At 41.2% G+C, this 144,179-nt stretch overlaps 1 pseudogene; it reads right to left on the bottom strand.

The window, feature by feature from the left end:
- Positions 1–2,807: 2,807 nt before the first annotated feature.
- On the bottom strand, positions 2,808–102,850 carry LOC128779164 (cytosolic beta-glucosidase-like; annotated as a pseudogene).
- Positions 102,851–144,179: the final 41,329 nt, after the last annotated feature.

A 144,179-nucleotide genomic window follows, 5' to 3' on the forward strand; every position in this document is an offset into this window, starting at 1 on the left:
TTCCCTCGTTCATAAAAATAATTAAAAGCTACAGGCCAAACACTAACTCCCTGAGCACAAAAGCCTGACTGAAACTCCACTGCCAAATACCAAGGTTGCCAGCTTCTTAGTTTATGGGTTTCTTAATGAGAACTCATGCCTTCTCATTCACTAAAGGGCTTAGGTGGACATTTTCTGGTGGTGTTTGCGGGAATTATAAAATGAAAGCCCTACATATCAAAATGAAAATGGGCTATGGTTATCCTCTGCAAGTTTTTAGCAATTCAGAAATGACTGGCCCTAAAATAAAAACAATTATTTAAAAATTATTTAAAAGTGATCCACAGATATTAATAATATGTGTTCATGTTCCCTTAAAGAAAAAAAAAAGCAAGGAAGGAAGGTAGAGAGGAAGAAATACAAGGAGATTCAATCCATCACCGTGATATCCAAGTTTCTCCTTAGATAAAACAGACATAAAACATGTGTTTTACAAGCCTCAGATGACCTTCAAGACATCTAAGTACACTATCTATGGACTTTTAAGTATAATTAACAACTCCTGTTTTTCCACTTACTGAATCCAAGTTCTGTTTCCCTGACAGGCAAAAGCCAATCAATCTCATTTTCAAATGCTAATATAAGCAATTAAAAATAATATTAATTAAAACACTACAAGGGATGTTAGGTTTGGGGCTGGTGGATTTTGTTTTTTCCCTTCAGCTTAACCTCACGGCAATCCTAATTTGAAGGACGAACTAGGGAAGCGCTATTGGTCTGGCCCATCTCTGGGATGAAAAGCTGGCTTTCGGAAGCCAGCCCTGAGCTGCAGAAGGCCACCACACCGGGAGGGAGCTTGGGAGTTGCAGCCATAACGTTTATTTTGCTGGATAGACCCTTTGTGACAGATCCTTTTATTTATAGTGCAGATATTAATTTTCCGGTTTTGGTATCCAGAATACAGTGATCATTTGTATTGTTGTAAAACTTGTAAATATGCCCTGTAGGATAAGTAATATTCAAAGCAACAATCCTAATTAAAAGGAAAACTCAGTTGTCTTACAAGATAATATAAGAGGGCACATAAATTGTAAATAAGATACATGGTAAAAATGAAAAAGACAGGCTGGATAGGAGAGGAATGAAATAAGATTTGGAAATGTGCTTTTTAAATGAACACAAATTGTGAGATAATGTCTCATTGAACAATAAAAATAACAAACCAGCATAAAAGATGTAATAGAATTTCCTATGTAGACCATTTTAATCTTCACATAACTTTCCCCAGTGCATCCACGTTTATTGAGCTACAATGACACTTCTTTCTCACTCTGTCCAAAGTTACTGAGATAGTGTTCTTTGCTGTAAATAATCCCCCGATTATGAACATGAAAACGATCTGGAAATTGACCACAGTTTTTTTTTAAAAAGTGACATAGCGTCTGCTCATGGCCAAAAGTCTCACGAGCAGTTTCTTCAAGTAAGCAGACTGAGAATACAGAAAACCACCTTACCCACCCATCTCCCCCCTGCATAAGACAACTCCACACCTTTGCCCCTTTTTTTCCCTCTATTCAAAAGATGCAAAGAACACTTCCACGGTACCCAACCCACAGTGTACAGGACAGTGAGCAGAGCTGATGCAAAGAAGTGTTGGGTCCAGTAAGCATGCCCTAATGTGACTTCAGGAAGATGCACATGAGTCCTCAGTTTCTCAATCTGCAAAATGGGGTGATAATAATTGCCTCTTACTTTTAAACCTGATATCCAAAAGAATGTTTAGTAAACACTACTTAAATAAGGATGTGACCATCTAAATTCCACTTTGTGACTTTGCTGGAGGGGAGACATGAAGTCCAGAGGGAGCCTTGCATCTGTTACTGAAGAAGCTCAGAAAAACGTGTACCGCACTCCACCCCATAGTCATCCCAGATGTCTCCACTACCACTGTGATGAACGGCTCTGCCCTCTGGTCAGGCAATTCTCCTGGTCAAGCAGTTCGTGCATGTGTTCCTGGGTGTCATCAATGTCCGTTTGGGTCTTAAATTTTTTTTAAATACCCAAAAGTAAAGACCATGCCCTGCTATTTATGTTGCTTTTCTTTTGGTGTCGCTATGGAGTAGGAATCCAGTTTCTGCTAAGTGTCAACATTCAAATATTATTTCTGGCATTCATAGTCTAATTTGTTTTATTAATATATTATTTGCCAAAGTTCATCAGGCAACAGAAAGATGTACTTGATTATGCATAGATGAAATATATGTCAAATTCATCAACACGTCCATTTTATTCAATATGTTATCAATTAATCCCTTCGGTGAATAGAATTAATAACTATATAATGTGACTAACTTTCAATTTTGATCTTGTACATTAGATTAAAGATTAGAAAAATTATGAATCTAATAAAAAAATGATAGCTTGTGTAACCAGAGAAAAAATAGGCTTGTAAAAACAAGAATTCTTATAATAAGTGGTCTTCTGTTAGAGTTGCAAATCATAATAAATTTTGCATTACTTTTTCTAGAACTATTTAAAGAATTTAAATAGAAGTTTCTAAGTCTATTTGATTTCTTAATATAAAAATCAATTTCAGTGGTTTTCTATTCTATTTTTTTAAAAGCCTCATTGATCTAAATGCACGTGGAGGAGAGGCCATCGTTAAATACCTCCCCAGGCACTGCGTATTGGGACTTCACAATCACAGACCAGCTGGGAGGACCTGTTGATTACAAAGGCAACTTGAGGTGGGCTGAGGGATCACCAAAGCGGATTTCCTTTCCAAACGCAGAGGCCTCTTCTCCAGCTGATATGCCCAGCGATTTTGTCTATGGATGTCCTTCCAAGCCATTGTTTCAAATGACCTTGGCATACTCCTTGGCTGATGTATAAGGGACTCTGCCTCTCCCTGGATCTTCAAAATCAACATGGAAGAGACCAAACTGCATGCTGTGGGGGGGTGCTCCACCCACAGGGCCCCCCCCCACCCCCGGCCACCATGGATGAGAATAAGTCTACCAAGACCTGATCTGCTTGGGGAGGAAAGGTGGCCAATCTCTAAAAGGAGAAGGGCCAAGAACCTTTTCCTTAATGGGCTTTCATTGGGTTCATTTTGCACAGGAATACAGGTGAAGCACATCAGTCATTGTCAGGCAGTAAGGATCAAACAATAGATAACATACAAAGAACACTGAGGGCTTATTCTGAGTCTGGGTCAGTTAGTTAAAGGGTTATAAGATTTTGGGAAACAAACTCATTTTAGGCTTGGACCCTTATCATTTAAGCTGAGGGTATAAACAAAGCAGGTTTCACAGGATTTTATGCATTCTTTCTTAGGCCTGATCACCCAGGGGAATCCACCCTTTCCAGCACAGGACTGCAGGGCCCTCTGTCATTGTTTTAGGCTTAAGTCAGGCAGGGGAAGTAAGGCAGCCAAGAGATTAGGAGACTTCTTGCAGACAGAATGAGGACTCAGGCTATGTCAAAGCTGAGGGGCGAGGGTCCATCACCCCTTTTTTCTATACACCCCCCCCGAGTCCTTCTGTCTGGACCTTTTTTGTGACCATGCCTGTCTTAGGTCGTCCCTCCCTTGAGGAATCTTACCCATCATTCGCTAACTGGTCAGGCTCAGGGCCAAGCAGGGTGAAGTGTGCAGAGTGGCACCCCTGCCAGGGAGATAAGCTTTGTCTCCTTAGTGGCTTATGGTCCCAAGGTCTCTGATGCAGCCTTAGCCATGGGGGTTACAGCTTCTGAAACCAGGCAGGGCAGTTCCCAACAATGCTGTACCCCTGGTTCCACTCAAAATTATCCAGAAGGGATCATGCACAGTAAACTTTAAGATCTACTTTATTGAGTTGGACAGCTGAAATTAAAAAAAAGACAGGAACAGTGGCCATGGCTGGGAAGGTTTTATGAAACACAGACAATATCCCTGATGACCAGTGTGGGAATCTTTCTTGGGCAGGAGGTCGCCATGGGAACAGAGAAAAGCCTCTCAATCCCCTTTTCCAATTTCCTGTTTTAACCAAGCAGGAACTTCACTGAAGAAGTCAAATGACATACTATTGTAATTATTTGATTATTTATTCATTAAGACACTTACATTCACTCATTCATTTACTCATTACACATCTTCTCAATATACTACTTTTCAGATACACAGAAACACTGTTTCCTCCTAGTGCCCAGCATTATGTTCAGTAAAGGCGCTGCCCAGCATCTAAATGTAACTTCCAAATAATCAAGAAAGCCCACTGGTAAATTCAAAGAGATGATAACAACATGACTGAGGAAGCCCCAGCACTTACCTTGTGTCCCCCTGAGCAGACAGAGACATGTCTTATAATTCTGGAAATAGAACCTCTGCAATGAAAAGAGTCAGCACACAGTGCTGCCTGTGCCTGTAGCTCAGACTGAGTGGGCACGAAAATGCTCTGGCATCTCCGGCGTCCCACATGCAAACTCAGAGTGGTGCTTAAGTCCCTTGAAAAGAGCCAGAGCAATGACCCACCGCCCCCCGCAAATATGCACATGCACAAACGCAATGTTCTATGGAATTTCATTCGTAGGTGCCCCAAAGCCAACCTACAGATTCCATGTTAAGACATGAAAATGTAGAGAATTCTCTAAGTAAGCTTTACATTGGGTCCATCACTTTGGTCACAGAACTGAGCTCATTTTTATTAGTATTTTAAGTTTGGCAAAACTCGGAGGTTGTGTAGACCTTTGCATTGAGCATTTTCTTTTTTAAAAATACAAATAATAAACCATATCTATTGAGCGCATGCATATCCATTTCTCATTTCAAAAACTAAATTTAAAAGGAGTGTTTGCTTTATTATATATACATATTCTAAAATAAGTTGGGTGAAAATGCACAATCATATAAGAAGCCAAATTTTAATTGTGCCAGGAATTGCTTTTTCACCAAAGTGACTCTTCTAGCTTCAACAAAGGAAGATCCACCCTCTATTTTTTTCTTTACTGTAAATCTATAGTTTTCAGGTCTCTTGGAAGCACTACATCCATATACGACTATGTCTCCAAGTCTTCATAGACAAAAGGTTCCTGACAGGTTAATTGATGCATAACCCCTCTACCTTTGTGCAGGGAGGCGTGAAAAGTGCCTGCCTTAGAAAGGGTCGTATGAATGGCTTCTAGGCAGAAAGAAATTAAGCCAAGCTGTACTGACTCTTTTAAAATAAAGTATTGTTGCAAAATGAACTATGTAACATGCAAACACATCAAGCTTTGCAGGAATTAACACATTTACTAGATATTCCATCTCCTCCTACTTGTCCCCATTGCCATGTGTGTCTTCTCCCCTCTCTGTCAACCACAATCTGCAAAAAACCAGTTTTTTAAAAAATGTTTTTAAAAAATCGAATAAATTCTGGATGGTGTATCTTTACGAATTCAAACAATCAAAGGCAAATATCAGGCCAGAAAACAGCTACCTCCTTTCACTGCCCTGCATTTCAGTCTGGGGACGTGGGAGGAGCTGTATATTTTCTTTCTCATTTGCGGAGCCACTGCCCAGCAAGCACGCCTGCCAGGTATAAAGCCAGACAGTTTCTGAAAACATGCGCAGTCCCACTGATCATGCACAAAAGGACTGATTCATGTGCTCAACCAGGGGATAGAAACGATGCCCTGCCTGCTTGGATGGGGACAAAAAGGAAATCTCGACAATTTCATTGTTAACTGCCAGGAGTTCCGCAGCAGGTACCAAACTGCCCGAGTGACACTGGTGGATGTCTCTGCGTTTTCAGTGCAGGAACAATTGAAGTGGGGAATTACTTAGTCAGGGCTGAGGAGACGGCCTGCTGGATGCCTTCACACCGTGCCCCCACTGGGAAAAATTACAAAACCGTGCTGGAACCGGCACGCCTCTCCTCTTCCAATCTCAAGAACAGAAAGAGACCATCATCACACTTCTTGTCACTGTGATTTATGAGGTCCTAACTCATAGTAGGGAGAAGCCACTTCTGTGGGTTCGCTTTCTTCCTTTAACCAGAGTCGGAGACGAAGTAAACACCGACTTACAGAAACTGCAGATGGATACAAAGTGCACTGGGGTGAAAACGCCACTCACCACAGTCAGAGGTGGGTGTGGACGAACAGGCCAGGGGAAGGGTCTCACAGCAGGTTGAATATAAAGATGCAAAGATAAAGGTATCTACGCCTTGCTCATGTGTTATAGCAATGGCCAGGCAGTTTTAATAAGAAGAACCCTATGCCAGTGTTGTATCATACACACAAATTCACACACACATACACACGCATGTGCACATATAAATGCTGCCCAGTGTTAGCCAAATTGAAAAGGTTGTGGGCACAGCCCTCCATGAGACTGCCTCAATTTCTAAAACCACTTGCAGTTAAAAGGGTTCCCCAAACTACCCTGAGTTTCAATAACTTGCTAGAAGAACCCACAGAACTCACAGAAACTGTTATTCTCACAGCTATGGTTTATTACAGAGAAGAGGCAGATGAACATCAGCCAAGGAAAAGAGGTACCCAGGCAGAGTCCAAGGGGCTCCGAGCACACAGCGCCCACTGCCTGCTCTCCTAGGCACAACTGTGAAGCTATCAGAGAAACCACTAATCCACAGGGCCAAACACCGTGACAAGAACCAGTGGGGAGGTTCAGGGCCATGGAAAAGGCAGAAGACCTCACAGAAGAGAAACAGGAGAGAGAAAGGCCCAGGAATAAATGAGAAGAAGAAATTAATAGCCTCCATATTTGGGGGTTCAGGTAATGTCAGGCTGTGTTGTCTGAGACAACCCGTCTAATGAAAACAAGTAAACATGGTGTATAAAATTTTAAGAGCAAATCTTCGAAACAATGGAAAGCTGACAATTTCGTAGGGGATTAGCATGCCAAAGAGGAAAGTGACACTGAGACTGGCAGACCTGGCAGCTGCTTTTGCCTGATGGGATTTTCTAATCTTAGGAAATCAGAACCTTTTTTTTTGTTTCTGGGGTGAGGACAGGTGTCAAAGCACAGAGCCAGACCATGTCAAAAACCTAGTATGAGACCTCACACACAGAAAACTAAGATTCCCAAAGACTAAACCTATCAGGATAAGGGCAAACCAGTCATTGGAAAGTCACAGGTCACCTTGGTGATACAGAAACCAATAAATCTAGATTTTAGGTTGAGGTGATCCCAGACTGGTAGTACCCCAAGTGCCCAAAAGATGTATGTTTAAATTACTTATGTAGAGATATACTTATATTCTAAATTTCCAATTATTATTACAAATATTTTCAGTGTAATTATCAGCATATAGAGAAATATAACCAGACAGACATGGAAAATGATGATATCTAAAAAATCATCAGAATCAACAGACAACAGAAACAAACCCACAAAGATTTCAGTTAGAATCGTTACACTATAAAATGATCATGTTCCCTATGTTCGAGTCATAGAGACTAACTTGGAGCATCTTGGAGGTCTGGATACCATAAAAAGTGATGCAGCAGATTTGGAAGAGGACCATCTACATGCTGGGGTCTGAGTTCCAGGGGCTGCAGCTCTACAGATGGAAGGGATCTCTTGTTTCTGTCATATTGTAAGGATTAAATGAGAGACTATGGACCTGGGTGCAGTACCCAGCCCATGATGGGCTACTGTGGCTTCCCTCTCTCGCCACCCCATAGGAGAATGCAGGATCCGTAGGAAAAATATACTTTGATGTGTCCTCCCCCACAACCCAACATTTTGATAGAGTAGAAGTGGGATTTACATGAAAACCCTGGCCTGTATAAAAGGGACAACATTCAGACTGAGAAAGGTGAATTTAAGGGTGAAGGGACAGGTATAAACAGACTATATAAATCTGAAAACAGCACTATTTACATCAGCCGACAGACTCATTTCTTTTCTCCAGAGTGGCATATCCAAGTCATGGCTTGGCTTTTTACCTGAGTTCTGAGGTACAGTCCTGAGACCCCCCGAAGCATTGAGTTTCAGGTGTTCAAGCCCCCAAACCTGTGGCATTAGCTGAGCAGGTGCATTTTGGGAATCAGTTCTTGAGCAGCAAATCCTATCCCAGATGGAAGAAACTAGTAGAATGGGTGGGAGCCAAATCTGTAAGGAGTATGTGTCTAAGTCACGGTCCTAACAAGCCCAAAAGACAGGATTCAAAACCACCTCAGATTCAAAGTCATCGAAATGCAAAGCAAATATCTGAGACAAAGACACAGGAATTTATGAGAAGTCTTAGGAAGTGACTACAAAGGGTCATGGAGAACCTTCTATATGCATTAATTTATTGCTAATATGTGGTATATATTATTATTAATATATGGAAGAATCAGGATGATGTAAAGACATAGAGTCAAAGCAAATGTCAAAAACATCTCCAAATGTAGACTCTGACCACCCAAACTGGTTGCAATCTCCTGGGACATAGCTTAAAATGTTCCTTGGTGCCACTGTACTAAAATCAGAATCTCTTGGGGTTATACTATGGGCTAAATTCATATGTTCAAGCACCAGCCTCCTGTACCTCAGTGTATGAACCTTGTTGGAGCAGAAAGTCTGTAAAGAGGGGATTAAATTAAAATGAGGTCATTAGAGTGGGCCCTGACCCAAAATGACTGGCATCCTAACAAAAGAGAGAGACACCAGGGGTGTATTTTCCCAGAGGAAAGACCAGTGAGGACACAGACAGCAGGTGGTTATCCGAAAGCCAAAAAGAGAGACCTTAGAAGAAATCAAACCTGCTGATACCTTGATCGTGGACTTCCAGTTTCCAGAACTGTAAGAAAATTAGTTTCTGCTGTTTAAGCCACCTAGTCTGTGCCATTTTGGTATGGCAGCCCTAGCAAACTAATATAGGTGGAGACCTAGGAATTCCTATGTATAATAAACTCCCTTAGTGATGTTTATACTTAATCAATTTTGAGACTCAAAGCTCTAGAATAAGCTCTGATAGGCCACTAGATTTTCTGAACACAGGTTCCAACCCCAGAGGCTTACCTACCCAGTCTTATAAATATTGGCAAAACTCCCTCAGCTCCTCTCCCTAAGATGGGTAGGCAGAGGAGCTGTGGGCAAAGAAACACAGCTACGTGCAAGCCAGGTCACACCACCTTTCAGAAATGGATGGACACTAAGAGGCGAAGATGGAGACACAAAATGCTCAGGAAGAGGGGAGGGGCACAAAATACCTTTTCATCCTCCTGCTTAGCCAAAGCCTAGCCTTCTTCCAGGCATCAAGAGAAATCCTCTCAACTCATCCTGTGCAATGCGTTGGTTGATCAGCTACCTGAAAGATCTGTCCATTCCAAGCCTGGGCGTGTACCCTTACCTGAAAAAATGGCCTTTGCAAATGTAATTAAGTATTTCAAGGTGAGCTCATTCCTGTTAATGGTGAGTCCTAAACCCATTGACAAGTGTCCTTATAAAAGAAGAGAAGGGAAGAAGGCAATGTGAAGTCAGAGGCAGAGATGGGAGTGATGTGTTCATAAGCCAAGGCAGCCACCAGAAGCCAGCAGAGAGGCAAAGAACAGATTTCCCCTCAGTTTCCAGAAGGACCAATCCCACAGATGCTTGAATTTCAGACTTCTGGCTTCCAGAACTGGGAGAGAATACATTTCTGTGGTTTTAACCCCCAAGTCTGTAGTAAGCTGTTAAGGCAGCCATAGAAAACAAATGCACTAGCAGTTGCCGACTAGACTATGAGCCCCAAACCATCCACCTGATTTCACTGAGGGCTTAGGAGAATCTCCCTCAAGGCCTGTCAAAGCCAGAGAGAGAAGGCCTTCCCAGGACACGCTTGAAGCAGGGCTCCTGATAATCACCCCACAGTGAGTTTTCAAATATGTGCCTCTAAGTTTGGGAACACAAGGGCACTACCACTGGAGGACAGCTTCCGCTGAATACCACTTCCGCAAGAGAGCTGGTACATGGGCCATTCCCCCATTCTTTGGAGAAAAATAAAATAAAGCAACATCAGGAAAATCTAAACATAGAAAATGCACAATAAGTGCCCCCCTCCCAACTCCAGGTGAGTATCAGTGGCTGGACAGCATCTGTGAAAATGCCCAAATAATCCCAACGCAGGAGGCCTCACCTGCGCTGGGAGCTCTTAGTAGCGAGAGCTGTGACTGTCTGAAAAGAGTGTCTCTGAGAACCAAAGGCTCATTTTTAAATATGTTATAGGAAAATGCCAATTAACCAGAAACAAGCAGTACAGATTTCTTAACTATCTGTATTGTCCCTGTTACTTACATTAGACTTTGGCAGAAAGAACCTGCAAATAGCAAGCAGTTGAAAGGGATCATGTAAAAACATCTGAAAAATAAAGTTAATCTGAGGCCAGATAACATATTCAGAATCATGTTATATTTCCCCACCAATATTACTTTTACAACTATTTCTGCTGCAGGGGAGAAGTTCTTGTGGAAACCAAAGTTCTCAGCAAAGGAAGCTCTCTTCCACCAGGAAAGCTTCCTCCTTTCTGCTTTTCCTTCCTTCCTTCCTTCCTTCCTTCCTTCCTTCCTTCCTTCCTTCCTTCCTTCCTTCTTCCCTTTTTCCACTGGTACTTACTTTTCCCTTCTATAAAATTAAGGTCTTAGTATCTTCTCCCTAAGATTGTGGTGGGTATTAAATACATTAATATGTATAAAACTCAATGAGTAATGTGCAGTTTATAGTGAGCACCACTCGATATGCACCACTTGCTGTTACTGTTGTTGTAATTTTTCTTGAAGTCTGGGAGGTCAATGAATGAACCCTGTTTTATCTCCTCCTCCCATCTGGCTTCCAACAGCTTTCAGAGGGTGTAGAGTCAGCATAAAATGCTCGGTGCTGAGAACCAGAGAAATCAGGGCATCGGGGGAAAGTGTAGCATCTGGGGCAGGGTTTGTGCTCTGTGGGAATAGGTCAGTTGTGGGTCATGAGAAATAAATCATTCAGGAAAAGGAACTTAAGGTGGGGCTGCCAGGAACTTGGGTGCTGCTGAAGCTCCTCTGCTTAGAGTGGTCAGCAATGGGGAAGGCATCTCTCAAGGTTTCTGGGATCCTACATAACAACCATTCTATGTTTATCAAACAAATATATATTGTGCTAGGAATTGGGAATATAATGGTAGGCAAATTAAAGAGCCCCTGCTTTTATAGAGCTTAACAGCCAATGTGAAAGATATATCCTCATCAAATTACCATCCCGTGAGCCTTTAATGACAATCTGTGCATAGTTTAATGAAAGAAAAGAAGGGGGAACTGGGAGAAAGAACATATTCACTAACATTTATTGAGCATTTAGGTACCACTTGAAGGGTTTCATGTATGCACTCATCCATTTGATCTTGGCAGCAAACCTATGAGTTAGATAAATCGTATTGTTGTCCCCATTTTACAGAAAAGGGAATTGATGCGCAGAGAGGTGAGGTAACCTTGACAAAACACATCTATCAAGTATGTAGAAGAGATGAAACGCTGGGGCGCAGGCAGACTAACAACAGAGGCTGCAGCACAAGCCATGGCACTACTGAGTCCTGGCAGCATGCTGTAGGGGAAGGTGCATCTTAATCGGCACAGGTGGGAGAATGGGGTGAATGGGCCAGTTTCCTGGATGAACTAGAGCTGAGTGCTCAAGAATTAGTTGGAATTCTCTACACCTATTAGCCAGAGTTCTTTCTTAGCTGGAAGTAACAGAATCTGACCTTGGCTGATGAAGCATAGAAGGGGTCAAGGCAAAGAACAGGCTCAAACTAAGCGTTCAGGAACCATGCCAAAAGCACACCATAGAACTGGCGGGTGGAAGAAACTGCCTTACCTGCTAATAACCCAATGAGCACTAGGTCCTATGGCTCACAGTGCTGCCAACACCCATCTTTCCTGCAACCACAGCAGCCACCAGCATCTCAGCTACTTCTGCACCAGAAACGAGACATGGCAGCCACTGCCATTCTCAAGAGCTAGGTGCTCTGCTGCCATACTCAACAGCACAACAGGTTCTGCCTTCCTCAAGCTGTTCACTTTCAAATGAAATCCTCCCATGAAAAGTCCCATTGGCAGAGACTGGCTCACATGTCTGTATGCTTGCTCCAAAGAAACTTGGAGAATGTCATCCTTGTCTAGACAGAACTCCTAAGTCTGGACATTTCTCAAAGGTGGCAAGTATAGCCAATGAGTGCTAGACATCCAGAAAATATGAAAGATTTTTTTTTTCACTAGCTGAAGAAGGGCAAGAGGATTCCAAGAAAAAGAACAGCATGCATGGAAGATCAGACATGGGAAAGCTCATGGCACATGTAAGGAGCTTCAAGAAGATAGTTCAATGGACCGTAAAGAATTATCAGGAATTTGTGGAAACAGAGAGGAGAATGGTGGTTACTGAGGCCTGGGGATGGGGGGAAGGGGGGCGTTGCTCAAAGGCTGCAACCTTTCAGCTTTAGGATGGGGAAGTTTGGGGAATTTATGTATAGCATGGGGATTAAAGTTAAGAATTCTGTATTAGGAACTCGAGAATTGCTGAGACTAGATCTTTAATGTTCTCACCACAAGGAATAACGGTAATTATGTCAGAGGATGCAGGGTGTTAGCTCATGCTATGGTGGGAATCATTTCTCAATATGTAAGTAGAGCAAATCCACACAATGTACATCTTAAACTTACATAATTTTTTATTTTTATTTTTATGTTTTATAGTTGTTCTAATTATTTCCCCTTTGCTCCTCCCACCTGCCTGCTCCCACATGTTTGAAACAATGTGAATGGATTAGTCAAAGAACATATATGAAGGGACCATGGACATGGACAATGGAGCAGGGATTGACTGTGGAACTTACACAATGTTATATGTCAATTATATCACACACACAAAAAAAATCTGGAGAAAAAACAAATTACCAGGAGAAAGCCACAGGCAGGAGCTGAGACTGTAGATCCTTCTAAAAATTTTAAGGATTTTGATCTTTATCTTATCAGCAATGAAATGTCATTGAAGGAACTTAAGCAAGAGAGTGGACTTTAGCTAATTTGTATTTTTCGAAGATTACTGTGACCTCTGTGGAGAATAGATCTGAGTGTAGCAAGAATGGAATTCCAGAGAGCACTGAGGAGTGACTACAGTTAACACAAGGGAGAGGATGGAGGTTCACTGGGGTGGCACTGGGGTAAGTGAAGACAGAGCGGACCACATAGATTCAACAGATAGATACTCAGATAAAATCAACAGATTGAATATTTCACTGGTGATCAGTGTGAAGGAGATAAGGTAGCAAATTTAGTACAATTTAATGGATGATATGTAAGTCTCCGAGGTAGAAAATGACATAGACAAGTTTGGGGGGAAAGGCATGGAAGATAATAAATCAAGCTGTGGCTATGATGACTTTTAGTTGCCATTTTTGACCTCCAAACGAAGAGGCGAACAGAGAGTTGAATGACTAAGTAAAGAGCGCAAACTAGAGTCTGAGATGGAGATGTAACTTTTGGAGTTATCATGTAGAGGTGGTAATTGAAGTCATAGTTGTGAATAGAATTTACAGAATAAGAAAACAAGATTTTTGTGTAAGTGTTATGGCATTGCATCATTTGAAGGTAAGTAGATAAGCTGAAAAGAGATCTTCAGCAGGGCCAGAAATGTCCTTTGTCCTTGACCTGATACAATCACAGGTGATGCTTTCTGTAGATGTAGTCTGACCAAAGTCACACACTACAAGGGGAGAATTTGAAAATGAATCCCATGGCTGCCTGACTCCAAAGTTCACAATGCTTATATCAGAATAACACGTCAAGATTGCAAACCTAGAAAGATTGCAAATCTAGGACTGAGGGTAACATCAAAGGGTCAAAGCCACTGTGGAAAGCACATAGCAAGACCACATGGAGGGCACAAAGTGGGTGGCGGTGAGGCATGCATCAGTGACATCAGTCCCCTAAGGGCAAAACCTGGGCGTTGAAGTGTAGGGAAAACTCCCAAGGCTCCCCCTCACCTTCTCTAATCCCCTTACATCTCCCTAGGAAAAATTCAAGATCAAACCCAGAAACTTGCCCCCTGAGAGAAAGGGTAGTATTCCATTTAGAGGACAGTAATTGCACCGAGTTTTTCTGGGGTGATAGTTTTGAGGGGGATCAGATTGTTCAGCCATAGCAGAAAGGGGTTGGGGTCTCTTTTTCATGCAGTCCTGAAGTCAGTGGTAAGATGGCACAGTCTCTCCCCCTTGGAACACACTTGGCCAATGCTCACACTTTGTTTAAAGTTTCTCTTTTCCTTATTTGTCAACAGGCCCAGAGCCTCTTGACTTGGTTATGTATAGGACAGAGGCGGGCTTAGTGGGCGGCTATCTGTTGTTCTGGTTCCATTTGCTGGGACTCGGTCTAATGGTGTGACTCTTCATTGTATCGGAAAGATAAGTTCAGAGCTCCTAAGATGAATTTAAGGGAAACTGTGGACTTTTCAGCCTGTTTTAACTCTGGGCTTTAGACTAATTCTAGCTTGTTTCTAATCTAGGCAAATAAATAAATATTAAAATGCCATGTGGTTTAGACTAGCTCACTAGACTTCTGGAGACAATTTGAGGACCAAAGATCCAACTAATAGTCAACTTTTATTTTACTTCTTTTGTCTTTTTAATGTATATATCTCCACTGGTGGTCGGGGGAGGGCTGTAGATGTGAGTCAGCTATGGCAAATTTGGGTCATGAGTTTTCTAGGCAAATACTCTATGATACTCCAAAATTTTTATCTTCAGTTCTGGCATTTCTCTAACCTACAAAAATCTACAAACAACTGATTGTTTGACTTCTTTGGGGGTGTAAATGGCATTTCAAATTTAACATGCATATTTATACACTAATGTTTAATGCAGCATTATTCACAATAGCCAAAAGATGGCAAACACCCACATGTCCCTCATTGGATGAATGGAAAAACAAAATGTGGTGTATAGCTACACGGGATGCTTATTATGCAGTATTAAAGAAGAATAACATTTTGACAATTTTAAAACATGAGTGAACCTTAAAGACACTATGCGAAGCAAAATAAGCCAAACACATGTAACACATATGTATGGTCCCACTTATTTGCATTACCTAGAATGTCAAGTTCACAGAAACAGAACGTAGAGTAATAGTTCTCAGGGTTAGAGGGGAATTTAAATGGGTACCAGGTTTTAGTCTAGGGCAGATGAAAAAGTTCTGGATGTGGATAGAGGTTATGGCTGCACCACGAAGGGAAAGTACTTTCTGCTAATACACTTGAAAATGGTTAAAATGGTAGATTTCACTTAAATATCTTAAAAGGTATTTTAATTTTGAAATTTAAAAAGTTAAATTTAACACTTAAAATTTTAATTATAAATTTTTAAGTAAGTAAATAAAATTCATGCATAAAACAGAACTCTTGGTTTTCAATCCATTCCTCAAGCCTGCCCCTACTCTAGCTTTTGTAGTCCCAATAAACGGCACCATCCCACCAGCTCTTCAGAACAAACACCTACAAGTAAGTTGTGCTTGATTCTCCCTTTTCCTTGTCCTATTCCCTGCTCCTCTGTAGCTGGCTCCGCCTCTATCCACTCTTCTAGCTCTCTAAACTAGCACAGCAGCTTCCTCATTGGTCTCTCTGCCACAATCCTTGCACACAATGTAGCTAGAAAGTGTGAATCTTTGAAAAAATATTTCAGCTATGTCCTTCCTCTGTGTAACTCCCCCACTCAATGGTTTCCTGTTTCACTTAGTGCAAAATTTCAAATCCTTATATGACCTTTAACAACCTATGTGATCAGGCGTCTGCCTATCTTTCCTACATCTTTTCCTTCCTGCCATCCACTTGCCTTTCTCCAGACACACTGGGCTTCTTACTCTTCTCAAATTTTCCCCTTTGATTCCCATGTGAGTATTCGAATCCTGGTATCTCCAAGCTCAACAACCAAGACTTCAAAAGCCATTAACTCCAAGTCCCCACCCAGGACCTGATTCCCTGTTACTACATTTCTGGGCTGTCCCTATTCCAAGGGAAACCAGCCTCTGCTTCCAATTCCAACCTGGGTACTCCAACTTTCCATCTACCGAGATCTGAGACTGCCCATCCCTTTCTGCTGGCCTCCCACTTTAACATTTCCCAAAAGCTTCTCCACAGTCTCAGCTGCTGCTACCAGTCTTTACCTCTGATTCCTGATATATCTCAAAGAACCTGTATTTGACTCTTGGCTGGTTTTCTATGGTATTCCTCTTGGGTGTTACCCCTTTCCTGAGAACTCTGGATGCTCTCAATACCATTGGGCCGTGTCACTCTACTGTCCTGGAAATGGGGCTGAGCTCGATCCCTTGGTTGCAGAAGTCCCTTAGCTACCACAGTAGAGCTCCAGAAGAAAACATTCCACCATATAACCTTATCCCTAGGTCTGAGGTACACATTTTGGAATAGCTATCATTTTTTAGGCCATAAGAATATTGATCCACTTGTATCTAGAAAGAGCCAATCTCTAGTAACTACAGCTACCCAAGATTAACCCTCAAAGAAAGGTGTTGGAGCCCCAGGTGGAAATAGCGGGGTCCTAGATTTCTACAGATGAAAGGCTAAGTTCCAGGGTCTCTGGCTCTGTCAGTGGAAAACTATGAACCATGGGTGAATAAAAATTGGCATAAGTACATGTGAGAGCAAAGAAAAACATGTCGTTTTGCTCTGAGGCTTTAGAACTGTAATGTGTCCAATGGTATCCTTAAATAAATGGACTAATATTAACACTTAGCTTCTCTTAGCTTCTTTCTTTCATTCCTCCTTATAACTACAAAATACTTTATTAAGTATCTACTACACACAAGTTCATTGTCTTAGGCAGACTGATTCTCAGACAGGGGGAAACAATCTAATGTAGACCTTGCCCTCAAGGTCAAGTAATCAAGCAGAACAGCAAGGTTCCCTGCTATGTGCCTTTACTCAACACCCTTAACTTCCCTTTTGTAAGATGAATAAGATGTGAAATTAACTATTTGTTCAGTGCCTGCCTTGTACTCCAGACTCTAAGCTCCATGGGGGCAAGAAGCACATGATCTTATATTCCCAAAACTTAGCATAGTGGCTGGTAAAGAACAGGTGTTTAATGAATACTGCTTAAATAAATTAATAACTACAAATAAATACAGAATACTGAACATAATGTTAGCAATGTAAGAATAGGCTAAAAGAATGTTTATTCTTTTTCTTTATTCACCTATGGGTGAAAAGACTAGAGAAAGTTAGTTCTAAAGATGGCAAGACTATTTTCTTGATCGAGTTGACAAAATTCAACTCCAAATTTCCCCTTGTCCAAATAAAGAGAAAGAAATATCTTCTGTCAATCTGACCAGCTTGTAGGAGACCGTTGCTCTGTGTGGCGTGGGCCCAGCTCCCACTCTGAAAAGCCAGTGGGGAGCGAGGTCCTGCACACAGGACCCATGCCCATGGACAGGTTTTCCCGTGGGGAATCAGGCCTGCACTGTATCTAGGCTGCAATGAGACTTGCTTTTGCTGAAACTCCCTCACCCTGAATTGAGGCAGCAAAGGTTGACTGCATATGTTTAAAGTAACTTCCTAAAATCTATGCTAAACCTTCCAAGGAGGAGTGTAACCAGTTCAACCACTTTTCCCTTTGCATTTGCAAATATCCTTCCTTTTTGATGTAATTAGCAACATCCTCTCCTTTGTTTTCTGTAAAAAGTAACCACCTGAAGCAAACTTGTGCATAATAAATAAGGACTATCTTCAGTGTAATGTGCCCAGAAAGTAACAAAAGCCTGTCATGTCAAGGGTGGGGGCGCTCTCCTCTAGAGAGAGTGGCTATGCCGTCCCTTGTCCTCCACAGGACTTGGTAGTCCATTGCAGCCACAACACACGGATCCCGAGGGCTGGGATCTGCATCACCAGCTCACTGCTCATTTTGTACGCCAGAATATTTTTCCGGGATCACTTGACTTCAAGATCATGTCCCTTGTCAGTTACTGATATTCCTATACATATACAATAAATGGTGAATAATTTATATTAGACGCTCTTTAAAAAGCCATTCTCAGAGGAGTCAATGACACCTTTTGTTAATGACAAAGGGAGAAGAAGCAAGCGTTAGCATTATCCTCACCACAGTAACACCACAAAAAACACTTCAAGTGCTTGTTTACTGCAGCCACTGTATCTGCATAGAGTCAAAACATAGAAGAAATTGAGTAGTAGAGAGTTGAGAAGAAAGAACAATGACACCTCTTTAAGATGCTACGGTGTAAGTTTTCACATTGCTGGCACCAAGTTCAAGCCCAGGTGGGTACACTTCACCCAGACTGCCTGTCCTGGCCTACTGTACAAGTCTTGCTAGTCTGCTTTTTAAGGACAAGGAAGGACACTGCTTGGTGATATGGCCACAAGCTGTTCAGGGAAGAGACTTTGCTCAGCACATTTCAGCTACTGAGCGAGGCTGGGTTCGTTGCAGAGAGCCACATAAAATAAATAATCATGCAAAAGCAGATTTGTTCTGATAGGGCTCTGACAGCTGCTCCGAGAGGTGGGTCCTTGCAAGCCCATCTTTCAACAGTGAACTGACCCAAAGATCCAGGAAAGCTCCAGACAGGACCATATGGCCTGGAATAAAAACATATTTCAAACTCTGTTTATTATGCATATCTTTCAAAGGTTCGCTACTCTGTGATGAAACATTGCACCTGCAAGGCTTTAATAAGCTTCCCAAGCTAGTGCAATTATAAAATTGCAGGCACCTGAAGAATTTGTCTTCTCTAACACTTGGCCATGTACTGCCCACCAATGGCTGGTCTCATTCTTTTTAATTACACAGGTTTGCAGTATTTTGTAAGCTGCGATCAATACTTATTCAGATAATAAAATTCCTTATAGACCTCAGAGTGAGGGCCATGAAATATCTCTCCTCCTAAACTTTGGGGACTCCAACATTATGGCATAAAAGAAAGCAGGCATTCAATCATGCAGCCCTGCAAAGACAGGAGAGCATTTGACACGCATTTCAGATGAGCTTTCTCCATCGCAATGGCAGAGGAGGAGGGGCGTGAAGTTTCCCTCTACAAGTGAGCTCTGTGGCTCCACATCCAGTTCCAGTAATTGAGAGGCCATGTGTATTCATTATTCACTCAACAAATACTCACTGAGCAACTATTATGGGCCAGACTCCAGGCTAGGTGTGGTGGTTCAGAGGTAAACAGCATGCAGTTCCTGCCCTCAGGAGCTGAGTCCCACTGAGAAGACAGACCCAAAAAGCACTTGTTTGGGAAGACAAAAGGACACTGTGGAGTGATTTAGCCCTCCTGGGAAGTTCAAGGACAGCTTTCCAGAGGAATAGACATTCGAGTCAAAACTTGAAAGATAACGAAGAGTTCACTAGCTAACCAAATAAAAGAAGATACAAGCCAAGCCAGAGTTAGAACTTTGTCCATGTGTCCGTGTTAATGGCCTCTCCCAAGGCCATGAGCAGAGTGATTCAGTTTGAGGCTCTGAGACCTACTTCTATCTCTACCTCTAATTAGCTTATGCATGAACCAGACACACGTGTCCAAAGTTGCTCATATGATCCAGTGATTGGTATAAATTGGATGATCTTATAGGTCTATTGGCACTAAAATCTCTCTAGGGTTCTTCCCAAACTAAGAATCTGTATGAAATTTGGAACTCTTTTAGTTCTCCACCCCAAAACAGTGCAGAGTGGTACATCTTGGGATTTTAGAAACGTATTTATGTAAGATGGCTTAACCTAACCATTACACAGAATGATGAAGTAGCTAAGTTTCGACTGCTAAGATCCTGTCTTATTACTCTTGAGCCCATGGACCCACATCAAATGAGCCTTTGAATTGTATCATGGAAGGATTATATTATACTCAATCTTCAAAATGAATAATGTAGGATGGCCAATAATGGCAGATGAAATAAAGATTTTTACTATTTTTACTATGAAACTACATGACAGACCAGGAGACACGTGACAGAAGTAACCGTGGCTTCCTACAGGTACGGAAGATGCCATCGGTAATATGCTAGAAGATGAGTTTCTTTGACCAGGGCTTTTTATTTGACAAGTGCATGAAGGCACAAAAGAAAGGAAGAGTGTAAGGGAGGGAGGAAGGAAGAAGGAAGGAAGTAAAGGAAGTAAAGAGAGATAGGGAAGGAAAGAGGAAGGAAGACAGCTAGAAACATCTGCCTACCACAATCAACAGTATCTCTACACTGTGTTCGTCTCCAGGTTCCCAACAATGGCTCACAAGTGTGTAACCAGAGCATCTTTCAAGTCTGTTCAGACTTGAAAGGCAGAGATGTTAGCAAAAGACGGCACGTGACATTGCCCAGGTACATAAAAAAAAGGAACAGCTCTAAATTATTTATAAAAATCATGTTGTTCACATCAACTCTTAAAGATTGATGGTATTATGTCCATTATATGGACACAAAAAATGAAGTTCAGAGGAAGAAATGTGTTCAAAGCAATTTTAAAAAAAACAGGTAATGGAGAAAGAATTGAAACCCAGACGTCTGTCCCCAAAGTCCATACTCTTTCCAAGACCCTATCATGCCCTTTTCCTGATTCATCTTCATGGGAGTTCATACCTCTGCTTAGGAGGTAAAGAACAGCGATGTTTTCCCCATCACATTTATCCTTTGAAAGACTGTTAATCACAGCTGTGTAGGTGGCCACAGCAGAGGAGTGCGGAGAAATTCTGGACAAGTGCCTGACACACAGCACGTGACTGACGGGGCATATCCCACCAGTGTCTCTTTTTATTTGACTGCGCTGCCTCTCATATATCAGTTCATCTTTTCTGATTCAGTATTAAAAAGACAAAAATATTTCTAAAAGGCGTCAAACAAAGGGAAATAGAGCAGGGAATATGTGTGGGAGTTGAAAACCTTATATTTTACTGGGAACTACAGGGCTGAGAAACAACAAAGACTTTTGTTTTCTTTGGCTTATGCCAGGTCTCTACAAGTTTTAGAATTCTATTGTTTTTCTTGATAAATTTTGGCTTTGTTTAGATTTTTGTAAATCCACTCTTTTATGAGCTACTTCGCTGAAATTAAAGAAACTTACAGATCACCTCTCTCAATCTTTCCCTGACCACCTTCAAAAGCAACATTCCTGAATAAAGGACAGGGTGCATTCACTCCCGTTTTGGAGCTAATAAGAGAATAGTAACTCACATTCACTGAGTGCTTACTGGATACCGAGCACTGTTTTATATGCATGTTTCATTAGCTCTTTCTAACAATCCTGTAAGGTGAAAACTCATATTGCCATTTTACAAGATGAGAAAAATGAGACATAGGGAGGCTATGTCACATGCCTAAGGTCATGCGTTGGATAGTACATCGCAAGCATGGTCTCTTGTAAGCCTCTTGTAGAGTGGAATGGATTGGCAACTTGGAGGTGATACTTGACGGATGCCAACATTACCGTTTCATTGAGTACAATATTTATTCTTTCATTCAATCAACAGTCATTGTTTTTGTTTGAAAACACTGGGAATACAGACACAAGGCGAATATGATTCTAATCCTTGCAGCTTCCTCTGTCTGACAAGGAAGAGAGTCGTTATGATACCGTGTGATCAGGACAAACACTGGGTGTCGTGGGTCACAGAGGGAGACTCCAACTCAGTGAATTCGTAGAAAAAAAGGATGTCAGACAAGGCTCCTTTACAGTAGGTGATGCTAAAATAATCTTGAAGGGCAGGTGGAAGATAATGAGGAGTAAAAGGCCAGAAAGCACAAGAAAAGACAAGGACGTGTTCCGGGAACTACATCTAATTTGGTGTGACACAGGTATCGATAAAGGCAAAAGGGCAAGGAAGACCTTGGGGAGGTGCGTAAAAAGTGTGTAAAAAGCCGTGTCATGGGAGGACCTTGCTTGTCATGCTAAGAAATTGGAATTTTATGCTGAAGGCAATGAGAACCCACTGGGGAGGTTTAAGTAAGGGAATGAGAAGACTGAATTTGCACTTCAGCACCATCCTCCTGCCAGCAGACTCAGAGACTAGAGATGCAGAGGCCAGTTAGGAGGCTGCTGAGGCCTGGTATTTAAGGAAATTGCAATGGGAGGGGCCAGATACTAAAAATCTGAAGGAAAAGAATCAGATCTTTCAGGTCACAAATTGGAAGAGTTTATGATTACTTCAGTTTTATAGCTGTATTAACTGGTTTAATAAGAAGGAGAATTTAATAGAAGGATCTGGTTAGGGCAATTCATGATGATAATAAACATGAGGTTTTAAAATTTACCCATGAAATTGAAAGATAGTGTTGTATTATTTCTTTAAACAACCCTGTGAAGTGGGTGTCATCCTCATCTCTCCTGGGACCATTGAGTAGAGAGATGAAGTGACTTGTTTAAGCCCCACAAGTAGGAGAGGGAAGAGCTAGAAGTGGAACCTTTTCTAAATCTCATTTCATTTTCACTACATAATCTGATACACAGAATAACAGTAGCAAAATAATAATGATGATGGTTAATGTGTGTTGAATGTCCACGCCCTCTTTTAAGAACTTTATGTTTATCAACTCAATCCTCACAACAACCCTACAAGTAGATATTATTATCTCCATCTTACAACTGAAACAAATGCATGGAGAGGTGCCAGCAATGAGCTGTACCAGTTGGGGCAAAAAGTGGACCTGTCTCCATCTCCCCTGTGGGGAGGGAGGGTCTGGTGTCACAGCAAATGGAAGCACATCCTTGTGTTTCATACCAGAGCCACAATTCTGTCCGAGCCTGGAGCTAAGGAAAGATGCAGACCCTGGCCCTCATCGCTTTAACCAATGTATAAAAGACGGGAGCCATCCCCCCAACATTACCCCAATCCCTTCAGTGTGCAGATGAGGATGCTGGGGTTGCCTCTGAAAGCCAGTGCCAGGCTCAGTTCTCCACTTAGAGCACAGGTGGCAAACACAAGGCCCGTGGGCTGAATCCGGCCCTCCACCTTGTTTCTACCTGGCAGCAGTGCTGAGCTCCTGGTCCCTAGTTAGGGAGTAGTTACATTTATACAGTCCTAAAATTACATACGGCCCTTTAAAGGCAACTGTGAGGCTGAAGTAGCCCCCAGTGAAAATGAATTGGATACCCCTGGCTTCTAGTTTTTAGTAAGGAAATGTTTCCTAGCAGCTTTTGTGTGCTGGGCTGTGTCATCCTGGAGCAGGATAAACAACAGTGGGCTTGACTGCCCAATGCGTCAGGCTGTGGAAATGGCCCTCCTGAGGATACTACTCACCAACAGCCCATTAGCCAATTACTCAGAGCCCGTTTAGTAAATGAGCTCTCTGTGTACTAATTGGAGCCCTGGAAAAGGAAACCCATAGTGAGAAGCCCGCACTCCCAGGCCAGATGCCCTTCTCTGCAGCATCTCAGAACTGGATGTGCTAGAAAAGGCAGGATGGGGCAGTGGTCCAGCCTCAGCTCTAAGCCTGGGCTGCCTGGATGCAGACCCCAGCCCCGGTATTTAGCGGCCATGTGGCCTTCAGCAAGTTACTCTGTTTTCAGTGTCCTCACCAATGAAAGGAGGATCATAGGACTTGGGGGTCTCAATCAAGTAATACACCAATGTCCAGCACGTAGGCACTATTCGATAATGTCAGCTAGTATAGCTTACTTCCATAGCCTCTTTATGTGGAACAAAGCACCTTAGTCCAAGGGATTTTTTATTAAAAAGTCTGAGGAGGAAAATTAAATTTACTCATTTGAAAAAATAAGTGTGCCCAGGGCATCTGTGATGTCCACTATACCCCTCATGTGGCAACTGACATGCCCTTTATTGTTAGTTCGTATTACTGTGTTACTATGTGACACTGAGTATACCTGAACGTCAGTGATCTCACCGATTTAATTTTATGCTTCTTGAAGACATGTTTCACATACTTCCATGCCCTCCAGTGGCATCCAAACACTCAGTAGACATTTGTGTGTGAGCTGATATCCTTGAGGACGTTTCTGCCATTCCTGATGAAAACTGCAGTGAATATTGGTGAGTTAGCTTTATACCCAAGAACACTTAGTTCTTTGAGATTCAAAGATCTTCAACAATTTATATTCCGTTCATATTTTGTTGTCAAATTAGACAAACATACAGTGAGATCCACAGAACATAATAGTGGTAAAGTAAACCAAGGCAGGACCTTATGCGCGTGAACCATGGGTAGTTTATTTCATGAAGGCTTCATAGCAAAGTTCAAGTAGGTGAATACTAAAGCCTTCATGTCATAACTCCACTGGACTTGGACCAAATCAGTCCAAACAGGTAGAACGCACTGAAAAGCAATTGAAGTTCTGCCCGAATTACTGTAATTATCACTAAAATTACTCCAACTTGTTCAAATAGTTTTATAGTGTGTGAAATTTTAAGTATAGCTTAGTATACATGAAAAAATATGGTATTTTTGCAATATTATTAACCATTTTATGTGTATGAGTACTTGATGAATATTTGTAGTTAAGGTAAATATTGAAAATAATAATGTCATAATGTGGTCAAAAGACAATTATTAATATTTAATCTATTTTGAAAACATAAAAATAGTATGTTGATTTGCTGAAAGGGAAAATAAGAAAAAGTCACATCTTTTGTTAAGCGTATGTACCAGTCGAACGGTCAAGTCCGAACTGTGTACCTTCAGATGTGTCATTCACGCAGAGACCTAGGAAAAGATTTAAATTACTCTTTATTATTAAGTTTCCATGGAAATTACATTTTACTTCTTAAAAGAGAATAAAATCATGAAACAACTTCCTTTCTCAAGTGTGATAATTTTCCTGATTCCACAAGCAGAAGCAAATACAATGTAACTAATTGCCAGCTACATAAAGATTTAAATCCATGTCTGAACATGGGACAATCAAATTATGTAATAGCACAGTAGCCAGAAATAAAAACAACACATCAATGCTCTTTATTCAACATTATTAACGCAAATAAAATTTACACCTACAGTTCTGTGCATTAAAATAACTTCTCCCAAATCAAATAATAGTATTTTGCTATGTCAATCAAATTAAACCACCAGAAACACACAAAAAGAAATCAATTCTATAACAAACCTTTGAAAATTATGACATTTATCATGCTCAAAACAGGTTAATTATATTTCTCTACAAACTTCATTCTTTTAAGTGGGATTGTTTGTTTTCTCGTCTGTGCTGGGAATGTACTCAATGCAAACCTTCTGTTAATCTAGCCATAAAATCCTTTCTACCGACTTCCATAAACTAATAACAGAAAAACAAAAACAAACCAAATATAGATATAAAAAGATAGATGTAAGAATAGATAGATATTTAGGAAGTCCTCAACACTTGAAGCAAAATGACACATAATGAAACCAATTTCACCATAGGCTAATTGATATAAACAAAAAATAAGTCCCTATGGCACCTATCAACATTATAACAAAATGACATATACAAGGGCTTGCTGTATGTGTGTGTATTTGTGTGTGCATATATACATATATATACATACACACACACACACATATATATATGTGTTTATATATATATATACATATATATGTATCCATCCACAAATAATTCTACTGGAAACAGACAAGTTTAACTATCGATTTTTGGCAAAAGTAGACTAAATCCTATGCCAATAGTAAGAGTTTAAAAATTCTGGTGAGAAATGTTTATTAAAAAAGGCTTTGCATACAATCTTCTAAGCATCCATAATAAAGAAATAGAAAATCTGAATAGACCAAATACAAGTAAGGAGATGGAATCAATAAACAAAAACCTCCAAAAAAGTCTCCCAAAATTCCAGAACCAGGCAGCTTCACAGGTAACTTCTAACAAACATTCAAAGAAGATTTAATACCTATCCTTCTTAAATGTTTCCAAAATATTGAAGAGAAGGAAATGCTTCCAAACCCATTTTACAAGGCCAGCATTACCCTGCTAACAAAATCAGACAAGGATAACACAGTAAGTTACAGGCCAATATCTTGATAAATGTAGATACAAAAATTTTCAACAAAATCTTAGCAACCAAATTCAACAATATATTAAAAGGTTCACGGAACAACTATAAAGGACACATGGACAAAACCAAGGCAGGGGTGGAATCAGGGGTGGGAGGTGGGGGTGGCTGGGGTTGGAGGGATAGAAGTGGGCACAAGGCAGGCACTATATTTGAATAACAGTAAAATAGAAAAATAATTTAAAAAATCAATTTCATAAATCAATTAATTTATGACAAAGAAGTTAAGAATATATAATGGGTAAAGAATAGTCTCTTCAATAAAGAATGTTGGTATAACTGGACAGCCACATCCAAAGAATGAAACTAGATTATTATCTTACACCATATCCAAAAAATAACTCAAAATGCATTAAACACTTGAATATAAAACCTGAAGCCATAAAGCTCCTAGAAGAAAACACAGGTGGCGATCTCCTTGACATCAGTCTTGGTGATGATTTCTTCATCAGACTCCAAAATCAAAAGCAACGATAGCCAAAACTAAACTAATGGGACTACATCAAACTATAAAGCTTCTGCACAGCAAAGAAAACCATCAGCAAAATGTACAGGCAACCTAGTGAAGATGAGAAAATATTTGCAATTGTATATCTGATAAGGAGTTTCAAAAGAAGACATACAGATGGCCCATAGGCTCATGAAACGATGTCCAACATCACTAAGTCTCAAATGCTAACCAAAACCTCACAGCTAATGATACCAGGTAATATCCCCTGATATCACCTCACATCTATCAGAATGGCTATTATCAAAAAGGAATAAGTGTTGTCGAGGATATAGAGAAAAGGGAACCCTAATGCACTGTTGGTGGGAATGTAAATTGGTGCAGCTATTATAGAAAACAGCATGAAGGTTCCTCAAAAAATTAAAAAATAGGACACCCATATGACCTAGCAATTCAACTTCTTGGTATTTACTCAAAAAATGTTAATTTGAAAAGATATATGTGTCCTGACATTTATTGCAGCATTATTTACGCTAACTAAGATGTGGAACAACCTAAGTGTTCGTTGACACATGAATGGACAAGGAAGACATGGGGGGGGGTGTTCACGTATATAACGGAATAGTAATTAGCCAGAAAGAAGAAAACCCTTGCCATTTATGGGAACGTGGATGGACCTTGAGAGTATTATGGTAAGTGAAATAAATCAGACAGGGAAAGACAAATCCTGTTTGATCTCACTTATATGTGGAATCTAAAAGACAAATCAAAGAAACCTAACAAAACTAAGCTCAAAGGTACAGAAAAAGGAATGGTGGTTGTCATAGGGGAAGGGGGTTAAGGAGTGAGCAGTTGAGGAAAGGGGGTTAAGAGGTACAAACTACCAGTTATAAAATAAATAGGTCTTGGGATATAATACAAAAAAAAAGAAAAAGAAAAAGAAGGACTCTCACCCCCTTGTTCCCAGCCAGTAGCTTCAGAGACTTACTGTAAAATCACTTCGGCAAATCTACTTAACTAAAGAGAGAGAAGCCATTTTTGCTGGCCTTCAGAGCCCTGAACTTCACGTTGCTCTGAGGATGAAAACAGCCTCAAGGAGACCCCTAGACTGAAGAACAACTACACCACCCACTCTATCTGAGTCATATTCCTAACTTAGCAGCCTCTGCATCCACCATGAGCTCACATTTGAAAGCTATGGTTAAGGCCAGTCTTCCAAAATATGTACTGCAGTAGCTTCATCTGCACATTATGAGCATATGAACAATACAGATGCAGAGACAAGGAACAATGTCTGCTCTCAAGTGCATACAGAGTGAAATGGAAGGGGAAAAAATGTGTAGTGTGTTCAGTTTAGGGCAAAAAGAGACTTTACCAGTTCCCTAGTCTGGTCTTATAGCTGCCATCACATGAGAGTGTGGGAGTAACCGTGGAATGTAAAACTTTCCCCACTGGCAAAGAAGAGATGAATGCGCAGTGCCAAATGCCCATGGGGCCTCTCAGCATTTGTGCAGGTACCTGGTTATTCTTCACAAAAATAGAAACAGTCAAAACTATTGTGTCAAAATTAGGAGAGGAGCTGGCTTTTCTGCTGGGAATTTGAAATTTGCATTCTGTTAAAACCACTCAACTAAAACTTCAAAGTAAGTTTCTTTGTTTTGTTTCAAATTTACCATATATACCCTAATTAATGCATCAGTCATTCACTTATTAAGTCAACAAATGTTTCCTGAGAGCTACCATCCAGGCACTGCGCTGGGTGCAGGGTTGCAGCAATGAACCAAGCTGAGAAAGTCCCTGGGTGGGAGTGATAATAAACAAGTACAGACATGCATATATCAGGTGGTGAAAGATGATATAATGAAAAAGAAATCAGGCTAAGAGTTGAGATTGTCAGAAGATGCTATTTTATATAGAATTGTCAAGGAAGGCCTCACTGATAAAGTGACATTTGGACAAGATTTACAAAGGAAAGGGGGAGGACCCTGAGAATGCATGATAAGGCTGTTCGAGGCAGAGGAAATGGTGAGTGCAAAGGCTCTCTGGTGAAAGCATTCTGACATATCCAGGAGCAAGGAGAAGCCCAGGCTAGATTTAGAACAGAAGAACAGAGTCAGGGCATGAGCGAGGGGGGGAGTGGGGCCAGATCAGGTAGGGGCCTTATAGGCCAAAGCAAGAACTTGGATCTTATTCTGAGTGAGATGGAAAGCCATTAGAGTGTTTTGAGCAGAGAAGTGACATGATTTTCTGACTTGGCTGATGTGAGAAGAAGGTGGTACTAGGAAGCCAATGCAGTTCTGAGAACAGCCAGCAATCTGAGGCAGCCACAGAGCTTGCTTCAGTCCAGGCCTCAGTTCATCACCCACCACCACAATCACTATCAACACCTCCACCCAACCCAGTCGGGATGAGTGGAAGCGGGAGGAGAGACAGGGCACCTTATGACAGCTGGCAGAGCAGCAAGCATCCTTCCCTTTGGACCTCTCTGCCACCCCTTTCTGTAATACTGAGGAGACACCGTGTCCTTCCCCCATCTGCTAAGTCAGGGGCTGAGGATCATTTCTTTTCTGAAGGGATGAGCGATAGGAACCTCAGAGTGCTCAGTGTTGCAAAGATGCTGGGACACAGGACAGCAGCCAGATGGCAGAGATAAGACGGGCAGTGGTTTGGGGGCTGCCTGCCCTCACGCAGATTCCCATGGAAGGATATATGCATATCCTATGGGTCGACCAGATGTCAGAAGATAGATGCAGTAAAGCAGCTCCACAAGAGTCACTCAGTAACGAGGGGACCCTGCAGCAAGAGGCCCTGGGGTGAGCGGCCTGCCCATGGTCTGGACTGAAGGTGGCAGGAAGAGGTCAAGACTGAGCCAGGCCTCCTGGGCCAGCAGACTGTGTAGTGAAAATGTGAAGAGGGCTCTCTGAAGAGCACTCATCCTGGTAAACCTTTGGGGACCTGCCACATGGAAGAGACACAACCAGTCAGTAAAAGAAAGCAGACTGAAGCATTCGGAGAGAACCTGAAAAGCCCCTTACCCTAACCCTAACGTGTTCATGCAATAATAATGCAATTCTAGTAATATCACATTGAGGAATTTGCAAAGATGGCTTTCCATGAATACAATTTAAATTGTGAAAATATCCCAGTGAAATTTTTCGACAGAAAAGTCATCATAAGAGACTAATTAAATGGAGCTTATATATTCTCCTTTTACAGAATTAAATTCAAAACAATTCTACAGAGAAAGCGTTAATAGTTCTCTCATAAAGTTATATTCACTTGCTCTTGGGGGCTTTCCAAATTTTTGAAACTGTGTAAAAATATCACTATAAAAATTGACTAATCTTAAAATCCTTTATACCGTAAACCTAAGAAATGTCCTAGTCTGAAGGAAGGGCCTTAGAACGGGGTTAGGCTGGCTCCAGTTTTTTAACTGTGATTCTAGGCTGCGGCACTTCGTTTTTCAGAGACTACATCCTCATGAAGGAGCTCCAACAAAGTGTTCCTAATCTGTATATATTTACAGTCCCCTGCAAAGCATCTGAGAATCCACTTGTGAATTTCTTATGGGCATGTTAGCTTTGCCCATCTTGCATCTCTCTTCCACCAAACACCTCTAAGAACACCTCAGTTTTTCTGGAGAAACTACTGCCCACGCTCAGTGCACATGATTTAGACAGGACTGGCCCCATCTTCTGAATCCAAGTATGGGCACAAGACCTATTTCTTATCAATCAATACTTCCCAAAACTGAACTCACAGTAATTGGTCCAAGGATGAACTCCTGACTCGATCTAATCAGAACTAAACCAAGCATGGAGAACATTGTTCTCTTCCCTCTGATCTTGAACTTCAAGGATATAAGCCTGGATCTGCTACAAACCATTACAAGAATTAAGTCTTGGGGTTGAGGAAAATCCACAGAAAACAGAGCCAACAGATGGAGAAAATGTAGATCTTTGAGCCTCTGAGTCCTTTTGTTTAGAGAATTTGGACTTTTCAGTCCCTTGAGCAAATAATTTCCCTTATTTTTATTAAGATTTGTGTAACTGAAACTAGTTTCTGTTAAGTTTTTGGTAATTAAGAGAGATGTGTTTGGTATACATAATCTATAAAGTGAATAATTTATTCAGTCTAACACAGAGATATGCAAATATTTTATGATACCTTGATAGTATGCCAAATAAAATATAAATCAGTGTAAAAGTTTTCTAATCATTTTATTAGGAATTTTGTCAATCAATATATAGTGAAGGTACAATTAGAAAATCGTGGCCTTGGCCAGGTAGCTCAGTTGGTTAGAGTGGCGTTCCCATATGCCAATGTTGCGTGTTCTATCCTCGGTCAGGACACGTACAAGAAGCAATGAAGGCATAAATAAATGGATCAACAATTCAATCTGTCTGTCTGTCTGTCTGTTTGTCTGTCCATCTCTCTCTCTCTCCCCCCCCCTTTCTTTTTCTCTCTCTAAAAATCAATCAATCAATAAAAAACTTTTTAGAAAATTTTGGCAGTCCCTTCAGGTTCTAAAACCCTAGGATGTTTAAGAGCTCTTGCATTAAATAAATCAAGATATAAACCTCTGGCTAAAATGGCACAGGGGACATTTGTCCTCAGAGATTAATCAGTAAGCAGCTGTGTACCTTCACTTGATATTGTAAAACACAATAACTTTGAGACAATGATGTTAGTTACAGATTACAGACATAGAAAGAAGGCTGTGAATTCTGAATAAAAGGAAAAACATTTAAAATACAAAAGATGTCTTTTGTTTTAAGCCTTTTTTTCTGGTGCCAGTGGAAATTTCACACTGGGTAATATAAATCACCAACGTGCTAATTAAGCAGTGTCTCCTACTTTAAGTTCTTTCTGTGCTTCGCTCAAAGTGATAAAAAATGGAGCATCATCATTTTCCTTCGATCCGAGATCACAAAACGTCCACAGCAATATACAGTTGTAGGGATACAATAGCCAACAAGAAATAAGGCTTTCAATACCATCCACCATGAAACTTAGAATATAAAATGTGAAATCTGCAGAGGTATGACTAATGGGGTGATTTCTATTTTTCCAGCAAATGAATATCCAATCCATGAACTGAGCACATACAGTACTTAGAAAACAGTCTTAGAGAAAACTGACAGATATATAGGGCATTTTATCTTGCATTATGTGATTTGTAGAAGTAATCTCAACTGGAAGTACTTCTAAGGAAGGCATTATACAAGTGTAAAATAACTAATCTACAAAGTATTTATTAAGCATTGCTATGTCACCAGCCAAGTCCAAGGTGATTGAGTAGGAACTAAGAAAGTGAAATCTGAGAATCCCTTTATATAAATGTGGTAATGAACTTTTAGGAGAGATTAGACAACACAGCAAATGACAGAATTCAAACCTTCTCTCCAAAACCTCTGTCTCCACTACTCCATGCTGATGTTAACCATCTGACTGTGGGTAATATGGGCATTACACAACTGTGCCTAGGATGGCTTCAGAGGTCAGAATGCAATATGACTTAGGGTCTTCTCAAAGAGACGTTTAGTAGAGTGTGAATGCACACTTGTGTATAGGGTCTGACTGACATATGCTTTTCAGGACTCACTCCTGGTGTATGGTTAGCGCTAACCTTTTCCATGGCATATATTTTATGAGCGGAGGGATGCTACAAAGTTTGCCACAATGCCATCACTGAATATGAACTTCTGAGTTATTACTTTGCTATACTCCAGTAAAGGTTTAAAAGTTACAACAGAGTATCTTCCATAATGCTTCCTTTTGAGACTGACAAAGACCCAGACCTAAATAATAAAGATTTATAAATCTAGGTAATTAAGTCTAGAGTCATAATGGCTAAAGGTAAAGGTGGAGCCAGCAGTGCAGATGATCTCACCGAGGATCCAGGTGGTCTCCATCTGTCTGTTCTGACTCCCAGGAGACCTGCTTCAGTTTCCACAGTCCCTCAGAGCCCCCAAAGCTCCTGGCTCTCCCTTTGTGAATATAACACAGTGGCTACAGTTCCAGACCTCCCTTTCCCACACCACATGAGGAAGACCAACGGGTTCGCTTCATAGCTCCAATGGAAGAGGGGGAAATCATCTCTGTAGAAACACAGACAAACATCTTCTTGCATCCCTTGATCTCTTACTGGGCTACGTCCCTGTCCATGCTCCAATCAGAGTGCCCCGAGAATGAGTCTCTGACTTGAACTAATTAGGCTTTCTCTGAAGCTAAGGGCGAAGTCACTCTTGCAAAAATTAGATGGCTGAAATGGGGATCAAATGAATCACTCAGAGGAAATGTAGGACAATGTTCGAAGATGTAGTGTATGTCCATTAGAAAAGGGTAAGGTATAAACCATTTTAGGTTGTTAAATCTCTATCAGGACACTGGTATGTACACTGATGGCCAATTATAGCACCTAGGCAATGAGAAGAAGGCTGTGTGGAGGATGTAAATCTGTGTGGGTGAGAAATTGGTGGAGCAGGCAAATGCAAGAACTGGGACAACCTGAGAGGACTGAGTGCCTCAGGTCACCCGTGAGTATCAGAAGTTATGAGGCAGAGCAAGAGGAGGAAGACAGAAAGGTACAGGAAAGAGAAATTGCCTACTTGACAATTTTGTCTTATCTGTGAGGCATGAGCCAGAGGACAAGCAGGCTACAAAATGAGAAGAGATAGACTCTGCAAAAACAAGCATACATTATAGAAATTCTCAGATGGGATGATCCTCCTGAGAATTTTGCTATGTCCTAACTAATTAGCCGAGTAGATGATTCATTTTACTCTTGAGATTCCAGTTCTCCCTGAGGGGGGAAAATATTCAAGGTCTGCAAAAAGAGAGTCCCAGATTACTGTGAGCATTACTAAACACCAAACATCCACCCTCCAGGGCCTGAGCCCAGCAAGGACAAGGCAAAGACATATTATCTGCTTCCGAAGTCTCCACTCCCCTCACACGTCCCTTCATCCCCTTCCATCTAATTTTCCTGTCCCCTCCCCTAGCATTTAGGCCTGGAGATATCCCATGCCATGGGAATACAGATCTTGGAGAGAATTCCTTGTGCTACTGCCAGCAGAGCCAGCAGGGAGAATCACGTGGTATGATGTGGAGGGAGCAGAGGAGTCATGCCCAGTGCTCCGTGAGTTAGAAGAGCATCCCTGTGTTACCAGTGGGTGAGAGCAGACAGCTGCAGCCCTGCTCCTGAGCAACACAGTTTCCCCCCGGTACAGAACAGGGTTGACGAGGGTCCAGAGGAAGGTGTGGTTATACCTAAAACTAGGATTCAACAAAAGAAATTCAGCCATGAAAACATTTGCCAGTATGTGTCCAGCACAGGCAGAGGCTGACTGCCCTGAGCAACTAGAATAATTTTTTTTGCCCCATGTAGCAATTACATTATAATTGAGATGGGAACATCAAACTAAAAGAGGATGATGCTGTTAGTCCTTCTAGTGCCATGGCCATTAAGCCATTTTACTTCTGTTTCATTTACATCTTTCTTCCAGAAAAAGAACGTGTCAACTAATTGACACACCTATCTGAGGTTCTTGACAGTGTATTTCAAGTCATAATTAGTAGACATTTTGGTTTACATATCAGTGTCTTGCAAGCAACTGAGAGAGTCTATTCCATGAGAAATTTATACATACTGGGAATGTTCCTAGAGTATGTAATATGCCATGAGTGTTATCACTGGCCTGATAAAGTCTTCCCAAGGGCCTTGCCCAACTGTCCGGGTGGATTTTCTAGGTATCATTCCTTTTGCTCTCGCCCTTCACACTACAACAGCAACACAGAGTCATCAGCATGGCCAACCTCGTTGCAAAGAATTAGCTTCCACTCTCATTGTAAGAGAGGCTTTTCTGTGTTGAAATTTTGTGGTCACTCTATTCAAAGAAGCCCAATGTCAAAACATCGTACGGAATTTAAAAGCTGTTAGTGAGCTCTCACTACACAGTGATAGCAAAGGGTCTCAAATGAGTCAAATAACTTGCTGGTGGTCACATAGTTTTGGCTAAAACAGAACTTCAGAATTCTTGGCTTAAGTCTGAGGTTCTTTCACTGCCACACAACAGTCCCCAAAGGCCATCAAAGTCATCACCCTTGCCACGAAAGGCCAGTTTTCACATCTTTTGCATTCAGTTATCCTTAAGTGAAGTAAATTTGAAAGTAGAGCCAATCCCATGTGTTTGTCATCCCTCCAACAAGAATGCAGAAATTTTTATTATATTTTAAAGGTGAAATGTTCTAATTTGTAACCAAATTATAGAAGTTCTTATGGGTCTTCCATTTCCTTACTGTAAGGATCCTTAGATTTCATCTAAAATTTCCAGATAGAGCTAGTGAAATCTGAATCTCAATGAGTTGCCAACTCAATGTGAGTTCTCTCTTATTTTTACATGGCACACAGTAAGGTACTTAAATAAAGTCAGAGTCAAGTGTGAGCGTATATGTGTGTGTGTGTATATGTATATATATATTTGGTATCAGGAGTTACACTGTTTTTCCTCTTGGAGAACTGGCATGCATCCTTTATTGACTAAAGAAAAGTATGCAATTCAAAGTATTTTCCTTTTTGTCCTAGCTGACAGGTGACTCAGCAGTGACCAAGCACAGGAACTGTGCTAGCCCAGGATTTTGGGTTACTCACACCCGTCACTCTGTGCTGGTCATACTGGGCTCCAGCCATGTTTAGAAAGAGCTGCCTGCAAAGAAATTATGTAGGATCATGAAGAGTAGAGAGTCTGGTAATAGGTCAGCTATGCTACATCTGGGAAGAGCTAACTAACTAAAAGATGGAAAGTCATGTAATTAGTACAAAGAGTGAATCGGAGTGGAGAGAGTAACTACAGACAATAAAATGGGAGCGAAGCCCATGTTGGTCAGAGATAATAGAATCTAAGGAAAGGGGCCAGGCAGGACGAAAATCTGCTGAGTTCGGCACAAACACTCTGCCATCTGCCTTGTGAGTATATTGATGGGTTTCCCAGCCCAGCTTAGATTCCTAAAGAGTCATCTTCCCTCAGTTTTGCACTTTTGTTACTAATCTGTCTAACTGTATGCGTTTTGTTGGAACAAGAAAAAAGTTCTGAGATGTTCTAAATTAAATTATAGTAGGCAGGAGAATGAAAGAGTAAGAGCGGTTAGCCTCTTAATATCTGGGGGCAGCTGACAAAGGACCACTTACATTCCTGAAAGTACAGCGCAGCTTTGAACCAACATCCAGGCTTCTACCAGTCCTCCGTGACACAGGCCACCACATCCTGCTTACGCATGAACTTCTAGGACTGTTTCCTGGAACCAATCAAAAGTTGGAAATATCTCTACCTCACAGGCTGTGCTACCATCATAGAACTGCCCCCTCTCCACCTTCTCCCAGCCCCTTATCTGTAGCCAATGTAAATTTTTTTCATAACAACCTTTCTTCCCTTTATTTGATGTATTAAAAAAGCATGTCAACTCCAGGATGGCAGACACATGGCCTTTTTCTCCCAGAATTGCTGTTGGTGGTTTAGACTTCAATCCCCAGGACCTGGTCCTTTACGGCTCAATAAATCCTTTAAAAAAAAAATTTCAATCATGAAAGTTAAGTTTTTACTTAAGAATCTTACAACCCCTCTACTCCTTTATGAAAGCGAGCAGACAGAGTGTAAAATACTAATTTAAAAATACTTACATGATGTTTGCAGGGCTTAACGTGTAATGCATAAACTATAGGTGGATGGGCTAACAAACACTTGTCTTTAAAAATATGACTCTAAGCCTCCTGTAGGCCTGGAGTCTTGAGGAACAGGAAAAAGACAAGTGTGGCTAGAGTAGAATGAGGTGGATGGAATAACCGGAGATGAGGTCCAACAGTTTGAGTAAGAAGGTGACTGTGTAGGACCCTGTTGACCAACTAAGGGTTTTCACTATTGTTTTGTGTGAAGTGGAAAACCACTGAAGAGCTCTAAACAGATTATTTATATGATTTGTGTTATGTTTATTTTATTTATTGATTTGAGCAAGATAAATATTGATTTTTATTGTTCCACTTATTTATGCCTTCACTGGTTGATTCTTACATGTGCCCTGCTGGGATCGAACTTGCAACCTTGACGTATTGGGATGACGCTCTAACCAACTGAGCTAACCATCTAGAGCTGGTTTGTCTTATATTTTAAAAGGATAAGTGGCTGCTGTAAGAGGGAGAAGTGAGAAACCAGTTAAGATCCTATTCCATTGCTCTAGGAAACGATGAAGGAAGCTTGAACCTCAGTGTTTGGAGATTAATTTGCTGCGATAGCACACAAGAAAGAGAAGAGATAAAAATGACTCTGTAATTTTGGGCTCAAGTCCTTGGAAGCTTGGAGTTGCCACTGAATGAGGTATGGGAATATAGAGAAGAACGGGACACTGTGACTCTGATAACCCACACCTAAGAGAGGAGATGGATAAGAAAAAAAAAAATCAATAAAAGCAAGTTCCACTTCTTAGACGCTGACTTTATACCAGGCACTGAACTCAACATTCTACAAATAAAGCACAATTCAGTCCTCACAATTACTTCGTGTGGTTGATGCAATTAGCCCTATTTTACAGATGAAAAGGAAAAAAAAAGAAAAGAAAATGAAGCTCAGCAGAGTAACATGACTTGCCCAAGACCTAAGAGCTGAAAGACAGAATTGGTTTGAACCCATAACTGTCTAAACCTCAAACTTATGCCCGTAACGACTGCACTTTAGTCTAACTCTGGCTCAGGCTGATTTGAGGAAATCAGGGAGGCAGGATAAATAAAGCTGGCCCATGAGTGCAGGCGCCGTTTAGCCATGACAGGGTGATTGCCTGATCACTTTTAATCCATAAAGCAAGAAGGATGGACTCCGTGATTTCCCTGGTTCCTCGCAGCTCTAAAAGCCTATCATTTTAAAACATGGTGATGCTTCTTTTCAATAAAGTGAAAGTCATTTTTATTCCTTAAGATTGAATAGCATATAACACAATTCTCTTATTTATACAAAGCTATTCCAAGCCAGGCTGAATGGATCCTCACACCTTAGAGTTTGCCCATTTTGAAATAGAAAGAGTGTTAAGGGTAAAAGAATAACAGTGAACAAAGAAGGGTGAGCGAAGAAAAGGAAAAGGCACATCAGGGAAATTAAAATGCGGTTTAAAAAATTGTCTTTCTCCAGAAAGTGGAAGAATTATTACATCTTTTATACTGAGGCACCTTGATTGTTGACTAAAAAATTCAGTGACAACTAAAAATGTATCTTGCGTATTAACAGAAACTTCAGTTTTCACAGTCTTTGTTGTTCCAGATCTTGGGTGGCAATATCACACTTTCAATTTATCACAATAGCAAAATCAAATGAAAATATTTTTACCCAGACAGGATCATACACAGCCAGAAAAAGAAAATGCCATATATTTATGTTTGCCGTGGATTTGGAATATGTCGGGGAGACTGAAGTGAAATTTGGCCTAGATTTAAGGAGTCATAAAAACAAGTTTGGGTTTAATTAGGAGGGAACAAGCAGCCTGTTTTTCTTCATCATCATCAGTAAATTCATAATGGGCGTCCCTACCGTATGTATGTATTTCTGCTGCAGTAGGCAGCTGTGGGGATTCGCCGACATTGAAGGCAAATGAAGTTACAGTGAAATGATACCAAAGTGCTTTGTTACTGTGAACACAAAGGGAAAAGCTCTAAACTGGCATTTAAACTGTGCCTCATGGAACGAGAGCGCCATAGTCCAAAGGGAAGAGCTCCCCCATCTGTCCCTCTCTCTCCCCCACCTCTCCTCTCTCTCCCCCACCTCCCCTTGCCCCCTCCCTCACTTTATCCTCTTTTGGGTACCTTCATATGACATCACTTATATAATGACTTCTTAACATCTTAAGCTTTAAAAATGTGTTAAACTGCCACTAAAATTATAATGAATGGATTAAGTGTTTAAAAATATAAATAAGATTGAGGACTTCACCCCATATATTAAAATCATCAGTGTGGTGATTGCACGGGGGAGGGGGATATAAGGGAACTAAATGGTAATGGGAAAAAATACAATAAAGAAGAAAAAAGTCATCATTGTCCCTACATACTTTCTGGGGCTTGCTGGGGGAAGCGACACTTAGTTATTATAATGGCTATTATTTTCTGAAAACACATGCTAAAGAGAAAAACCACAATAGAATGTTCAGAGGACATGACAGATACCTCACACAAGAAATTCAAGTCACAAATGAAAAAAATCCAGTCTTCTCTGAAATTAAAATAAGTGCAAATGAAAACATACATGCAAGTTTTTATGTCACATTAAATTAGCAGACTGTATGTTATGTGTATGTGTGGGTTTTGACGATAATACTTGGTATTGGTGAAGTGTGGCAAAAGAGTTATCCTAAAAAGTATTAAGGAAAAATATGTTTCCAGAAATCAGTTTGAAAATATATATCTAAATGATTTTAAAAGTGCATCCCTTTTGACTCAGTGATTTTTCATCTAGAACCATTATATCTTAAGGACATCAACAGAAGCAGGGTCAAAAAATGTATTCCAATGATTTATATAAACTGTTCATGTGAGCAAAAGCGTCTAACTCTCCCAGTTTCCCTATTCCTATAAACATCTCAAGATAGACAGTAGGCCAACCCGGCATTAAGTCTGGAAGCCATAAAGGATTGGTTCCATCTGTGAAAAAATACACAGTTTCTGGTTTGTCAGCTGGAGGAAGAGGGCAGGAGGCACCTGACTGAAGGACGAACGGAGGGTAGATCATTGGGGACAGGAAGTAGAGAACACACCTATGGAAGGTTGACACCATCCACAGGAAGACCACAGCCTGGATTCCTCCCAAATGAAGAGGAAAACAGTTAGACCCTGAAAAGGTATTGCCTGTCATAAGAACAGTCTCCTAAAAATGAGAGAAAATGCTTCATGGTAAAAGAGACTTATTGCAAGGAAACTATGAATGTTTAGAAAATTTCTGTCCTTTCGTTTTAAAACTATATGAGCATTTATTATATTTATGAAACTAAAGTAAGCAGTCTCGAGATCACCTGGAAAGCACACAGGGAGAAAATAAATTGCTGAATCAGAAACCACCATGGTGGTGGCGGTCAGATAATGGGCCCAGCTGAAAGTCAAATTAGTAAAATGAAAGACAAGCTTGGAAATCTGTCCAAATCTCCCAGAAAGGCAAAAGGATTTAATTGTAAGAGAAAAAGAAAAACATGAAGAACATATTTAGAAAAACCAGTACTCTATATGTACACATAAGAGGCCATGGCCTCAGTTAGAGGCCATGGTAGAGATACAACAGCACAAAACGTTCCTGAGCTTAAGACAAACCTGAAACCATTGTTGCAAACGGCTACTGGCAGGCTACATTAATAAAAAGACAGGAGTCATCTGTTAGGCATCTCAAGAATAAACAAATACTCTCATCAGCGTCCCATGCAGACGCTCAATCCCCTGCAAAGAAACACAGATCAGTCCGCATACACTGCCTCCACAACACTGACATCCAGCAGAAAACGGATCAAACCTGAATTCACAACAGAACTGGAGAAGGAGGATGGGGAGACGGAGGAGAATTTTGGACACATTCCGACTGCTTCTCATGTGCAAGGGCAACAGCGGCTCACTCTCCAACAGCACGTCTCAGAAATGCTTTGCAAACATTGCACCTGCATAAATCTCCTTCCTGAAATATTTTTCAAAAAGACTCTGGCACTTTGCGGTCACTGAACATTAAGGAGAACACTGGCCTGAAGTATGTCTTAGAAACTAGGTCTTTTTCCAATTCTCAGATCTGGGCAGTCAAGGTTCTATGCAAATGATGCTCCACAAATAATAACATGAAAAATTTTAGATGTATCTCCTTTAAAAAAAAGTATTTATTTATTTATCTTGAGAGAAGGAGGGTGACATCAACGTGTGGTTGCGTCTCCCGCACTCCGTACTGGGGACATGGCCTGCAATCCAGGCACGCGCCCTAGTCTAGGAATGGAACCCGCTACACTTTGGTATGCAGGCCAGCACTCAATCCACTGAGCCACACCAGCCAGGGCAAGATTTCTCTTTAATGTAAGAAGATCAAAGCCCTTACACCAGTGATTCCCAGCATCATCTGCACATCAGAATCTCCTGGAGAGCTGGTGAAATCCCTAAGGCTCAGCCCACATCCCCAACATTTAAATTAGAACCTGCTTCTGCACTCCCACTTTCATGGTGGCATTATTCACCATGGACAAGAGAGGAAAACGCCCTGAATGTCTACAGATGAACAGACACAGAAGATGTGAGATAGTAGATGGATGATAGCCAGGTAATAGACACCATGGAGTATCACTCAGCCATGAGAAAGAAGGAAATCCTGCCGTTCACCACAACATGGATGGAACTTGAGGGTATTGTGCTAAGTGAGATCAGTCAGATAGAGGAAAACAAATATTGTAAGATCTCACATATATATGTGAAATCTAAAAATAATTCAAACATGGAAACAGAGAGTAGAATGGGGCTGGGGTGGGGGAATGGGGACGTGCTGGTCAAAAGGCACGAGCTTCCATGTATAAGCAAGTCCTGGGAACAGAATATGCAACATGGTGACTACAGTTAACACTGTATTACCTACTTGAAAGTTGCTAACAGAGTGCATCTTAGATGTTCTCGCCACAAAAAAAGGAAAAAAGGCTAAGTCCGTGAGTGGATGGAGGTCCTTATTTTAATAATCATTTCACAATGTGTACATGTAGTTAAACATCACCTTGTATACCTTAAAACTATACAATGTTATTTGTCAATTATATCTCATTAAAGCTGGAAAAAATTACAATCACCAGGGGTAACATCCAGTATTTTTTAAATCTCCCCAGTTTATTCCAATGTATGTAGTCAGGATTCAGAAGCTCCAAATCTTTGCTCTGTGTAGAACAAGCATTGGGTACTAAAAAGGAGTAATGTAGGGGTAGTGTTCTCTTTCCCAGTCAGAGCATGCAAACTTCTGTTTTAATATTTGTAATTTCCCAAATGTACTGCTTTGTCAGCTAAGATCCTGTTAAAATACTTGCATGACATGCTACATAGACACTGTAGGCCTTGCTGGCTGACCACCCTTTGAGATTCCAAAGCAATGGCTTGGGAAGCTGTCCCTGTCACATGCTTCCTTTGTACTGTGTTCCTTACTCTAGCACATGAGTCTGAACTGCATTTGGACAACATAATTTTAAACTGGATTAATTCAAGGTCAACACATAAAAAGTAGACACATACAAAGAGACTTTAGCCAGTAGAGAAAATAACTCAGTTCCCAGACTACCCAGCAATGGAATATTTTTAAAGGCTGCTCAAGTATCTTGTATATTTACTAATATAATAATACAAGAAAACATTAACCATCTCGGGCTATATTCTACTCAGGGTCAAAGTGCTTCCCAATGTTATATTAAGCAGCCTAAGGAAGCATATTGATTCTTCAGGTCACTCTGATAGAGTGTGGATCAGTGGCTGCAGAAATATTCCATATATTAATGAGATTCTAACACAGTTGCTTCTGAAGTGTGTGAAAGACAGAGAGGCCATATCCACGAGACAGTCAAGGTCATGTCTTTAGCATAGACAGAGGATTCAGGCCAAAATGTCATGTTTATAATCTAATATCCAAATCTAACCCCAAAAACTATTCCACAAAGATACTCATTTATTAATGTCCTCTGCTGCACCAAAAGATGTCTCTAAGTCACTTTGTGATTGATTGGGACAGATGTGACTTAAATGTGCTTACTTATAATTCCATAAAGTCTCTACTTTATAATTCATGTTTTTGTCATCAATGAGAATCACAGAGATCCAAGTCGAATAAAAAAATATTTATTTCAACAGAGTTTGATTAAATAAAGCCAATAACACACACCACCCTGAGCTCAGCATTCATATTAACTTTCAAGGCCAGAAGAGAAGTGAACCAAAGAAAAGAAACTAACCTTTTATATGCTGTACATTTCCATGGAACAGAAGCAAAGTCACTAGATCTTAATTATTCCAAAAACTAAAAAGAAATGACAATATGTGACATGATAGAGGCACTAATTATTACTACAATGGCAATCATATTACAACTTACAAATGTACCAAATCAACACGTTGTATACCTTAAACTTACAAAATGTTGTATATCAGATATGCTTCAATTTTTTCAAAAAAGCCAAAAGGCAAAGCCAAAGCTTATACAGGAAGACAAAAGCAGGATTTGGCTATGAAGTGGTATTCCACGCCATGTTCACCCTGCTGGGCAAAAGGTTAAGTATTATACCGATAGGGTGGCAGTGCTCTGAGACAGCTCTAATGTGGAATTTGTGAGAATTACATCAGAGCCTTCGTTAAAACTCCCTGAGATCCACAGAATTTAGGGCTAGAAGTTGATCATGTCCAGACGGCAGCTGTGCCTTATATATCTCTGCATCCGCCCCAGAAGCAGGAGCACTGCGGGCACTTAATACATTTTAGGTGGCTGCCCGTACTTGTGAATGACCCCCCCACGTGGGGCACACACTCTCCCAGCAGTGTCTTTGACAGATGGGCATCTGGCATCTGCTTCCACGCCATCTATTGACAGGTATCTAACGATCTCCTGAGGACATCCATCCTCTGACTCGGGCCCACTAATTGTTAGAGAGCTGTCTTATGTTGAACCGAAACTTGCTTTCATGTAATGGGCCCCCACTGGCCTGCGTTCTGCTCTCTCCAACAACACGAAAGGAGTCTTTTCAGTCTTCTACCTGACAGTTCTTTAACAATTTTTAAAAAATGAATAGGGCTATCCCTAAATGAGCTCATCCTAGACATTCTTTTCTAGGTTCAATTTAAATTGTTAATATTATTCATACTCAATGGTGCCATGATTGGAAGGTAATATTACAGATGTAGACTGACAGTGATGCTTTTCATTTTATAATCAGTAGATTTGCCACTGAATGAAAGCAAGACAAATTCTTAAGTGACTACACAGACGTGTTTGCCTCCAGAAGCATATTCAACGATGGCCACCAGGCATCTAGTCCCAACTCCTTCAAAGTTTCATTTCTAAACCAGGAATCTGATCAGGTCACTTCTTCATCTAATATTCCTCAGTGAATCCCATGATTTTCTTTCAATCGACAAGAATTTAGTAAGTTCCTATTATGTGCCAGGAATATTCTACATCCTGGGGTTCCCGAATGAGCAGGGAAGTGTGGTCCCTTCTCACATCAAGCTTTTAGTCTATGGAGATGTGTCCCGAAACAAGTAAGCAACTATGGTTAAAAATATAGGTTAACATCTAAAGGTAACAACTGAAAATAAAGGTAAGCAACTAAGGTTAAAAATATAGGCTATGGAAAAAAACGGTAAAAGCTGATGAGAAATGGAGGCCATATGTTAGTCAGATCCTCGGCGAAAGTGAGAAGGTGGAAGTTAAGCTGAGACCTATGCGATGACAATGACAGACCACCCTAATGCAGCGGCAGGCACGTTTTTGCTCTCTCCTAATGAGCTTTTTGTCATTTGCTAATTTGAAACACATTCCCTCAACTCTACCCCCAAACCATGGATTAAAATGTTGCATTGTGACAGGGTCGAGAAGAAAGGAACCACGGGCACCTACAGAGTGCCCTGGTAAACGGTCTTGTGCGACATCTCATTATAAGCGCTTTGCAAAGCAAACATTAGGCTTTCAAGACTTCCAGAGCAGGACAGAATCTCTCCCTTATTAAACTCCCCTAAACAGTAGAGGGTGCATCGCACTGCCTGCTGCAGGGTTTTCATCTCCAGGCGAAGCCACCTACCTAGTGAGGACCAAAGGAACTTGAGAGGAATGCATTTCAATGTTTTGATACTTGCAGCACCAGCTCCAGTGGGAGGCTCACAGCTTGGTACCTGAGCTCAATACAAGTCCAACTTCCCTTCCCAGAGCAAGGCACAGTTTGCTCGTCCTTAGGAGCATGCAGCTGAGTTAGCAGATGAGGCCTAGCAGAAGTCTGCACTATACACGTGCATACACAGAAGGAGCTAGAGGGCAGTGTTCTGGAAAGGGGGAAACTGATTGCTCACACGTCCTGACACCTTCACTTGGCCCTGCCAGCCTGAACCTTCAGCTTGCAAAGCCTCATGTAAACACTAAGCACACATATTGTAGATTCCAGTTGCTGACCTGTTAAGCACACTACCTCACCTAAACTCTGTATATGCTACAGGTCTTCATCCTTACAGAGCCCCCTACATCCAAGGCTGCTACTCATGACTAAGCAGCTTTTACTTCACCCAACTGTGGAGCACACCCTTGTCATAAGGTCACTGTAGATTTCTTTAGTTTTTTGCAACCAATTTCCAGAAAATATAAGTGTTTTCAGGAACGGAAGCCTCATTCTAGAGGGTCCAAAGACACCATGTGGGCTAACTGTAGGGCTGCTTCATAAATTCTCATGTATAAAATGCCCTTCAAACGTAGGAGCTACTCAAGGGTATCCAATGCAGCACTGTTTGTGAAAGTGAAAAAATGTCCATCATTTGGACCCCAAATGTCCATCAGCAGGAGAATGGATAAATACATGTGGTCTGTTCATGTATCAAAATACCATAGATCCATTAAAAAGAGTGACTTAAAGCTAAAAGTATCAGCATAGATAAATCTTAAAGAATGTAATGTTGAAAATGGATATGCAGAGTGTGACATCATTTATATAAATAGTAAAATGCACAACAAATATGCAAATAGCTGATGGGCACATGCATTTGTAACAAAATGTAAATCTAGTACGAGGTCGATGATCATCAGCTTCAGGATCGTGGTTATCCCAGGTGCGGCAGGGAGGGAAAGGCATTTGGGAGGCGTACACAGGGGTTTCACCTGGATCTACAGTATTTTATTTATTTTTTAAAATGTAAAATATACGTGACAAAAACATTTGTTAAATCTAGGTCACAACTACATGGGTACCTGTATTTTTCTGTATGTTGAGATAAGTTGTTGTTTTTTTTTAAAGTAAAAGAGAAAAAAACTTAAGCTTCATTTCCCTGAAGGAGCTACTATGTTTCTTCCCTTCTGATAATGAGATCCCTATTATTCAGTGTCTTTCTACATTTTTTTTTTTAGCAACAGAGTTTTCCTTTCAAATGAACATTTTTATGGATTCCTAATATATACAACCAGTAAAAGTGGAGGTGCCCTGGAGCCCTAGTTTCTCACTTTCATTCTATGCAACCTAACAGCATCCCCAAAGATATCTCCATGGAACCCAAGGCTTCAGAACCCAAGGCACAGTTACAAAACCGCTGATGTGACTAACGGTGAAGCCCTGGTGACCTGAATGCCGGGAGGCCATGACCACTTTCCAAGGTTTGTGTCAACCTCTATAGTCAGGTCATTTGCATTCTCCCTTTCCCTCCTGTGTTTGGCCAGCATACTACCTGATATTTCTTTCTTTTCCTTTTTTTTTTTTAAAGATTTTATTTATTTATTTTTAGAGAGAAGAGAAGAGAGGGAGAAAGAAAGGGAGAGAAACATCACTGTGTGATTGCTTCTCATGTGTCCCCCTGTTGGGGACCTGGCCTGAACCCAGGCACGTGCTCTGACTGGGAACTGAACTAGTGACCCTTTGGTTCACAGGCCAGTGCTCAATCCACTGAGCAACACCAGTCAGGGCTGATATTTCTTTTTATTAAGAACCTGAATGTAATTAAATGGCCCATCTTCAATAATTGACAAAAATTAATACCTCTCAACAAGTTTAAACTGGCAGTTCTTAACTGTCCTCCTTACCATTATTCTGAATAACAAATTTAACCATGCTTGTGTTACACAAAAAAAAATATTTTTAAAAAAGGAAGATAATTCTTTAAATAAGCAAATCTCCCTTAAATGAAAGGAAAGCAATAAATGACTTAGAGTAAAGGCAATCGCATATATTTAAAAGGGATTGCAGCTTTAGGAATGCCCAAATTTATAAAAGAACTAGACTTATTGTGATCACTTCACAATATATGCAGATATCAAATCATTGTGTTGTACACCTAAGTAATATAATTTAGAGGTCAATTAAACCCCAATAAAACTCTTACAAAAAAGTTAAAAATAAGAAACATCATATAAACTTCCTTCAACTACTGACAGACATATTCAGTAAAACATTTCTGTGACCAATAATGTATTGGTACAGAAAACCAGGGAAGATATTTTAATGTCCATTTTGTGAATGTTCCTAAGTTTTATCACTTTATCTTAACATAAATTTATTTGTTCTGCCAGGTGATCCAATGCTATGTTAATTAAAATGTCATACTTGTTGAAGAAGCCTATTCAACATTGCAGTTGACCATTCTAATTTACCAAAGTTCAAAATCATGGTTCCCAGAAGATTCAAGAGTCGTATAATATAAATATGGCTTGTCAAACATGAAGAGTGTTTGTAGTTAAATAGGTGTAGGTTTGCTGTAGTTATAGAAGCAGTGATATTGACACCATTGAGTTGCTGGCTTGTAATATCCATCTATATGAGAAAAAAATCACTTTGGGGAGAAAATACACATGATAGCAGCAACAGACAGCTTACCTTATCTACTGAGGGAAAGCTACCTAGTGAGCTGAGTCTTAGATAAATCACAGGAGTAGAGTAGAATGCTCATTGTTGCTTTCTGGCTATACACCCAGGCCCCCTATCCTCACCTATCACCCACCCAGACATCACCAAAGAAGACATGTACATTCTGACCAGAGCACCCTAGCCAATAAGGCCTCCATGCCAGGGTCAAGGGTTGCCTGGGCATGGAAAGCAAAGTTAACTCTTCACCAGCTCTTTTCCCCTTGGCCTTGCTCTCCCTTTAAAGGGAACAATCAGCCTCCTTCTACTGCCACCGTTGTACTCTCTATACTGGGAATATCAGCTGGCATGTGAAGAACATTATGGAAGAGAAGACTATTGGGTAGAAAGGGAGGATTTCAGGGCTAAGCAAAGATTTTAGAGACGGCAGGATGAGGCTGGACCAAAAAAAGAGGACTAATGAATACTATGTCTTATGGTGATCAATTAAACCACCAAAGTCCATCTGTTTGCCTGAAAAGGAACCTACTGAGATCACAAAGGGTCAGCAATGCTGATAGGTTTTTGAAGAGACTTATTTTTAACACAAGTTAGTTGTTCAGCCACATTTTAAAGCAGCCTATGACATTATGTGGAGGAGTGGGGCAAAGAGGAGAGAAACTGGTAGGTGAAAAGCAGAATCACAAAAATGATAAAATGCATGGTGAAGTTTTCATCAAGAAGATTATTTAGCCTGAAAAACCCTGTGAAAATAAGTCTAAAACACGACTTAACAAGAGTAAAGGTTAATAAAACACCAAGACAGATTGATTACTAATGTCAGTTGAGATGACCATCTCTAGAAATCCATTTAAAAAAAAAATCAGACAGCCTTAAGGGCTAGAAGATTCAGTTACTCTTCTGCACAAAATCAGATGGTATGACCAGCATTATGACCTTGTGATAAAAAATATGCAAAGAGGACCTGGTGTAGACTAAGACTATTGTCTAAGGATGTTTAAAGATCAATTCTAGAATTTTCAAGAGGCAATAAATTGACACAGTGGCTCTAAGAATGGATGCAGAATTGGTGTGAAGTCAACCCATTCGGTAAATGTCCAGTTTATCGATAGGGCAGAATTGGGGTTCGACACTATACAATAAACTCTTTATTAGTCAGATAGTCAGGAAGTGAAGTGCTTCAGCTAATCAAATATTTTTTGTTAATTGTTACCCCATGCAGAAGGATTACAAATTTTTAAAGAATGAGAATAAATTAAAATACACTTAACACTGAAACTAAACTGATTATAATTTAATCTTTCTCTAATTATTCAGAATGCATATCAGGGTCATCAAGAGAAGCATAAATTATCAGTGCTTGATGACTGTGCAGGAAGTCAGAGTTTTTCTAAAATCCTGTTTAATAGAAGCTTGGTAACAAAGAATTCACTGCACTAGTTATCATTTGGGGGATTTATGTGCTAGGCATTTTGCTGGGATATGAAGTATATCATTAATCCTCACCAAAAATAAAATTTCGCAGAGGATGAACTGATATTCACAGAGTTAGAATAACTTGTCCAAGGTCACACAACATGAAAGGGTGTCAGAGCCAGGCTTTGAATGTAGAACTCTTTGAGGAATATTCCCTTTCACTATGTCAAACAAGCAAGCCCTTGTTGTGTAAAAGCATTCATAAAATTCACTGGCTCTCTCTACAAAACTTATACGCACTCAATGGGTCATGTTGTTTGTTTTTCTGCTAAAGGTTTTTTGTTTCTTTTTTTTCTGAGCCATCCCTGAGACTGCAACCATGTATTCATGAGGCCAGCAAACTTTGTCCGTAAACTATTTTTGAAGTGTTTTTTTTAAGTTAAAGGCCAACAGCTCATTCAAAGAATCTAGAACATAACCTGAGCATCTTTGGAAGAAAAATGTTTTAAGAGACTAAACCAGCAGAGCCTCGGCCACGTGACAAAATGATTGACTGATAAACATATACACTTAACACACACTCATTTACTCATTTTTATGCTGTGATCTAATTTTTGAGCCTTTCCTCTTATCTTTAAGTATGAAACATATTGGATTTGACTATTACTTAGAAAAAACTCCGGTCATTTAAAATGATTGAAAACTTTAGGCTGGGTTTAAATCTATTAAAGAAATGTATTCCACTTAATTAGGAGGGAGAAAAAAGTTATTTTGTCAGCTGAGGTAAGACAGCTGATCTCATCAACTGGCTTTTAGTCCCAAACTCCTTAATGTGTTTTTTTGTTTGTTTTCTTTATTTTTTGTGGAGATTTTTTTCTTTATTGGAAAATGTAAGACCTGGGTACATTAAATAAAACCAGTTTCTGGGGGAATAAAATCAAAACCCACAATAGGAAAAGAGTTAACAGTATCTGGGCCACAGCAGAACCCAGAGAGCATATTCTTCTAATTGGACATTCTAGGTGCTTCTCACGGGCTCAACTGCCAAGAAAGCCACTCCCCAGAAGGTGGGCGCTGTTTCGGAAACTGCCTCTTAGGCGAGGAAAAACCAGGCTCCTTCATGTTTTCACATGGAACATTTACGGCTTCTCGTTCACCTTCACTCACCAGCGCCTGTTAAAACTCTTCAAGGTTCAAATGCCTTTTCTTCCTCCGCGCATAATGGTTTCACTTATCTCCAAAGCAGGCAGTGATTCCTATAATGGAATTTCACAAACAAGAGGGGAAATGCGGCTGAACTGTAGAATGGCACAAAATAATCTCAGGCCATGATACTGTTTCATTAGCTAATCTCACTCACACACAGGGGACTTCGTGGTGGCTGAGGTGACCCTATTCAGAGAGACAGGCCTCCCTCCCCTCCCCACCCTCGGCTCATAGCATTTCCAGATAAGCCGTGAGAATCTTTCTATTCCAAAAGAAACTATTTTCATCTCTAGCACCAGGCTAATATTTTTATTGTACTGAAGAAAAAGCTACCTAAACAGTAACTTGGGGTAAAAGGAGTCCTGATGAGAGCGAACTCCTTGCTCAGAAGTTCAGAATAGAAAAAGAGACCGCCCATCTCTGAAGCCTCTACGCAACGTCACTGCAGGAAGGTAATTCTGAAAATGCTACAGTTTGACCCCGCCTTCTAACTCAGGATCTCGCACTCACAGACAGAAGTTGCGTGCTCAAGTTAAATGTAAAGAAAGTTAAAATGACCAACTGCCTAACTAAATCAAATTACACATTATTTCAAAGCTTGAAAATCATATTTAACTGTCTTAAAACTTGATAGATGAGGTGGTACTTGGCATGACCGTGTTTTGAAAGGGGATTTCACTGCTCAGGACTGTAACTGCTGTGGTGGTGTTCAGCTGGAGGTTTTACTTCAATGCTTTGGACTGATTTGTTCATTCAATTTCCTCTCCGAGGTTTTATGCTCTCTACAGTAACTTTGTTAAACCTGAATCTGAGATGGCCCTTCTGACTCTGAGCTCAAGGGATAACTTTCTCACAGGAAGGAAAGTGAGATTCATTTTCAATATGAGTGAAATAGCAGAAGAAACACCCAAATTGAAGGTCAAGAAAATGTCACCTGGAACCTGAATCAATATCAATAGAAATAGTTCATTGAAGACCAAGGTCTAATTTTATGACCAGGTAAGAAAGGTGTTCAATATCAAATTAAGTAGCTAGGTGAGAAGAATGATGAAAGTTAAAATAAGACTATTAATTATAATTTCTTAGACTTAATTTTATAGCCTAAGAAATTATAAAGAGTTCTAATAAAATGTGATCCTTGACATAAATGCCTAAAAAAGATATTCAGAGGACCACATAATTCTTAAACTGGAAAGATCCCCAAAGAATAGCTAGTTCAACACTTTTATTTTTTAGATAAAGAAACTGAGGTACAGAGAAGTTAACTGTATTTACATAAAAAGTTGAAAAACTTTAGCTTACACATTACCTATTGTCCCAACAAATTAATATCGAAAGGGTACAATTAGCACCATGCATAATTTCGATGCATGAAAATCATCCTTATAATAGTAAAAGCAATCGTACCATTTCTTTAAAAATTAAAAAAAGCAAAATGGTAGGATGAATCTAATATTTCATTACAATTCCCAAGAATAATTCAGTTTTCCTGCTAATCTAGACTCAGTCACTTAGTCACTCCTTAAACATTTATTGTGCACCTACTGAATGTTATGTATATAGCTCAAAACTCCCAAATTGTACTCTAGTTGAAATTTTGTCTTCAAAAAATAGTGAATAAAATCTTTATAGACACTGTTCTTACCTATGAGTACTCACACCATTTAATAACTTCCATTTTTCTCCTAAAATGATCTTTCCTTCCTTTCAAGGATAATAATGGCTATTATCTTCGATAATCTAAATGTCTCTCAAGTTCCAGCTATTCAATTGTCTTATTCAACACATACTTAATTGTGATATGTCTACGGGTGTGTAAGAGTCCCATGAATCAGTTTTGGCACCAGTTTTTAATGTTTCTATTCATAATATGGCTGATTTTGTTCTATGAGGTACCATGGTCTTTGCTGGAAAGATAATATAGGGCTTGACTAACCAGTAATTCACCCAATAATGAGTCTAGGAAGGCTAGAGTGGCTGACCAGCATAGGTGAAGTTGAAGTAACAAACACATAAGATAAGAAGACCCTAGACAGGAAGGCGATAGAACTGGTGCGATTCACACTGCTTGAGGTCTGATTGTCAATACTACAAATCCAGAAACTTTTTTTTGTGCAATCAAAGCTAATCCTCACTAATGAACATGCAAGACATCAATTTGCAAAACACAGTGTCGATGTATTAATTTATAATGGAAAATATCCCTTCCCAAGCTTTGGAAAACTCATGTTAAGTTTCCTGAAAAGGAATGGTTAACACCTGACCAACCACTTCTCCCTATTCTCCCCACGACTCCACAGCTGTCCAATGGAATCCTTCCTAACACAGTCATCCAGGCAACCCCTGCCAATCTCACTGAGATGAATTCCATTAGCCTCGTTCCCAGACAGTGCTCTTTTAATTCTCAAGATGACTAAAAGGCCAGGTAATTATTTTCAGGTTATTTTGGACATCAGAAAATAAGAGCTAATGTAGGCAGATCCTTGAGGACCACTTCACCCAGGCCATGGGTACAACCCTATAAGTTCACCTTCTCTCAATTCCTATAGCCCTCCCATCACCTGAATATTCCAGCATTGCTCTCTCCTGGAACAGGTTTGAAAACATCATTATCTGTTCAAACTCCTATTTTCATTTCCTTTGAATATATGCCCAGAAGTGGAATTGTTGGATCAGATGCTAGTGTTATTTTTCATTTTGTGAAGATCCTTGATACTTTGTCCATAGCGGCTGAACCTATTTACATTCCTACCGACAGCGCACAAGGGTTCCCTTTCTTTACAGCTCTGCCAACACTGACCTTGATGATAACTAAAGACATATACGCACTATTATATTTATTGCAGCATTATTTATAACAACCAAGAAACGAAAATAATCTAAGGATCCATTAACAAATGAATAAAGAAGTTCTTACGTGTGTGTGTGTATATACATATACACACATACAATGGAATATTATTCTGCTAGAAGAGAAAGGGAAATCCTGCCATTTTCAACAACACAGATGGACGTGCTGGTCATTTTGCTAAGTAAATTACGTCAGGCAGAGAAAAGCAAACACTGTATGATGTCACATATGAAGAATCTAAAAAAAGCCAAAATTGTAGAAACAGAGAGCAGAATGATGGTTCCCAGAGGCTGGCGTGGGGGGGGGATATGTTATTTAAGGGTACAAATTGGGAACTAATAGATCAATAATCGCTGGAGAGCTAATGCACACCATAGTGATGTAGTCAACAATTTTATATTATAAATTTCAAAGTTGCTCAGAGACTAACATCTTAATTGTTCTGACAACAAAAAAGATATGATAATCTTATAATATAATAGAGGTTCTCACTAACACTGGAGTGATAATCATGTGATACAGAAATTTATCAAATAAACATGTATACCTTAAACTTACAAAATGTTATATGTCAAGTATATTTAATTTAAAAAGCCATTATCAAATCCTTCCTCTTTTTTCCCTTTCTTAACAAGATTACATTGAGTCTACCCTTCAGATTGGAAAAGTAGATTTTCTTCTGATAAATTATACTTCAATTATTTTACAGTTTTATTTTAAGTTATAAAAATAAAACTGAGCTTCTGTTTGCTGCTACATCACACAAAAACTACTAGACAGATTGTCATTAAAAATGGAGGGTATATTTGGAATGGTCTGAATTCTTGTTTTATCAAAAGAGGCTTTATAGTAGTCATACAATTCACTGGGCTTGGGGTGGCAGGGGACCTTAAGTCAGTCTGCCCTCAGAGAAGTTGGGATTGGATTAACAGGAAGCCCAAGGGAACGCCCATCGGAAGGGTCACAGCATCGGTATTAAAGTGCTGCAGAAAGGGGCGGTAAAGAACAGCTTCCCGTCAGAAAGCACAAGGGCAGGTTCCCTGATGTGTGATACAGCTGGTTCTCCCATGACAAGTCCATGAAACCCGTTCCCAGGAAAGCGAGGCACCAGTTCCCACGTCTCTAAGAGGGTGTGCCTGCTCAATGGTGTACGTCCCTGATCACAGCAATATGTGAGCCGCACCTGGAAGAAGTAGCTCAACAATGACACCTGTGTGTGTGCTTCCAAGCCTTGACAAGTGCTGCACCAGTCACCTGGTCATAGCACGTGTCCCCTAAAACTCCTAAATCGATCACACCATCGGAGCAGTTTAGAAATGCTCAGAAAAGGATACAGAATCTGAGAGCTGCGGAACTGCAGATGGCGAAAGAACAATGAGCACCGATTCCCTCCCTTCGGGACAGCACTGCGGTCCAGATCATGCATTTTGGCCAGAGAGAAAACACTCAAAGTGTGAAGTAAGTAGATCAAATATGAAAATGCTATTTAACATTTTAAGGTGCTCACAGCACACACAGACATAAATCAGCTTACATTTTCACAACCAACTCCAGGTGAGGTGGGATAGCAATCAGCGTTAGTCCTGTTGAACAGGTGAGGAAGTTGACCCTCCGCCCAGGGACCCCTAATAATAACTTACCCAAAGGCACACCCCTAGAACACACGAACTGAGTCCCCAGAGCCATTCTCCAATCCTTGCAGACTTTCTGCTCTGGCACGCTTCATAACAGGGGCAATGGAAGGCAAAGGTAACTATGCCACCAAACAGAAGTAAAGGAGAAGGATTCGGGGAAGGTCATCTGGCATATCTGTCCAAGGTGAACGCTAATCTCTGGCTGTCTGCTGTCTGTGTGGTGTGAGTATATAGGTTGGTAAAACACAAATATATTGGAAACTGTTTTCTTCATAACTTCAAATTCCACAAGTCTGTAAACTAGCACACACTAATAAATGTCGCGCATAGCCTTCAAACTTCCTGCTTCCTTCTCTGCCCTGACATCGACGCCTCTTTGGTGGCTGCCATCCACTCCAGCCAGGGGCACCAGTGCCAAGGGACTCCACCATCCCCCTCCTCCGGTACCCTAAGTGGTGAGCATTCCGCGAGCTATGGCACGAACTGCTGCTTCACGGAGGCTAAGCTGACAAAGAGTCACTTTGAGAAGCAATAAAACAGTTAGTATAGAGTGGGCATCAATATTCAGGTACTTGGGTCTCTATTCTGAGCTTGCAATGGATTTTTAATCGGTTAGTTTTTCTAAAAGGTCGATGTATTAACCTTTGAGATCTTCCCTTAATTCTTAGAATTTTTAAGTGCACATTTAGAAAAACACAGGTGCTTAACACATTTTGTCCAGTTAAATGGGCCTCTGTGATCTGAAATTGACCTAGGCAGGTGGCTGCCAGTTCTGCACTATGCAGAAAATGGATGTATTTCTCCTTTACCCACTCTCCAGGGGAAGGGGAAGTGGAAAGGGGAGGAGAATGCTGACAGACAACAGCAGGGTGGGTCTGCGCTCAGCATCTTGTCTTGGTGGTATACCCAAGCTGCAAGATTTATAACCTCCTTGTTACAATGCATCAGCTTCAACACTTTCAGTGAAGTCTTCAATAACTTTGATGACATCTTGCTGAGGGGTTTTGTCATTAAAAGCCGAAAGCTGGTCATTAACAAACCTTCTCTGCAATCATCTACCGCTGTGCTAACTCAGGCATGGATCTGCCTGGAAAGTTGGGCTTGCTCAGAAACTTTCCAGAAGGCTGCTTTTTTTTTTTTTTCCCCCTGTGTGGGCTATGTTTCTTTAGGGAAATAAAAGACAGTTCCCAATCACTTAATCATTTATTTCTCATTATCCATTGACTGAGCCTTCTCTGGTAGACACAACCAAGTTCAACAAACATGTATAGAACACCTACTATCTGACAGCAGTCATGCGCAGGCCTGAAGACATACTTATGAGAAAGATACCAGCCTAGCTCTGAGAGGGTGTGCAGGGCCCCTCCCCCCAAATTACCCATCACTTACAAAATCCTTCCTCATGTTCCAGACTCTACATTTAGGCTTTATAAGCACTGTTTTATTTATTTTTACCACTCTTTAGAATATAAAGAAAAAGAGTGGTATGTTCTTCTCATCCCAATTTAAAGATCAGATGGCTGAAGCGTTGCCTAAGTAGTTTCCCTAAATTATTGAGCTTAGAAGAGGCAGAACCAGGTTTCAACCCATGTCTTGTCTGACCTGAAGCAAGTTCATGTGCTCCAAACAACAGGATTGGGCCAGGCAGAAGGCAAAGACCGAGGCATTCCAGGATGAGGAAAGATCGTGAGCCAAGTGAAAGGCAGGCACATGAAGGGGAGGTATGAGAAACAGGCCGAACACAGGCTCGAATCCCCTTTGGGGAGAAAGCCATGATTGGAGTATCGTACATCGAGAATAACCTTCACACACTTCTGGCCTAAGAACATTCAGATCATTGAGGTATCCATTGGTGTGTGTGTACACATGCATTTAAACATGTCTGCTGGTTCTGCGGCAGCAAGGCCTGGAGTACATTTTATGGGCAGAATAGAGATTCACATGATGTGAAGAAAGTTTAACTCTTTGAAGACCACTGCTCCCTGAGTCCTACAAAAATTTAGGTGGCAGAGTGATCCAGCTACCCAGTTGCTTGACAGTGGTTTCTGCTGCCAATGATTTGGTTTTTCACCAAATCTGGCAGCCTCTCTGAGGGAAATAATGAATGAAGGGAGGCATTGCCACTTTCTCCTCCACAGGACTCAACTGTCAATGTTATAACACTATTCAGAGCTTCCCCAGAAAAAATGAAGAGAAACAGGCCGTCGTGAGGAATATTCTGCTATAACTTAGAGACTTGGGGGTGGGGGAAGGATTAAAAAAAGTTTTGACATGACATTTTAAAACAACAATATAAATAAGTCGAGGTGAAAAATATATTCTTAAGAGTATGCATTTTATAAAAATAGTAATTATTGCCATTGGTGGAGGGCCCACTATGTGCCAGGCCACTGCTAGCAGGAGGTGATGCAATAGCTCACTAAATGAAATCCTCACGACTACCATGCTAGGGAAATTGCTATCCCCCTTTTACAGATGCTCTAAGTAAGAGTTGCGAGGCTGAGCAATTTGCCACATGCCCCTCACTGAATATTCAGCAGAGCTGGAGTGCAAGCCTAGTTGGATGTTATTTCAAGTTTTTCGTGTCTGCCCTGTGTTGCTTTACACTTAACTATATCTACATTAATTAAAACACAACCTATTTAAAGACATTTAAATAATGCAAAAATTAAGAAGATATCAGCTGATTTCTTTTTTTCCCCTGAAATGACATTTTCCTTTTTTTTTTTTTTTTTTACCCAAAAGGAGACAAAAACATTAGCTTACTTTTTACTCTCCAATTAATGCTGTGGGATTTTACCTGAAAAGATCAGTAAGACCTCTAAGCAGACGCCATTGATCCCACTACAGTGTCGTTATGTGCCTGTCCATGTGCCTGCTGTCGGAGGGAAGGATTGTTCACGGCACCCCGGTTCTGGCGGGTTCTCACCTGTAGCGCTTCCCGCGAATGTCTTCCTTGGCCTGTTATTATTTTTAATTGCTTGTGGTGTGTTTTTTTACTAAGAAAGTACTGTGCAATCAAGATCATCAGTGCTACCTCAGAGGAATCTCAGGAATTCGATTAGTACGCACAGCTCTACTCCTCTGACGACAGGCAGGGTAGGAGATGTCTGAGCGTTGTCCAAGGTCATAGGACCTGGCAGCCCTTGCAGAGGCAGCAAGAAGCACTTTCGAAGAATCTATGTAAGCCCTGGCTGGGTAGCTCGGTTGGTTCAAGCATCACCCCAATACATCAAGGTCATGGGTTTGATCCCTGGTCAGGGCACATGCAAGAATCAACCAATGAAAGAATAAATAAGTGGGACAATAAATTGATGGATTTTTTTGTCTCTCTCTAATCAATAAAAAAATTAAGAAGCAAACCAAAAAAAACACACTAAAAAAACAAAGAATTTATGTCAGCCCAGGGTACCAAAGGTAAGGAAAAGGTTCTATGTGATGGAACAAGCAAGCACTGAGTCAGAAAGCCCTGGACTCACAGACCTCACCAAACACCTAGGCAGTACAAGTAGAAGTAGTAGTAGTAGTAGTAATAATACACACATTCTACCTTGTTCCAGAAGAGATTACTTAGTGACTTTGTGATCTTAAGCAAATGACTTAGCCTTTTCATAACTCAGTTTTCTCATCTGTAAAGTAGGAGCAATGACCTCCTGTTACTGTTCAGAAAACGAAATGACATGGTCTCAATAAAGACTCCCTTTGTTCCAAATGATGGAAACCCCATCAGAATCAGGTAAAGTAGAAAGAGCACTTAATTAAAAGTAATGTCTCTCAAGAACACACACACAGCTGGGTCTGAGGAAACACTAGAACTAGAGGCCCACATGCCATCCAGAATCTCTCTCCATTTCCTGTCGCCACTTCCCCGGAGGCACCTGCAGTGGTCCTTCCCACTGCTTAACCACAGCTGGCAAACACAAGGCCCGTGAGCCGAATCCGGCCCTCCACCTTGTTTTATCCAGCCTGGCACCTTGTTTCTACCCAGCGGCAGTGCTGAGCTCCTTGCCCCAGTTAAGGAGTAGTTACATTTATACAGTCCTAAAGTTGCAGTAGGCCCTTTGAAGGCAACCTTGAGGCTGATGTGGCCCCTGGTGAAAATGAGTTTGACACACCTGGCTTAAGCTGATGTGGCAGGACACAGCCACCAATGTCCCTCAACCCAGGCTGCGAGACAAACTAGTCCAAGTTCTGAATCCCAGGGAAGAACTGGGATTGGCCCAGCTCATGTCATGTGCCTACATCTAGACCAATCTTATCTGTTGACAAGACGCACTATTTTATTCTACTTACATGCTGCCCCTGTGGTAAGCCTGAGGATAGGGGGACATGGGTGTTTTGTAGAAGAAAGAGGATTAGTTACTAGAAAAGTTTCAGCACAGATGAAATAATTGGTGTCAACTGCAACAATAGCTGGGATTATACCCTAAGAACCCTGAAACACCCATCCAAAAGAACCTACGCACCCCAATGTTCATAGCAGCACAATTTACAATAGCCAAGTACTGGAAGCAACCTAAGTGCCCATCAGCAAATGAATGGATCAAAAAATTATGGTACATTTACACAATGGAATTCTATGCAGCAGAGAGAAAGAAGGAGCTGATACCCTTTGCAATGGCATGGATGGAACTGGAGAGCATTATGCTAAGTGAAATAAGCCAGGCGGTGAGGGACAAACACCATATGATCTCACCTTTAACTGGAACATAATCAACAAAAGAAAAAAGCAAACAAAATATAACCAGAGACATTGAAATTAAGAACATTGTAACAATAGCCACAGGGGAGTGGGGAGGGGATAGTGGGGAGAGGGGTCTATAGGAGCTACTATAAAGGACACAAGGACAAAATCAAGGGGGAGGGTAGAGGTGGGGGAAGGAGGTGGGACTGGCTGGGGTGGGGTGGAGGGAAGGGGAGAAAATGCAGACAATTGTAACTGAATAAAAATAAATAAATTAATTAAAAAAAAAAAGAAAAATAGTTATCGCTGCACTCAGTCCAGAATAGACACACATATATGTATGGGGGTTTATTTTTGTCAATATATAGATTTCTGTACTTGAAAGGCGATATTTTTAAAAGTAAAATAAATACAGTATTATGTGTTAATTACAAGGAATACAGAACATCTAATGTTAAAAATCAGAAGAGAACATAGATGCTGTGAACAATTTACGTTTTAGGTGCCTAGTACTTTCTCAATCAATTTAAAGACAATAGAAAATCAACAAGTTTTAAAACAGGATTTTGTTTCCTTACCCTATCCTCTTTCTCCTGTCCCTCAGAAACTCCAATCTTCTGTTTTCTACTCTTACCTTCAGTTACTTTCCGGTCTTTAGTTGTTTTAATTTTAGGGGTCCACCACTGAAATGTTATCGTTAAAGGTCTAAAGGACCATATACAGTACCATTTCAAAGAGCAATTGAACGATCTTCTATGGTTATCACTAACCATTGCTCCAAGCTGGAGATGAAAAAAGCCAATTCCTCTTTCTCCCTTCTTCCCCAAAACACACAGAACAATTTTTTTTTTGGAAAAGTAATTTGTGATTCCTGCAGCCTCTTAAATCTGCGTGGTAGTTACTAGCCTACTAGTCTCTCCGAGTGAATCTGGGAACCTCAGCAGATTAAGTATGCATAGGCCCATGCACAGGGAGAAGTGAAAGAAGCAGAAAACAAGATACTTCCCTTTCTTACGAGAATGGGAATTCCTACCCAGAGGAAGAATGTTTTCTCTGTAAGAAGACAAAGGGATTATTATGCTTGGATTAAGTTGTAGGAATCCAAATGTACTCTGACAATAAACTCCAGACCTCAATAAGGGATCAAGTTAACATATTTTAGGTTTTAGAAAGAAATCACTTTGTGTTGCTTCCCAGAATTCCTTCTGGCTGATTCCAGTATATTACTAATTAACTTTTAAGAAAAATAGTTTCACCCTGGCTGGTATGGCTCAGTGGACTGAGAGCCAGAGTTCGAACCAAAGGGTCACTGGTTCAATTGCCAGTCAGGGCACATGCCTGGGCTGTGAGCCAGGTCCCCATAGGGGGCGCACTAGAAGCAACCACACATTTATAGTTCTCTGCCTCTGTTTCTCCCTCCCTTCCTCTCTGTCTAAAAATAAAAATAAATAAATTTTTTTGAAAGTTTCAGGACCTTTCAAATAGAATGAGGAGAAAAAGTGTGCCTACCATGTTAAAAAAAAAAGACACTGAAAGTCTCATCTTGCATTGCATTTTGTTGCTATGATATGATTCCTCTATAGGAGGAGAAATTAAACTGATAAAGCAATAGTGTCCCAAGTGGCAGTTAAAAGGGAGGAATTCACTGGTTTAGAAATGTATGTTACCAGTTAAAGATTACTCCACATTTGTTTTCAGACATGAAAAGAATTCCATGAGGGAAAGAAGTTACCAGAATAATAACATTGTCTTGAAACAAATTTTACAAAATCTATAAGAACAAAAGAAAAAGTTCCCAATGGGGCTGCTTGGTTACAGCTTAAATGAAACATACATTGATTGAAGACTCATGCCACTTAAAGTTTATTACACCAATGCTTAATTTTTGTCCTTTAAAAATTCTATCAATTCCTTTCTTGGTAGTTAGGATATTAAAATATGCAAATAAGCATGCTCTAGTTGATCAGTGCTAATCTTTTTGCAATACCTAATGTTCTCTCTCAATAGTCACCACTCCTCCTATTCATGTCACCTTCACCCAGGAGTCACAAAATGCTGAAGACAGTCGCTTTTTACTTGATTAAATTTTAGGAGGTTGAAGCAAGGCCAGAAACCTCACCCTACTCTTTCCTAAATACTTTTCCTCCTCTTTCTTAATTACATGGCTTTCTACTGATTTGCATGAATTTCAGCTTTCAAAATCATTGGTCTTCGCTGAATGCAAATAGGCACATAAGTTTGCACAATTGATCTTTCATCATTCCAAATGGTACCTTTGAACAGTTCCTGAAATGTCTGTCTGAAATACTCCCAGCGCTGAGTGTCGTCAAGAGACGTGGGGTCACCCTGGGGAAACCCATTCTCAGTGATGTAAATTACAGGGTTATTATACGTATCCTGGAACAAGAGAGCAGAAGTTTTATTCCAAACAGATGTAAAAAAAAAAAAATGGCTCATAAAATCAGGTGCATTATCTTCTATCTTCTCTAAGCTACAGCCCCAAACTAGTTTTCATCAAATTGCACTGACCCTATTAACTTAATTTTCCACACACTGATCTTTTATGACTAACAATGGAAAAGCAAAACTGTGCAAATGTGCATGAAAGAGTCAAATGACTCCTCTTCTAATGGGAAGACAGAAATATCTTTCTTCCATCAGCATCTGCTGATTGTCACTGCTCCTTAACCCTTTTGTGCCCTCAGCAGCCACACTCTCCATCCTCCCCCCAGAAGGGGTCCTGAAAACCGCTACCTTGAAATTTTAATTTCACCTACCTGCACACCACCCAGCATAACACAGACTCCAAAAGGACCCAGCTCTTTCAACCTTAATACACCTTTTAATAATTACAGTCCTGACACCAGTCTGAAAATATACCCAAGCTTTTCCTATGGCCATGGCTGACTTTATTTTTTTAAGTATATTTTAATAGTGAGTCCTAACTTTGACCATGGTTTCTGAAGCTTTTGATCAGCTCCTTACTCCTCACCAACTTATATCTTAATCTTCTTTTCCCAGGCCAACAAATGCATATGCTATTGCCTAAAATCACTCTTTTTTTCAGGCTTGTATACACATACGCATAGGCCTGTCTTCCCATCTTCACGTATTTGGGTGTACGTGGACACAAATGTGCATTTACCTTAATGAATTTATGAATTTCAATAATTTATGTATTCCCTATGGTACCACATAGACCCAATCCAAACTCATCCAAGACGGGCCTGGAAAAATTTCAACCTCTGCATCCTGAAGAATACCCAGTTCTCTTGTATCATTCTCCTGGTACTTGATTAGGCGACTGGCATAATATTGCATAGCAGAGAAATCAGCTGTGCCTTTGATCATCCTCTTCTCTTCTTCTGTAAATTCTGGAAGCCTTGACGATGGGTAGCCTTGTTTTTGGCTCATGGAGGCAACCTGGGACTTGACAACTTCTGGATAATCACCATCAATAAATATGGGTTTAGCAAAGAAATCCAAGTGGAGTGCCAAGGCTCTTTTAGCAGCTTCCTAATCAGACACTGAGTTGGGATCAGCTGGTTCCACCCAGCCAGAAAAAAGTGTGAGGGACATCATACTCTTCTGCTGTTTTTGGAATAAGGAGTCATAGCCGTGCCAGGCTCTCTCATGGGCCTTAATCAAATTATGAGCTGCCTGATAGCCTCCAGTTCCTGGGTGAGGCACACCGGGAGGAAACACACCAAAATAGTATGCCAGCAGGGCAAATACATTAGGCTCATTGATGGTGATCCACTGCTTGACTGGTTCCCCAGATGTACTGAAGCAAAAGCGGGCATATTCATCAAAGGATTCAGTGGTTGCCTCTGTCAACTGACCCCCTTGGTCTTCTAAGGCCTGAGGCAAATCAAAGGGGTAGAGTGTCACGATGGGTGTAACCCGATCTGCTAACAAATCGTCCATGATCTTGTTGTGATAGTCAATTCCTAGGAAAAAGAAAATGAAGATATATAAGAAGAAAAGTTACTTTTAGTGTGTTGACAATAACTTTTAAGAGGGAGAAGACCGGGGATAATTTCCTAAATAAAGTTCATTTAAAATAAGGTTTATTACTTCCTATGTATAATCAAAGGCTGAGAGGAAATATAAAAAAATTCCAAGGAAGAATGGCTGATTTGGGAGTGGGAGAGTGATGGGTGATTTGTTTGTGGGAGAAAGGGATACATTTGAGCACATTGCTATCACATAACTTTGTGTTATAGCTACACACTGTGGTCGACTTATTTATTTGTTTGTTTGCAGGATTTGCCTATTAACTGCACCAGAATACAAACCCTATAATAGTAATAAGTTTGTCTATCTATTTTACCTAAGGATTTTCCAAATCCTGGCACAGTACCAGAAATTTAGTAGATACTCAATAAACATTTGTTGAGTGAATGAACAAATCTCAACGGTATTGAATATAAGGTAAAAGAAAGGAACCAGGTAACTGCCTTAGTGCTTCTCCAGAACCATCAGTCTCAAAAGTCTAGGGGAAAAGATGCTCTGAGCAACAATAAGAGCTCGGCACGTGTCCCAGGATGTGGGATACAGGGCACTTAGGTTGGGGAGTCTGCTCTAAGATTCTGACATTGTCCCTGGGAATACAGGCCACCCCTGGCTCTGGCTCCCTGCTGATTGTCCAGCAATGTATGTGGGAGAGAGAGAGCCCAGGATCATAGCAGAGTTCAGAAGAACGTTAAGTTAGAGATGCTCTGCCTCAGGAACCTATGCCTAGAAGATGTTAGGTCCAAACTAATGACAACTCAGCTTGGAAGAGACTTTCTGAGGAGAGGCTGATGTTAGTACTTTGTGTGATCTTATTTTTTTATTGCTTTGGGAGAGAAAAGGAGAAAGAAATATCAACTTGTTGTCCCACTTATTTATGGATTTATTGGTTGATTCTTGCACGTGCCCTGACAGGGATTGAACCTGCAACCTTGGTGTATTGGGATGACGCTCTAACCAACTGAGCTGCCCAGACAGGACTACTTTGTGTGATTTTAGTCTAAGAGTATGGAGGCAGCCTAAGTGTAAAAGAGATAAGCTGTGCTTTCTTTTGACAGGCTTTTTCCCTTGGATAACAATTATAATTTCATTTGGCATTGTGTTTCTTTCAAAGTTTACATAGAAATAGGATCTCTTTCTCTTTTTTTAACTTACTATCCTCCAATTAAAAAAAAAAAAGATAATCCAGACTTTTTATGTGTCTCCTTAAGTCAATCATTCATTTATTCATTTCTAAACACATGTTTATAGAGAAGCTACTGGATGCTGGACTTCCAAACATATTTATGATAAACACTATCCTCATCCTCAGGGAGCTTAAAATTTAGTAGGGACTCAATAAATTCACAACCCATTACAACAGAGTATTATTAGTAAAGATGAAGTACTGAATGCTATTTAAGCCTATGACAGAGAATACCCATCCCAAACTGAGGGCATTTGAAATTTATTCTGAAAGCAATGTATCATGACCATTTCAAAAGTGAACAGTGATGCCAAGCTACATCAATTCAATGCCAACTCCTTCAATACTCTCTCAGTGGCCTTGGGCAAGTGACTTTATCTTTCTGAATTATCTCTCCCTTTTTGTAAAATGTAAACAATAATAGAAACCCACTTCAATAATTGTTATGAGAGTTTAATGAGTTGAAAAATTGAATCTGCTTAGCACAGTTTTGGGCATAAGATAAGGGCTTAGTATAAGTTAGCTATTATTCTCATAATAATTATTACTGTTATTGTTGTCATTCGTGACATCTAAGCTGATACTCAAAAGATAAATGCAAAGTACCCACACAAGGCAAAGAGAAAGAGTGATCCAGGAGGAGAAAAGGGGAAAGCAAACGTTGAAAGACCAGAGAAGGTGTGGAAGTAAAAAGAAAAAAAAAACAAACCTGACTGTGAACAGAGCTTGCTATGGTAAGGGAAGCAGTCATAATCACTTGTGTTTGGCAGATACTCAAAGGCTGTCAGGGAAGAGGGGAACAGGGGACCTTCACGTATGTACGGACTGGAGGTTGTTGGCACAGGGCAGAAGTGAGGCATCTCAGTTTGGGGGGTATATCTGGCTTTCTCTGGTTGGTCCTGAGTTGAAAGCGGGGGACAGGGGAGCCTACAAACAGAGAAGGCTGGCAGGTGTGGAGCAAGTTCTGACTATCTGGGGTGACTGCTGCACAGGCTCTGGTTCACCTTCCTGGGCTTCTTCTTAGGTGGATCAGAGTTTTACCATCATATGTGGCCTGGCCATTGTTCACTCGCATTTTTATTCCCCTAAAATACTATGGATTTTTCTGGGAACTAACAGTTCAGTATAAGGAGAACATATAGCTCAGCAGAGGAGGAATAAGAAGGGTGAAAGGTAAGCAGGGTAAGCAGAAGCCAAACTATGTGAGGTCATGTGTAATCTGCCTATCTGTCTATAAAAGTGGATATTTTTAACAACGGCTAACTTATCTTGCCAACTGGAACATAATCTGAATCATGTATAACAACTCCATACTTGGAAGACCCACTTGAATGCCGTTACTCACTTGGTAGACAGAATAAGCCCTCCACCCACAAAGATGCCCATGCCCTAACCCATGGAACATGTGGATATGTTACTTTACATAGCAAAAAGGACTTTGTAGACGAGTAAGGTTGAGGGTCTTAAGATGGGATGATTTCTCTAGTTTTTCAGTTGGCCCCAATCTACCCACATGAGTCCTTAGAGGATAAAGTGGATGGCAGAAGAGCGGGTCAGAAAGATGTAACAGCAGAAGACACAGGTGGGATGACAGCCTGAGAAGGGCTCGACCCATTATTGCTGACTTTGAAGATGGAGGATGGGAGCCATGAACCAAGAAATGTAGGTGACCTCTAGTTCTGAAAATGGTCCTCGGCTGACAATCATCCAGGAAATGAAGACTTCAGTCCTGTGACCACAAGAAAGTGAATCCTCACAACAGCCTGAATGAGCCAAGAAACAGGCTCTCCCCTAGATCCTTCAGAAAGCAATGCAGCCCTGCAGTCACCTTGGCCAGACCTGTGTCAGGCTTCTGACCGACAGGACTCTAACGCGTTATGTTTGTGTTGTAAAGAACCAAGTTCATAGTAATCTGTTCCAGCATCAATAGAAAACTAATACAGTCACCAAAATTTATAAAACTTTTCTTTTCTCTCTCAGTGAAAGAGCACCCAACCATCCTATCTCTGGGCCTCCGTAAACCCCCAGTACTCATTTGTAAAATGGGATATTCAAAGATGGTATAATGGAGTCATTTTGGAATTGGTGTGTGTTAAGGTTCACATGGCCAATTCCTTCCACTGGCTTCGCATATTAAACATCAGCTTTTATTTATTGCATTCATACTTAAGCCCAAGAGGTGGGTATTTTTATCCTCAATCGACATAAGAGAAAACGGGATTCAGAGAGAATTAGAACTAGACTTAAAGAGCCAACATTTAAACCCAAGTTGTCTCACTGCAAAGCCTGGGAGTTCCCAGAACGACGCTCCATTTCTCCCATTTACTAATGTTTCAGAACCAGAACTGGAGTAGCTCTACTTACCAGCCTTAGGAATCACACACTTCAGAGCTGACTCATCACCTCAGGTTTTTTTCTTGTTTTCTTTTTGGAGGAATCGATGATTTATCTCCTGTAGGCATCATTAGATATGGCACAACCATTAATGATGGCAATCATTGCAGTTCAAACATGATAATCTTCAGTTGAATTGAAGATAAAAACAATTTAAGTAAATTTTGTCTCACTTATCAGCATGGCAGAGCAACAAAGCATTGCACAATTAATATTTAACATCCCAGGATGAAACATTTCATTTACGGTTTGTATAGTTTATTTGGTGTCATGATGAGACTTTCCCATGATGCAGCGGAGTGAGGTTTTTAAGAGCAGAGCTCCAGAGTCAGATGGTTTGGTCAAAAGATCATGGACAAAATGCAGGGCCTCTCTACAGCCAAGTTTCTTCATCTGTAAAAGAGGAACATTAATACTGCTACCTCGTGAGTGTAGGAAGTATCAGAGAAGAAAAATCTTCAGAGGGTTCTTCAGCTCTATCAGACTGGAACAGTTCTCTGCATACATGTGTATTTTCAAATGATCACCCGTTACCAGTCTAGGGATCCTGAGACTTCAGTTGTCACTTGGACCTTGTTCTGTATCTGCATATTAGTAACGGACTGATTATTTTAAGTACTGAAACTTTCATAGCCTTCTTACATTGTTACTACCATGTTCTTTGTTTTAATTAAAACTATTTCTTTTTATTTGATCTTTGAAAATATGAAGTATATTTGAGTTAAAGGTCTTTTGGATATTAAAAAAAAATTCAGTTTAAACCAAATATAAAGGTGGAATAGGGACCGGTAGCTGGTTGGTATGGGGTGCAGTGAGCATTCTTTGAAATGATCTAGAGGAATCATATGCCCAGGAAGAGAAAATGATTACAGTGGAACTCAATGAATGTGAAGCTGGAAGCCGAGAAAATCCTTGCCTTTCTCAGACTCTGGTCTCCCCCATCCCAGCTTTTCTCGACACACCTACTGCATGCCTTTCTCACAGAACCAGTTTCCTCTGTGCCTCCAATTTGCCACATTCTCAAAACGGTCACCCCATCCGCCAAGGCCAGCCACCAATCAACTCGGCCTCTCGTCTCCTTAATTCCAAACATCCCTGAGAAAAGAGAGCAACAGGGCAAGATGCTCTTTTTCAATGAAGTTACACAAATGAAAAGTCCCAGAGAAGTCTTTCCCTCCTACAGTCAGGTGTGGCCAGGAGTACAGTAGGTTGTGTAGAACAAAGAAATTGGGAAAATTCCATGAGAAAATAGTGTGGCTGGAACTTGCAAAAATGATGTCTCGGTATAGAAACTAACTGAACCAGAATCCTACTGGGCAAACTATAAATGTGTGAGTGTAGAATAAATTGGGATAGAGAGGCTGCCCTGTGTCAAACATATAACTCTCTAAGTCCACCCCTCTCTAGACTCACACCACCAGGTTCTTTCACTGCTCTAGGTCCTCTTGGCATGACACTTGCATTCATTTCCAACTGCTACTGTAACAGATCAGCACAAACTTGGTATGTAAAACATACATGTATGTATTATCTTACATTCCTGAGCATCAGATATCCATTGGTTCTCATGGAGCTAAAAGCAAGATGTCAGCAGGGCTGTGTTACTTCTGGAGGCTTTAAAAGAGAATACATGGAATACAGTAACCAGAGAGGAGGTGGGAGGGGATAATGGGGAGGGGTAAAGGGGAGGGGTTTTCAGGAACATCTATAAAGGACACATGGACAAAACCAAAGGGGGGTAGGATCAAGGGTGGGAAGTGGGGACGGCTGGGGAGTAATGGCTGGGAAAATAGAGTCAACTGTACTTGAGCAACAATTAAAAAAAAGAGAGAGAGGGAATTCACATGCTTGCCTTTTCCAGCCTCAAGAGGCCCCTTCCTCCACCTACAAAGCCAGGACTGTAACATCTCTCCTTTCTGAACTTTGCTTCAGTCTTTGTATCTTCTTTTTCTTTACCTGATCCTCTTGCCTCCCTCTTGTAAGGATTCATGTGATTATATTGGAACCACCCAGGTAATCCAGGATGATTTTCCCATCACAAGATCCTTAACTTAATCATGTCTATAAAGTCCCTGTTACCAGGTGAGATAATATATTCACAGTTTCTATGAATTAGGAGATGGACAAATTTTGGGAGGGGGGGCTGCTACACTGCCCAACGCAAAGTAAGAGATTAATAAGATTTCTGTTGTTAATTTATTTAGTTAACATTCCTGCTAAGTGTGCTCATATTTTAAATCTTGAAGTGGACAAGAAATTCTACACGAGCATTCCTTTTCCTTTCATTTCCAATGCCTGGGTCCCCTACTCATCACCTGAAACTTGAATTTGTGGCAGATACATTTATGAAAATGTATTTGAGCACTTGAGAATACAGAAATATGTGATTTCACTTGCCAGCTCAACCTCTTCTTGTTAAACCTTGAAAACTTGACATTTGAAAGAGAAAGACTATATAATAATTCCATCTTGTAAAATACTTTTCCAATTTAGGAAGATAGGATTTTATAAGTTTCCAAATACCTACCGATCAAGCTTTAACACAGGAAGTCAAACACACACACAACAGGGGTTCCTCGGAAGGAGCAGTGACAAGGGATTACCAATTCTTTACGGGCTCTTTGACGAAATATTTAAACAGAAAAAAAAAAAAAACCCAAATGATGGCCTTTCTGAGTTAAAACGGTTCCAATTGCTTCAACAGATCACTGCACAAGCGTGAGCAACTGCTTATTGAAAGTCGGCCTCCTGGAAGGACCTCCAGCGCCCTCGTGTTCACGGAAAAGTCTGAGATATTAATCAGCTATGATTTTTACAAAAGCTTGGCAAACAGAAAAAGCTCAGGGCTGGGGGTCACGTGATCCCCACGTGAGCTTTGCGTGAATGATTTCCCCACATTGTTCAGGGGGCCCCTGTGACTCCATTCTGCCCACCAGCGCCCCCTGCAGCTCTTCCGCTTCCTGCCCTTGGACTGCTGAGTGGCAGTGTGTTCTGTGCACTTCTGGGCACCTTCAGTTCATTTTAAATAGCTTGGTGTGTTGACACTGGTACATGTTCCCAGTCCTTTATCTGAAAATCTGGGTGGCCAGTGTGTTCCAAATGTTTAGATTTTAGAAAGGAAACACGGTATATTAAGTCTAACACCCCTTGTGGTATCTGAGGCAGTGTCCCGTACTATTCCTGCAGTAAAATATATAAGTATCATTGAGCAGAATAAACCGAAGTGATAAAAATCTTTCACATCAATTTAGGTCAGCGTTTGTTGCCAAATTAGTTGTAAAACTACACTTGCTAAAAAGGGTTCAGCATTCAGAGGCTTTTGGATTTCAGAATTTCAGATAAGGAATTATGGACTTATGTTATGAGCTGGTGGGTTATATTTTTACTCTGTTCTTAATTTTTCTGTTTTTTTACCAACCAAATGTAAGTTGAGTGAAAAGTCAAACTCTTAGAATCATAGGCTGGAACAGTGGACAGAGTCGTGGTGATAGAATCTTTTCCACTTCATTTTGCCAACAGGAAAACTGTCGCGCAAAGAGTACAAGTCATTCGGTAAAGTCGTAAATGGGTCTGGACTAGTAGATTCTAGGTTTTTAACATCAGACAGATGTGGGCTGAATCAGCCCCATCAAAAGCTGTCATCTTAGCAAATTTATGCCCAGACCTCCCCCCGGTGGTGGCCTCTGTTTAGAGAGCCCCGTCACTCATGGGGCTATTGGGGGAATGAAAGCTACAAAAACAAGTACAATATGAGCACTGTGAGTTGCTTGTGGTACACGCTCAATAAAAGGCAACCATTCCTAGACTGAATTTTATGATTGTCATTGACCTAATTGAATTAAATTCAGTAAATGTTTCCTGAATTCCTGCCTGCGAGACACTGGACTGGGTCACAGGGGTGCACAAGGCAGAATTACCTCCCATGATGCCATAGGCAGTTGGAGAGGCTGTCTTACATCCGTGTTGTGGGGACGGAGCACACTTGACAAGCAGACACAATACGTGTTTGTTGAATTGAATTCAACTTCTGTGTTTGCAGGCTAACAGGGAATACAATAACGCTATGGGGGAAGAATGTGGGAAATACCCTAAGACTTTTACAAAGTGCTATGAAAATAGAAAACAGGATCTCTTCTGTCTTGAAATAGGGGAAGATTTTTAAAAAGACGAAACATTTGTGCTAACTTTTAACAGGACGATAGACATTCAGGGGGTATAATTGGGAGTTCAGGAAAGGCCAGTCCAGGCAAAAGGAAGAGAGTAAGAAAATCCGACAGAGGTGGAAAATCACGTGGTATGTTGAATAGGTGGTGGGTTGTGTGCTCAGGGAATTGCATGGGTCCTACGCATGGGGCATTTCAGCTTCTAAGGAGTCAGAGGTGAGTGATACCTTCATGTAACATTCTGGTATATGACGGAGTGTAGCCTGTACACTGAGGCTTGGGGTGACTCGCTGTTTTTTTAAGATTGCTTTGTTTTTAGTAGAGATTATGTAAATGATGTAAGCCAGATGACTTGGGCCAAGCTTTGGGAAAATTGCTGTGGTAGCATTTTGTATAAAGAATTAAAAGACAAAGAAAAACAATGAAAGTACAGTGGACCCTCGGTTCTCGAACTTAATTTATTCCGGAAGGGTGTTTGAGAAGCGATTTGTTGGAAAAAACAGATCAATTGTTTCCCATTAGAAATGATGTGGGTTGAATTAATCTGTTCCAGACCCCCCAAATGATTCCCTGTTTTAACTTTATATACAGTACATGTTTAATGTACTGTTCAATTTATGAATAAACACTTTAAAAACAAAAAGGACATGAAATGTAAATGAAAATTTAACAGAAAGGAAATAAAATGTACAGTCAAAAATGGAAGTTTACATACACACTAAAATGAACCTTCAATGCTGAGAGCTATTGATGACCAAATACAGAGAGGAGGGATAGAAGGATGGAGGGATGCTATTGTTTGGAAGGGGAGCCCCTTCCTTTAAAATGTCAGGGAGCTGTTCTCCAGGGGTTCTTTCTCTCTTCTGTCTCTCTGCTCCACTAGAACTTGCTTCAGGCTCACTGGGCCTCTGCCTCACCAAAAACCTATCCAGTGATGTTTGTTTTTGCCTGCGTTTTAACACTTGCCTGAAGTGAAACACTGCATTGTCATTGAACAAGTTTATTGCACGGTTTGCTACTTCTGTGTCAGGGTGATATTTCTCAATAACACTTTGTACTTCTCCCCATTTCCCAAGCATTTCCTTGATCAGTGAAGCAGGAATACCCTCCCTTCCCTCTTTTTTATCTCTTCAATTGCAAATTGAACAAATTAAGTTTGAGAACCGAGATTCCACTGCATCAGTATGAAAGGGTTGTCAGCTCAAGAGCCGAAGTTTTGTTCGACAACCGAGACATTTTTTTTCCGTGAACCATTCAAGAACTGAATTGTTCGAGATGGGAGACATGTGAGATCCGAGAATTGACTGCAAATAGTCTTATCAAGGGTATATCAAAAAGTCCTTGATGAGAAGGGTAAACACCTAAACTAGGGCAGAGGCAGAGAAGATGGCTAGAAGAGGAGAAGTTAAAGAGACATAAGCAGAATGGATCATATTTGACAACCAAATAGATGGAGAAAGCAAAGAAAAGATTCTCTTAGTTTTCAGACCTTGGGGGTACGGTGGCACCAGAGGGGAGAGAGGGTGGAGATGATGGGCCAGGAAGGTAGAAAATTACGAATTCATTTTAAAACTGAACAGCAAATTAACTTTTGTTCACAATCAATAAAACTGGCCAGTGATGTCAAGAAAGTAGACAATCAACCAACAGCAGTTAGTCATGGGGCTAAGGTCCTTAGCATCAAGCAATGAACCTGCTAGTCTCGTGTTGCTTCCATCAGGTGGAGGCAACACGTGAGTCTAAGAGTCATGGTTCCACGTCACAGGGTAGAGACTCCACCTGACATTAAATAAGCATTACAAGTGCGTGTGTGTATCTAGAACTGGTTATCTTATGTGGTTCTTAATATGTATGAAGTCAGGTCACTCGCTCAGAAAGAACCCCTTAGTACTCATGAAGGCTCTTCAGGCTGGGCGTGTGCTGAGGCAAGCAGGTGCCTTCCCAAGATTCCTGCAAGGGCCTGTCTTGCACTTCTGAGACCCTGAGAGTGCATGAATGACTCAGGTACCTCCCTTGCCTCACCTGGGCCCACCCCTGGGCATAGTGTAAGATCTTTGCCAAGACAAAGTAGCCATAATGGTTCTTTATTAAGAAGCCATTATGCTGTAGTACAGGGCTCACAAAACTTCCCTGTAAAGAACCAGCTGGTGAATATTTTAGGCTCTGTAGCCTATAGGTCTCAGCCCCAGCTAGTCAACTCTGTTACCGCAGTCGGAAAACAGCCATAGACAACATGTAAAGACCGAACATGACTCTGTTGCTACACAACTTCACTGACCAGAGTAGGCGGCAAGCCAAAGGTGGTCCTCAGCTCATCACTGGCCAACCTGGTTGTGTGGAAGGAGGTAGCCAGACCTTAGATTTGACTTCCGGACCCACCATTTGCAAACCATGTGGATTTGGACATGCACCTCTGTAAAATGCAATAATTCTACCTTTTAGAAAATGCATGTGAAATGCCTCATCAGTAACAGTCTTTCAAATTGGGTGTAATCTGTTGACTCACAAGGCATAATACAAATAATAGCTAACACTTATTGAATGATTTTATGATATACCAGCAAGTGTAAAGACTACAAAGATTATTTTATTTAATCTTCCAACAACTCTCTGAAATAGGGACTATTATAGTATCCCTTGTAGAGAAACTGAGGCACCAAGAGATGCTTACATAGATAAGAAGCGATACAGCTGTCACTTAACCCCAAGTAAGTGGACTCCAGATTCCGTGGTGCTAGTCAATTAGCACCATTAATTCAGCTCCTATTGAAATGCTTGGAATCACCTCAAGTTCTCCAGGGCTCCTCATATCTCATCCCAGTGTAACATAACTAAAAATAATTTATACACAACTTTTGAAAATTCACCTGCGGGTTAGCACTCAAACAATACCATACATAAAACATTTATTCCAACCCTCTTCCTGCCCATCTATTCCCTCCCTCCCGACAGAGATCTGCAGTTAAGGGAAAACAGAATACTACTGAGAAAGCTAATGCAAGCCCATTTCAAACAGTGTATATCCCAGAATCACTCCAAAACACTTGCACTTTCGAAGCTACACTGCAGAACAGCATACTGGATTAATTATGCCAGGCTGCCGCAATAACCTTGAATTAAAGCTGCAACCTTCTATTTTTAAGAAACACTTGCCTTTCTGGTTGATGAAACCTGTCGTCCCATCAGGTAACAGACGTGACCAGGAAAGAGAGAAGCGGTAATGAGTCAGTCCAAGCTGTTTGATACATTTCAAATCTTCCTCCCACAGAGCGTAGCTGCCACAAGCTACATCGCCAGTCTGGTTCCTGAAAACTCTCTCTCCTCCCTGATGGGTGAATGTGTCCCAGACACTAGGGCCTTTTCCATCTGCATCCCAGCCTCCTGAGAAAAAGAAAACCAAGCAGTTACACTCTTGACATCAAGAGGCCCGTGTGGAATGTAAATATTTGTCGCCCAAAGAAAATACCTCATTAACTCAATGTACCATATTTATAACTTTAAAATATGCCTTTAAAATAACATGCATGAGCGGGTTATGTGTTTTGCCGCCCTTGATCCCTGAAGCTGACTGGTGGCAAATGAAAAATTATTGCACAGTGCTGCCGCATAGCAGGATTTCATGGTTCATTATCTGAAGATCTCTCTCGGCTGGTCAACAGAGGCACGCTCCAGCTTACAGTGTCTGAGTGGAAAACACCTCCTTGTGAATGCTTCTCCTGGCCATGACTGACACGCCTCGTCCTGGATGTGCATGACTGAGTCCCGAGCTCTTATCGTTGGCCCTGTACACTTGATGTCTGTTCTCCTGTTATGTAACAATAGAGCCTACGATGGCCGGGTCCCTTATTGGTGGGTAAGGTGCCGGTTAGCACCATTGCTGATATGGTATTGGTACCCTACATTCAGTCATTCACACAATGTGATGTGTCAGGTACTATGCTGAGCACGGGGGACACCAGCAGCGGGGGCGGAGGGGGTGAAGATTCTGATGCGCTTCCTGTCTTTGGGGAATTTAGCTATGGGCAATGGTGAAACAGCCAACCCAAAGGCCTCTGCAAGAAAACCAGGGAGTGGTGTTTCTCCAGATGTGAGCTCCAGTCAAAATTCTCTTAGACAAGTGACTTCTAGACTGAAACGTAAAGGCAAAGTTGAATCCTCAAGGTGAAGTGCTTGGAGGTGGAGATGAGGAGAAAAGAGAGAAAATAGTTAGGACGTGATTAAGCTCAGAAGTAAGAGAATGTTGCACACTAGGGGAATGAAAAGTAAAAATTACGTTAGCTTTGGAATATCTGTTCATACAGAGATGTGTTTAAAGAGGTAGCTAGGACCCATTTGAAGGTATAAAGGATTAATTTTTAACATGTCAAGACCTCCTGATTCTACTACAAGGCGCACACCCTGCACAGACACTCACGTATTTTCACAAAGAGATGCCATGAGGCAGAAAAGTCTGTAACAGCAAAACCCTGGAAACAACTTAGATCCTATCCACAGCAGGACGGGTTTTAATTTGAGGTGTACGGATAGAGAGGAAACACTCATCAGCAGTAAAAATGAACAAGTCAGAGGACGGACAAGCCTCTGCTATGGTCTGCAGGTTTGCACCCCCTAAACTTTGTGTGTTGAAGTCCTAATGCCCAGTGCAACGGGATTAGGAGGTAGGTCTCTGGGAGGCCATCAGGCCTGGAGAGCAGGACCCTCCCAGACAGCGTGAGAGCTTTTACAGAAGAGGCCCCACTGCGCTCCCTCAGCCTGTCTGTGCACGAAGGCCCTCCCCCAGCCATGCTGGCTCCCTGATCTGGAACTTCCAGCCTGCAGAGCTGTGAGCAACAAATGTTTGTTGTTTATAAGCCACCCAGGCTGTGGTCTTTCAGCATAGCAGCCCGAATGGACGAAGAGACCCTCAAAATTATAATGTTAAAGAACAACAACAATAAAAAAAAATATCAAGATTCAAAAGAATATACACAGAGATGAACAGGCGAAATAGAGAAGTTTTTAGGGCAATGAAACTGTTCCTTATGGGACTGCAGGGAGGGACACATGCCATAATATATTTGTCAAAAACCATAAATGTGAAGTTAGGTTAATAACGTATCAATATTCCTTCATCGGTCACAACACACATCCCTCACTAACAGGAAATGTTAACAGCGGGCTAACGGGGAACAGGCTCTCTGGTAACTCTGTACTTTCTGCTCAGTGTTTCTACAAACCTAAAATTGCTCTAAGATAACAGACTTCAGGCTGTAATCATAAAGAAAATAAATATATGGTGATTATGGTTTGTGTATTTAAAGATATGTAAGACAACCCACGTAGTTTTGAACCTATACAAGTGTGGTGAATATATAGCAACATGCCTGGGAATTATAAAATTAGGCTACTAATGACATTTGATGTCCAGAGTCCACACCCTTCCCCATAATGCCAGATGGGAAAAACTAAGTCAGTCAAAAAGAGAACAAGAAAATCAGGAAAAAAAATAAACATATACGTGGAAAGAAAAGTACACACATAAACTAAGATGCTGGGCCAAGGTATAAGTTATCACAACAATACAAGTCACTGGACTAAAATCTGCAGATAAAAGAGAAGTATGGTCAGACTAGATTTTTTTATAAATTCAGTGACATGCTGTTTACCAATTCACCTAAGACATAAGGATATAGATAACTAAAAGTCAAAATACGGATAAAAGATATCCCTGCTCCTCCCCGCCCCCCCCCCAAAAAAGTAAAGGACTTCAAGGAGGAAAGCAGTAGTGAAGATCAGGTGGCCACTACATAATGACAGCAATGTTTCAAATGTGTGCGCACCTAGAATCTGGTTTCAAAACACGTGACGCAACCGAAAAGGGACATCGACAAACCCACCTCTTAACAGGAGATTTTCATTAATGTGAGTTTTACCAACCATTTAAAAAACAGAACCAAAAAACTTTACTATTCCATCAATTATTCCAGAAAAGGAAAACAGAAGAATTCCTCAACTCATTTTATGTAGCTAGAATAACCTTGATACAATAGACCTCTCTCAGTAACTGCGAAGAGAGAGAGTAAGGATGGCAGATATTAACAAGCTTGATCTAATTGATATAAATGACACTACACAATAGTGAACACGGCAGCTGAAGAGCACGCTCCATTCTTTTCAAGCAGACAAAACCGTTATGAAAGTTGAGCACAAATTGATCTATAAATAAAGACTCCAAAAGTTTCCAAAAGTTGGAGAAGTGCATATGACAATCTAATAAATTAGATTAGAATTTAATATTTAAAAAACATTAGAAACCCCAAAGCTCAGATGTCTGAAAAGGTACATTTGAATAACTTAAGGGTTACAGAAGGCATAAGAATGGTCACCAGAAAATATGAAAAAAATAACAAAAATGAAATATTAAAACATTGTGGCATCTAGTTTAAGATTGTTAGAGAGAAAGCTTTAATGTGTTTATTAGAACAGAAGCAAGCCTTGGAGTTAGTGAGCCCAGTATGTCACTAAAAGTTGAAAGAAGAAAGAGGAAAAGGAGGAAGAAGGAAAGGAAGCGTGGAGAAGAGGAAAGAGGAGAAGGAAGGAGAGGAGGAAAAAGAAGTGACAGAGGCAGGAGACAAAGTAGGGTGAGATCAGGAATAATAAAAGAGAAGACACACCAGGAGAGAGAGTGTTATCAGGAGCAAATGGTAGTTTTTAGAAAAGTCTAACAAAATAGGAAAAAAATGCTGCAAAAATAAAATTTTTAAATGAGAGAAAAAAATTCAAAGTATTAGTAATGCAAGGGGAAACAGCTACAGAAACTGCAGAGATCATACTGATAAAAGAGTATATTGTTTTTAAAACTTTATATAAACAAATGTGAGAAGTTACATGGAAATCACAAATTCTAGGAAATTAAAACATCAAAATAGACTCAACAAAAAAGTTTTAAAAAAAAAAACCCTGAAAGACCTTTTAAACTATTTAACCAGCAGTTAAAATGTTCCATAAAAAAATGCCATGCCAATTGGTTCTAAACAGGTTCTATTAAACACATTTAATAGAACTCTTGCAACTAGTCCAAAAAGGAAAAAGAACAATTTCTCAACTCATTTTATGTGGCTAGAATGCCCTTGATTCCAAAACCAAGAAAAGAGCCCTAACCACCCCCCCCAAAAAAAAGTTATAAGCAATTCTCACTCATAAACATAGGTGCAAAAGTAAGCAGAGACATGGAAGATCTTTTAAAAATAAAAGATCTAGTGTCTTTTATAGTAGCTCCTGTAGACCCCTCTCCCCACTATCCCCTCCCCACTCCCCTGTGGCTATTGTTACAATGTTCTTAATTTTAATGTCTCTGGTTATATTTTGTTTGCTTTTTTCTTTTGTTGATTATGTTCCAGTGAAAGGTGAGATCACATGGTATTTGCCGTCACTGCCTTGCTCAGGTAAAGTTTACATTCTAGTTCTCAATTAATGTTTGGAGGGTATATGAAGTAATAAAATTCCTTCCAATAATGTATCTTGATGGTAACTACTAATGTTCAACATACAAAATTTTAATATAGAAAATATTTTAGAATCATTATTTTTAACTCCATTTCTGTAAAAAGGAAATAAAAATTAAGAAGAAGTGAGTAACAGGGAAAAAAATAAAAATAAATAAAAGATCTAAATTAAATTTCAAGAGATAACAACTACAACACCTGAGATAAAAGATGGACTAGGCAGACTCAACAGTAGATTAAACATTACAGAAGAAAAGAATAACGCACTTGAAAGCAAAGCAGTAGAAACTCTTGAAAATGAAACAAAAAGACTCAATATATATAAATAGAGAATCAGTGACCCATGAGGTACCACAGTCAGCCTAATAAACATGTAATCAGACTCTCCCAAGGAGAAGAAAGGAAGGACATGGAAAAATATTGGAAGAAATAATGGCTGAAACTGTTTTTAATGTGATAAATACTATAAACCCATACATTCGAAGCCACTGAGCCCCCAGCACAACACAAAGGAAGAAAAGTATGCTGAAGCACACGGTGAAGGTCAAATTGCTCACAACCAGTGAGGAAGAGGAAAATCGTACAAGCCGCCAGAGGAGAAGGAGGTAGGGGAATAAAGATAAAAGTACAGTAGATTTGTTGTCAAAAAACAATGCAAGCTAGGAAACAGTGGTGTAACACCTTTAACATAATAAAAGGAAAAAAATCTGCCCAACTAGAATTTTAAATCCAGTAGAAGTATGTTTCAAATATAAGGGCTAAAGATTTTTTCAGACATACAAAAGCTCAAAGAATTCATCGCCTGCAAGCCCACTCCGTAATAAATTTTTAAAAAGTCCTTCAGGCAGAGATACCAGATGGAAGTATGGATCTACACAAAGGAAAGAAGAGCGCCAGAAATGCTAACTACATGGATGCATATGTAAGACTTCATATAGACTTTTATTTCATCAAAATAAAAACCTTACTAACAATAGATAACTTACTGTTTGAAGAAAATGAATAACAACGTAGCATAGCGCTGATACCATGTGTGCGTACAAAATGCATGGCAGCAGGGGAGAAATGCAAGTTTGCTGTTACGAGTCTTCGATTACATCAAAGGACAGTAATACAATGTTTAAAAAAAGTCTTGGAGTACACACGAAGTGGTGTAAATATCATCTGAGTGTTGAATTTAACACGCTAAAGATGTATGCTACAAATCCTACAGAAAACACTACAGCATGTCACAGCTACTAAGCCTGAAAAAATATACACTGGAATTATAAAAATAATGTAACGAAGAGAAAGACAGAAAAGGGAAGAAAGATGGATCAAGCAGAAAACAAAGAGCATGATGGTAGATGTGAACATAACCATGCCAATAATTTCATTAAATATAAATGAGTCTGAACAACCCAAATCAAAGAGATTATCAGATGGAATAAAAACACTAAACTCAGCTGTGTACTACTTACAAGAAACTCACTTTAAATATAAAGATAAAAGCTTATGAGTGACAGTTGGAAAAAGATGTCCCACGCTAGCACTATCAAAGGAGACTGGAGTAGCTCTGGTAATACCAGTGTAGATCAGAGCAAGAACATGACCAGGTATAAGAAAAGTCATTTTATAATATTAAAGGGGTCAAATTATCAAGAGGATTACAATTTTAAATGTTTACGTACCTAATAACGGACATTCAACATACATGAAGCAAAAATGGAAACTGCAAAAAAAAATAGACAAATCCACAATTATATACAGATATTTTAATTAAAAAGACCCACAACACTACAGAAAAATGGACCAAAGATGTGAATAGTTCTTTCACAGAAGGAGAAACATATGGCCGGCAAACGTTTTTAAAAATGTAAGAGATCATTAAAAACCTGGGAAACGCAAGTAAACAGGAGATACCATTCTGCACCCACACAGTCGGCATACATGTAAAAGGTGGGCAATATGGAGCATCAGAGAGATTATTGCATGGCAGGCATGTTTGTATACCATCAAAGGGAGAGCAATACGGAAATACCTAGTAAAGTTGAAGAAGCGCATGTACCCAAACCCAGTGATTCATGCACCACCACATCACCTGTTCCGACAATGCAGACCAGGAGACAGGTATATCCAGGAGGCAACAACAAAAACACCTGCACTGGAAACTGCCAAAGTTACCTTTGTCAGGACAATGGATCAATGAAAAGTATGAACAAACTATGGAATAGTCATATAACGAAAGACTATACAGGAGCAAGAATGAAGGAACACCATGCATACAGATCAACACAGCTGAATCTCCCAAATACAATATAGGACAGGGGGCAAGTTGCAAAGAATACACACCATACCTTTCCCCTTATACCATGTCCAAGACATGTCGAATTAAATAATAAATTGTTTTTCTGTACATTTCATGTACTCAGACCATAACAAAAAGCAAGGAATTGATACATGCAAAATTCATACCTCTGGGAAGAGGCATAATCAGAAAATATTAGAGAGGGGTTCTAGAAAAAGATGCATAGGTGGATATTATTTTTATTTTTTTGTACTGTACACATAAATCACAATTGTTATTTTATCTATTTTTATAATACATTTCATTGTTTATAGTAAACACAGTTTATTGTAGCAACAACTTTTATCGACCATCTCATTCCTTCCTTCACAATAACCCTAAGAAGATATTATTATTACAAGAACAAGATGGAACTATGACTCATAAATATTAACTTTCCCAAGATCACATATCACGTAGCCAATAACTGTGAGTATCAAAACGTGGCACACAATCCTACCCTTATTGACACCAACAGATTAAACTCTAGGAAGTCTGTTATTTATAACTTAGGTGAGTCTTGGACTAAATGAAGTCTTTCTTTGTGAATTAATGTTTTAGTCCACATTTAGACATTTCATATGTAATTATTGCATATCCACTCTCCTTTGGGGATTTCACAGTCTAGTTAATATCAGGTGAATAAAGTCTTAGGCCACATTAAGATGAGTTCTATTATGAGCACGGGTGAATCAAGAAGCAAGCATTCGAGAGTTACTCTGTCGTGGAAGTCAGACGGACTTGCCCAAGAGAAAAAACATTTTAAGGCAGGTGTTGACAGATAAGTCAGAGCTGTCACAGGGAACCGAGTGGGGGAAGAGCAAGCACGTCACTCAGTGGCAATACTGAGGGTGAGTTGCAGAAAGCAGGCACAAGAGGTGCAAAGACCAGTTGGCAGGTTATTGCCATATTCTTGGTAAGCAATGGTAAGCTCTTGTATTTTATTGTTTAGTACTTTGGAAGAAAATAAAACTGTCTCTGAATTCTCACCATACTAAGATATAGAAGGCATTCCCACAGAAAGGTAAAATACTGATATTTGTTACAAAGCTAATGATCGAAGACTTCCAAGGCTGCAAAGTATTGTGGGAAGAGTACACGCTCCCGATTCCAGCACAGGTGAGTTTAAGTCCTTTCTCTCCCTGACTTCTCTGTATATTAAATGGGAGGATACTATCCACCTCGTGGGGTTCTAGAAAACACCATCTGAGCCAGAGCAAAAGTGTCTAGCGGGGTACGTGGCAGACAGTATGTGCTTAACAGGTGTTAGTTTTCTCCTCTTCTAGATGCAGTGCAACGAACATAGTACATTTACAGAAAAGCGGCCAGTGGCTCTTTTTTCTTCTCGCTGTAGCCTGCTCTTCACACCAGCGTGCACATGTAGGAGACACTCTGACTAAGAATACATGCAATCCTGCCTGTGATCACGGATCAAGTGTCTGGGCTTGCGTGAGGGTCTGTGGGGCCCTCAGCTCCCTGACTTAGAAAGCATCGTTACAAGTGGTGTCATGCCTCTTTCCCTTCTGCCATGATATGTCCTTTGAGCAGATGCAGACCTAAACAGGCCTCAGTCCTCTGCACAAAGTACATCACGTCAAGTAAAAATAAATAAATGTGTGAGTGGGTGTGCGTGTGTGTGTGTAGACTTTTTCTTCAAAACCCCAAAGCAACAGTATCACCTCACCTCTTTAGCAGCATTTTCTGAGTCTCCACCACAATTGTGCCCTCCTTGGTATGCCCATCATACAAATGACACCAGGTAGTAGAGTTATCTTTTAAAATATCTTGGAGCTCTGTCCAGGTACAGTCCAACTGGTTCTCATTTACCTGTGTCTTTCCAGTAGCAGAACCGGTATATGGAAATAGTATGTGCTGACTAAAATCCTTTGAGTCGTGTGCTTAACATAAAATAGCAATAATAGTGTTTGCTGTCTCATTGCCTCACAGAGATATGAGAAGTTATATCATGCTTGTAAGTTATTGCACATTCTTTATTTTAAAGATGAAATGTGCCTAAAAATTCAAGTAACCACCTTTGTAAGTTCTGACCTGGTGTGCTTGCAGACAAAAATATTTATTTTGATCACTAACATTCATTAAGTGTATTAGACATGACTATTTGTGAAAACTTGAGGTTGTGAGCAAAGGTACCCTGATCTAGGAGTCCGCTGTACCTGAATATGCTTTAAAGGGGACAAGAGCCCCCAAAGTGACAAGAAAACCCCCGAGCTTCATGGAAACGCATTGCACTATCGTGTCTCAGGAGAAGGGTGGGTTCCAGAAGGAATGCCTGGGGGGGGGGGCGGGGGAGAAACTGATTAGTGTCTGATGTGTTTGAACAGGTCAAGAAGCAATTTACATTTCTGGCAGACAGCGTGGAGCCAACAGCAACAGACAAGTGTTAATTCTCAGGCAAAACAAAATCGTTAGGTATCTCAGTTGTGCACAGTATTTACATAAAACAGTGACGTAAAAACTGAATGACGATTTTAAACAAAATTTGTTAAGTAACCAAACTAGAAAAAGAGAAAAAAGAAAGTTTGCTTTGTGACTATAAGGCTGTAAGCAGGCTTTTATAATCTCATCTTGCATATGGGAAGTCAGTATTTTATATCTTCAATTAGAACATCAAATAGTAGCTGTATATCCATGCTATTTAGAAACATAGAAGTACTAGAAAAAGATAGTGAAAAGACTTAAAAGCCTTGTCTTTGAGGATAATAAATAATAGAGTGAATAACCTTTCTTTGTAATTGGGTATCATAGATCTTACAGTACTTATCTGAGTTCTTAAACTATGCACATATGTCACTAAGATAACATTTAATATATAGTTAGAAAAATAAAGATAACCACAAGAGAAGAGAGACTAGACCTAGTCCCAAACTAATAAGTTCTGGGTCAAGGTCAGGAGTGGTATGATGCCCGAAGGAGGGTGCGGAAATGAGCAAGTTTGCTTTGTTCATCCCACGACTGGGGCACTACAGACCCTTAGCGGCAGGGCCAACAGCGAGGTCCTGCCCAGTGCAGAGCCGCCACACAGAAGCAGAAACGGTCAGACTGATGCCAGCCGCACCTGCCCTGGGAAACACCGTAGGGGATGGAAACAAGAGTGAAGAAAGGCTGTGGGTGTAATGGGGGTGCGGAGGTAAGAGGGTGGGGGAACAAAATGAAACTACTGCATTAAAAATAACTAAGAATGATACAGCAGAGTAAACTTAAAACACGAGTGTTCATAAAAATCATAAATCCATTACATAGTCTTGTTGAAACAAAAGTAAAGAGGGAAATATTTTATCATGGAAATATTGATAAAATAGTCAATTTAGTAATATTGATTATTACATAAAAATGAATACAAACAAAAAGCATTACATGGAGCAAAGTACAATTTTCATATTAATAAAAGTGACAGCTGACCAACACTTTCTAGTAATTATGAGCTTTTGTGCATTAACAACATAGTTGTAAAATGTACAAGGAAAAACTCTGCCTTGAATGCGCAGATAGACTGAAAACCCCGCTAACACAGGGAGAGACTCCCCAAACGGGCAAAGAAAGAGAGAATTTGATTAACATGGTTTTAAAGTTTTTTCTCTTATGGACAGGTGTGGATGTATGGCTCCACACACATGTGTATGTATGTGTCCATCTACATGTGATACACACACCGCTGAAAGAGAGTCAGAGACTGTTACTCGTCATCAGAAAATTACTTTCAAACACCTCGAAGTATTCACAAATATTAGAATTCATGCAGGCTACATTCTCTGATGATTAAACAAAGAGGAAAGGACAGAAGGAAGGAGAGGTGAGAAGCAAGAAGGGAGATTAACAAGAAGCCAATCTAACCACTTGATTTTTTTTTAATTCTAACTAAAGCGTGGCATAAATAGAAAATAAAAACTGAATGACTTTTTAGGAAGAATGTGTTATTAAAATTATCTTAAGAAAAAGGTATGAACCTGAAGACAAACATCTTTCATGCAGCTAAATGCTTGGAAATGAGCTTTTCCCCCACAGACGGAGCGTGAGGTCCACAGCCAGAGAGGAAGTGATAGGCCGGAGGAGACAGCTTTACAAGTCTCGAGGGGAGTAGGATACTACCTGCCAATAGGGGAGTCTCCGAAGAAGCCACAGACCTGTTCCTGCGAAACAGAACCAGCTCTAAATATCTGCCAAACTCAGACGATTGTGAAACTGATACAGAGAGATCTGATTAAGATAACTCAGATCCCCGTGGAGAAGTAGGGAGGGGCCTTAGGAGGAGTTTGCAGATACAGTTGTGGTCAGTCGAGGACGAGGACAGGATTGGCTGAGAAGCTGAAAGCCCCAGAGCCAATGGAAATAAAAGCTGGCTCGCTGGCTGGCGCTCAGGCTCAGGCTTAGGCTCCACCTCGCAGGCTCTCCCCCCCCCCCCCCCCCCCCCCCCGCCGCCCCCCGGACGGTCACGCTGCAGCTGCCTGCATTTCCCAACGGACAGTATTTAGTACGGAAAGGAACTCCGGGCACGGGCAGCATCAGGCTGGCCTGGCAGAGTAGCAGGTTTATTCTTTGGGTGTTCTAGGGGGAACAGGCTCTGAGACAGAAACCTGCCCTTCTTCCAAAATTGTGTGGTTTTTGTATATTATGTTATTTTTAGTTTGTAAACTAACCCTATAGAAGCAAGATAACTAAAAACAGGGAAAAGCTAGAACTCAGGTGTTAAGAGTTTAGCCCTGATAGGCTTAAGTGATTAAAGCTGTGACTTGATTCACTTCAGTAACTGCTTTTAAATAAAGACTTTCATTTATCACCAAACCTTTGCCTCTGGAATTTTTTTTTAAATTTTTATTGTTATTCAAATACAGTTGTACGCCTTTTCTCCCCCTCCCTCCCCCACCTCCACCCTCCCCCTTGATTTTGTCCATGTGTCCTTTATAGTAGTTCCTGTAATCCCCTTTCCCTACTGTCCCCTCCCCACTCCCCCCTGGCTATTGTTAGATTGTTCTTAACTTCAATGTCTCTGGTTATATTTTGTTTGCTTTTTTCTTCTGTTGATTATGTTCCAGTTAAAGGTGAGATCATATGGTATATTTACACAATGGAATTTTATGCAGCAGAGAGAAAGAAGGAGCTTATACCCTTTGCAACAGCGTGGATGGAACTGGAAAGCATTACGCCTCTGGAATTTTTACCTAGAGGGTGGTGGTGGCTGGCAGTAGCTGGCAGCAGAACCCCGAGTCTGTTTGGTAACAAAACTACTCTAAGAACTTTTTATTCCCTCACCTGCAGCCAGGGGAACTAGTTTCAACCAGGTCAGAAGCCTTGGCAAACAAGTGGAAAAAAGAAAAGCGGGGAAAGAAAGAGGGTGGCCCACACCCTCTCTGTCAATAGATCTAAGAAAGAGGCTCAACCCTTTTTGGAGTTTAGATCAGAGTTGGAGTTTAACTATTTCATAGATTAATTACTCTGAATACCAAAAATGAGACTGTGCTTTGCAACTAGAAGAAGCCATATGTGTCAGCCAGGGTCCCAGCTGGGAACAGATGGCACGCGCACTGGGGAACCGAAGAGACTTTCATAAAAGGACTGTTTACAATGGTATAAGGAGGGTTTGGAGGTGGCAACAAGGGATGATGCAGGACCTCGGGGCTCGCAGCAACAGGAAGCCATTAGTGCCCGCAAAGGGGCTAGGAGCGGAATCTTTCCAAAACCTACAGCCAGCGGTGGCTTGCTGGGAGCTGCCTGGTGGGAGAGGAGTCCTTCATGGGGGGACACAGCCAAACCACTGCAGTCCAGCAGGGAAGGAACCAGAAGAACAAATACTTTGGCTTCTCTCCCCTCCCACCCAACTGTACTATCTCCGGCTAATGCTTCCCATTGATCAAGTCCAAACCGAAGCCAAAGGACAATGCCACCCACATAGGCTGGCTGCCCGGTGCCAAGAGCAGGGAAAAGCGGAGAGTGGGCCTGGATGGGCAAATAGAAAATATCCAGTACACAGTAAGACTTAAGGCCACTGGAGTAACAGCTCCGCAGTGTTTTCTCCTACAGGACAGGGGAGAGCTGACCCCACTAAGTAAAAGGTAGACAGAAACAGTGTTCTACTTGTGTACTGCATGGTCCTAATACAGCAGAATGTGACTATCACTTAAATACGGATTTAACAATTCAGAGAGGTGATCAGTCCTTTTAGGACTGAAGAGTGAGAGGAAATATTTCAATCTTGGTTCTGGGACTCAACCTCCTGGACACCAACCCTGTACTTGTGTCTTCTGTTTTCTGACAACCGTGGTATCTTCAGCTGCAAAGACTTCTCAGCATCCCTCTGCATGGACTTCAGTCCTATTTAACGTCTGTGGCTTTTTGGCCTATGACTTTTGCCTTTGTTATTCTGCTGCAGTTACTTCTATCTTTCAATTAGTCTCTTTGCATGCAGCCATTAATGGCCGGGATCCCTTTCCCAAGTGAAAGACACTCTCCTCGATCTTTGAATGAGAACCTCTCCTATTCTTTCCATCCATCAGAACATGGTGTGAATCGAAGTGACCTTCAGCTTCTGATTGCCACTATGCTCCTTTGAGCCCCATTTAAAAGGATGGAACCATATACTGGAAAAGGCATCATGATAGTAATAATAGCTGTCATCGACTAAGCCCTTATAAGCACTTTACACGTGTAGGGGGGGAAAAAGTTTTCCTTGACCCTCTTACAGTTCCTGGCGGGGTCTGCAGATTAAACTAACAAAGACAGAGTAACAGGAGAAAAGCATTCAAATGTATTTAATATCAGGGAATGAAGACTCAAAGAAATAGACCTGTGCACTTTCTGCCAGGGGTGATGAAGAGTGTGCAGTCACGGAGGAATAAGACAGGGCAGGGAGCACGAGGTAATGTAGTTAACTGGGAGGACATTTAGTAAGGCCTGTTTGTCGAGATTCTTCTCAGTGCCTCTGCGTTTCAGAGCTAAGAATGTTCCTTTCCTTCCGGGATACAGAAGGCACCTCTCACATGAGTGTTTTATCGCCTATTGTGAGGGAGAAGGGTGGGGTGAAGATCACAGTGACTTCCTGTTACTGCTGTTTTCTCAAACTCCTGCAGCTTCCAAGGTGCCTTATTGGGGGGTACCATGTTCTGAGCCCCATCTCACATTTTATTCCTGTTGATATCGCCCTCATATCTATATAAAGGAATCTGAGTTCTCCTTGAGTTTAAGGGTTTGGGAAAACTCATAGCACTGGTAACTGAAGAAGCTAACATTGTAAGCTGTTGCAACCGAACTGGGCCTGTGCTCTTCCTAACTATGTCGTCATATGGCCCTTTCTACATGGTAACTTCTCTCTCCACCTGACTGTATCTGTGACCTTCAGAAATTCACTCGACCTCTGTGTTCCTCAGTTCCTTCATTTGCAAAATGAAAATGATAGTAATACCTGGCTTATCCTTCTTGGCAGAGTTGTACAGAAACGTTACTGGAAGCACTGCCAGAGTCCATGCATTTAGAATGGACTCGCTAGGAGGCAGTGCAGAGTATTGTTGGTGATAAACAGGTTTTGTATCTACTCCTCCAAGCTGTACTGTCTCCCCTAAGAAGAGAGCTGAGAGGAGCTAGTCCTTTTAGAAATGCACTTGGTCTTCCTGGCCTCCCTGAGGACTACAGCCCTAGCTCTCTTTTCTGGACCAGCCAACTGCACTGGCTCTCCAGGCCAGGGACCTCCCAGACCTGTTGCGTGGGCCCGGGAAGAGCTGGCCACACACAAGGCCGAGGTTCCCCTGAGGCCAGCATTCAGCAGTCACTCTGGCTGCACCTGGAGCAGGGGAACAAATGGCCCCTGGACAAAACGCCCTGTCAAAGCTGTCCCCCAGGGGCAAGTACTTTTCTCTGTGGCCTTTTGTCTGTTTCCCTTTAAAGGTAACACTAATAATTTTCTGTGATAACTATAGGACAAGAGATCAAACGTCAGTGCTTAAAGTGCAAAAGACGCCCTGCCTTCAGGCTGCTATTGCCCAGGAGAAACACCCTCTGCAATATTTAAATCCTTTAACTCTTTCCTCCCCCATTACAGGAAAATTACAGAGTTCTATGCGGTTAATCTATGACTTCCCAGTGACATTATGTGAGACCTAGAATACTCCAAAACTCCCCAACTCCTGGAAATTTGCGTGGCCCGGTTCCAGAGGCAAATCAACCCAAGCATTTTATAAACGCTAATTTGACTTTCATTTTTATCTTATCAACCAAAACTCACAGATTTTTATCGTACAACGTAACTAAGGCAAAACATGAGCTCCCTAAATCTATTCTATGAATTGGGCCAGGTAAATCAATTCTACTTGTCAGTAAAATTCAAATGTTTTACTTTAATGAATTCCATTTTGATGTGTTTCCTAGAATGCCTCTCTAAACTTGGCATTTGTGAAAATGGGCTAAAGACATCCTCCTTTGACAAATGAAAATCACAGGCTTCAGAGTCAGTGGATCTTTCTGTTATCCTCCCCACCGTGTTTAGGGATCCCACGTGTTGCAGATCCTGAGACGTGGCTCTAGGGTCTGAATCATTGTCCCCATTTCCCAAGAGAAGTTAGACCATCTAGGGGTGCATTAGACCTGGAGAACTTGACCCAAAGAGCGGTGGGTCATATCCAGATATTCGCACCTACAGAATTCTGAACCCACCAACTGATCCCTGACAATCTGCCTAATCAGGGATGTGGGGTTTTGCTTTTTTCTGTAACTAAAAAAATGACTAGAACTCCCACCTAGTAAGTCACCCTGGACAACTTCACATTTTGAATCTGTGTTCTCATCTGTAAAAATGGAGTAATTATGTAGGAAATGGGTGAAATGTCTGGCATGGTGGCAAATAGTTGTTCAAAAAGGCAGCGCTCATTGCTATTAGTATTATTCTTTTTTAAAAAAGATTTATTTATTTATTTATTTTTAGAGAGAGAGGAAGGGAGGGAGAAAGAGAGGGAGAGAAACATCGATGTGTGATTGCCTCTCACATGCCCCCAACTGGGGACCTGGACTGCATCAGACCTGTGACCTCACTGGGAATTGAACCCACGACCCTTTGGTTCACAGGCCCGCACTCAATCCACTGAGCCACACCATCCAAGGCAGTATTATTGTTTTCATTCCCATGATAGCAAGCTTTTCCTATACATAATTTTTATATTTTCAAATGCCTTCTGAGACTTGCTCAGGTATATTTAGATCTGTACAATATATCCAAATGCATTTAATGATAGGCTATGTCCCAAGGCCACTCTGCTATGGTCTTTGTCTTTCAGAAAAATGCTGTTCAGAATCAATGTATCACAGACATTAAAAGCCCAGCCTGAGGTATTGCTGAGTCATAGTCCAGCGTGAGGAGAGCAGAACCCTCCACGCCCCACAGACAGGTCTACATGAGGTCCTGATGGGTCTCACCTATCTGTATGCGATCTACATTTCCTCATACTTGAAATGGTCCATTAGAAGAGGTGGGGGAATCTGAAATGTCACAGCAAGTTTCTCCTGGTCCACTTCACGTTTCACGAATTCTCCTGCCGAACCCATTTGGGTTAAGCATTGACCCGATCCCAATGAATTGCTTCTGTGCCTCCCATCTCCTACCCGCTATTCACATCCCAATACATCTGCATGGTGAGGTTCGGTAAGATCCGTTAAGTCCTTGGGTGCTGTTTCCAGCTAATGTTTTATTGTTTTTTTAAATTATTTCTTTGAGGCTCAGCTTTCTCACAATATAGTGATAGAAAACTACTGCGCAGACAGTGAGCAAAACACTTTTTAAAAAAAAATAGGGAAGGAAAAGCATAAGATACACAATCTCAGTCTGGGAATTCTCAGAGCAACCCTGTGGATGAGAGACAACATCTTGGAGGTTTTAGATAAAGACACAATTTGCATTTATTTGCAGACACCAAACTCAAAGAAAACATTACTTGCTGTCAATGCCATTGGCTTTAAAAATATTTATAAGATTGAAATAGTTGCCTGGAGGCAGACATTTCATTTGAAGGCCATAGGTCAGGCACACAGGTTGCCACAGGTTGGCTAACACCCCAGATAATATTGATGTACCTTCGAAATTTAAAATAATGTTTATAGAATTTGTATCTTCACTCATATATAGAGCACCCATCCTGAAGTATCTGGGACACTGAGCAAGGTTTACATAAATCTGACTGTATTTTTTTTCCTCTGGGCCATTTGGCTCAGTCTGGTAGACCATAAATTTTCAATAATACTTTACAATGGCAAAGCATCATTTATGCAAACATCTCTAAGTACAGTATTCACCAATATTGCAATCTCCTTTTTAACCTACTGGTAAAGTCACAGGAACTAATTGACTTTCTCCAAGGTCCCACCACAAATTGTTTATTTTGTAGATTAGAGTGCAGGTGCCGTGATCTTGGCTATAACTAAAGGGGGAAACAAACAAACAAGCACATTTTTTGGCTGCTTATGCTGATGACCTACACTAAATATTTCTAAATTGAATCTATTAGGCAAACCGTCCTCCTTAAAGATGTTAAATGTTGGTGATGCACCCAATTGAATTTTATCACTTTTGTTCCAATTTGCCCAAGGCCAGTTACCATTTTCAGAGCCCCAAGAATGACCTATTTTAATTGAATCCTGTTACAAACACTTAAACTTTTACTCTTTAATCAAATCAATTTTCTAAATAGAAATGAAAGTTGGATCAGAAAAAGGAAACTTCTCACAGCTGTAACAGCGGGGCAACATATTTAAGCCAAGTGACGAGTGGGGAATCGCTGTGAAATGTGGGCCAGTCTCAAACGGTTCAGCTTGTCCAAGCAAGAGAATATAGCTTGAATTCTTTATTTTACTTCTTCTCCCAAATATTGACAGGATGCAGGGTAAATATAGAAAATTAATACAATACTGAAAAATGGGAAGATATTTTAAAATCGCTCACCACTGTGACAGACTTAGGAACACACGTCGCAAACCCCCAACCCTGAGTTGCGTAACTGGCGGAGGGCCCCAGCTGCAGAGCTCAGCAATGGTGACGGTGCCAGGGTGTGCACGGGGCCACACTTCCCGGGCTGATCCCAGCCAATGCCCAGCATGGCGAAGCTGCTATGACAAACTGGTCCCAGGAAGTTGTGACTCTTCTGACAGGTGCCTTTGGATCAAGGATTCCCCAAAGCCCTTGTGAACTTTCCTTTGCACTGTGCCTCAGTCTGAATGCTCCACTCAAACTTCCTTTTCCCCTTTCCTCTCTCATTCACTTGTCATAGTGCATCCCAGCCTCTCCTGGCTCCTGCTCCAGTTTCTTCATGGCATTTCCCCTGATACACATGCATGTCCAACATCGTGCTGGCATGGGTTCCTCCTGGCATGGTCCCAGACAGACACACCACCTGATGGTGATGATGGTGATGACAGTGATGACGATGGTGGTGGTGACAGCGATGGTGGTGAGGATGCTGATAATAAGGACTAACAATTATTGAGTTCTTTAAAAAAATTCCAGGACCTCTGCTAAGACATTGTTTAAATGACTCTATGTGTTACTCCCAATAAAGGTAGAGGGAAGTAAGTCCCTCTTTTAAATAAAGAAGGCACTTAAATAAAGAGATTAAATAAAGAGATGTTAAATAAAGAGGTTAAGTAAAAAAATCAAATCAGTTGCTTGTGAAAGTCAAATATTAGAAGTCTTGTTTTTCCTAAGACAGCAGTTGTTCATGGGTGCTAGAACTACTAGATGATATTACTGCTCTGTATTAATATATTACAACCTAATCTTCCAGTCTTTTTTTCTGAATCATTATTACATGGTTATAATTATATTTAAAATAATAAATATCATAAGGTAAGCTTTTTAAAAAAAATAAATTTTTATTTAAACTTTTTGATTCCTCTAAAATTTGCAATTATCTATTTCACTTTTCTTATTTCAGTTTGGTCCAATCTTTCAAATACCGTTAGTTAACTTATTCAAATATTTTCCATATTTGTATCATATATATGAAGAGTCACTACATAAATTTTGTGTAGTTGGGGGAATTTTCCAAGCCTTTAAAACAAACAAAGGTCAAACAAGACAAAGCCAAGGAACTTAGACAATCGGAACCATTAAAACATCCCAAATAACAATACCTAGCCTCCAATTTTAGAATTTATTGACACTATTAAATAGCCCACTTAATAACAACCTAATGGGCCTTCTTTCTAAACAAAACAATTGGTACAATGAAATGCACTTAAAAAGATTTATATCCCATAAGCATCTTTCTAAGAAAGAACATCAGCTTGGAACTTGCAGCAGCTTGCTAATTCAAGAGCAGAACTCTTTGATAACAGCAAATGCCATTTAGAACAATTTGAGGTTCCTCTGAAGCATAAATGAATTGACTTTCCTCAAGGTCCCCAAAGAATCACCAGGTCCGTCTTCAGTCTTGGCAGATTTCTGCAGATGTCTCAAAACAACCCCCTAAATACAGAGTTTTCCAGACCTTTCCTATTAAAGACTGACTACTAGCTACCCATAGTTTTCTCCTATATGCCCACTGGCAGTGTAGAGGGGTGTTCCATCAACAACCTCCCCCCAAAAAGCAGCTTTCTTAAATAAATATTCATTCTAATAAGAATATGCTTGCTTTGCTAATATAACTTTAAGACAAGTTACCAAGACATTGCCTCCCAAACAAGTCGCCTCTCCACAAGTCTCTCCTGCATGGAAAGGAAAGCTACAATGTCCTTCGCTCTGACTCTTCGACTTACCCCATCTCTAAAGCGCCCCTTCTGGAATTTGGATGGGGTCTGAGCAATAATTGGGATATAATACATGTGACAACTGCCTCCACTTTCTAGAAGTTGGAAAGACTCTCTTTCCCCAGCCTAGCCCAAACCTTCAGCTCTGACTTTTACATGGACCAGAAACTGAATCCCTAAATTTTCTCGTTGCCCCTAAAATTGAGCACCCTGCGACTCTTTCCCTGGATGGCACTACTCAGAATTAACCCCTCCTTGGGAAGCCTGTATTTTCCGCCCCACTCATTTTGGCTGTGGGTTCCATACTGCCTTTTGCTGCTTTGTTTCTTGGAAGCCTGTGTTCCCCCTCTGTCACTAATAAGTTATGTGACGTTGATCGGGTCAATCCATCTCTTTGCCTCTATAACATAAGGAATGCGTGTCAGTGCTGTGAAACCATGTTCCCTGGAGAGGACACAAGAATTGCCACATGGGGAAAAAGCTATAGAGAGGGAAATGCTGGGCGAGTAGGCACAAGTTCTCCTGCCCTCCCCTCCAACCACAGAAGCTCCATTTGCATCTGTTTTGTTAGAGATCTGAGTTACATTTTCCTTGAAAACCTAGGTCTGCCACATTAAAGAAAGGTCTTCAAATCATTGGACTGAAAGGTTTCTAAAGTTCTTTCTAGTCATTTCAACATCCTAAAAGAATGTTGGTTTCATGTAGGTTCCTTCTGAGCCTTTCAGTTCTTTGCAGCATTTAACCCATAATTTGCAACTTTTGCTCCTCTTTCCATATCCCTCTAGGACCCTAGTTCAACTATTGTCTTCCTTTATCACTTCAACTCTCAGCTGGAAACGTGACTACCAGCAAATCCATGCAGAAATGGAGATGTAAATTTCCAGTCACCTCCCAAGCATTTCCACTTAAATACCCTAAGGGAGCCGCAAACCAGACAACCTAACCACACAAACTCCATAACTGCTTTGTCTCCAGGGTATTTTATGCCTGCTCATAGCACCGTCAGCCAGCCAGCTACCTAAATTATGATCACAAGAGTCACCTTAGTCTTCCTCCTATTTTCTTCACATCCATTGCTTTCATGAACACATCCTGGTTCTTCCTCAGTGATGTCAGTGATGTTTCTTTATGTTTTTATTTTTCCACCCAGGTGCTGACCTTCATCTTTGTGCACCTCACCTATTGCAATTGCCTGAGGATGGTTCCCTAGCCTCCTGGTCTCCATCCTTCAGTGCATCCTCCACTCTGCAGGCAAACTCTAATATGCAGACCTGATCATATTATTCTCTTTGCTTAAGAATATGTCATGGCTATCAAGACCCTATTGCGCATGTCCTAATACCATCTCCTTAGCCTGGTACCTTACGTACATCACAACCTGAAGCTATTGTATCTTCCCAGCTTTAGACCCTGCCAGTCACCCTGCCGTCAGAAAACATGGCCTGTGGCAAGCCTTCTCAGAGCAAGAGCCATCTACTCCACAACCACGCAGAGCACTCGTAAAAAAATGTAAATTCCCAGGTCCCATCTGTAAATACTGCTATTACATAGCTTCGTATGATGCCCCTCAAATCTATACTTGAACAAGAACTCCAGGTGAATCTAATATATTTTAAAGTATAGAATTCTAAATCATTTCCCTGGAGGTAGCCATATCATTCTGCAAATACAACATAAATATTCATGCTTTTGTGCCTTGGCTCAAAAGTCTCCTCTGCTTATGCGCCCTTCCTTATGTCTTTCTTTGGGAAGAAAACAAAACACACTTCTTCAAAGCCCCGCTTTGATGCCCATAAGATCCCCCTGATGTTCTTCTTGTCTCCTCACCCCTCCCACCTATTCTCCAGCAGCATTTTGTCTGTCTACTGTTAGAATTGTTACATTATATCTGAGTCTTCCTCACTTCACTAGAATATTGAGTTCCAATGATCAATTTATTTACTTTTTATACCACCAGTCTCTACTATCCACAGTAAATAAATATCTAATGAGGATGAGCTACATAGTAGCGATTCAAATAACTTTTCATTTAATTTAATTATTAACTCAAGCCAGAGAACCCAGGTCTTCCAGTGCGACATAGAGTCAGACCTTTTCTGAATCTGGCATGATTTCTCTCCCATTAAGAGAAAAGTCATCCTCGATAGCAAGCCAACCATATCATAGTTTTAGTATGGTTGTACCCGGTTTTTACTTGAGCCAAAGGGAATGTCCTGAAATGACTCTAGAAGATGTTTTGACTTCAGCTGTGTAATGTCTATGCTGAGAACCACCCCCCGCCAGTTCTCACTTCTGCAACTCAGTTGGGTGACAAGAATGTATTGTGTGCCCACATTTGTCAAGTTCTTGGCATGGTGGGGACCCAGAGGATACATTAGAGTCCCCATCATCTCCATCCCCTTATCTTGATCTTTACACAAACACAATAGGCAATGCCCAAGGCCATGGGTTACAATACCCTTTTGTAACATTTCCCCATGTGAAAGAGCCTTAGATGGAGGGGCCCACGTGCATCCCCACCTGTGCCTGCAGTCTAGACCTGGACAATAACTTACAAGATATATGAAGGAATAGACCACCACGAGAAAATGGTACTCTTCCAACAATCCCCAGGGATCGTTGCACTGAGGATGGACAGCTGCACTAGGATGGACTGCACTGACTCCACAGGAAGGTCATTATCTTTACAGTAAATAAGGGACTTTCTTCCCCAAGTCTCAATTCCTGTATTTAAATGATTATTCATGGTGTTGGGAGAGTCATAAGCCTTAGCTTGGTAATTCCCACCATAAAAATGGGTGACGTTTCAAAAGCCTTGTTTCTGAGTCAACTGCCCACAAACTCACCATTGTGTCTTACAATCTGTTCCAATTTCCCGAGCCAGTCCCCACAGTGATTTATCTCACTGCTCACCTGAAGGATATTCAGTGATACCTACTCCTATTTACAAGATTGGTCCTCAGACAAAATGTTCTCTAAATTCCCAGCCAAGTGCCACGTAAATACAGTTCCCCCTGCATTCAGAGACACATGGAGAAAGATGAGAGGATGAAAATGAGAAGTGAAAGAGATCAGATACTCCCAGGAATCAGAATCCTGTTAGTCATAAGCATACATTCAAAAAATGCCCTTCTCCTCATGATGATTGCTCATTAGGAGCAAAGATTTATAGCCTCCACCAACGAGAGAAATTTTGAGAATTTGAAGTGACTCCTACCCTCTCCTGCTAACCTAGCTGAAACGTGAGAAGATTTGACATTGAATGTGAAACTGGCCAAACTCTTGTCTATATTTCAAAAATTTTCCCCTACCTCTATTAATTACATATTTTAATTAGCATACATTTGAAACACATTGTGAATGGTTGCATCATAGAAAACATATTCCTACTTTGAATCAACTTAAAACTAAACAAATTTACAGTTTCAAAATATAAAATAGGCTTCTTAGATGTAAAAAAAAAAAAAGTAGTACACTAGGTTGGAGATTTTTCTATTATTAAAATGTAAAGGATTTAAAAAACCTCATTTATTTTGTCAATTGGTTCTGCTTAACATTCTTCAGCCCAGTCCACTCTCAATTATCCATGCTAAGGAAGGAAGATCAGTGGCCTGGATCATCTGAAACAGCAGACAATTTTAAAAGTCCTTGTGTTTGGCCCGGGCATACTTTACAATCACACTCTGATTATTCACACTAATGAAAGGAAGGGCAGGCACCTTGAGAAAGAGCCAAAGCCAGTAGGGACCTGCTCAGCTGATTTAGGGCCCCTCCAGGCAGAGGCCCATGTAGCACAGCAGAAGGAAAACAACAGAGCCCCAGCTGCTGCCCGAGGTGACCACCCATGACATCCAAAACACCAACACTCTGCTACAATGTCCACATCAGCACCTTTCCTGATATTAGTCATCTTTAGAAGCATGGAGTTATCTCCAAACGGCCTCAGGTAAAAAGCCACATTATCCATGTTCTTCCAAATAGTTAAGGTAAGAATAGATTGTTCACATATACTGAACACTTCTTTGGGGGTTCCCGTGGCCCCACCTCACTCCCCAACCCCTAGTACCTCTACCAAGCTCACAGGAGCACACTCAGGAGAGTAGCAGGAAGGATGGATGTGAAAGAGGCAGTGCGCTGGAGCAGGAGAAGGCCCGGCCTGGAAGTTAGGAGGCCTGGATCTCTGTCCACTGTTGGTGCCTGCTCAGGCCAACAGCCATGTGTGCAGTCAGGCAGAGGGGGCAGCGTGTGTGACAGTACCTGAAGGTCACAGCACATTTAAAGGACCACATGTAATTTGTTTTGGTCAGAGAACAGATGGAGAAGAGGCAAGACATAAAATTGGGATGTAGTCAGAAGTAAAAGACAGAGGGTTTTTTTTATGCCAAGAAAATAATTATTTTAATAATCATTAAAATGTGTTGAACATGTACAGTTTGTCCAGCACTGCTCCAAGCATTAGATGTTCATAAACACATTTAACATTTACAACAACCCTGAGATAGTCACTATTACAGTTCTCATTTTGCAAATGAGGAAACTGAGGCATGTGAAGCTTAGATATCTTCCTGGATCACACAACTGGCAAGTAGAGGAGTCAGGGTTCTAACCTAGTCTGTTTCATTTCAAGGTTCATTCTCTCTCTCAAAAAGTGGATGTGGTCAGAATTTTATAAGACCTTGCTAGAAGCAATGCACCAGAGAGATGTGAGCAGAGTGGAGTGGAGGGAAGCAGACTCTAAGAATACATGGAGTGGTGAGTTTCAGAACTAAAGGAAAAGTAATAGTAATGATGAAGAGGGATATAATCAAGAGTTTTAGAGAACATAGAAAAAAAGCATTGGTTAAATAAAGGAGAGGATAAGAGGAAAAGTCTAGCAAGAGTCCATGTTTCTAGCTTAGGCATTGTGTGATGGCCTGACAATTTTTAAAGAATCACTCAACCTTGGGTATCCGTGAACTTACCCGGAAAGCAACCCTACCAGATGGGCAGACCCGGGAAGGACCAGCAGAAGTAACGCCTTTTGTTTCCCAGTATGACATTGCTATGTATCCAAATACACAAATGTCCTATCTTAGCTGATGAAATTAATGGTAACTAAACCAGTTATGTACAAATCCGTAGGACAATATATAGAACCAACACTCCAAACAAATTACTGAGAAATGAAAGATTTTTTTCTTGCTTTTCAAAGTTAAATATATTGACTCACATTTAGCTTTTCAGGTTACATCCACGTGTAACTATAGAGAGACAGGTAAGGGAGAATGGGCACCGGAAGAATAAAAAGGAGGCGGCCATGTTAGAGCTTATCGAGATGTTTATAAGTATGTTAAAGAAATGAAGACCACTTATGGGGTGTTCCGATTAGGGAAATAAAAAGTAAAAGGGCATATGTGCCTGAGAGTCTGTGAATGTATAGAAAAAGACAAGAAGTACATACTCAAAATTTGAAAATAACTCTCTGGCTAATTTTAAATTTTATTTCTTTTTTGTTTGTATGTTTTTAATATCCTACAATTATCATGAATTACCTTCATAATACAAACATTTTGTTTGTTTCTGAATATGCAATCAATATCCAGTTTGTATTTAGAACTTTGCAAATGAACACACAGCAGGGAGACCCTCACCCATAAATAACCCACATATGATGATAGTGATGGCAGTGGATACCTCGATGGCAGCACTGCCCTCGAAGCCAGCTGAGACACTGGAACATTTGGTCCATGGAGAATCTGCGTGTCAAGAATTAAGGGAGGTAAGAAATGGATGAAAAGTGCAGATGGCTTAGAGCAGCTGACCTTAGAAGCAGATGCCTGGACATGCCATCTTTCTTGGTCATTGCAGGCTTCCTCCACTGTGGCTTTCCTCTGATTGTCTGAATATCTCATTTTTTCTCAGTATATCGTCTGAAATTCCATGTTATCTATCCCCTTCTAAAAGCATAGGACTAGAACATTCAGATCTCACATCCAGAGGATGGACGTGGTAGGGATGACGAGGAGGATGTTAATGGTAAGAAGAGGGGGCGGGACTCATTTGTTAACTGTCAATAATACTTGGTGGTTTATGAGGCGCCTCCATATATTTCACGTGCTCATGAGGACCTCTGGTTCAAGATGGGGAACAGAGTACACACTTTTCATTCCTCTCCCTCTCGCAACTCCATTGATATGGCAGTAATTTTTTTAAAGAATCCATAACTAAGCTGAAAACAAAAAAAAAATAGAGTTCTAGTAGGATACACTTACTAACTAACTTCTAGATAACTGAAAGAAAATAGGACTGAATTGTCTGATAAACTAAAACAGAATTACAACATGAACTCTCACACTGAAGGTGACTGGTAAGGATTCAGAGGTGTTCCGCCAGTGGATCCATTAGTCTGCCCCCTATCGGCTGTTTACAGAGGACATCCATTCTCATTAAACAATGCAGGTTTACAGTTGGCATCTGATTGGTAATTGTATCAGTTGACGAATATCGAATATCACCCCTGCTTTAGCCCATTCTCTTTCAATGAAGCCATATAATTTCATTGTACAATCAGAAAAGGGGGCAATATTTGAGGTTTTTTGTGGATCTCAAATTTGAAGCTGGAGGGAAGAAATGAGGGTGGTCTCTGTCATAGCAACTTCAAGACTATGAGAAATTTTATGGAAAAATGATGACCTCTCCTCTTTCTTTTTCCCTACCCACCATGCTTGTAGTCTGTTTTCCCTCCTTCTTTCCTAGGCGGTTCAGACAAAGAATAGGTGAGCCCTGTTCTAGAAGTCTACCAAGGGTAGCCAAAAGAAGGCTGGGATCAAGTCCCAAACTGGGATGTTAAATCCAAGGGGCTCAGCAGAATAGAGGAGCCAGGATGCACAGCCAACACTGGTCGAATGGGAGAAGCAAACAGGAAGCGGCCTGAAGAAACATGAGGCCTTCGCAGACAGCCTCTGCAGGCGCAGGCGATTGGCCTCTGGCTCAGGTCTGTGGCGGCCAGCTGAGTTTTGAACAGGCACCAAAGAAGGAACAGCCTCAAGAGAATCACCACAAACTGGACCTAAAACCAACTACTTCAGCTGCCCTATTTCTTCTCCCATTTTTTTAGTGCAAAATTACCTCCAAATTTCTTAACTATAGAATTTCGTCTTCGACACACCGAGACTGATAGATAGCCAAAGTTTGAGGTCAGCCCCAATTTCTGCCAACACAAAGCCAAAGTCAAAGTTAAATCAAAGTCCAAACATTAGATTGGTATCCACTGTGGCTTCGAGGTTGATAACGGCATTCATAAAACTGAGGGCTTTGCTTCCTTAGGAACCACAAGCCCAGATCCCACCGGGAAGTGCTGACGCGGTGGTTGAGACTTTGCTAAGGATTTGCAGGGATCTCCAGAGCATTTTCACCCTTCGGAGCCGTTCCTGACATCACTGGGAGTCATGAGCTCACAAGGGCGGTAGCATTGGGTCCTAAATGTCATTTTCGTTGCTCCTTCGTGGCTTACCAAGGAGAAAGTAAATAAAATGCCACTGAGCTTCCTGCTGTTTTGTGCCCCACATGCCCTCCAGCCAGAAACAGAGGTGGAGTCATCTTTGCAAAGGGTTAAAAATCATGGGAATTTTTCTGTACTTTGAAATATTGCATGAGACTCACTTCTGTAAAGTGATGATTTTCTGCACTTTCTCCCCGTCTCCTAATCTAATAAATACATTTTTACAGGTTTTACAATGTCTTCTACAACCCACCTAAAACATGTAATTTTCCTCCTGCTTATACCACATGTTTAATACTTATTAGATTTGTATTGTGCTTTCCTTCAAAAGGGTCAAGGTCCCACACAGGACTCTTATATAATAAGCATTATGTGAAGCTCACCTTTAAAACTGTAAACAGGGAAGTCACCTGCGTGGTGACAGAAAGGATATGAGCAAGGACAGGAAGGAGAAAGAACCAGTGGTGTGGGGAAACATGCGACCAGGTGGTCAGTGTGTTAGGGGACCCAGCAGAAGACTCTGTCCTGCCCCTTTCAGCCAGCCCCACCTGCAAAGACCCTGGCCGTGCCTCCTCTTCCACACGATGGAGCCCAGATATCTCCAGGGGTATGGTGTGGGTATACAGGTGAGTGGGGAAGTAGTGGAGCTTGCTAGTTAATCACTCAGGGCTCCTGAGAGGGTACCTTTGCAAACAAAGATACCTACACAGCCAACTGTGTTTTGAAAATCAACAGAAAGAGATGCATGGTAATGTTTTATAAGACATTATTATCACACATCACCAAAATATTAGATTTCTGCCTTTCAACCAGTACAATTCATATTCGGTCCCCAGTTCTGCTGAGTGTCTGGGACCCCCAAAGGCTCTTCAGACTCTCAAGAGGCCAAGGAAGCCCAAAAAGTTCAAAGATTCTCAACGATTCCCAGGCTGCATCGATTTAACAAAGCCATGTGTTGATGCCCTGCACGTGTGGTCTGTGCAAAGGTGGAAGGGAATTTAAACAGCACCTCTCCCAGCAGCTGCTGGGAGAAGGAGCAACGAAGGAGGTGTTCTAATTTTCAGTCCAAAGCAGAAGTGAGCATTTTCACTAAATAGAGCAGACCAATAACTCACCTGTCACAGCAGAGTAGGAGGGACTCTAGCCAGGAAAAAGAACAACAATAATACTGTTGTTACTCATAGTTACAGTAGCACTAGAGTTAATAATAATATTGTTGCTGTTATTGTTTACTGGGTGCTATATGCCAGGCATGCTTGTGCTCCAGGTACGTAGGCTAACTGGTTTAATCTCCAGAAAGAGCAGACATGACCATTGCCCTAATTTTACAAGTAAGGAAACAGACAAGTTATTTGCCCAAAGTCACTCAGCTAGTAAGTGCCTGAACTGGGATTCAGACCCAGCTCAGAAGGATAGGTAAGAGGGGGAAACTAGCAAACCTGCAGAATTCACTGTGTGAGTTAACAAAGAGAGCAGGCACGTGGGCTCAAGCCCCTCCCCGCCTCCTCAGCTGCAATAGAGAGTAAACAGCACAACAGCAGGTTTGAGGCAACTGATAGATGTTTCTCTCTCTCAAATCAATGAACATATATACTTGGGTGAGAATAAAAATAATAAACTAGGGCTAGACCCCGCGTCCAGGGGGTCTGACTCCAGATTCTATCCTCACTGTCGCCCTGCTGTGCTGTTTCTAGAACCTGATTCTATTCACTTCACCCCAGCTCTCTCTCTACTCCTCTCTGTGACCCCCTCTCTGATCTGCCTGACCTCTCTCCTGGTTGTCTCTCTCATTTTCATTCCTAGAGGGCTAGCCTCTTTAATTACCCAGTATTTTTCCAGCCAATAGGAAAACTTGTTATTTTTAGGGGTGCTGGGGCAAATGTGTTGAGGAAACCAGGGACCAATGTCCAAAGCAGCCGGTGAACAGATGTAAACAGACATCTGAGCGGACGCCTGGACTGACGGAAAACACCGCAGCAGCTTGGTGTTCAGCCCTCGTCACCACTGCCCTGGGGCTTCAGCAAAGGGTCACAGAACCTGAGCCCCTGCTGTGTGAAAAGGGACTCAGTTTCTTTTACACAGTTAGAGGTTCTGCAATTCTCTTCTTTATTCTGTCTGCCTCCTTGCCCCACCCTCTGCCCAAGACAGGCAGAACCCTGCAGAAATAACTCATCCCAGCCCTGCAAAAGGGCAGGAGCTTCTCCTACCTTCCACTTGCTAAGCTGCAGTGGCCGCCCCCCAGCCAAAGCCCACGGGGAAAGCCAGGGTTGCAGGAGGATAGCTGGCGACCTGGAACACACAGCCAACGGGAGCACCGTGCCCTTTAGTCTGAGCAGCCCAGCCACTGCAACAACAGTAGGTAAGCCCTCACCCCGACAGGGGTCACAGAATGCAATTGTGTATGCAAATGAGACAGGGCCCGATTAAAGGCTCCCACTTGATTGGCCACCGCCTTAATAGGGTGAAGAAACTTTGGACCAGTCCAGCAAGCTAGCCACTGCACTTTTCCTCCAGGCCACCACCCCCTGCTCCTAACGGAGCTGGCTGGGCTGGGTGCCAACACGTCCCTGCTTTGACAGGTCACCCACTCATTTAATCTCTTGCCTTTGAAGGAAATGCATGGACATTGTGTTTTAAAGCCACACAATCCTACCAGAATTTTCCCTTAAACAATTCCTCCCAAATCCTAACCTACACTCCTTAGTGGTAACTATTTTCAACTATTTCTGGTACAGTAGCACACCCTCCCCCTCCCTTATTTGCAGGAGACACATCCCAAGATGCCCTTACCGATGCCTGAAACCTATATATACTGTACACACATATACTATGATAAAGTTTAATTTATAAATTAGGCACAGTGAGATACTAACAACAATGACAAATTATGAAATAGAACAATTTTAATAATATACTGGAAAAACAGTATGTGAATGTGGTCTGTCTCAAAATACCTTGCTGTCCCGACTCACCTGTCCACTTGTGATGACGTGAGACCCTAAGAAGCCTATGTGACAGGAGGAAGTGAATGTCACAGGCATTGTGACGCAGCATTGAGCTACTCTTGCCTCTGGGGCCACTTTTAGGTAAAATAAGGGCTGCTTGAACACTCGCTCGCCACACCACGACAGTCGGTCTGAGAGCGACCGCAGGGTGAGACGCTGGACGAGGGGATGAGTCTGCTCCTGGGCGAGACAGCCTGACATCGCGAGATTTCTTATGCTACTTAGGGGTACAATCTAAAACTCATGAACTGTTTACTTCTGGGATTTTTTACCCAGTATCTTCAGGCCACGGTTGATGGCAGCTAACGGAAGCAAGTTAAACTTGTGGATAAACTTGTGGATAAGCAAAGTGAAACTGCAGATAAGTAAAGAACACTGTATTTACCTCGATGTGGTTTAAATAATAGGCGGGTGCCTGGGCTTCTTAATTTGTTTTCAGATTTCCGATGATGATTACTGACTTCTAGATATGAGTAGAAAATCCTACTTCAGTCTCTCTCTCTCTCTTTCTTTCCCCCACTCACTCTCCCCCCCCCACTCTTTCTCTCTCTCTTTTCCATCTACTGAACAGGATAAGATTACCTTGTCTGTTTAACTAAATGTTTATTTACATTCCTAAGACTGTATGTGGTTCAAAATTCAGCCATGCATACAATGTTGCTTACATGTAACTTTGTATTTTCTCTGGGGTTCATCAACTGTCTGGTTTTTATATTTAATTTTTCTATACCTATAACTAATTCATCCCCAAACTGTCTGGCCTGACTATAAATCTCCGGGTTGTTTAAACTCCTCTATTCCCTGCTCCATTCGGCACTGTTTGCTTTTAGGCAGCCACCAAGCTAGCTGTATAATCTGCTGCCTCCATCCCTGTCTCCTGAGCTCTCCCCGCCTTTGTTTCTTCTTCCTTTGTAGAGAAGTAAATCCTCCAATAACTTTCTGATAAAAGGGGCATGAAAGGTACACTTTTTGAAACCCTGTAGTTCTGGGACTGTCTTTATCCTAATATCACATTTGATATGTATTTGTGTATTATGGCATTTGATGATGGACAGCATTTTCGCTCAGGAATTCGAAAGCATGGATTCATGGCTTTCTAGCTTCTGATGCAGCTCTTAGGAAGAGAGATGCCAGTCCAAGTCCCGATCTTTTCTGTGTGACCTTGTTGTGCTCCCCAAGTTTCTCTTTCTGCGGTTTCAGTCTGGTGCCTTGATGTGGGACGTACCCAGGCCCTCAGTGTGTGACCCATAGTGACGTGGAATGTTGGCCACAGGGAAAACCAGAGGAGGGCCACACTGTACTGTCTTTGTAACTGCTGTATCTCCAGCACAGATCCACAATTAAAAGTTCATTTTTTAAAATGCCCATAAGAGAGGAGTTAGGCAAAATCAAAGTGAGAAAAGTTGCTTTTTCAGTTGCCTCAAGTTGGCACTAAATTATCTTACACTATCGTGTAAGGAACACAAGATTGGAATGAAGTATAACTAGGTTGAAATCTCACCCTCTCTGATTATCGTACCCCAAGAAGAAAGCTGTTAATATGCAAGGAAATGAAGGAAGGCATTTAAAGGTACACATTTAGGGATATAAACATAAAAAATACAGGGCATAGTACTAAGCTGACTCCTCACAGCCTTTCAGTTCTGAAGCAAACATTGTAACTTCAATGAAAAAATATATATTAAATTATTTTCATACGGACCACTAGATGGCAGCATTGCACATTGCAACTTTTTAAGGTTTACAGGTTGCTGTGCGGAGTGTTAGGAAGATTTAGTTACCCCTTGCTTCCACCCTCCCCCTTGGTTTTGTCCAAGTACCCTTTAGTAGTAGGTGGGTTTGGATAGTGTGGGGGGGAGAGGAGGGGAGAAAATGCAGACAACTGTAATTGAAAACAATAAAATACATTTTTTTAAAAGAATAATAATTAAAAAAAGATTTAGTTATCCCACCAAGGGCCAGCTGCCCCAGCAACCCCTAGCTAATTGCTACAGCTCTTCTACTGAACTTCTCCGGAAAGAACACTCTCAGCGTTCCCCTTTCTCTGAAGTTACTTGACCACCAATGGCAGAATGTAATACTTCTCAGCTCTGATGGAATTCTCCAGCATAGAGCTGTCAACAGTTGTGGCGTAAGGACATCTTTATACTCTTAAAAATAATTCAGGCCTTTGAAGAGATTTTTTAAAAGTGAGTTACAGTTTTTACAAGGTTTTACTTATTTATTTAGAGAGAAGGGAAGGTAGGGAGAAAGAAAGGGAAAGAAACATTGATGTAAGAGAGAAATATCAGTCAGTTGCCTCATGCATGCACCCCAACCAGAGACCAGGCCTGCAACCCAGTCATGTGCCCTGACTGGGAATCGAACCAATGACCTTTCACTTTGTGGGATGAGGCCCAACCAACTGAGCCACACCAGCCAGGATGAAATGTGGGCTATATTTATTGATATCTACTCTATTCAAAACTAAAACTGAGATTTAAAACATAATAGTTACTGATGACTTCTTTTTAAATAACATTAAAAGCATGTGAACATACATAACATATTTTATGAAAAATAATCATATACTCCGAAACAAAAAAACACTTAGTGGGAAGAGAGTGTTACATTTTTACAAATCTTTTTCATGCCTGGCTTAGTAGACAGGTGGAGGCTCCCATCTGCTCCTTATCTGATGCGTCGCCTCCTGAAAACTCCTCTGCCTACTCAGAACAAGAGGTGAGAGCAAAAGGCGCGTGGGTCTCAGTGTCATGACGGAAAGGGCTTCGACCCGGCGGGCGCTCAGACAGGTCTCGAGAGCCCTGGCGGAACCTTCGCCATCCTGGCACGCTCCCCGAGGCCCTCCCATGGCTGCGCAGCGCCCCTCTGCATCCTCTCTCCTTCAGAGACCTCGCTGCACTGACGTTCTCTGCACGAAAGCCCTCAGGGCTGTAAGACGTGAATTTGCAGCCGCTGTCTTGGGTAAGAAAACATTATTTTATTTCTTTATTATCTTTCTACAAAAAGATTTCTGATATCATGGTCCTACCCAGCAAGGCTGGCTGGTAATTTAATAATGATAGTCCCCTCCAGTCCATTCTAGGTTTGTACAAGAAAATGTAGGGCTTATGAAGACTACATGTGAGAAAAGACGCCTGATGCCCCCATTCCCACACCTCACAGAGCTGGTCCATACTGATTTAGTGCCAAGCTGTCTACTCTCCAATCCCCACCCCTGCCTTGGTTCCTTCAAGCCCACTGACTCTCTGCCTTGAGGCACAGGGGTCCTCTCAGGATACAAAGCTGAGGCCTTAGGTTCAAATCCCTCCCCCAGAGCACAGAGAAATCTCCTTGAGAACGGCCCACCAAACACTGCCACTCGTGACAGCCACGGCCATCCACTGGCCAAGTTGGACGGACACACAAGTGTCTTGCCTTATAGTTTTGACTATGGGTGTGCTCTCTCTAGAAGTCCTAGGAGTGGTGAGAGGCTATAAATATGGTGTCCTCTGGGGTAATATATATATATATATATATATATATGTATATATATATATATATATGAATATATATATATATATGAATACACATATCTTGCAGAAATCTTTCTTTGTTAACTGCAAAACAAGCTGTTATTCAATAAGGACTCAGCCCCATTAGTCATGACTTTGACCCTCCCGATTTGAAATGCCGAGAGTCAAAAGTCCTGGCGTTCAAAATGTTCCCGTGTACCTGCGTCAGAAGAAAACTACAGTTCTAAATAAGCATTCTCTGTCTGCAGTGAAGACAGCAAAGAGCCAATCCTAATTCCTTTTCCATCTGGGCCGACAACTGGACCACACTTGTCAGCCCCTGTGGTTAGATGCGGCCGTATGACTGAGTCCCATGAATGTGGGCAGAGAAATACAACACAGACCACTTCCAGGCAGGGTCGCGGGAATCTGCCCACACGGTCACTTGTGTTTCATCCTTCTGTCCTCAGTCCCCTCCCATCCACTGGCTGGATGCAGAGACGCCTCTGGCAAACAGAGGCCCCAGGAACTCCTTGATGGAAGGAGCCTGTTTTCCATACCAGGGCTTGGAGCACTGCCCGCTACCGACCCCACGAGCAGCCCACCTCAGACCGTGGTCTGAATGTTTACTTTGCTAACCCACTGGAATTAGGGTGCTGCTGAAGAAGACGCTGTCTGAATAATGACTACATTTTGTAAAAAGGCCATGGGAAAAGTTTCATAAATTCAAAGAACTTTTCTCCAGCAGGGGAGATGCTTTGGTGATATGTCACTGTAGGAAAAAGAAAGTAAAAGGGAAAGAGAGGGAGGGCCAGGTGGGGGAGGCACCAAAGGGCAGATCCTGGTCCCCCCACCTTGCGGTTGGTGGCGCAATGGATTATTCATCTTGACTTTCTTCCTTTGCCAACAAGATCTAGTCGAATCTCAAATGCGGATGCACACTTCCAGAAGTGCCTTCCAAGCAGGGCCCTTGACTCCTGAGAGTCATCAAGCTGTTTTTAATATTTCAATAATTCTAATTGCAATTATAAATTCACTTCCTATCAGCTCTCCCAGGCTATCTGAAATGTCCATTTTATTGCTTTAGACTAAATTATACAAACTCATTGTGCTAATACCAGCTTCTCATGCATGAAAATGCACAAATGAATTAGTAATAACAATGCTCTTGCTTTCTTAGTAGACAGAATCTGTCAAACCATGAAGTCCAGAAAGTAAACCAGTTATAAAAAAAAAAAAAACATTTGCTTGTGAAAATTCCGACAACCAACGTGTATGTGCGTGTGTGTGCTGGGGGCAAGCCAGTGGGCAGTGGCAGGTCCTCATCTGGGCCTCCTGGCATTCAGCCAACTCTCAGAGTTCTCTTAGTAATATTCTGCTTTGCTTTGGGTGTCTGCCTTTCTCCGCTGCAGCTTCTGGGCTTCTGGAAAGGCTGACGCTGCACCCTACCCAGTAATCCACCATCCTCATGGACTAATGCAAGGCCATCTTCATACCTCATCTCATTTTCACAGGGACTGGATTAGACCCAATCGAACAGTGTAGCAAGAGAAAACATACGCTGGGTTTCTGAGATGGCAGCTTCCTCCCCCTTCCGTAGAAGCTGTCTCAAAGGTAGACCCTTCCCACCACACAGGAGTGGGAAGTGTGGGGCAGCCCAGCCGTTTCATAAATAGCTCTGGGATATAGAGGAAAGATGGAAGGAAGTGAACCTTTTAGAACCAATAAGTTTCCTTTATGGTTTAGGACTACTTGGGTTGTTTTTCCTGTTACTTGTAACCAAAAAATTCATATACGGTATACACATATATTTGGGATATGTGTATATCTGTATCTGTATCTATATTTATATATGCACACACATGTATATATGTAAGATATGTGTGCATGTTATATCTATGTATTTATACATGTGGCTCGAGGCAGATAAATGACTACATACATAGATCTATATGGAAGTAGATGTGTATATACAAGTATACACGGTTCACATGCCTGTCTACATATCAAAAACTCTGTCCAAATAAAGGAACTTTGCTGCATATTTTTCTAGCTGACTTGAATGTTGTCCCATACCACCGGCCCAGAAATGAAGATATATGTGAGCTAATTAGTGGCAGGCTCAAGTGGATTCAATTACATTATTTGCATTAATTTATTGAAGGCCATCTACCCCATAAGATTTATCGTGAAAGCAATATAAAACACAACCAGTGCATCACTCAATATTTCAAGAAGGCATATTGCTATACAATTAAGGATTTACTATTGAGTAATTTTCAAAACAAACCCCAAAATGCTCGCCTTTCCAAGTGTTGACAGGCTGGTACTAACAATGGCATACAAGTAGTCACAAAAACCTCTCGATACCGCTCAAAGCTCTAAGAATGAAAGGCAGTCAGAGAGACAGAGCCCTCAGAAAGCCTTTTTGGGGGCCTCCCAGCAAATGCCCACAGTGTGGTATCGTGTTCCAGTAATAACACATTTGGGGGCATTATCCACAGTGCCGCTGCCAATGATTCCGTCCACCTCATTTAGCCAATCAGAGCACCCTCTACCAATACAACCTAAAGTCCCCTGTCTTTCTGTGCAGTATTTGGAGAAGTGTTAAACTGAGCTGGAAATAGGTTGCAGTAAGTAAAGCATGTAGGGCACAAAATTGAAGGAGGTGATCTGACTCAGTCCCACCTCCTGATGTTAATGACCATCAAGAGCACACTCAAGTTCAAAGGCCTGGCTACAGACCTTGAACTAGTTTTCCATCTAAACGTCTATGCCACTGCACAGGTGTGCCACATGCTCAGGACTAGTCTGTAGCTAATCCACCTAAGTCCCAGGAGTGTTTGCACATTTAAGAGTATCTTTGATTGTTAATCTCACTTCAGAGATTGGGTTTGGAACTTCAAAAGCATTTTCTCCTCACAGTGAATAAAGCAAGGCGTTGGAGGCCCCCAATCTGGAAAGAAAGCATAAAAGAGTGGAGTGGAGCCAAATAAAATATAAAACCAAAGTGAAAAAAAACCAATTTCAGTGATCAAAAAATTTCTGTAGATGAACTGTATTGGAACAGTGAGCAATGCTTTCTGTGTAGCATGTAACAATCTAGGAGAAGCTACCCTGACCTTTCTCTTTTGGGTCCTCAATCAAAGTCCATTAAGTACCTGGCCTGGACACCCCTCCGAACCCTTCTCTCGTCACTCTCCTACTTCCCGCCACAGGAGCCCACCTCCAGGCTCTGCTGACTTTAAAGCCCTCACGTCCTACCTGTGTCAAGTCCCATTCATCCCTGGGGCCTCTTCTCTGTGCAAAGGTCGTAGAAATCCTCTCAAGACTGGGAAGTTCCACATAGATTCCCAACTCCAGTTTTTTTTCTTCATCGAGTAGATTTCATTGCAGCCTTATCCATCCTTCTAAAACAGACATTGTTCAGAGATTGTGACCCTCAAGCTCAAGCTTCTTGATCCAAACAAAGCCCCCATGACCGGCATCCCACTTCCTTCTGTTCATATGCACACCAGTGTTCCCTTCATGAGCTCTTCTCTCAGCTTTTCAAATACACCATGCTCTGTGCTCTTCCTCAGCACCGATTCTTGACAATGATGCCCCTTTGCCCAGACATTTCTCTCCATTTTTCTGGGCTATCTTCCTTATCATCCACTGGCCAGCATAAGGTGACTTTTTAAAGGACACATTCCCCAGGACAAGTTAAGTTTCCGTTTTATGTGCTCCTTATCTTAACACTCATGGGATTTTATTTTAAAACATGTTCAGTTGTCTGACTTCCCCATCAATCTATAACTTTTCCGAGAGTAGGGATTGTCTTAAACCTGTCAAGCTAAATATGAAAGGCTCATTGGGTCTATTTTCCCCCATGTTCATCAATTCATTTACTAAATGAATATTGAGCAATTACTATGAGCCAGGTACCATGCTAAACCCTACGAAGACAGTGCTCAGCCAATCCAACCAAGTCAGCCCCTGAAAGAACCATCAGGGTTGGAATCATCTTCCAATCTCCTACTTAAAGTTCCCCAGCTTTATTTTAACAGCATCCTATTTTACCCCAAGTGACTCAGGGCAAAAATCGAAGAGCAAGTGGAGTTACCTATAGTTTTCCTGCTGTATTATTAGGAAAATACATTAGGAAACTCCTTCCCCCCGATACCTTACAGATTCAGAGTACAGAAAGGACAAGGATAAGGAGGAGGAAAGAGTGTACCTAAAACCAAGGAAGGTTTCACTCTGTTGGGCCATGAGATCAATGGAGAGAGAACCATCTGGAACCATTGCCTGAAGTGGAATTAGGGTTTAAGCTCAGGGTGCTACGAAAAAGGATGCTCATATCCTAAAAGTTGCCTGTGAAGCTTTTCAGCCTTAGGGGGGCTGACACAGGGATCGTCTGCCCAGGGATGGTGTGGGCATCTCTCAGCCCCTGTACCACGCTGAGGAGCCCGTCCCCCCCATCTCCCAGAGGGCAGCATGGTCAGGCACTCACATTCCGCTCTGGGGGCACCCCTGCATCAGACAGTGGTACGTTAGCACAGCACAAGCCCTCAACTTACGTTTCTGTTCGCGCCATTTAGAGCTAACATATATACTCTGCCCATTTTAGTGATTATAAAAGATTAGTACACTCTCATTTCATGTGTGAGTTTTATGTGGTTGCATTATGACTAATGATGTCTTGCACTGTAATTTTTATGTATAATAATCAAAGGGCATAAAGAATGAGCAATATATTAACATGATTCATGAAGTCAAGGTGAGGCCATTAAAATATGCTAAGACAGTTCAAGTCAGTGGGAAGGAGCCTGTTCCAAATGAGAATTTTCCCTGGAAACTTCTCTTGATAACATTCACTTCATGTGCTTAGAGTTTCATTACACAGACTGACATTCTTTACACAAACAACCCCCCCCCCCCACAAAAATCTGCTTGTAACGGTGGTAGAAACAGAAGTGCTGGCTTCTGATAATGGCAGAGCAGTCTGAGTCAGAATTTTCCTTTTGCCAGTTTCAATGGCAAACTTTAAGCGCAACATCGAAGACAAGTCCATGAAGGAACTGCAGGTGATGCGGAAGTGGGTGCACCCTGGGGAAGAGTGAAACCATGAAGAGGGAGGTGAGCTAGATGGCAGTGTGTTTGTGCAGGTGTGGAGCCTGGGGACACTCCTCCTGGAACTCCAGCAGGAGACCTCTGAGGGGAGGGAGCGACAGGGGGTTGAGGGGGGAGATGGGGCTGGACACTGAGGGCGGAAATCCAAAAGAAGGAGGAGCTAAAATTGAGTAAGATTGCCCTGTTTTCACTGTATACATATTTTGGGGCTATCTTTTACTTAAAACGCGTAATACTAGTTCCCCACACACCAGCATGAAATACATTTTCCTTTATGAGTACATTTTTGATTAAAAAAGATGAGTCAGATGAAGTAAGGAGTAATGCAGGTGTTAGAAAGCGCTGGCAAAATTCAAAGGTGGTATTCAGATGTCTGAGACTTAAGAAGCTCTGCCCCAGGCTGTTATTTTCACCCGTGTTGAGCCCGGGCCCCAGTCGATGATCCCCTGGCACCTCGCATGCACTCCCACAGTGAGCGTGATGTCTACTGTCACTGGTCGCTTCTACTGGGAAGGCAGTTGGAACATTGGGTGTTTTCAAACTGCAGGTGACACCTGTCCTCTAAAACGGGGAGTGGCAGAGACACGTGGCTGCTGTCAGTGGGCAGGTCCCAGGTGAGGCATACCTGGGCTGTTCCCTACATTTGTAAGCTGGGACACATTTCTTGACATCTCTGAGAGTTTTCCCACCTGTGAAGTAGTGGGTGTGGCGCCTAGCTCTCGGTGTTGTCAGGGTTAAACGAGACGATATGTGTGAAAATGGGGACAAGTGCCAGGCCCACAGCTGACACGGCATCAGTCACAGGTAAGACATTGCTGTCTCTACAAGGTCGTTCGACTTTCGGAGCGCTGTAAAGACAGTGACTCGCTGGCTTGGGCAGGGACCTTTGTGCGGAATATAACAAACATGCACAAGAAACTAGTCCCCTGAGTCAAGTTGATATGGCGGTGGGGGGGAGGAGAGTGGGCACCTCCCCAGTCTCAGAGTGTTTGAGCTCACCGCTCTGGCGTGCATCCGAGCAATGTTTTCCGTGGCTCACACTACGCTCCTTACACACTGCTTCTCCGAAGGGGGTTCTCCCACTTCTCCAGGCACCTGCTCCTGTTGGCGCAGTCTGACCGAGGAAACGGGCCAGAAGCCATATGTGTGCATGAGCAGTTCGCTGCTAATTCTCTCCCAAGGGCACTGTGGGTATCAGGCGCACCCCCTTTCCTGGACTTGTGGCCTCCTGCCATTTGTCATTCCGACCAAGTCCCAGCGCAGTCCAACAAACACGATGAAAACGAGTGCCTCAGTTGTCTAGAAAAAACACACTGTGTGTACCTTGACTCACAGAAGTACCTCACTCACAGTACTTCTGACGCCACGTGTGGGGGGTTTTTCCCACACCGACCCGTTCTCTGACACCAGCTGGGTGTCCTACGGTTGGATTCCGTTCTGACACTACTGGAGTCAGTCCCAGATCCCACAAGTTAAGGTCTCCGTCCCACAAGGCTGCCCTCCACTGTAGAGGCAAATCTCAAGTCCCAGGTTGTCACCTGTACTTCTGACCAGCTAATTATAAATTGTCCCTCCATACCCTCCTTATTTGATAATGTGTTTGAATGGCTAACAGAACTCCAAGAAACACTTCATTATCTTTATGACTTTTCCATATCATAAAAGACATGATGGAGGATACAGATGGAGAGCTGGACGAAGAGGTACATACAGTGAGGTCCAGAGGGGTCTCCAATGCAGGGCTTCTGCTCCTGTGGGGGTGGGGGCTGCCTCTCTCCCAGCTTGGATGTGTTCACCAACCTGGAAGCTCTCTGAACCCTGTGCTCTTGGGACTTTTATAGAGGCTTCAGGAGATCCCCTCTCCTCTCCTCTCCCCTCCCCTCCCCTCCTCTCCCCTCCTCTCCTCTCCTCCTCTCCCCTCCCCTCCCTTCCCCTTCCCTCCCCTTCCCTCCCCTCTCCTAAACAGAGAGCAGGAGATGGGGCTAACGGTTCTAAGCTTCTAAGCATATCTTGGTCTTTCTGGTGACCAGCCCTCACCCAGGCGCCCACCAAAAGTCACCTCACTGGAACAAAAGATGTTCTGCCACCCAGGAAATTGTAAGGGTCTTAGAAACCCTGTGTCAGGAACTGGAGAGATAATAAACAAACAAACAAACTTAAAAAAACACTGAATCTTTGGGCTCATTCATTTCCATATTCTAAGCAATATCTGCTACACTTGCTACAATTACATTTCAGTACCGTAATACAGTTTGAGAAGTTCTTTATGTAGCTTTGTCATGGGGTTGGCCTGAAATTCTTTAGAGTGGCAATCACAAGGTATAAAAATAAGAGGAGAAACGGGGAATATTGAGGAAGAGGTCTGGCCCCTCCTTCTTGAGTGCACTTGGATATTACCTCTGTTAGGACAAGCGCCAGCATGCATTGCCCCATCCGTTTCTGAAACACGTTCCCCATCCTGCCGCTTGTGTGTTACCGTTGTCTGTTATTTAGAAGCCTGGAGACTTCAGCTAAAAATGAGGACTTTATTTTATGGCATAACAGTTAATGCACAAGGCAAATATTTAGTTTGGATTGGGTTTTTCCCTCAAACTAATTGACCTCTTAATCAATAATTGTTTTATTTTTAAATTGGATTGCCAATGATTAAATGGCAAACATTGTTAAATTCCCCCAAATTGCCTTTATTTCCCTACAACATTAATCTATTCCCTTTTGCCTCTGGTCTATTGAGCTACGCCTGTCCTAATTTTTTTTCTCATTCTCTCTATGGTGCTCTTTTCTCTTCTCTCGTGTGTATAGATCTAAGCTTCCAAAAACTCTACTGACTAGAATTTTGTGGCAATCAAAAGCAGGATACTTACCAAAGGTCTTTTTTCCATATATATCCCCACTAAGAAAAAAACAAACACCCATTTAAAGGAAGTGAAATTCTTTATTTTACCTATGTTTTTTTTTTCCCCCCCATGCCTTAAGCATAACTGTCAATTTTGCAGGCTCTGGAAGAAAACATTTTCACTTGCAATAATTTCCACAAATATGGCTCTTACAGTTAAAAACGCATCATCTCCTCCAAGTGCAAATATTTTCTTGGGATAAGAAATCCTCTAAAACCACAGGTCCCTGGCCTTTGTGGTTGGTAAAAACAAGCTCTGTTTTCAGAGCTTTCAGTCTCAAGATGTGACAGCCATGGTTTTCTTTTAAAGGTTATTCTTAGCATTAAAAAAAAAAAATGTTTGCAAGATTTATTCGTATGTGGTTCAATGTTTCCACATCTCTGAAGTCACCTGCTAGGGTCAGCCCCACTATACATATGGGAAATCATTTATGGGAAGTGAACAATATTTTCTTTGTATCTACCACAAGCTGGCTCAGCCTCACCTTCACAATTAACTGAGTTTCCAAAATTATTTTCCTGGCATGCACTGTGATTCTTTTCTTCTCTCAGACACAGAGGACAAAATTGCCTTATCCGAAGTCCTTGCTGTAGCTTTTGAATGTCAGCAATGCTTTTACACTCCTCACATGTTCAGCTGAGCCCCTGCGGATGTGGGGCACGGTGCACAGAATGTGGACTTGTTGCAAAGGTTACTTAACTTCTCCAGGTCTATTTCCATAGGCACATTGCCGGCTGCCCAGGTCACTTTGGCTTCTTGTTAATATATTTCTCAAATGTTTTATTTGTAAAATGTGGCCATGTTTTAGTGTTGAGGTTCTGATACCTATCTTCACTTTCTTTTGTATTTTTACAAATGTTTTACAATAGTTATGTTATATATCCGAAGGAATAAAGTGTTTTTCTTAAAATGAGACAACACGAGGAATAGATAAATTCTACCGAGCATCACCAGGCCCTGATTTTAACCACTAATATTCTTCAAAGCAAGAGGTGTGTGAATTCCACTCTACCCTGCTAGAAGAGAAGAAAAATAGAGCTACACAGGCCTACTGTTCTCTCTCGAACACTCCCAACAACTGTTTTGAATGGCAACATAGGTGCATTGAGTAATAATGTCACAACTGCCTGCCAATCATTTAGGGCTAAATAAAGCTAACATTCCAGAGGCTCTTGACCTTCCACTACTTGGTCTTTCTTTGTCCACTTCAGCACATCATTTTTAGGAGGAGAAGCGCTTGTAGTACAGCTGTCCTTTGTGCCACATGGTGAGGAAGCTAACCACCCACGGCCCCTCCTCTCCAGGCTTCTGTCCTCCCTTTCTACCGTGGGTAAGTGGAGGCAAGACCTTCTTTCAAAAATTATAAAACATCACACTAAAGGACCCTATTCGTGGAGTTTGGAGGGGAAACTTTAGTGAAGATCACAGAGTCTTGTGAGCTCGAAATGGTGTCAAGGTCACTTATAAGGTGCAATCATTCGTGAAAAGGAAAAGGGCCAGAGCATTGCCTGCAAAAGCCCTGTTACAAGTCAGAAAAGCCAGAACTCAAGTCCAAGTATTTCCATTCCAAGGCCTGTCTTTCTTTCCAGCATTTTTTGTTCCATTTGAAGACACAGGCTGTTATTATTCTAGAAGGCTGGCCACATTTCTTCCCTCGTGCCCATGGAAAAGTGTTACCCAAATTTTCTTTGATTTTTTTTTTTTAGCTTGCTAGGACATGAGGGAATTATATATTCCTTTTCACAGGCACTTATCTTTACGTGGTAGTTCCACTCTTCAAAGGCCTATAGCTAACAATGCCCAAAAGGATCGTGAACACTCCACTCCAGGCCAAAGTTCCTTCGCTCCACGCCTGTTTCTCTCTCATTTTTTAAAAAATCGCCTCCTCTACTCTTTCCCTCCCTCTGCCTTGTAGGGAGGTAAAGATGGCAGAGGGAGAAGAAACAAATCTGGAAATGTGTGTTGATATACGTTTGGCTTTGGGTCCCCTTCACAGCACGAGAACAGAGGAAACTGATGAATGCATAGCGCGCAAAATGAATTCGTAGCATATAGACCAGCCAACCGTGAACCAGGTCTCCAAACCAAGAGACATATTTCAAGCAGTCAGCATATTTTGAACAGACAGCTCTTGCCAGGATCAACATACAACCAGAATGCTGGTGTTCCATTTTTTGTTGGATTGGCACTACGCTTACAAAAAGTGTTTTAAAAAAAATTTTTCCCCAGATTGCCATCATTCTATAAAAAAAAGACAAAGAACCTACTTGGGTTAATTTATGTAAATTAGAATAATAATTGCCTTTGACAGGATGGAAAATGTCAAGTTTCCCGGACTCAGTTCAAATCAGCTCTAGCCCTTCAGTTTTCCACTTCAGCTTGGACCTCATTTTCCAAACCACAGCCCGATGCTAGAAAACCATACTAGAAATCAGGTTTAGATAAGGGAGTTTCCCAAGCCAAGAGGTGACTGACGAGTTTCAGAACAGGCCTCCCCGGTATGTGCTACTTGGCATGTGGATTATTTTGAGCTATAGGCAATTGAGACCCTGTGGGTTCAGGAAAAATGTCTGTTCCTCCCTTAACTACCTGGAAGAGTCTAAATTAGGAGGCCTTTCCCATAAGAAAAGTTATTATCAGAAATAACTTATCATGACCTATCTATATGGCAAGGCAAACATCTAATTACTGAACATCTGCTCTTTTTATTGTCTTGCAAATGACCTTCCTCCCCTCCGAAGCCCCAGGTACCTCACTTTGTCCTTAGCTCATAATGTGATATACACCGGATTTTAATTTTCTGTCTCTGAATCTGTCACGTGTGCATGGTCTTTAACTCTCTCATCGATGTGGGGTTCCCACACACACATATATCCATTAAATTTATTTATTTTCTCTTGTTAATCTGTTTCATGTAGATTTAACAATTAGACCAGCCAAAAAACTGTGAAGAGTAAAGTACAATGTCTTGCTCCCAGACTTGAACATTTACCTTCCTTTTCCTTTCCCCCGTCATAAATACCTAATGCAAAGGCAAATGGTTGATGAAGGCACTATAGATGTTTGGGGGAAGGGAGGGAGAGACTGGAATAACAGACATTATGCTTTCAACGACTGCCAGTAGTATTGTTCACATTGCCGACAACGTGAGCCACTCCAGCTTGGCTTAAAGCTTTTCCCATTCTTCATAGGGAAACTGGGTGCTCGTGGGGGAGGGTGAAGGAAATCGAGTGTAGACCAGAGGTCATCCTATCCATTTAGCCACGCAGACCCAGTTCACATTAGTGCTGAAGGTCAAGAAGTCTTACTTCCCTTTTAAAGATTTAGAAATGGTGGGTTATCAAGGTTGAGCTACTTTGCTTAACTCAAACCTAGAGTGGTATGGGGATTGCTCTAACAATGATGCTTAACAGCTTTGTCCCAAATCATGGCACTCGAAGCTGATCATCCATGTATGGAGAGCACATGAACACCTGAGCTCTTTGCTCCTGAGTGAGAAGATGAGCCTTGAGGCCACTCCAATTCTGCCTTTCTGTGAATCTGAACCCTAAAATGTCACTGTTTTCCATTTAGACAAAAGCCAGACTCTCCTAAACAAGTGGTGTCTGGGAAGGAGGCTTAGACCCTGGAGTAGGGTTCTGTGTTCATGTTGATATGTGGGGGGCGGGGGGAGCCACGTGGGTGTGGGAACTCTGCCTAACTTACAGGCCGAGGTCATGGGAGACAGGAGCCCAAGAAGGCCCTCTCCCCTTTTATTGGAAATCCACTGTGGCACAGATCATCAGTGTTTGGAGCTCTGAATTCTGACTTCTTGGATGATTAACACCTTCATTTAAAACGCTCTATCTCCCAGAGACTGCTTCCTTTGGATAACAGAGGTCTTGCCCTCTCTTTCCGGAGAAAGAGTTTAAACTCCTTGAGCACACTGGCCCTGTCTCAAGTATTCTGGCATCTGCAAAGAACCTGAACTTGCACTCTGTACTGTTCTTGAATAAGGCAGCAAGGAAGGGAAGGAAGATTAGAGGGAAAGTGATAAGGTTTTGCTAATGCAAAGCATAATCGTAATAATAATAAAACTTGCCACTTTTCCCAGCTTTCTAAGCTCTGCCACATTTTTTCAAGTCCATTCCCATGAATCACTTCGGTCATTCTCTCTCTCATCTTGATGCTTCCCTTTATCTTTTTTAAACTATGAAATAGTCTCTCACACATAACTCACATGTATTTCTTCGGCAAAAATTTGTTTTCTATTGGTTGACCAGCCTGCACCCTAAAGCCTCATGATTTGTGACTTGTCCATGAGGTATGCAAGTCACTCCAGGAAAGCAGCTCCACAAGGTAGATCTGATGCCCATGGCAAGTCCCACATCTGTGGGTGGATGTGCCTACCAATGCAATGGTGTGAAGAGAAAACAAAGAAAGGGAGAATACTGGTTGTTCTTACATATGATGAGGAAGTTTCTTAAAATTATCTCTGCTGCCCTGTTTTATTGGTGGGGAACCTAAGACACTTGCTGGAACCACTAAGACCAATGGGAGTCAATCCTGTAACTTGTTACCTTCTACAGGCTGTCACTGCTCGCAGCTCTAGGTACGCTACAGGTGCCCATCAAAGGATCGGAACGCCACAGAGGTCATCTTAACAGCCACTGGGAAACCTATAAATGTGAATTGTTACTTTCAAATAAATTACAGCACAGATTCATACACCGCGATTGCCATTTCGAGGCACTGTTATGGATGTGCGGACAAGCCCAGGAATAATTCTCTTGTCTTGAAAAATGCTTCTTACTTTGCATTTATATCAACCAAATCCTTCCCAAAACTCTTGGTCTTAAAAAAAAAATAGTAAGGCGTGGCGACTACAAGGTTACGCGCATGTGCCCTGATCTAAGGGTTCAAATCCAGGCCCTCTCACTTAGTGGCTGCAAAATCAGCTTCAATTTCCTTATGTGTAAAATGGAAATGGTACCTATTTTGGATGGTTGTTATGAATAATTTATCTTTTTCACAGGAAACATTTAGAACTGTGCCAAATATATAGTAATCATTAATGTTAGCTACTAGCATTTATGCTAATGAGACGTCTCAGACTTTGATCAATTTCTTTGTGAAGAGAAAAACAAGATGGATGCTTTAAAGATGAACATAAAGAAATGTAAAATGCTACCATGAGTACACTTAGAAAATCGTGAGCCTGGAGTCGGAAGATTTGGAGGCACCTGTAAGCAGAGGGTGGGCTGGGGAACGTCACCTAAAAACCCGTTTCTCAGGGTTTTCACCCGCCTGCATCCACGATTAGGGATCAAATGAACCCTGAGCCAGAACCTGTTACAACCTGAGAGACATGATACAAAAGTCAGTCTGGTTACTCGTGTTAGTGTTGATTCTTGCCTAAGCTATTCTGATAATAATTCTTACTAAAGTCTGCTATACCTTAATTCTATGTCTACTTCTAACGTCTTAAAGTGCAGTTTTGATCATGTCTCCCCATCAGTGGTTCCTACAAGTGAAATAAAATTTGCTCACAGACTGATTATTTTCTTATTCTTTTTCTAATGCTATTCCTGCCATGTGGAATGCTTTTCTCTCTCCATCTCCATCTGTCCAATTCTCAGTCATCCTTCCAGGTCCCAATGTCACTCCTATGAGATCGTACCTGATTTCCCCAGAGTCAACATGATTTTCTTCCTTCTCTGCACTCTGTCGTTGCTTTATGTGTAATGTCTCGGGAAATCAGAGTTCATCGAGCATGCCAATGCATGTCAACAGCCATGGCAAATGATTTGCTCTTCCGCATATCGACTCTGCCCCTCTCTCCTGGGAATCCCCTAGACATCCAGGCTCCACAGTCTGAGATGCCTCCTCCTCTCATTCACTTAGTGGACATCCAATCCTGCAAACCTTAGTCCAAGTGAGATCTTGTCAGCCAGAACCCCCCCAGACAGAGTTAAGTAAACCCTTCCCACCATCTCATAGCACCTAACAGACTCTGAGCGCTTCAGGAGCAGTAGAAGGTACAGTTTTTGAAACTTGGCAACCCTGTGTTTGAATCCTAGCTCAGTCACTTAGCACTCTGATGATGTTGATTAAGTCAATTAAACTTACTCTAAACTCCAGTTTTCTCCACCAACAATTGAGAAAATGATTGAAAGAGAGAGAGAATATTAATGTTGGGGGGGGAACTGCTACAATAGCTTATAATGTCTTGAGAATTTGCCTATTGGGAATAGAGTTCATGATGGCACATTTAGTCCAAGTCAAATATTTTCAAATAACTCCGTGTTAGTTGCCACTATAATATATCCCAAATTTTAAATTGAGGTTCCCCCATGAGCCTCTGGAAAGCAGCTATCATGGAGCGTTCGAGTCTTAGAGGCTGACAAACACCTGGGTTTGAATATCAGCTCTGTTACTTAAGAGCTGAGGTCATTGTAGCAAGATCCTTCATCTCTTTATACCTCAGCGTCACCACCTGGAGCCTGCAGGTGGCATTCGCTGTAGGGAGCTTGCAGGTAACGTTTGCTGTGGGGGAGGGTTGTTGTGAGGATCCAATGAATATAAATAAGAGGCTTGGAAGAAAATCCAGGACATAGTAATTTCTCAACACATGGCATTTATTTGTAACACCAGGAGCTAAATATGGAACATGGTCAATACTAAATAAATGTCTTGAATAAAGAAATGAGAAGACTATAAAATACTGTATTGATATCAATATTATGACTATCGTGTTAGTAAATTATTTCAGCTCTAACTCCAGTTCTCAGCTTTGTTGGGCAGGAAATTTGATTTTATCATTTACTCCAGTCCCAGTGAATTGAGCTCCAGGAGGCAGATAAAGGAGATTCAATCATTTTTATTCTTTTAAGTGTTCTAGAAATATACCTGGACCTCCACATTTATTTGCATGCAATGATATAATTTATCTAAGTATCTATGAGCAGGCTCCCTATAGGTCAAAACAAAGAACGTTGCATTTTACTTTCTTCTGGGGATTTTTTTTCCGTAAGAACCTTCTAAATCCCTACAATCAACCAAGATATTTGTTGAGGGCCTCAAGTTTGGCATGCGTAACGTAAGAGCTTTGGAGTAACTACTTTTTTTGTTTTATTGAGTTTATTGGGATGACATCAGTTAATACAATTATATAGGTTTTTGGTGTACAGTTCTATAACACATCATCTGCATATTGTACTGTGTGTTCACCACCCCAAGTCGAGTCTTCTTCCACCACAATTTACACCTCCTTTATCCTCTTCTCTTCCCCCACCCCCTTCTCTCTGGTAATCACCATACTATTGTCTGTCTATATGTTTTTTCTTTGCTTAATTCCTTCCCCATTTTTTACCCAGGCCCCCAAACCCCTCCCCTCTGACAGCTGACAATCTGTTCTCTGTGTCTATGAGTCTGTTCCTATTTTGCTTGTTAGTTTACTTTGCTCTTTGGATTCCACATATGGTATGAATGCTTGTCTCTCTCTGACTGGCTTATTTCATTTAACATGATACTCTCCAGGTCCATGCATGCCGTCGCCAAAGGTAAGATTTCCTTTTTAATGGCCAAGTAATATTCCATTGTGAAATTGTACCACTAGCCTTTCAGATTCTTTCTGGGATGTGAAGGTGCTCAGAACTTCATTGGGATCCATGGAGAGATGACAAAATATGAGGCACGTCCCCTTCCTTCAAAGAGCACCTAGTTTCCAGTGTTAATATTTTAGAGTAAAATAAAGATAAGCAACTGATTAGAAGCAGAGCCCTCTGGTTCTCAGTTTAAGGTGAACAATGAGGCCTATTCTCCCTCCCGATTCCCAGCATTCTAGGCATTGCAGTATCACCCATACATTGCTAATACCGAGTTTCACAGGGCAGGCGTTTTCCACCGGCCGTCTGCTGACTGCCCCTTGCTCATCTCTTGCATGTTCCTGACAGTCGAACAGGGTGCCGCCTTTCTGACACGGTTCGCTTTTTGTGGATCCTGATGCTTTCTTAGCACGCACAGTATCTCGGCCACTTGTCTCCTCACTTCAATTATGGCAGCACTGCAGGTGACAGTGAGTTTCGGTGTGAACAATAGCTAAATAGAGCACCATATTATTATTTTTGACTTTCGTTGGAAAACGTTGAAGACACTTCATTTAGTTTTAAGTTTTTGAACTGTAAGAGTTACCTATGTTGTATGATTTATGCTACTGTGCACTTTTTTTGAAACTTTCTTAAATAACTGATTCTTTGCAGCCGTTTCATATTTATTATTTTTCACTTGTATAATTTTAAGTTTATGCTAACAATTTAACTATTTGTACCTTTTTCCTATTTTTCCTGGACAACAGCCATTATTTTTAAGTGCTTCATAGGTATCAGACACTATTCTATGACATTTAGTCCACACAGCCACCATAGCAGAAAGGTATTATCATTATTGGCCCATCTTATAGCTGAGAAATAGGTTTATTAAGGGCATATAATTTGCCCAAGAGCCTACAGCCAGGAAGCAGAAAAGCAAGAATGGAACAGTTTTTCTGACTCCAAATCCCTCATCTTTAATTACTATGTCTTAGCAGCTCCTAGACCGTGTGGACCTTTTCTTTAGACTAGAAAGAGGGTATTTCTCTGATCTCTATATCCTCTTCCTAATTCCTAGCACAGAGCCTTTTCCCTAGTAGCTTCTTAATAAATATGTGTAAAGAAGAAGAAAGAGGAAGAGGAGAAGGAGAGAGCGGGAGGGGTGGGGAGGAGGGGTGGAGGACAGGAGGCAATAAATTCCAAAAATGGTGTAGCCACTGCACTGAGGTTTCTTCTTTCTTAAAGGTGTCCCCCATGCTTCTCTCTGCACCTTGGGCCCCAGCCAACCATGCCCACTCAGAGTGTGGGGCTGAGGCTAGGAGGTGGGCAGGCAATGCATTTCTAATTTTCTGCATGGATGCCTTAGTTACTATTAAGATATTGTCAAAGGGAAGTAATTTCAAAGAGGAGAAGCTAGCCTGATTAAGAAGATCGATTAAAATTGACTTTTGAGAGAATATTAACAGCTCAAAGGAAAAAGAGAAGATTAAGATTAGGAGGCCTTAAAGGGAGCCTTCAGATATCGGAATGACAGAAGACAGCTGCTCATTGGCACAACAGAACCTTTATACAGACCCCACCCCTCAAAGCAGCGATCCCAGCCCCAGTGCTCCTGGTCAGCCTGCCGGAGACCACCCAGGCCCGTGGGAGCTGCAGGTCTAAGCCTGCCGGGCTTCTTCCTCTTGCTGAGCAGATCGGGGCTCAGATTCTAATGGTAGCACATGGACTTTAACTTAGTCCCACTCCTTAGATTCAGTGACTATTTCTTTCTTCTCTTCTTAGAGATTTGCTGAGAGCAAATTAACCATGCCAATCACCTCTCATTTAAGCAAGTGATATATTACTTTTACACAAGAGTATTACCATATGTCAAGTGCCTAGCTTGTGGAGTCCTTGGCACGCTGACTGGATTCGTCTAAACGCCCTTCTCTCCCATCCAGGGCTGCCCCACGGTTGATGTTCTGGCACTGGGCCCCGTGAGTGTAGCCAAGAAAGGACATCGATGACAAGTCACCAGGGGATCTCGGAGACAGGTCCTCCCAGGACAGCTGAGGTGGACATCTATAATCCTTGACCTCTGCAAATTGTACCTGTTCCCCTGTCTGGGTTTTGTATTTTTAGCAGCGTTTGAAGGCTGTCACTCAAAATGGGCTCTGGCCACGCATGCTCTGGTCAGGCCAAAAGTACTATAATTAAGCTCTCTGAACACAGACAAGTGAGGAAAACCTGTCTGGTTGGCCACTGTGGGAACTGCAGCCAGTGGCGAATGCCTGCGAACTCTATTGCAATTAAAACAGGGGGCATCCCCAGGAGGGACCAGGGCTAGGAAATTGGACTTAACCAGGAAACTAGAGGGGCTTTCTAAATTTTATTTTCCTACTTTTTCTTTAGCGTAAGCAGCAACTCGCTGAGTTTTGAAATCACACACTTTCACAGAGAAAGGGATTGGTGGTATTGCACCCTACAAGTTTGTAGTGACAAATAGACATGAGTTAATCGACCTTCCAGGGGCAGCTCTGCTGATGAGGCACAGCAGTGAGGTCTTCCTCAATTTACCCGGAGAAACGTGAGACTGCAAGTGACGAGAGTTTGCAACTTTCCACTTGCCAACCAAGCCGTGTGATAATACCCTCCTTTCAGAAACCCAAAGAGTCAGCGTGTTTGAGAATGAGGGGCAGGCCAGGGCACACAACTGGCCTTGAAATTAGGCATGAGAATCAGCTTATATTCTAAAGTTACATCTGTCTCTCTCAATTCACTGAACTCCCACATACTCCTAGATTAACACTTTTTGATTTCTTTTGGATGTATTAAAATAACTTTTACTTTCTTATTTCAAAAAAAAAAAAGAATTATTGAAGATACATTAGAAAGAATAGGGAAACAAAAATAAGAAAAGAGAAATCCCACCCCCAGAGGTAGCTAAGATGTAGCATCGTAGAGTAAATACACCCTGTCAGGCCTTACATTTTGTTATTTTAAATATAAGACGCCCATTTCCTTACACATCTCTCTCCACAGTGCTCTTCAGTAAAACAAGAAATGACTGTCTTTAAATGTATTTCTCATATCTACAGAGTAGATCTGAGGGGGCAGAAGGGTGGAATGTAGCATCTGTTTGTATTTTCATGTGCACAGAGCCAAAGAGAACATTTTAAAACTAAAGGGGCCTTCAAATTTGGTTTGACCCTGGTAGGCAGTAGGGAAATGACCCCTCTTTTTCTGCAGCTAATGAATAGCTGCCTACCCTGTGAAGATACTCCAGACCGGTGAGACCAAATACTGAAAATTGCCTGGAGAGGCCGCCTCAGTATCTTGCTTTTTCCCCTAAGAGCCTGTGACTTACGCACAGGTCTACTCCCTATGTTTGCAGAATGCAAGGCAAGAGTAAATTTTGAGACGGCTGAATATTAAAAGTTTAAAAGAAAACAGTTAATAAACTCTTAAATTAAATTAAATATATTCTGCCCTCTCACTTTGAAAAGAATATTTCTTTGTACCACCAGGAAAGGGCAATGCAAAGTCACAAGTGTAAGACATCTTATCACTCTGTTGCAGGGTGTGCAGATGGAGGGAGCGCAGGCCCGGGCCCCACTTCCCAGCTGGCTCCATCCCCCGTGGAAAGGGCCTCATGCTGATGTGTGCAGGCTCCGCAGCACACACATTCAAGCTCCCTCTGCACCCCATGAACAGCCTCTCCAGGCCTTCCCCTAAGACCTAAACACTGTGAGACTGACCATACAAACAGACAACATCCAGAGCAGATATGAAAATAAAACGTTGACCCACAACCTGCAGCAAACTGCCGGGGAAACCAAGCCCCACATCTGTCACAATCCAGAAAGCCAGCCTGCCCTAAGTCACGCTTGCAAAAAGCCAGACGGCTCTCTCTAGTGACAATCCAGGAAGCTAAATCAAAACTTCTGTAACGATTGGCCCCTAGTGGCCAGGACAGCTCCCCTAAATTTTGTTCCTGCTTCCAACTTTGGAGGCAATTTTACCGGCAGTGCCAGCCAGGAACAGGAGTCAAGGCTAGGTCTGGACACGTGTGTGGCTGCAGCGGCCTGAGCTGCCAGAGCTGGGCTGTGGGTGTGCACGGGAGGGCTGTCTGGGTGAGCCACAGACACGCACGTGGCGGTGGGGTCAGCTGGGGTGGCCTGGGTGGGCCTCAGGCACACACCTAGCTTCAGAGTCTGGGGCGCCCGGGGTGCACTGGCTAAAGGAGGTCTGGCGGAGGGTGGAGGTGGAGAGGGACTCAGGCAACAAAGGCCAAAAACCATGGAGCCCTCAGGGGAGAAATTTGCAGGGGTCCGGGTGGCGTTGCTGGCATTGGTGTCCTTGGGCGGAAAGCTGCTGCGGTCCTCTACGGAGGGCCTGCAGTTACGACTGCCAACTAACCAAGTAAATGTGATTTCGCACAGTTCCGAACACGCTATGCAGTAACAGCCTTTCTTCTTCATTGTGCCATTACTGCTTGTATCATCAAAAATGTAAAAACAGAATTTAATTTGGGCCCACAGAATGGAAAGCCAAAGGAATGAAAGAGAAGATTAGAAGGCCTAATGTTTTTTTTTCCCCTTTTTAGCTCTGAAATAATATACACACATGCATCAAATTTTAAAAGTGTGTTAATACCCTCATAGCTTCTAGATCATATGGGGGAACTCACCTCATTCAAGTCATATTGCAGTGATTTTATCCCGGAACCCTTTGAGACCTGACACCTGTAAGTGTCAGTAGTCTTTGATGACATGCAAACACTCCAAACTCTTCTGCAAAAACTGAGCACACCTGTACCAAGGTCATTGGGGCGTGTGTTGATTGTCCCACAACCTGGCAAACGTGTCTAACTCCACAGTGTTCTAAGTCCGGACTGTGTGTATAAATGGGAAAAAATAATTTCAGAAGCACACTACTGAAAAACAAGTCAGAGCATAGGACTCTACACAGTAGTTATAATTCCGGCAGCATATCATTAAATGACATAATGAACGCCACCCTGCTGTATCATCTGTAACATCATGGATTAAGTCTAAGCGTTATTATCTCCAATGATGACACCTAATAAAATTCTCACACTGAGAACAGCACTAAGTTATACATCTTATCCAGTGTCTTCCACACAGAGCTCAGTACATACTTTGTAGAGAGATTTAATAAAACATTGCATACACTTTCAAAATGAAAGGGACTGAAAGTCCCACCACTAACTTGGGATTTATTTTGACAGTTCTTTCTGCACCAGAAGCTGGAATATGCTGGTACTGAGCTCTATGTCCAAAAAACGAACAAACTACAGGTTCTTTTAAATTCTGGGTATGTTAGATCTCAGTTACCCTGCACCTGCTCTAATGTTAATCAGCACAACAAAAATGTATTCGGTGTCCTCTCAGGCCTCTTTTTGTATTTGCTATTTAAATTTCCACGGAGAACCCTGAGCATACCTAACATTCATCATCCTCCAGGCACCGACAATGTATGCATATGGATTTGCATACATTGTGTGTCCCACATTTGTCCCTTCGGTTCACCCTAGATGGACATACATTAGTTCTGACTAACTTCATGAGGTCCTGTCATGAATACGACAGAAAAAAAAAGTTAGAACTTTTAAATCTAACTAGTTGGAGCTGATATTTCAGGATCCAGAGAGGAAATACCTTGTATTTTTCTCCCCATCTCTTTATTCTTATGTACTCCTATCCTTCTAGAAGTTAGAAGAATGTTGAGCTTAACATCAAAGATATATTACCCTCAAAGAGGAATATTTATCAGAGAAAATATTAATTGGTTGCTGGAAAGCAGAGCTATGAAAATTAAAGAATCTGGGTTGAAATGAGAGATAAAAGCTGGAAAATGTCACTAATGAAGAATGGAATTTCCTTTTACACGTGTGGGAGCTTGCGTGCCTGTGTTCATTGTTTCCCCAAACATAGAGGCCGTTTAGATGAGCAACAGCATGTCATTAGCTTTGCCAGGCGAGCTTTTAACGTTGCTTCTGGTCTGTGATGGGAGACTTTCTCCCCCTTACCCTCCGGACACAGTGTTACAATTCTGCTGGGTGTTGCAGAAAGGCCTGCACTGCTGTGGAGTTCCTGACAACTGCAAGCTAGGGATACAGAGGAACCACACCCCTACTTGTGATCTGGGCTAAGATGCACTGACAAGAAGCAAGATGCAAGTGTTTCAGCAGGGTGTCCGTGCCTCCAATCCAATACATCGCAATCTCAGCATAGCGGCGCCCAGGTAAGAGTGGGTTTGGGAGGGAGGGCGTGAAGACAGCAGGGCACTGGTCTTCGAGAGTTCTTGGGAACATGGAGCAGAAGATGAGTGTCAGCTATCCTTCTTGCTTACTAATTTCTTTGCTAATAAAACCCCAGAAATGGATTAGGGGTTAAAGAACCAGACATAATAAGAGTGAGGGAGATAAGTGACTTTCTTTGCTGTACCCCGAACTTCAGATCACCCTTTCCTCCTGCCCTCTTCAACTCCCCACATGGCACACACACAATTATCAGGGTTGGGAGATATAAAAATCACTCATGAACTTACCCTTGCCTCTCCATCCTCCTGCTTTCCAGCACCACACTCATCTATAATCAATTCTAGAGCTTCCATGGCCCAAAGGTCTTAGCCTCAATGCCAACAATGTTACTGATAGTTAATGTTTATTGAGCACGTATTACATGTCAGGCACTATTCTTACTGTCCTTTACCCTTTCAGGTCACTCAAGTCTGTGATACTATTACCACCTGCATTTTATAGATGAGAAAATTGAGGCTGAGAGATTTCAAGTAGCATGCTTATGATAACACAGCTTATATGGGATGGGGCGAAGACTTGAACCTTGATCTTCTGACTCCAGAGCGTGCGCTTTTCATCCCTACTTGTAGTATCACTTTTCCTACTCGCTTTTCTCCTCATCAAAACGTAATGACCAATCAGCATTGTCACGAATGAAACTTAAGTTATGTGAAGTTCCTAGACAGTGCTTGGCTATCCTAGGGATATGTATTCATATAGCAAATTGTAACATGAACCAGCCAGACATCTTATTCAGCTCTAACTGCTCATCCCCAAATATCAATGCCCTAAATTACTAAGGAACAAAAAAGATACCGAGACTCTCAGGCATCCTGGGAGATGAAAGGAGAACTCTTTCAGAGCCTCATGGGTTACAGATTTCAGTGGAGGGGTGCACACTGCAGCCAGGCAGGCGATACCAAAGGATGTAGAGCTACTTCTCAATCAGGGAGGAGTGCCATTGTCACGGCTGAAGCTTAATTCAGGGCCTTTGTCTAATCATGACCAGGTGCTAGACACTGGGGTTTATGAATGAACATGACACAGTGTCTGGCCTCCTGGGAATTCTCAGGGTTGCTAGACAAGTGAAGAGGCCATTACTGAGTCACAATGATGAAGTCCAAAAAAATGCCACTTCTCACAACCTATGTTACTGTCTGAGCACTGATGTCAATTTTATATGAATTAACATAAAGACCAAAGGAAATTGTTGGGAATAGCCAAGTAAAGGGAAAAGGGAGGGAAAAAAAATGTTCAAATGTCTTGAGGTGGGAGAAAGGATGGCATGTCTAGAAACAAGAAAAAAAATCCAAGTGGTCATACGGTTCAAGGAGTTTGGTGTTTTAGCTGTTTGAATCCGTATCTCTTTATTTTCACAACTCACACTTACTGAGCTTAGTTATAAACATGGCCCCAGCCTTGGATCTCACGTACATCTGGGCTGGTCTGAAGAACTCATGACCAGTGTCTCTGAGGGGGGATTTACTGACACAGTTTTGACGAAAGAAGAACTTGCTGGAGGACCTGGCTCACGTACTCAGAATGAACGGAGGAGAAAAGGACGTTGAAGGATCTTAACTTGGGCCTGTCCCTCATATTCACACCTGGAGAGAACAGCTCCAGCGGAAGCTAAGAAATGATTTATTAAAAGGACTCAAGTATGGGTGCCCAAAACACATGCAGGTATTTGTAGAGAAATGACTGCAGGTACCAGAGCTAAAGCAACTTGGCTCCCCCATCTATGGGATATCCATGAGCAGACATCACAGCAAGGAATATTGCTTTCTTCTTCCCCATTCATATTCTGGCAAATCAAATAATATACGGCCTTTTATTCATGTGGAAAGTACATATTGATGGGAACCAGGGTTTGGAGAAGTTCCAAAAGCATGACTCTCCTTTGAAAATTGTCGATAAATAAGGAAGATGGCACAGGCTTAGACTTGAGTAAAAGGGATCTCTATCCTGGGTTTAATGCTTTCAAAGGGCCCCTCGGAGCTTAGAGTCACCCTGACAACAATGTCTAAAACAACACATGGCTCTTTAAAAGAAAAGGTTCTCTGAGTTATAAGATGTCATTAAGAAAATGAAAAATGTCAGACTGGGAGAGAATATGCGCAATATACATCGGGTTGGCCAAAAATTTTGGTTTTCTCTGTACGACGGCTCTAGCAGCACCTAGTTGCCTTTAACTTCATTTGAAACAGTTTTGTTAGATTGTATTGTGACAGCTGTCATATCAGTGGCACATTTTAAAAAACTTATTGGAATTGGTGAATTTTCGTGTAGCCATTTTAATATTGAAGAGGAAAGAAAGTAAGCAACATTTGGGTATATTATGCTTTATTATTTCAAGAAAGGCAACAGGGCAACTGAAATGCAAAAGAAAAAGTTTGTGCCGTGTATGGAGACGGTGCTGTGACTGATCGAACGTGTCAAAAGCAGTTTGAAAAGTTTCGTGCTGGAGACTTCTCACTGGGCGATGCTCCATGGTCAGGTAGACCAGTTGAGGTTGACAGCGATCAAACCAAAACGTTAATTGAGAACAATCGATGTGATACCATACGGGAGATAGCCAACACACTCAAAATATCCAAATCAATAAAGCTATTGGTGAAAATGAAAACTATGTCTTTTATTTTATAGAAAGAACTAAACAGATGTTTTGGCCAACTCAATACATCACACAAAGGACTTGTATCCAAAAATCTATAAAGAATTCCTACAGATCAATAATAAAAGACAAATACTTCAATTGTTTTTAAATGGGCAAAAAATATGAATGAATACTTCAAAAAAGAAGATATAGAGATTACCAATAAGCACATGATAAGGTCTTTAACATCATTTATCATCAAGGAAATGACTATTAAAACCAAAATAAAATACTATTTCACACCCAGGAGAATCACAAAAAAATTAAAGAGCTTGAAATTCCAAGTGTTGACAAAGATGAGGAACAATTGCAACTCTCATACAAAATGATAAGCCTCTTTGAGAAACTGGAAGTTTCCTAAAACATTAAATATATTCCTACTGTATGATCCCAAAATTCTACTCCTAAATATTTACTGAGGGAAATCAAAACCTATGTCCATACAAAGACTTGAATAAAGATGTTTGTAGCAGCTTTATTCATAACAGCCCCAAAGTGGAAACAAAGTTCATCAACAAGAGAACAGATAAATAAGTCTATATCTATCTATCCATCCTTATATAGATTATATACATATAAATATATATTTATTTATATAAATATAATTTCATTGTACTATAAAGAGTAAATGTATTTTAAATATAAATTCAGCAATATAAATATCTACAAACTACCCCAAATAAGGGGATTAATCTAAAAAATATTACCTCGAGCAAAAGAAGTAAGACCCAAAATAGTACACAGCATACACTCTCATTTATATGAAGCACTCAAACAGGCAAAAAGGACCTATGGCAATAGAAACTGGAGTCACAGTGGCCTCAGGTTTGTGTAAGAATTAACCGGGAAGGGACAGAGAAGACATTCTGCCATGATGGGATGTTTCATATCTTGAATGAGGTGGTGGTTAACTGAGTGTAGACACTTGTCAGCATCTAATTTTACACCTATAATCTATAATTTTATTACATAGTGAAGGATGCGACAATAAAAAATGAGTTCAGAAAAAAAAAGGGTTTTCTATGAAGAAAAATAGTGATCCAAATTCAGATTTACTTTATTAAAAACATTTGTCTCCTAAAACAATGAGTGTGTCCGTCACTCAAGAACGGATGCTCTGCTCTGCCAAGGTGAGTACTTTCCCGCTGTAGGGAAGGAAAGCTTCTCTACCCCCTTAGGTTTGGTGGCTGAGGCCTGCAAACTGAACTGATGAAAGACTAACAGGAGGAAAATGTTTACTCGTGTACACACAGAAGCCAACAAAAGAAGTAGCTTGCTCATTAAAAGGTTGAAGTTAGAGGCTCATATACAATATACCTAACTTAGTGAGAGAAAGTTAATTTGCCTCATTACTGTCAAGAGCACACAAATTATGTATGATTTTGATTACAACATTAGTGATTTCACTGAAATGCAGACAAGAAAAATAAATTTTATAGCCTATAAATTATATTTTCGTTATTTATTCATAAATCTTTGCCCCATCAACAGAACATCCAGCCATGTCTAAAAATAATAAAGTCAGTATCGTTAATGTATTTTGGCAACTTACAGTCATCTGAAATTCACAGGTTTACACGTATTTTTCCATTTTGTCATGAGGAAGGCACATTTTTTCTGAGGTATTTCATATGTTATTTAATGATCTGTTATTTGATTTGTACCTTTTGGGTAACTAGACGATAGTATCTGAGTCTCCATTTTTAATGATGCCGAGGTCTGTGTAAATGGCAAGAGAGAAAAGGTAAGCACTCTCATAGGCCTGTAACCCAAACCCTGCTTCTCTGCTGAAAGAATCACTTGGTAATTTGGGGGACAATCTCACGTTTGCTTTGACAGGAAAGGTCTTGGGCTCCTTGATGCCTCTAGACCAGTATGGGGTGAGGTAACCTCCTCATTCTTCCTCTGGTCTTCTAGCGTCCTGTTGGCTAATGGAAATACATTCTCAGAGGGGGAGGAAATGGGGTTTCTGAGAAAGGGACCTTTTTTTTTTTCCACTTTATGGGCTCTCTGTTCTCCATAAGGCAAGTAAACAAATCATTATATATAAAGAGAATTCCTTACGGGGCAAGTAAACCTCCAAGGCTTCCCAGCCTACAGAGAATTTCAGCTCTCACCCCTTCCTCCTTCTCCAACCTACACAGAGAGTTTTTCCTATGCATAAGAAATTGGAGCCTTTCCAGTAACTTCCTCACCGTTCTTAATTTTATGAAGCCTCAACAGAAGCTTGGAAATCTGTTTTTTCTTCTGTCTTGGTCTAGATCCAATTCCTAGTCAGGGTTTCTATCTACCAATATTCTTTGTAAACAGAAAAAAAAAATAGTACAAAGATTTTTTTCTCAATCTTTAGAGTAAATCATTATAAATTTTTCTCCAGTTTTCCAGAATGTTATAACCTGATCAAGAATGAAAAACAGTTTTTTCTCTCTTGCTATCTACATCCCTACCACACTGGGCCCACAGATTCGTGCTGCTGGCCGAACACTGTTTCAGGCTGGCAACGGTCGCCACCCCTGTGGACATTGCCAGGACAGTGTGGGTGTCGAACTTGCTGGATTTGCTGCAAAGCTAAAGCAGCTCACTTCCGGACCCCTTGTTTGCGTAGGTCCGTTCAAAGCTCTAGAAGAGGCCCTAGTGATGTGTTCTCATGCTCATGGGATTTTGTGAGATTTGCAAAAGGGAGGCCCCTGGCTCCCCCCACTGTGACCTCTTCTCTGCACGAACAACTGTTTAGGTGGTGCTGAAATGGCGAGGGGCATCTTTATCAAACCCAGCATGGAGAAAGCTGACTTGGGCTCCCTTTAGTTTGTGTTGAGTGGGATAGAGTTATGCGGTGTGGAATCGCTGCCATCTACCATGAAGCTGTTGCTGACTTTCCAGTGGACAAACCCTCCTTTTGCTCATCATGCAGACTCAACCAGCACATTACTCTGAAGGTCAGGGCCGGAGGCCGACTCGCGTATGATGGTCATGATTTCTTATGATTTTTTCCTCATTTATAGTGAGTATTTACTTACATATATAAATTTACATGTAGGAATTTGTATGCTTTATTTTAAAGAAGATCTCCAAAACATATAAGGTTCTGGTCCCATGAAACCCAGGCATGTCCCTAATGGATGTCCTGTAAATGTTTGGTGCCGGAGTGAATGATCCTCCATGACCAGATACATTGAAATTTACCTCATATAGCACCTTATTTGTATTTAAATAATTAAAGATGGTAAATTAAATGCCTGAATCTTTAAATACTTCAGTATATTGGGAAGAGGTTGAAAAAATCATGCACTTTATTTAGAGTCATACAGAAATGAGTTTATATCCTTCATCCTAGTAGTTTAAACTTGATCGAGTTCTTTTCCTTGCTCCTCATTTTACCTATCTGCAAAATGAGGACAGTAATCCTATTTGCAGAACTATTCTGAGAATGAGAAGACATGAAATATGTATAGCACCAAGTCAGAGTGCTGAGCATGTAAAAGTCATCTTAAAAATGTTGGAGGTGCCTTGGCCAGTGTGGCTCAGTTTTTCGGAGCATCCTCCCATAACCAAAAGGTTGTGGGTTCAATTCCTGGTCCAGGCACCAGCCTGGGTTGCGGGTTAGATCCCCAGTCCAGCCATGTACAATCCCTGGTCCAGGACATACAATCCCTGGTCTGGACATGTAGGGGAGGCAACGAATCAGTATTTCTCACATCCTGTCTCTCTCTCTCTCAAAGCAATGAAAAAAATGTCCTTGGGTAAGGATTAAAAACAATGTTAGAGGCATTCTGGAGAGTTTGAGCACAAGCAATCTGGGACAAATTATTTTACCTCGCTGTGCCTCTGTGTCCTCATCGTTAAAATGGGAATAAAATGGTATTTATATTATAAGGTGACTATGAAGATTAAATGATTAGTACTTCTAAAGCACTTAGAATGGTGACTTTGGCACAAGATGTGCTATAAAAGCATATATTAAATGGTCAGCTATTTATTTATTGAAAATCTTCATTCCACTGGACCACAACTGTTCCACTAGGGGCACGCAATAGAAGAATAATCACAATTATCTCTGAAAATGTGGGAAGTTTATTTTAATTAAATCCACAGTTCATTGTTTGGGATTCTTGTAGTTGAAGATTCATAGACAATCTTTTAAGAAGCCAAGGTTTTGAATTTATGGCAACATGTTCTGCCTTGTTATTCTACATAAAGACCCCAATTATACTACTTGGTTAATGCCTTCAAAAGTATTTTTGGTAACAGGTTTCAAAAAAATAAAAAAGAGTTCCAACAAAAAACTATTGTTTTCTCTGGGATCCAAGAAAGTTTAATTAAAATGCCAACATGATCAAGCAGGCTAAGAATGTTTTCTCATTATTCCAATTAAGAGTCAGTAGGATTTGATTAATATTATTCTGACTGCTTTGGGTTCTGGCAGGTCTCTATGTTTTCATTCAGTTATTCAAGGCTAGTATATCCTATTAATTATCTCTCTTTCTCTCTGCCTTTCTCTTCTTCATTATAATCCTTTTTTTTCCCTAATGGCCTCAGGAGATTTTTTCTTAAAATAGTAGGAATTATTTAAAGTGCTACAGTTAATTTTAGTCAAAACTTTAAATATCATTTTGAGTTAATTCATATTTCAGATTCTTCATTTAAAAAGAAATTGTAAGTTTTAAAAAATGGAACTTATCCAGTCTTGATATAATTTATTATGTAATTCAGCGTCTCCCAGAGAATTAAAATGATTATTTGTGTTCCCCAGACTCAGAGAATTAGGGAAATTCAACTGTGCTGACTTTCTGAACACAGTTGGAATTGTTTAGTAATGCTTCATTTGTATGCCAAGAGCCCAACACATTAAAATAGGGACACACTTCAGTTTGGGTTTCAAGAAAATGAACTTCAACCAGTTTATCATCAAAGTTTGTATATTCATATTCACTGCCCTCCCCAAAATTACATAAATGCAGTGCCATGTTTGAAATATTAATTGATTAGAAGTCTAAAATCCAAAATTATGACTTCCAAGGAAATGATAACTCATTCTTTTATATATTTGCAATATTAAATTCTTGACTTAGTATACAATTCTGAGCAGGCTGTGAAATAGTTTTCTATGGGGAAAATGCCTAGTTGGTGCTCTTGTTCAGTCTGGTAATTTTGCTGGTATTTTAAAATATGTTATGATACCCAGAGGTTTTGGAAATCATCACATGTTTTATGAAAACATGAAGAAATGTGAGAGAATTATGCAGCAATTTCTGTGAAAACCACCATTCTGTGTTGAATGTCTTTTGTGTTTTTAAACCTTATCTGCATAAACATGAAAATAAAATGTGAGTTTTAAAGGGAAAGGCATCTGTACTTACATTGTAGGTATTGTGTGTGTTAGGTTCATGCCTTCGCCTGCGTGTGCACACACATGCGTATGCATTTTGGGTTTCTGTCCTCTGAAAAAAGTCCACCTAAAATTACACTGCTATCAAGACATGATACATTATGCATGATAGCAGCAAGAGTTCTTGCTTATTATATTTGGTTTAGTTTGTTTTTTTAATTTTATTTTGTGTTTTCTTACTTAAGAATTAGAAATATATATATATATTTACCCTTCCCCATTTGCCCACTCTCATCACAGCCAGAGGCTGTCACACCTGGCTCATTTCATCCTCCAGGTATGAATTTATGTTCCAGGAAGGTGGCATTCTTGACAGTGATTTCATACACAAAATGCTTTGGAACTTCATTTACCCAGGCTGCAGTAAGTAAAAAATGGAAAGAATTATTATGATTTTAATTATTATAATTTCACATGATAAAACAGTGTTAATTTATCCAGTGCTCTAATGATGACATAAAGAAAAGAATTCTAAATGAAGAAGCATGTCTTTTAAGAAATGAAAAATTAGCCCTGGCTGGGTAGCTCAGTTGGTTGGAGCATCATCCCGATACACCAAGGCTGCAGGTTCTATTCCCAGTCAGGGCACATACAAGAAGCAGCCAATGAATGCACAAATAAGTGGAACAACAAATCAATGACTTTTTCTATCTCTCCCTTCCTCTTTTTCTTGAAAAATCAGTAGGTTAAAAAAATAAAAATTAAAGCTCTTGAGAGACACTGGTGGCTGGGAAAATTTTCCTTGGAGGGACCCAAATGCAGCACCCTGACTCACACTTTGACGGCCAAGGGCAAAATACGATGTGATAGGTTGGTCTTATGATCGTTTTATTTCAAAGTACATGCGAGCCAGTCATTAGCCATGTTATATCCTAATTCTACCCCTTGCTGTGCATTTTTTTTAACTTCAGGTTTCAGGTTTAATGTAAAATGAAGAAAATATCCTGCCGTCTGAGTTGATGACAGACCTCAGTAACATAACTCACACGAAGTAGTTAATGCCTAATGTAAAGTGGGCACTTAGCAAGTGAGAGGTCCCATTTCAAAACCAGATTACAAAAGTTTACCTTTAACAACAGGTGTCTTTTCTCTTTAAAGCTCTTACCTCACTCCTATACTTACAATGTACAACAGTGTTATCTTAACAAAGTATTTATCATCATTTTGTTATAATTCCTTTTAATCTTACTACTTATTTTCTGTTAAATTTATAATTGTAAAAATCACTCTTTTCTTTCAATTACAAAATTGTACATTTATATTTTTATTCACTAAATATGTTTTGAAGCCAAGTTCTCCTCCTTTGTGCATTAATGACAGAAAACCTAAGAAGTTTCTTAATTTTCTTCATAGATTCTTCAATTTTGTTGTTAAGAAATAAACAACGCCCACTCCTCTAGCCTCCGGAACTCTCAACAATTAAACTAAAACTCAGACTTAAACATTTTTGGAAAGAAAATGAAATTGTGTTTAAGTTTTAAAGCTAGTTGGAAGTAGGACAGTGAGAAAGAAAAATTAAAAGTAACAATTTGTACACTACCCAACCATATGTTGTCTACAAGAAACCCACTTTAAATGTAAAGATACATATAGATTAAAAGCAAAAGAAGAAAGAAAAATACACTATGCGAGAAACAACTTGTTATAGTTTAACTTAAAAGTGTCCCTTTGCGATTGTGCTTAATTTTAACTACATAAATTGCATTCAGGATGCGTGGCGCCTTTATCTGATCAGAGGCTGCCAAGAATCTGTTTAGGCAGTCACCTGGGTTAATATGCATATTATTGTTCTTCCCTTCGGAAAATGAAGCTTCAGACAGAATCCATTATCCGTGTTTGTTGGTTTGCCTCAGGAATTGTTTCCCAAATGCTTATTAATTGTATTTTTGTTATTTTTAGCTCTGATATGCCTAGGTCTGTGTGCCCGGAGTCCTTGGATAAAACCAACTGTAACAAGTTTCGGAAAACTGAGAAATGGATCCCGAGTGTCTCAGATTGTGTCACTCTTGGAGACCTTGACCATCCTGAGAGTCTCTCTTCCACCCAGTGAAGGACCCTGGGCAGCAATCACTGAAGACAGTCCCAATGCCTCCTCATTATCCCTAGTGAATCCCAGAAAACATTAGTCCCCCAACCGCCGAGAAATTAGTGGCCAAAAATTGGGAAAAGCTGTATACTGTAAACCCATGGAGAGCCAACTTCTACATTGTTGACCACAATGAGACTCTCAAAAGGCATTTAAAAGTCTTAATTAACTCAGATCTTCCCAATTTATCTGAGGATGGCACCCTTTAAACAGCCATAGACTTCCCCTTTTTTACCTTTCCCTGTTCTCTGAGTTTTCTGCGATGGACAAGTATGACTAGAAAAGAAGGCAGCAAAGGTACGGAAAATGAAACAAAGTAGCCACACGAATGAAGGAGAATTGCTGAGAGCGGGTGTGAAATTCTCACTCTCCTCACTACATTTCCCCCACATGTAAAGCACAACTGAAACCGCATCCTCTGACCCAGTTTACTGTTTGGAGCAACATTTCTCATGTCCTACAGACCATTCGTCCCCGGAGATGTTAGCGAATGCTTCACAACAAAAAGAGTTCCAAGGTCAAAATCTTGAGATGGACAAAGTGGTGTTTGGACTGCTCAGAAACTTGGTTCATCTAACATACATCGCACATTCCTAAAAGAGATGGATTTGTCGTGTTTCACCAAATTTGCTTGGCCATAGATCGCCTTTTTGTGACCAATACCCTGAAGGACTTTTTTCTACCAAATGTACTTTGGAGAACACTGGTTTAAAAGTTTAGCCTGGGAAATGTTTGAAGATCAAGAAGGCAAGGATTAAAATGGTTTTCAGCAGCTAATTTAAGTCCCTCTCTGAGCTCTGAGAAGTTTGCCTAACAATTGCCAGGAACAGCTTGGAAACCAAGGGACTTCGTTTTTATGTCAAGGAAAGAAAGATGATATTGACATAATGACAATAATAAATTATATATATACAAACCGTATTTCCCTAGCTGGACGAAAGGATGTGTGTGTGTATGTTATTTTCCTTTTATTGGGCCAATCAATTCAGGGCCAATTCAGCTCCAAAAACACGTAGAGCGCTAAAGATGCGAAGGCACTTAGGTTTGAGTTCAGGACCTCAGAGTATGCAGCTCTGTTGACGAGGCAGCCATGTGAATAAACCCAAAACTATGGACACCTTAGGGACAAAGGGACATCTAGACAGCTGTAGGAGCAGAGAAAAGGGACAGAGAGAGCAGATTTGCTTCAGGCAGGCTTTCTAGAAACGCAGGTTACTGAGCTGAGACCCAGCCCTGCTTCCCTAACACTGCTTCCACTTGAAGATCTTATAAAGCATGAAATTGCATGCTATAAAACTATCTTCTTTTCGTAGCTCTGACAACAGTGGCAATCTCTTTAAAATTTGAATTGAAAGCCATGTTTACCCAGTGGTAATGGAATAGTGGCATTGAGATAATAAATGTGACCTCCGGTGCTTTATATAGAATAAGAAATTATCACTAACGAAGACAGAAAAATAGAATTGGCTCCAAGAATGAGGTGGGACTATCGCTCAGATCGTCCACGTTGAAGAAATACTGAAAATCTTCTTTTTGCTGACTGCAATCTGCTGCTGAATTGAACCTTTGAACCATTGAATCATCAATTTCAAAAAAAATTGCTTTTCTCCAGTCAATTATTCAGCATTCCGTGACATGATCAATGATGTTAAAGGCTTTCAGTTCATTGTATTAATCAATTAAGCACAGAATATATGCAAAAAACAATTGTCAGCTGATCTGGGTCTGCTGCTGATGAACTGCTGTTTAAAACAATTAATAATGAAATAATGCTGGAAAACTAAGGGCAAAGGCCTAATTGATTTTTCAAAAATAAGAACACTCTAAATGCTCAATTAGTTAATAACTTGCCTACTAATTGATTTCTTCAAGGTGTCTGGCTGGCAAAATTGAGATAGGTTCTATAATCACTATCCTTCTACAAAAAGCTCATTTCTAGGCATCTCGGAAGGTTAGAAGATCAATTTAGACTCCCATTAATAGTGCAGGAAATTTTCTCCTGGGATGAAGAAAGCAACGATCAAAAACAAAGAAATTATCAACTAATAGAACTCTAGGGAGCATTTTATGAAATGAAGCAATTTCATGAAGAATATTAATAAATGGAATAGGGAAAAATAATAAAATGATGCAAATATCTATCAGAGATAACAGACGTTTGCCAAATACAAAAGGACAATTTAGGGACTGAGAGATGTGTAATTACAGTACTTTTAACTACAGATAATGGCTATATAAAACAGAAATAAACATACAAGGATGCTAAGAATTCCTCTAATGATTTTTTACTTCCTAATTCTATGTTTTTACTGCACTGGGCAGGTAATGGAACTTTATGAATGGTATGCAAATGGCCTGAGAGATTATAAGTGTTGAAAAATCCAAAAGCATCCTGAAGGTGGATTATAATGCTCACAGTGTGAATAGTAGTGGATAGCAGTTCCTGAACATGTACTACGAGTCAGCCACTTTTCTCAGCATTTTACATAGATTAACTCATTTAGTCCTCATAAATTCCAATGAGAAGTTGTCTTTCCACAGGATAAGTGCCATTTCAAGAATCTGAATACAGACAATAGACAATCTTGAACAGCTCACGTCCACATCTTGCTGTTCTCCTTTATCAAAGCAGGTGCTACTTTAGTACTTGACGTAGGTTTTCTTGTTGAAACTCACAACAATCCTATCTGTTTGGTAGTAACTTACTATATTTTGCCAACTAAGGAATTTTGATCAAGTAATTTTCTCAAGGGCCATGGGCCAATATATAGTGTCTCAGGAACTTAGAGGAGAAATATCAGAATACCTGGTCTTTGAGCACGAGCATGAACATACAAGCCCGGCATCTACATCTAAGTAGCTGGGGCCCTTAGCTTTTTACCTGAGGGCTTTTATTCAAACTCCTTACTGCTTCTCTTTCTCCTCTCTTCCCAATTTTAATACAACCCTCTGACTTTACTTCCTTTTGGGGGGTACTGTGAAAATGTGTTTAACAAACACAAACTGTGTGTAAAAATGATAGAAAGATATTTGCCTGGGTGAGAATGTATGGTTTATGCATATAAGTAGTCTAAGTTCATTTCTGCAAATTGCCTCACATGATGAACATAAAACAAGGTTAGCTAAAGCATATGTTAGCTCCTGAACTAATGGCCAGAAAATAATTTCCTGCTTAAGAACCATCTGTCAAGGGAGGGATGCAGAGGACCAAGAAACTGGAGGGAAGAAGCAGAGGAAAGGCCATCCAGAGTAGAGGGGTGGGAGCTGGGACCCAGAGTCCAGGCTTTGGTCTCTAACTTCATAGTCACCCAGCACGGGGAGCAGCAGCCTCTCCAGTTGCCACCAAATGATCTGAGGACCTAAAGAAAGGTCGAGTCCCCTGCATCCCTTCCTGCCTCTTTGCTTATCTTCTGGGTAAACAGAGATGCCCATTGACTGGAGCAATGCGGTGCTTGGTTAAAGAACTGGCACGGGTCAGCTTTCTCTTTGCTTCACTGCCGAACACCTTGGGTTGGAAGTGTCTGCTGTGCATAAAAGATAAGGGCCCTTTATTAGGGTTTTAATAGTCCAACCCAAGGTCTTCTTTTTCGTTATTTTGAAATTAGACATCAGTTTTATTCTGTCTTGTGTGGTTGTGAAGATTAACCTGAATATTTATCAATGTACCTGTACATAGTAAGTGTTCAATGCATGTTATTCAACCTTCTTCTCTCTCTTTCTACACACACACACACACACACACCTCCTTCCCCGTTGCTTCCTCATTGCATTGAGGAGGCAACTGCTGTACCCAATTGTTGAATTAGTCATTTTTTCCAGCTTCAAGTCCCAGTCACCCAAGCCAAATCCTCCAAGCGGCACACTCTCACACCATCTCTGCTCCTCTCCCTATGGCTATCTGTGGGTCTTCCTGGCCTGAGAGGAAACCTAGGATCTGCTTTCCTTTTCCCCTTTGATCTGGATGTATGCATTGTCTGAGGGCAGGGATTACATGGAATGTAGAGAACAAAGAGTTATCCTGGGTTTAGAGTTCCAAAATTTGCTCCTGAACCTCACAGCTTAAACAATCACCTTGAATTTATTTTAATTTATGAGTGTCAGGATTTTTTTCTTCTCTCTCTCCCTTTCTCACTGTCTCTCTCTCTGCCTCTCAGAAACACAAAAGTTTGGTTTTATATGTGGAAAGTCAAGCAACAAAGAAGGAATTAAGTCACAAATTATATGTGTAACACTAGATTAAAACATAGGTAGTTGAGGACTGGAATACAATCTCGAAAAGTAGATGAGTGTTTTCTTCTGAGAGAAGAAAATAGCAACACCAGCTGGTCCGTGTTTCTAAGAAGGTGGGTAGGCAAGGTATAAGGGAAGCATGGCAGAAACCACACGTCAGTTGGGTGCGGGGGGCGGATCTCAGCATGGAGGGACCTCAGCCATTGAAATGACTTTGGTGGAAAGTTTTACAGAGATTTCACCAGGGCAACGAGCAGAGTGCCCGTGTGGTGAGGGAGCCAGAAATGGTGGCCACGAGTGTCCAGGCAGAGAGGGCCTGTGTCCATCCACTGAGCTTTCTTCACCTCCAGAGAGCATGAAGAAGCATCCAGAAGTGTCTCCTGATCTTGAGAAGATAATAGATGTCATGAGAGGGGACATCAGACCAGAAGGGAACTTTCATTAGGACAGGGCAGATCTTGAGTGAGTTCATTAACCTCTTACTAGCAACCAAACGGCTAAGGACAGCCTTCACACATAGTTATTTCTTCCTTTAAAAATATATTTTGTGCTCCAATACTATTATGCCCCCAGAATGGAAGTTTATTTCAAGCGATGTCGAAGCAGCCTCTCTAGATGCATCAACATGTACTGGCAGTTTTGAAAAATGGGTGTGTCGACTAAGAGTAATGCCAGCTGGTATGTTTTTAATTTGCCACAGATAAAAATACTGTATGGGCTACGCCTATGTTCATGGCAGCATTATTGTCACAGCAAAAGGTGAAAACAACCCAACTCCATGAATGGATAAACAAATTGTGTTATATATATGCGATGGAATATTATTCAGCCCTATAAAGGAAGGGATTTCTGACACATGATGCATAGATAAACCTTGAGGATGCTATGCTAAAAGAAAC

Source organism: Desmodus rotundus, chromosome 4 (assembly GCF_022682495.2).
Source record: "Desmodus rotundus isolate HL8 chromosome 4, HLdesRot8A.1, whole genome shotgun sequence".
In the NCBI taxonomy this organism is placed as follows: domain Eukaryota; kingdom Metazoa; phylum Chordata; class Mammalia; order Chiroptera; family Phyllostomidae; genus Desmodus; species Desmodus rotundus.